At 38.1% G+C, this 112,738-nt stretch overlaps 1 protein-coding gene and 1 pseudogene across 5 annotated transcripts; one reads left to right on the top strand and one right to left on the bottom strand.

Annotated features, from left to right (window-relative positions):
- Positions 10,413-10,958, bottom strand: Gm14648 (predicted gene 14648; annotated as a pseudogene).
- Positions 18,660-101,903, top strand: Smarca1 (SWI/SNF related, matrix associated, actin dependent regulator of chromatin, subfamily a, member 1). 5 transcript variants are annotated; one of them, NM_001358618.1, is made up of 24 exons: positions 18,660-19,047; positions 24,075-24,161; positions 27,070-27,236; positions 27,597-27,697; positions 27,825-27,925; positions 31,648-31,827; positions 34,733-34,888; positions 35,978-36,109; positions 37,050-37,118; positions 49,885-49,994; positions 50,626-50,852; positions 52,896-53,017; positions 56,555-56,707; positions 58,546-58,678; positions 59,480-59,628; positions 61,238-61,357; positions 69,254-69,364; positions 69,623-69,736; positions 82,292-82,414; positions 84,648-84,780; positions 87,465-87,583; positions 87,696-87,908; positions 100,005-100,115; positions 101,153-101,903. In NM_001358618.1, exons 1-24 carry the CDS (start codon positions 18,877-18,879, stop codon positions 101,222-101,224), a joined length of 3,174 nt encoding a protein of 1,057 aa, NP_001345547.1. In that variant the 5' UTR covers positions 18,660-18,876; the 3' UTR covers positions 101,225-101,903. The 5 variants fall into 5 exon arrangements, with proteins under 5 accessions (NP_001345547.1, NP_001277637.1, NP_444353.3 ...); NM_001290708.2 differs by having other exon boundaries at positions 24,075-24,176; NM_053123.5 differs by having other exon boundaries at positions 24,075-24,176; positions 100,005-100,146.
- The last annotated feature ends 10,835 nt before the right edge of the window (positions 101,904-112,738 follow it).

Here is a 112,738-nt window from a genome sequence, read left to right as displayed (position 1 = left end):
GATATTGATTTTTCCACATGTAAAATTGTAAAATTTGATTTTCATCTCACACCATGAAAAGGGAAATTAATTTCAGGATATCTTATAGTTGGTAGACAACCTGAGCTTACCAGACAAGCTGTGTGTGCTATGGAGAGGTAAGATTAACCAAGCACTTTAGAGCCCAAAAGATCACAAATGAGTCCCAGATATTTGACAGTAAGCTTTTTATACTTTTGGATTTGTTTTGTTTTGCTTTCACCTGATTGTAATCATGTTCTGGTTCTTCTCTCTGGAATAAGAAGGCATGGAACTTGTTTTGGATTTTTTTTCCATTTTTTATTAGGTATTTAGCTCATTTACATTTCCAATGCTATACCAAAAGTCCCCCATATCCACCCACCCCCACTCCCCTGCCCACCCACTCCCCCTTTTTGGCCCTGGTGTTCCCCTGTACTGGGGCATATAAAGTTTGCAAGTCCAATGGGCCTCTCTTTCCAGTGATGGCCGACTAGGCCATCTTTTGATATATATGCAGCTAGAGTCAAGAGCTCCGGGGTACTGGTTAGTTCATAATGTTGTTCCACCTATAGGGTTGCAGATCCCTTTAGCTCCTTGGCTACTTTCTCTAGCTCCTCCATTGGAGCCCTATGATCCATCCATTAGCTGACTGTGAGCATCCACTTCTGTGTTTGCTGGGCCCCGGCATCGTCTCACAAGAGACAGCTACATCTGGGTCCTTTCAATAAAATCTTGCTAGTGTATGCAATGGTGTCAGCGTTTGGATGCTGCTTATGGGGTGGATCCCTGGATATGGCAGTCTCTACATGGTCCATCCTTTCCTCTCAGCTCCAAACTTTGTCTCTGTAACTCCTTCCATGGGTGTTTTGTTCCCAAATCTAAGGAGGGGCATAGTGTCCACACTTCAGTCTTCATTCTTCTTGAGTTTCATGTGTTTAGCAAATTATATCTTATATCTTGGGTATCCTAGGTTTGGGGCTAATATCCACTTATCAGTGAGTACATATTGTGTGAGTTTCTTTGTGAATGTGTTACCTCACTCAGGATGATGCCCTCCAGGTCCATCCATTTGGCTAGGATGTTTTGGATTTTTTTAATTTGTTAATTTTTTAAAGATTAATTTATTTATTATATGTAAGTACACTGTAGCTGTCTTCAGACACTCCAGAAGAGGGCGTCAGATCTCGTTACGGGTGGTTGTGAGCCACCATGTGGTTGCTGGGATTTGAACTCCGGACCTTCGGAAGAGCAGTCGGGTGCTCTTACCCGCTGAGCCATCTCACCAGCCCTATTTTGGATTTTTATAAGAACCTGTAGTTAGATTTTGGATTTTGAAAGAGAACTTAAACTTTAAAATTGTGGATTTTTAAAAACACTGAAACTTTTAAGAGTTGTATTGATATTAAGGTGATATCTCAGGAAAAATAAATGAAAAAGGGAAGGTGTAAAAGGGTGTGTTTCTGTGTCAACATTGACAAAGAGTGGAAGGTCATGGTTTTTGTAAACTTGATACAAGCAAAGCCATACCTGGGAGGAAGGAATTCCAACTGGGGAATTGCCTCTATCAGATTGGCCTGTGGAAGCATTTTTCTGATTACTGATTGGTGTGGCAGAGCCCAGCCCACTGAGCAGGTATGCCTATGCTGACAGACAGCTAAGCAAGTCAAGGACAATGACCCAGTAGGCAGTATTCCTCCATGATACCTGCTTCAGTTCATGCCCTGGCTTCTGTTGATGATGGATTCTAACCTGTAAGATGAATAAGCACCTTTCCTCTCCAAGCTGGTTTTGGTTAGTATTTTATCACAGCAACAGAGAACAAACTAGGAAAGGTGGATGAAAAATCAGACGGTGAAAAACAAAAGGTTGCAACTTTCAGAAGAAAATGGGACAATAAGGGGTGGCAGGCTATATGGGACAGCACATACATTTAGCATCCACTAGTCACTGCAAACTCCTAGCAACAAAATTATTGTCTTAAAATAGAACAAGAATGATAACTTTAGTTACACTATTTTTCATAACTTATATACTTTAAGACAATCTAATGAGGCATGACACGTACCTTAAATTCAGTACTCAGTGGCAGAAGTAGATGAATTCTGAGTTTGAAGGTAGCCTAGGTAACACAGAACGTTCAAGACTAGATCTTACTCCATGGGAAACAAGAAGATGCAGCTCATCTTAGTGTACTTGTCTACCATGTGCCAGGCTCTGGGTTTAATAACTAGCAACACACACACACACACACACACACACACACACACACACACGCACGCCCTACTTTATTTCTATTCAGGGAAACTAAAAAACAAACAAACAAACAAACAAACAAAACCAAAACAAAACAAAAACCCCCATGAAATATTTCACAATCCTTTATTTGGCAAAAAAATTAAAATGTTGGGCATCATCTGTTAGGTTTCAGGCCCTCCATATAGCTAGCTAGAAATGAGCTCAAGATGGACTATGAAAGGCCCTCTGGTGGTTAGATAAAAGCCAGCAAGTTCCTCGGAATTTGGAAAACAAGTTTCCCACCCTCATAATGAATCCCTCCCTCCAGCTACTTGTCCCTCCTATAATCCTCATGGCTTGCCTACCCCATGCTCTCTTGCTACTCTCTAGTCTCTGTTCTCTCTTATTCTCACTATGTATGCTCTATCTCTTGCTATGCTCTCTCCACCAGTCTCCTTTCTTTCTGTTCCAGACTCTTCTAGATGCTTCGGGATATTTTCTCTCTTTTATCCATAATAAAAACTCCCCCCTCCCGCCCCAGCAGAGTAGTCAGTTGGCAGTTTCTTTACTGTATCCCTCTCATATACAGCACCGATTTTGTGAGGATGTAGAACACAGACGACTTTGGTTGAATTTGTACTACAATTTTAAGTTGGTAAAGCGCAATTGACAATGTCTAGAGAGATAAAAACACACCCTCACGCCCAGAAATTCATTTCTAGGCAGAGATCCTGGGAAAACAACATTATCTGCATTCTTTGTAACAGATAGAAGCAAATCAAATGCCTGTTGGAAGGTAAATGGTTAAATTATGATTTCTTGAAGTCAAAATGAATGATTTTGACTTTTAATTAGTAACAGAATTAAATATTAGAACTATGGAGTTGTGCAAAAAACAAATTGCAAAGCATGTCTCATATATTTATGCAGAGTCTGAAAATTGTTACTTGTGAGTATATATAGATGCCATATATAGCAAAAGTTTAATATATAAGTCACAAAAGTCACAAAAGATTGCAAAATTATAAGGGAGGAACATAAGGAACTGAGGACTAACATAAGGTAAATGTCAGAGGCATCATTACCTTTTCTTTTTCTTTCTTCCCACCTCCTCATCAGATAGGGGCTGTAGCTCTGGATGGTTTGGAAAAGACAATACAAACCACGCTGTTCTTGAACTTGTGATGATGTTCTTCTTGTAGCCACTCAAGTATAAGAATCACAGGTATGTGTCCTCACACCTGGTTTTTAATATTTTTTTTCTTTTTTCTTTTTGAAAAATTTATATTCTTTTCTTATATATTGCATCCTGACCACAATTCCCTCTCTCTCTCTCTCCTCCCCCTGCTTCTCCCTCTTACCTTCTTTTTCCCCTAGATCCACCCCTCCCCTCAGAAATAGAGCAGGTCTCTTAGGGATATCAACCAAACACAGCCTAAGAAAGTACAATAAGACCAGGCACAAGCCCACATATCAAGGCAACCCAGTTGGAGGCAAGGGGTCCCAAAGGCAGGGAAAAGAGTCAGGGATAGCCCCTGCTCCCACTGTTAGGAGTCCCACAAGAAGACCTAGCTACACAACTGTGACATATGTTCAGAGTGACTAGGTGAGTCCCATGCAGGTTCCCTGATCTCCGAATGAGTCCCAGTCAGTTGATTCTCTGGGCTGTGTTCTCATGCTGTGTCCCTGTAATATTTCTTTCTTAAGAAATGTTACAAACGGGGGTGGGGGGGTGGGTATGGGGGACCTTTGGGATAGCATTGAAAATGTAAACGAGGAAAATACCTAATTAAAAAAAAAAGAGGGGCTGGTGAGATAGCTCAGTGGGTAAGAGCACCCGACTGCTCTTCTGAAGGTCCAGAGTTCAAAACCCAGCAACCACATGGTGGCTCACAACCATCTGTAACGAGATCTGATGCCCTCTTCTGGTGTGTCTGAAGACAGCTACAGTGTACTTACATGTAATAAATAAATCTTTAAAAAAAAAAAAAAAAGAAATGTTACAAACAAAATGAAAGTTGTTGCAAGCTTAACAAGAACTGGGTGATGGGTATGTATACTTGTTCTGTTGTTTCCATGTTTCCCTGCATTAGCAATCATTTTCAATCAATGGAGATTTAAAAAGGGAACACGCTAGGAGAGGGTGAGCAATGTCAGATGCTAAAATTAGGTCAAGGAAAATGAAAGCCAAGAGCATTTCTTTGGCTGTTGCAGAGAGTCCACTAGCGAACCCTAAAGGTGTGGTTTCAATTAGAGGTGTGGATAGAAACAAGAGTATGGAGCATGCAAAGAAGGAGCTCTGTCGTGAAAAAGTGGAGACAAGAGCCCACAATATTGAGGAGCTTTGAAAACAAAAATGAGAAAAGTAATGAACTTAGCTAGAAGTGTAAAGCCAGATTTTGACAGACCCCGAAGGCACTTTAAAGCAAAGGGAAAGAAACTAGATTGAATAGACTGCAAGACCCCAAGCAAAGTCCCTCGGTCATTGGGAAGGACAAGGGTCCAAGCTGGCTATAGCAGAAACAACTTTGGAGAGCAGGCAAGATTCTCTTTCCTCCAAGTTTATAGTAACGTCTGTACCTTAAAATAGTGCCTACCAGATAGTGGTTTTTGAGGTAATTCTTCGTTGGATAAAGGAAACTAGTAAACAAAAATAAAATAATTTCTAAATAAGTAGCTACAAAATAGTATGTTCTATCAAGCATATCAATTGCTAATTTTATCCAAAACCTAATTCTATTTTGTTTTATTTGTGGCTTGCTCATGCTAGTTGAATGCTCTACCACAGAGTGTTCAACCGTGCTTGGTATCCTTCTAGCCCTAAAGGCCATGATAATCTGAAAATTGTTTTGAGGTCTGATCTCCCACTTCCCAAGTCGGCATAATTATGATGGGAGAAAATCACAGCCATCATAAGTTAAATTAGTTATGCACAGACAATTTCAAAAGCAAAATTACAAAAGCCCTTTCAAAAATTTATAGCAAAATATAAATGTTTAATGCAGGAAGGGATGCATTTTAATATGTTTAATTTGTTACTGGCTGGAGCTTCCACAAGTGATAGTGCTTAGGGTCTGTGCAGGCAAAACCAGGCCTGCCTGGCACAGATGAAGCCAGGAGGGAAGACTACATGGAGGTGAGTCAGCAGCCAGAGGCTGGAAGGCAGGCGGAACGAGACATAAATGATTCATTGATTTTTAAATTACCACTAGTTAAAAAGCCTTGCTTTTCCCACACAGAGATCCAACTATTGGAACTGCTTCCCATACAGAGCTGCATGCAAAGCTCATTCTTATTTACATATTCCTTTTTCACATTTTTGCGATGTATTTCTAGTTAGGCATTTCTATTTTGTTTACATATATTTTCCTTCCATGTAGAACTGACACTAAGAAAGGTTTATTACTGGGGGTCATGTATACTCTAGAGAAATGATGAGAGGCCCAGCAAGCAGAAACAACTAGCCTCCTTTGGCACGTGATGCCCTCCAGGCCCTCCTTTTCCCCTACACCTCACCTCCCATTTGGTGTTTCCCCTTTTCCTGGCTAAGTTTTCTTTCCATTTCTTGCATACATTGTTCTTCTCTTTGGACCATGTCTTCGGCTTGTCTTTCCACGTATTGAATCCCACAGGCATTACCCGGACCTACTTGTCTTCACATCTCAGAAGCTAAAGAGAACCAACGGAAACAATACAGAATCAACCTGTCTTGCTTGGATCCATGAATCTGTCTTTGTTGCATTTTTGTTTGTTAGTTGGTTGAATTCTTTCTTTTAATTTTTAAGTTATATTTGAGTGTGTGCACGTGTGTGTGTGTGTGTGTGTGTGTGTGTGTGTGTGTGTGTGTCTGACATTTGTGGTGCTCAAAGGACAATTTGAAGGAGTCAGTTATTTCCTACCAGCATGTGTGTCCCTTGAAATTTAGGTTGTCAAGTCTGACAGCAATGCCTTTACATTCTGAGCCATCTTATCAGCTCTGACTTTTCTTTTGTTCGGTTCTATTTTTGAGACAGGATCTCTCATTCTATAGCTCAGGCTGTCATGGAACTCATTAGATAGAGCAGGCAACTCTCAAAATCAAAACAATCCTCCTGCCTCAATCTCACAAGACAATACCTGCTGGGATTACAGATAGGAATCACCACACCTGGTTTTGAATGTACTTTTGTTCAATTATATAAGGAAGATCCCTGGGACTTGCACGTGCTAGACCAGTGTTCTATTACTGAGTTTCATCCATAAGTCCTTGGATATGTCTTTTTACAGACACTGTGCAAGACTATTCTTTGCAGACTTGAATTCAATGCAATTTAGCCATCATGACTTTGGAATTGAACATGTGCCATAGTTAGAGGCAACAAGATTGGTTTGATCACAAATCCCAGTGTTCAATTGTTTATCCACTTGAACACCGCTAGCGTGCCATCTTGGTTTTGACCTTTATAGTATATAAAATTACAAAAAAATGCTCATAAAATATTCATCATCTTTCCAAAGAATCAGAGATGGGAATGTTGAAATACAGAGTGTAAAATTGATAAAACATCTACAAAGTGTCAAGATGATACTCATCAAACCCATAAGCTGATCAAAAAATCCTGAGAATTAATATAAAATTTTCTTGAATTGGAACTTTAGAAAGCCTAAGGAAAAGGACAGAATTATGCCTGCATTGCAAATCGGTGACATTTATTGGGAATAAAATCAGCCATGTTTGCAAAATCAAGTAAAAATCTCTAACTTCATGTTTAAACAAAATAAAAATTAAAGTAAGCAAGACAATACTTTTTAAAACCATAAAATTCGAGAGGAGGGGACAGACTTTTATTATCCTTATAATTTTTATCCTTTAGCAATGCGTGTCAGATGCTTGAGCCAGGAATTTAACCCAGTGACTTGCAAAACTAAGGTCACCACTAGGCGGCATTAGTTATGAGTTATAAACAGGTTTTATTGTGAGGTTTTAAAGTTAGCATACAAAATAATGCATCCCATCGTGACATTTTCATACATATGTATGATTATTATACTTTGTTCTCATTATTCTCCTTTCTCACCACCCTGTCTTGTGTCTCCACTAGCTAGTTCTCTTCTTTTCCCAGGTCACTCTTCCCTTCTGTTTTGTTACTACAAAACATCAAGACTTTGAATACAGCTTCTGCATGTGAATGCTGCAAGGTGCAAGTAATACTTAGTCAACACTGGTATAGATACAATAAGATGATTTATGAAGATTGCCTGAGTGCATCTACCTTGGGACTCTGATTGATGAAGACAGTGTGGCCCCAGACTGATCTTACCCCAATGCAGGTACCATAGAGGGAGAGAAGAGCCTAGTCTTGGTTTTCATTTTAAGTCTCAGTGCAGAGTATAAGAAACATATACTCAGGCAATCTTCATAGATGATATTACTGTTGATAGATACATGGCATACCCTCACTTTTATCTCTCTAGCTTCAACAAACAAAAGCCAAAGAAGTGAGAAGAACTCAAGTAGGAAGAGAAGAGAAGTTAGAAGTGAGGGCCTCGTGGGAATGATGAGATAAAGCTGTGTTGGGGAGCAGTAGGGGCCTAGGCCTTAGAGGTCTGATAGACAGATGACTTCCTTAGTGGATGGCAGCATGTGTGGATAACCGGACACTTCCGGCAAGAAAACTACAGTCAGAGATCAAGGAATGGGCTCCTCCCCTCCCCTCCAACTGATATTTCAGTCTTCTTTTTTTTTTTTTCTTTTTAAACTCTGAAGTTCAAAATCCAATATGGTGATCCTGAAGAAGGGAGAAGATAGATCCTAGTTTCATTGAGTCTAAGTAGGAAGTGACTGAAAGAATTCCCAATGAATTGACTGAGTTTTATGCGGATAACCTCATCACTGTTCTCTGGAAACAAATAATGTCCAGGTAGAGGCTGTAGTATACTCAGCAGTAAGTACCCCACACAATAGCATTTCCATAGGCATCTGTGAAGCAGGTAGTACTTTTATAGGAATCTGTTAAACATGCCTTACAGAAAAAGATGAAAGGCCTGGAATTTTCCAAGAGGTGTTAAAGAGCAAAGTCAATCTAGAAATGCAGTCTCATTTCCTGGACACATGTTCCTTCCTCCAATGTCGGTATTAATTTAGCTCTATCTAGCTCCCCTATCTGCTATTATTTTACCTGATGGAACCCTCAGTTCTTCAGTGCTCACCTTACCAGGGCCGTCCGCTTTGAAGTTCTTCTCCCATTACTGCTCTGCTGGAAAGGAATGCTCCCGCTTCTGTGCAACAGTGCCTCTTTGTACCTTTTAGAGAACTTCTTGGAACACTTCAAGGTCTGTCCTGTATCACATTGTTGCAGAACGAAGGAGCACATGATGGCCTCTGCTCATTCTTATCTCTACTCTCCCACCAGTTTCTCAGCACTATATACTCACCCTTTCTGAAGTAAATGCTTATTAAAAAATCTGTTTATATTTCCTATGATGTATCTGCTATTTCCCCTTCCTTTAATGTGCATAAAAGAGATATTCACATTTTAACAATAACTGTAAAGCAAATGCCCATGTAAATTCTGTCTGAATAGAGACAGGAAATCAAACACATTACCTCTCTCATCATTCTTCCCCCAGCTCAGGATTAAACCCGGGCCAGTTGTTGAGCCAGAATTCTCTGAAGTACAGAAATTACTGTGTTATTTTCATTTGCTAAGATCTGGGCCATACTGTCTGTTTTAAAAAAAAAAAAACCTGAAGATTGGGCTATGGGGGCAGCTTAGTGAGAACAGGTTTTCTTAGCAGAGTCAGGGCTGTAGATTTGATACCCAGCACCACAAAAAATTTATTATCCCCTCTGGCCATAAACAAAAATCTTGACTTTTGTGTTAAGTGTTTCCTCCTTGTTCTTATTTTTATGTTATAACATATAAGCAAGAGATATATACATATATTTGCATGTTTAAGGATATATAGTATATACTTCATATTTTATTAATTTCACCTAATAGTCTCTCACAAAAGTGGTTGTATATAGATGCAGTACATTTTCACTGAATCCTTGGAACAAGTAACATCTACTGGTGAGTTTACTGTGTGGCTGAAATGGTCCCTTTCATCCCTGCCTTATTTATTCACCTTAGATCTGCAAGACCTTGGCTCAAGCATCTCTCTGCATCTGGGGCAGACTCTGGAAGCTAGCAGTTCAAGTTCTCTCTTTATTTTGCTCTCCAAATATGAACAGAATGCACTTCCTTGAAGTAGCATTTATGTGGCACATCTCTGTCTCTACCACAATATATGTTTTCAATTCTAGTAATGTAATGTAATGTAGTGTAATTCCAGATTGGCTTCCAAAGTAGCTCCATAATGTCAGAGCCATGGGGGAATCTGCCAATAATGTCTACATACAGGGAGTGAAACTATTCTAAGAGAGAAGTGTAGGCGGGGTGGTATCATCCAAGCCATTTGACAGTGGATAAGTCTACAGGTATTGCTGTTTGCCCTCTGGTCTTGCTTTGGTCTAGGTTTTCTTCACTATGCTCATCTTCTTTCTCTTTGGAATGCTAACATACATTCTGTGCAATTATATGTTGTGTGGTGGTTTGAATAGAATTGCCACCCCCATAGGATCATAGATTTAAATGGCTGTCACCAAAGAATGGCACTATGAGGAGGTATGGCCCTGTAAGCAGAACTGTGTCATTGGGGGTGCACTTTGGGATTTCAAATGCTCAAACCAGGCCCAGTCTCTCTTTCTTTTATTTAATAATCCAGATGTAGACCTCTCATCCCCTCTCCAGGGCCATGATGGGTCCATGGGGGCTAGGGAGCGGAATGTGGTGGTTTGAATGAGAAATGGTCCACCTCGGCTCAGGTATTTGAAAAATTTGGTTCGCAGATTGAGGCACTTCTTGGGCTTGTTTAGGAAGGCCTTGCTGGAGAAAGTATGTCCTGGGGGGGGGGTGTGGGAACCTTTGGGTGTTGACGTTCTCATAGCACTTCCAATTTACTTTCTATGCTCTCTGCTTGTGTTGAAAGATGTGAGCTCTCAGCTTCCCTTTGTTTCCAGCTATTAGGTCTGATGCTTGCTGCCATGCCTCCCACCAGGATGGACTCTTATCTTGTTGCCATGCCTCCAACCAGGATGGACTCTTATCTTGTTGCCATGCCTCCCACCAGGATGGACTCTTTTTTTTTTTTTTTCCTGGTGCTGGTATTTTATTTCTTTGTGTACATTAGGCCATGAATTCGTATGGAATGGGCTCCAACAGCTCAGGCTCTTTTCCGTTAGTCCTCACAAAGTGTGCTTCTCTGGGTGGCGCAGGCTGGCGCTTCAGCTGTACCCAGGTGCCCTTCTCTTTGGCTTCCTTTTTCTTCTGGTCATTCTCTTTCACCCGCTTCAGGAAGCTGTCTCTGCTCTTTGAGTGCTTGATGTGCTCAATCCGCACATTGATCCTCTTGGCCAGAATTTTGCCCTTAACCTGCTTGTTGACAATGATGCCCACGGCATGCTGGGTGACATTGTAGACTCTTCCGGTTTTGCCGTGGTAGCACTTATGGGGCATTCCTTTTTGAACAGTGCCCATTCCCTTGATGTCTACAATATCACCCTTCTTGTAGATTCGCATGTATGTGGCCAAAGGAACAACGCCATGTTTCCTAAAAGGCCTAGAGAACATGTACCGGGTGCCTCTCCTCTTTCCCTTTGTGTTCGTCATTTTGGCGAGTTACTGGAAGATGACTGCGGCCCAGGATGGACTCTTATCACTCTTACATTGTAAGCTGAATTAAACTTTTCCTTCTGAAAGGCCCTATCGGCAGCTGACAGACAGATACAGATTCTTACACTCAACCATTGAACTGAAGTCTGGGACCCCTATGTTTGAATTAGGGGAAGAATTGAAGAAGCTGAAGTGGAGGGTGACCCAGTAGGAAGACCAACAGTCTCAACTAACTTAGACCCTCCCACCCCTGGCAGATACCAGTGATGGAACCACAAACCAGGCAGCATACCCAGGCTGGTCTGACATTCCTAGAACATATATAGCAGAGGACTGCCTGGTCTGGTCTGAGGGAGAAAAGATGTGCCAAATCCTGTAGAGTCTTGAGACCCCAGTGAAGGGGGATGGGGGGACACCCTCTCAGAGGCAAGGGAATGGGGTGAGGAGCTGTGTATGTGTGTGTGTGTGGGGGGAGGGGATTAGGGGAGTAATGGCTGGAATGTAAATAAATAAAATAATTAATTAAAAAATTATGAAAAAAAAGAAAGTTACGCTGTTCTTTGTATTTTATCACAACAGCAGAAAAGTCACTGATACTACTGTAAAGGAGACTTGAAGATGTTTTATGCATGGCTCTTTCTCTTTGCTGTCTCTAGGCTGAGTTTGGATTCTGTGTCACAGAAGCTGTAGTTCCCATGTCCTGTATTTTTTTTTTCCAAAAGTGAAGAGGATGAATACATCTGTGTCATTTGAGGATGTGAATGTGAATATTTCATGAGACAAATGGCATGGCCTGGATAATACTCAGACTCTGTACAGAGCCATGATGCCAGAGAGAGATCTATGGCACATGGTATTTAGGGAATGCCGTACCAGATCTGAAGTGATCTTCAAATGAGCAAGAATCATACTGATGGATGATTGAAGATATTCCAAACCATAGTGTCCCAGCCGTCTAGAAAATGAATGGCCCACATTAAAAGGCACCATAAACCCTGAGACAAACAGTTGCTGTAACTCGTCAGTGCAGATAGCAACATATCCACCACATAGAACATTCATTCAAGGTAAAGATATAATTTGAACGGAAACTGTATTTCAGTGGGTTATAAGTAATAGAAACTAAGAATGATGCCTGAATAAGTGAACCTTGTATTGTTGTATGTGTGACATCTGTTAAGACTGGGAAGCCAGGACAAGATAAAAGAAGGGAAACGAAAGAAACAGGAAAAACTGACGTAGAAGTCCAATGGTATTGTATGGAGGGTGAAGAGCTAAATGTCGCCATACTGTCAGGCCTTAGACTGAACACTCCTTCATTATTTTCAAAAAGGGAATCATTCTATTATAGAATCTGACATGTAACCTGCTCTGTCGAATACAAAGTAATTTTTAAAGACGAATTAGGTATGTTCTCTCCTTCAGGTAGGTGTCAATCTAAGTTGGGAAGTGTCTTCTTGACTCTTTTGCCCAATTTACTGCCTTTCTAGGGAACTTGCCTTTAGAAAAGTATATTACATTAATGCGCATTACATTGCTAACCCTTACAAATGAGAATAGACTCAGCTAACTTGGCAACTGTTTAGGGATGACTTCCAGTCAGGTTTTTTTTTTTTTTTTAAATACACTTGGCTCAATCTGAATATTATAATGTTACCTTGAGTTTTATCTTTTTGTTAATTAACATTCACTGACAACTTTATACACTAATACCTTCCAATATGTTTTTCATTCATTTAAAATTCTTTTCATCCATTTTTATATTGTATCTTTATTAACCACGTTGTTATATATTATCATGTTTTGCAGATGCAAGTTTGAGGCTAGAGAGATTAAACAAGTGAGTAGAATTTGAACTCCAAGCTTTTGGATCTGCTACTCCGCCAGAAATAATTTTTACCATGAATGATATTATGCATTTAACAAACACAATTTATATCATTTATCATGTTTTATATCTTAGGGTATCAATCCAATCAAATTCCAGGATTGGAAAGCTCATATCAATTTTATGTATCTTTTTTTCTCATCTAGGTTTTACATGATAATTTCTAAAAGTAGAAAAATCTTTATATTCATGCAGTTTAAAATGGTTATAGTTAAAAGCAGTTCCTTACTCCTCAGCTCACTAGTTAAAAGCAGTTCCTTACTCCTCAGCTCACATTACTGTACTCAGTAAAACAATCCAGATTGCTTCTACTACGTCACACATCACTGTAGCCACATTGTTTCTTTAGGATAAAATGGTGTTGTTTTCTCACTCTGTAGCCCAGGCTGGTCCTAATCCCTTGAACTTTTCACTCTCTTGTGATTAGTGGTGTATGTTACCACACTCACGTTTTCCTTTCCCGTGTTTGGCTCACTCTACTAGTTCACACTTCTTGCTTTAAGCAATGTTTTAATTTTCACCCTTTACCATTTTCTTTATTCCTTACATAAAGAAGCAGCTTCCTCACAGACAACTAGACATAATAGAAAAGAAAAAAAATGTCTCCCGTAGTCCTCCCACATTGCTGTGACTACTGGTAACATTTGGAGCAGGAATTTTCACGATTCACATAAATTCTTTCTTTCCTTTTTGTCTAAAATGAGAACATTATGTTCTTGACTTTCCCTTTCATTAACTTTATATTAAGAGAATATTTCTGTGTCAATAAATACCTATTTATATAATCACTCTTTAAAAATTCTTCTAGATTTTTATTTTATGTCTTGCCTACATGTAAGCCTGTACACTGTATGCATGCAGTGCCCTAGGAGGCCAGGAGAGGGCATCAGATTTCTTTTTTTTCCATTTTTTATTAGGTATTTAGCTCATTTACATTTCCAATGCTATACCAAAAGTCCCCCATACCCACCCCCACTCCCCTACCCACCCAATCCCCCTTTTTGGCCCTGGCGTTCCCCTGTACTGGGGCATATAAGGTTTGCAAGTCCAATGGGCCTCTCTTTGCAGTGATGGCCGACTAGGCCATCTTTTGATACATATTCAGCTAGAGACAAGAGCTCTGGGGTACTGCTTAGTTCATATTGTTGTTCCACCTATAGGGTTGCAGTTCCCTTTAGTTCCTTGGGTGCTTTCTCTAGTTCCTCCATTGGGGGCCCTGTGGTCCATTCAATAGCTGACTGTGAGCATCCACTTCTGTGTTTGCTAGGCCCTGGCATAGTCTCACAAGAGACAGCTATATCTGGGTCCTTTCAGCAAAATCTTGCTAGTGTATGCAATGGTGTCAGCGTTTGGAAGCTGATCATGGGATGGATCTCTGGATATGGCAATCACTAGATGGTCCATCCTTTCGTCACACTTCCAAATTTTGTCTCTGTAACTCCTTCCATGGGTGTTTCGTTTCCTATTCTAAGAAGGGGCAAAGTGTCCACACTTTGGTCTTCGTTCTCTTGAGTTTAATGTGTTTAGCAAATTGTATCTTATATCTTGGGTATCCTAAGTTTCTGGGCTAATATCCACTTATCAGTGAGTACATATTGTGCGAGTTCCTTTGTGATTGGGTTACCTCACTCAGGATGATGTCCTCCAGGTCCATCCATTTGCCTAGGAATTTCATAAATTCATTCTTTTTAATAGCTGAGTAGTACTCCATTGTGTAAATGTACCACATTTTCTGTATCCATTCCTCTGTTGAGGGGCACCTGGGTTCTTTCCAGCTTCTGGCTATTATAAATAAGGCTGCTATGAACATAGTGGAGCATGTGTCCTTCTTACCGGTTGGGGCATCTTCTGGATATATGCCCAGATTTCTTAGACCTGGAGTTGTGAGCCAGATGGTTGTGAACCACTCTATGGGTGCTGCGAGTTGAACTGTGTCCTCTAGAAGAACAGCAGTGTTTTTAACTGGTGAACCATCTCTTTGGCCCCCAGCTAATCATTCTTAATGCTTGTGTAATACTGTATTTGTGACTGTGCCTTAGAGTTGTTTTCTAATCTCTTCTTGAATAGCTAAGTTGTTTCCATTAGGGTTTCCCCTTCTTAGTAGTAACTGTCCTGAGAATCATTACTGTTTGGATAATTTATTGGAAACACCAGGGAGATAGGTTATAGATACTTTTCAGTCAATTTCTCCATAGTTTCCATGATTAAGGAGGAAGCCCCATGAAGAAGAGGGAACTTGATAAAGATGAAATGAAAGAAAGAATGAGAGGTCGCATGACTTTGGGATTTGAATCTGGCTTATAATACTTACTAGCTATGGGCCTTTAGAATTTAACCTCCTTAAATTTCTATTTTTGTCATCTGCAAAACAAATGTGTTTATTTTTATCTGACAAAATTATTGGGAGGATCAGAAATGTCAGATAGTAAGAATGTAGTATACCAAGGGTCAAGGAACATTGTAGAAGAGGAGGAAAAGGCTGGAAGAGACAAAGGATGTGGAGACATGCAGCAGAAAGATGTCTTCAGTATGTGATGTAGCTATTGCACTGAGGCTGTGGCTACAAGCAGAAGACAAGCACAAGAATGGGCCCATTATCTTTTCATCATGGATGAAAGGTGAGACCAAGGTCCCATCTCTCCATGAGGGAGTATAGGCTGTTAAATGTTGTCAGGGAAGGAGTGTAATTTTCTTTGGTAGTGGTAGCCACTGATAAGTCACACTCTTGCTTTAGAAAATAACCTCTTACCCACGTGTGGGCAAAATCTCTAACTCAACTCAGTGGGTCACACACAAAGGGAAGATGCAAAAGTATAATGTGACTTGCTGAGAAGGCATGTTCCAGCGAGAAGAGGGGTATAAGGCAGGGGCTCCAATTATTTAAATCAATGTATGACATTGCCAAATGATTAAAAAGTAAATAGTATGAGGAAAGAATATAGTACACTATGTGTTACAGGATTAAGAGGATAAAACATGTCTGTTAAATATGACCATTAGTTTTTTCTTAACACCATCAGTACCAAGAACATACGGCTTTAAAAATCACCACTACCATAATTTAAAATAGAACAAAAGAAAAAAAATGAGAAAGATTGTTGGCTCAGTCAGACTGGTATCATAGCAGCAACAAAGATACTTTGACCGGAACCCTGTGTTCTAGCCTTGAAAGATAATAATGTGGTTTGAAGCCATCATGTGGTTCCCACGAGAAATTTCAGATATAGGCTAAGAGAAGGAACACCAAGTCCTTGAAGTGGCCTTCATGAATTTTGTGAAATAATGAGTGCATTCTGGTAGTTACTGAATTGTGTAACTTCTATGATGTTCATATTCGTTAAAATAGGCATCTAGTATTGGAGGCAAGATTAAATTTGAGATTCCTACATTCACATGGCTCTTGTTCTTATAATCACTTGCCTTGTTCTCCAACCCCAATGGAATTGTGAAGCTAAAGACCATTTCAAAACACAAGTTCATATTAGGGTAGAGCAGCCGCAGCTAGACCAGGGTGTTGAGAATCATAAGCAAGCTGACTTGAACAAAGTCTACAAATTATGAATTCTAGGCAGATTCACAATAGGAGGGTACATAGCAGCTGTTGCTCTAAGCCAAAGGCTAATATTTACATGAATCCTGTGGCAAAGTCTATTGACTAAGCATCAACCTTTACAGCCAAATGTGTATACTTGAATGCACTTTCAGCACTGTCTCAAAAAGGAAGAATCACGTAATATATATGTGGGGAAATTGCCAAAGTACAAATATGTTCTATTCCCACCCAAATCAATTCCCACATTCTTCTCTTGAAATGTGGAACACATGTTCACACAGAAAAAGTTTTCCTGATGAAAGTGCATTTAATTCATGGTATACCATAAACAGGTACAGTAGCAATGAGTGTCACATAGTACTTTGTTAGCAGGAACACAGCAACAGGTAACAAATATTTCTTGTGCTTTTATACCTTTTCTACAAGCTGCAGGTGATAAAAAAGGGAATTCTATTTTCTCTCAGTTGAAGTTTGGATAAAAAACAGAAAAAAAAATCCTTCTATTTCCTCTGTTTGGTAGGTATGTGTATTTTACTGTGTCCCTTCAGGTCTCCTGTAACTTGTTTAGCAAAGGACCTTAATGATTGAGGAGATTGTACAAGCAGTGGGGGGAGGGGTAAGAATTTGTACTACTTAATATATTTTCATATATAATAGAAAATTCATATTCAAATGGTGAGTTATTTGACTTAATTCCCTCCTCCTCCACCTCTTTTTCATGGAATCTGATGCTTCAAGAATACCAGCTCTTCTTGTACTAAGGCACCCAATGATTGTACTTCAGTAAAGAAACATGAACGGTGGACTGGGGTGGAGGGATCCACAAATAATGAAGGTAAAATGAGCAGATATTATCATCAAGTTCTTCTCTCCCTTTGGCACAATCCTTGCCTCTTTCTCTGTGTTTAAAATTTGACCATGAATGAAGGATGGTTGCATATGCCTGTAATCCTAGAGCTTGAAAAGCAGAAGCAGAGATGCTGCAAAGTAAAGGTCACCTTGGCTTATAGGGCAAGACCCTACCTTCAAAGAAAGAAATGGAAGAGAGGGAAAGAAGTAGGGAAAAAAAGAGAGGGGAAAGAGAGGAGGAAGGGTAGGGGGAGAAGGAAGAGAGAGAGAGAGAGAGAGGGAGAGAGAGGGAGAGAGAGAGAGAGAGAGAGAGAGAGAGAGAAGGAGAAACTAGTTTAGAGACAGAATCTCTCAGCCATTCACTACACTAAGGTATGGATGACCCAGTAATAGATAATATTTGGGTTCATCTGACTGCTATGGTACTATTTGCACAAGTCACACCTTATTTTAGATGGGTTGTTTAGGAAGGTGTGTTGATGGAAGTTAACCAAACCACAGCTACTCTGGAAAGTATTTGCTTCATTTTGGAAACAGTATGCTTTGTGATTGTTTTGTTATACTGTTTCTTACATGTTATATTGTCTGTTATCTCTAATGACAGAACTTTAAAGGCTAAGATATCAGTCTTTCTATTGTTGATAAATGATGAGGAGACAAAGAAGCAACAGTTAATAGACTTGTTTATCCATACTTGCACTGTTTACAAAATACATTCAGTGATCATTGATTAATAGAAAGATGTGAACAGAACAGAAATGAAAAAAAAAACCATAGCCGTTCAATTCAATGATCCATATTAGGTAACCTATCACAAGTTGCCCTAGGTTTTGTGGAAGACTTAGACATTGTCCCCCTTGAGTTTTAAAATTCAGGGGTGCTGTCAAAAGAGGGACTCCTGCATATTGGCCATTTGAGAAAACCAGAAAGAAAAGCAGAACACTTACTCATAAAATGTGAGTCAAGTTTCACCTTCTACCAGAATATTTAACATCAAGTGATTCAAGTTCTCTTTCAGCAGAGTCTCCGAAGGTGACTGTTAACCACCAATCTAATCCTTTCAGAAACCCGGGAAAGGGCAGTCCTTAGAGGGACTGTGGGCTTTCCAAGGAAACACTATGCAGAGAAAGACCAATAGCACTCATAAGCAGAGGAGTTCTTTGTGCAAGAAGGGGAGAGCGCCCCAAGGTACAGAGGTGCAGAATAGGTAGAACAGATTGAAGGGAAAGAGAATTTCTTCTGCACACATCTGTCAGGGGAACTCAGGCTCACTGTTGGGGGCATATGGAGAAGTAGAAAATTTAAGGGGCCACGAGCTGTGGGTTTCGTTCTCCACCCCCGAGTGCACCCCACAGTCAGGCAACAGTTGGTCCTGTGGGACCAGCCTGGGCTCTGGATGGGGAGGGGGAGTCTCGCGATTGGTGAGGGGGGGCGGAGGGGAGGGCGATGGGGGGAGGCCATGACGTAGGGTGGGTGGACGGAAGTGGGGCAGGGTTGAGGGTTATTTAAAGAAGGTGGGGGGCGAGCGAAGGGGTTGGAAGCTAGTATTCTCCACCCCTGCTCTAGCAAGCTCTTTCCAGCGCAGCCACCGCTGTCGCACAGGAACCTCCCTTCTCCCCTTCCTCGTCCCACCTCGTCTTTCCCGCTCCAACGCCATGGAGCCGGACACGGCCACAGAGGCAGCCACCGTGGCAGTTTCGGATGCCAGAGCCACAGTCGTGGTTGTAGAGGATGAGCAGCCCGGGCCGTCCACCTTTAAAGAGGAGGGAGCGGCTGCTGCCGCCACCGAAGGCACCACGGCCACTGAGAAGGGCGAGAAGAAGGAGGTAAATAGGAAAGGGGTGTGTGCGCGCGCTCTGTGTGTGCTGGACACATCCCGTGCCTGGCCCCTCACAGGGGCCCAAACCCTGACCTTTTGGCGCCGACAGGTACCAAAATCACTGCAGGGATGGGGGCAGCGGGGCGGCAGAACCATCTAGCATTCCCTCCCCTCCCCCTTTCCTGCTGGCCGCCTGCTGAGCGGGGGCGGGGCAGGGCGGGGGCGCGGCCGGGTAGCGGGGTATCCCGATCCTGAGCCCCGAGTCTCTCCTAGACTCGGGCCTCCCTCTACCTTCCCGGAACTGGGGGAACCTTGTGGGGGATGGGACTGTGCAGGAAAATGCCTCCGCCTCTCTCTCTCTCTCTCTCTCTCTCTCTCTCTCTCTCTCTCTCTCTCTCTCTCTCTCTCGTTGCTCGCTCTTCTACCCCCCTCTTCCCGTCGGCCTCTGCCTGGGAAATCTGGGCCCTTCAGTCCCACCATCAGGCTGATGGGGATTTGGCTCGGGCTTATTTTTGTAATTTAAATTTCAAGGTGCTACTGGTGGTGGTGGTGGCGGCGGGCAGGAGGGGGAAGAGGGAGAATGGTTGGAAGATAATGCTTGCTGTGATTGGCAGTGTCTGTCTTTGGGATTACAGAAATAAAAAAAAATAATAATCTCTCATGTTCCTTTGATCCTTGCCTCATGGTGAGGAGGGGGTGTTATGTCAAGAAAACATCCTCTCTGCGCTTTATCTTACAACCCTCACACTGAGGAACCATGCTGTCTTAGGAAAATGTCCAACCTTTGCACCCTCTCCCTCTCCTGCCCCGCCCCTGATGGTATAGTGTTTCACTCTGGGACACCCAGATGATTCCCCTTATCTGGCCTTTGGCCTTCCAGCCTTTTGCTTCCCTTGCCTAGTGGGGAACCATTCACTCCTGGACACGTTTATTTTAAACGTTGTAAAGTCCTACTCTGTAGGATGAACACAGGAGAGAAGACCACTGTCACACCTATTACAGACAAATCCAGGAAGTAGGTATTATCTCCCATGAATATACAAGTAAAATTATACAATGCTTTGAAAAATCGATGTTAAAGAATAGGGTGGAACATAAGAAGTTTTGATATATAATAAAATTGCAGAACAGATCGTTTATAGGTGGATTTCCCCCCATTTAACAATATACACGATGATTTAAAAATGGTGGGTAATTGAAATTATGCTTTAAGAATCTCAAGTGACTTTGTATAAATCATTATACAATGGCATATGACTAAATGAATAGCTTTTTGGGGGAAATTAACACATTTTGCCTTGAATTAGAAGAATGATGCTAAATCCATTAGTTAGTTAAGTTGATTAAACAGAAAGTGCTAAGTGAAAATCATGGGAAACACTGGGTGTAAGATGTGTGTGGTACTTAGATCATTAAGACGGCACAGATCATTAAAGCTGGGCCAGATACCAAGTATTTGGTTAAGAAATTTAAAATGCATCTAGTGTCTTTTATTCTCTGGACTAGGCAAATATAAGTGTTAATTATTTCTTCTTCTTCACATGGGACTCAATGTTGAATTTTGAAATTGTATAAGTTTTTGGATTTCCATTTTGAAAAGATCAATAAAAATACATGTAATAAGCATGGAGTGTATTGCTGTATGTTCATGAACTCTGTATGCTATTATGAAGGAACTTCATTTATCCGCTCAGAATAGAAGCTGCATTTCCTGGATCTCTAAACATTCTTATTTTGGTCAATCTTTTTTTTTTTTTAATTTAATTTTTAATTGTCCTTAAAAGCTAAGTTTGGGATGGGATGGGAGAAAAGGTTAAGAGCTCTTGATATATAATCATGAAAAGTAGAGTTTGGATTCTACCAACCACATAACGCAGCAGCACACATCTGAAGACCTCATCTTTGAGAGTGACAGAGATAGGATAGGGCAATTTCTGGGGCTTGGTTGCTGCAAGCCTAGTGAAGAAAAGGCAGTTCTTGGTTGAGGGACAGACTCTGACTCAAGGAATAAGTGGAAATGATAGAAGATACCTGGTGCTCTCTTCTGTCCCTCCACACTGTACATGGGGTCATCACACCCACATGTGCGTACACCCACACAGATACATAGAAATGCACATAATGAATCCTTTAAAATATTAAGTATATTTTGTACTACCTGAATCTGTAAGGAGTTCACATTTATCCTGTCTATAACCTTAGGTTAGTGTACTTTGACAATGTTACAAAGCCAGTTGACATTAAGCATGCTGATTTCCCTCAACTAAATAACCATTTCTCAGACTCTTTTTTTTTAGTAATAATAACTTCTAATTATTTGTTTCTAATAATTCTTTCTGTCTCCTCGCTAGCCAGCTATTCACTTACAACTTTTAAAGACCTCATCTACTTTCATCAGAAGAAATTTATCTACCATAAAATCATGAAAATACCAGTGAAGCCCAACCCCAAGGATAAAGGATGCTACTATACAAGAAGAAGCATTTTAGTTTTGGAGTTCTGCCATCTATTCCTGGTGTCCATGATAAACCTTTTTTTGGTGGTCTTTACTATGTTGTTTGCTACTGCTTTCATTTCTTGGGGCATGCAAAGTTAGATTATCAAATGCGGTAGAACTGGATAGAAATAAGTGTAAATACACTTTTGAATGAAGAGTGCTTTCATGCTGAATCAAGTAGATGAGCTATCAGTGAACTGATTGTGATGGTTAGCCCACACAGGGGTATTTTCTTCTTACCTTCCAGTTCTTGAACTTACTTGGCTAAGTGACAGTTGGATTACTTAGGAATGTAGAAATAGATAGTATTTTGCAGGAGTTAAAACACCAAAGTCATGGTCTTTAAGGCAAACGTTTTTGGTAAGCTTGTGCTACATTCTCTTGGAATCAATACTATATGATCTACACATAAAAAAAAAGGCAGGAACATAGGGGTGCATTAACTGGGACAAAGAAGAGTTCACCAGAAGTTGGAGGGGATAAGGAGAAGAGGTGTGAAAATGACCAAATGTATTATACACATTTATGAAATGGTCAAAAAATATATTAAAGACTGCAAGATGGTAAAATCTACAAGTATTCCATTAGCCAAATCTTATTTACCCTTTATCTTTTCTTGTATGAGAAATTTATTTTGGGACACATACTCAAATAGAAATAAGAAGGTTGAAAAGGTAGGTTTTTGAAAAAATTAAGGAATTTGTTGTGGAGAGTCGTGTCAATGAAGTGGTTACCTATTGCTTTTAATAGTACTCCTCAAGATGAGGGATTCAATTAGTGTGTGATTAGATTTTTAAGCACAGAAGTAATGAATACATATTTTCCTGAGATGTAATTCTCTGAAAGTGAAGTTTTCCTCACACCACACACACACACACACACACACACACACACACACACACACACACACACACACACAAAGGTGAAGTAACTGTTACTATTTTAAAACTTGAAAACTCCACCTCATTGATCTTTTAAGATAAAGATGTTAATTTTGATATCTAAGAGTCAGTTGCTTTGAAAATGAGACTTGTACTATATGTGGCATTTTACATTTGCTTAAGACAGGGTTTCTCTACATAGCTTTTGCTGTTCTGGAACTCTCTATGCAGACCAGGCTGTCCTCTAATTCACATAGATCTACTTGCCTCTGTTTCCCAAGTGCTGATATTAAAGGCATGTACCACGATTCACAGCATATGTGACATGTGGAAAGTATGGTCTTGAAAGTGTCTTTCTCAGTTTCTATTCCAATACACCAAGAATTACATTTAAGTCATCTCATGAAGTTGATCATAACACATGAGACGCTGTAAATCATAATGGTTGGTATGTGATTAGTGCTCCAAAGTAGGGCTCTGACCAAGGTCAAGGTCCATAATTTTTGTTTGAATTTCGTCAAAATAAAACGTCTAACAAATGTTGGAAGACAGTCATTAATTATTGGAAGCATTCTTTTTCTTGCTTAAGGCCCTATTCCGATGCTGAATTATTCTGTAAGATTTTAACAGCACGTTGACAAAAGTTGTGACGAATGTGAACTCACTTCTTTTGTTTTTCCTTTAATTTCTGAAAAGTGTGTGTTTAAACTCAAATATTCTTGGTATTGATCTGGATGGATAGGTTCTTGCTTTTGTTACGTTATCTTTTGATTTCTCCTAGAGAAGGCTATTTACTCTGTCTGTCCTGATATTTAAATCAATAGGTTTGTTTTTTTTTTTTTTTTTACAAAATGTAAAAATACATAGGATATTAACATACATAGGATACATAGGATATTAACCCTGAACTTCTAGGTTGTTTTAGACTTTTCAAGTTACTAATTGATGCTAGTGTTCACTAAATTACAACTTTAAAAGTATCAACAGTTAATAGAGGATAGCTCTGATGAATCCCTCCTATAAAATATTCTTGTAACACGAATATGCAGAATTGTTTTCTTTACAGAGGAAATAAAGTGACCAGTTTGAAGCTGTACTATTGGGTTATTTTAAGAGTATGAGATCGTGTTGCACTGTATAAAAATATACATGCTTTAATTAGTCTAGGAAAACAAATTTTAAAAGTGTCATTTCAGGAACAGAAGCCAGAGTCTTTTATTTTGAAAGCCTGGCTTGTTTCCAGTACATAAAGAACTGTTTGGGAGAGTTATCATTTACATTTCTTGAATTCTTTGGTTTGTGGTTGAACATTAGCCTGTTCCGGATTTCTAAGTCTCTTATATTATGGTTATACATTTCTTTTGCTTTAATTAAAAAAAATAGATGTAAAGGCCCAGTGTTTTATTTTTGGTTTTTATTCTAATTAATGCCATCTCTCTGATATTTTAGTTTTTTTTTAATTGGATCTCAGGTACACAGAACTGGATTAATCATAAGACTTGCTTCATAACTTTCATCGTTGCTACAATGTGTGTCCCTCAGTGATTTATTTATCAAGTTATTTAATTATTTTTGTCTTCCTTCAAGGGAGAATATCTACCAGCTTAAAGACCTTGCTTTCCAACTGGCTGATATTTATTTCCTTTGAAATTCTAGAAAATCACTTCTCCATTTCAACTCAAACTTGCTGCTAAAGCTTCCAAATCTGAAAAGGAAATGGATCCAGAATATGAAGAGAAAATGGTAAATATGCCCTTGGTAAGGTGGTAAACAGCATGTTTCTCTTCGTTTGTTTGTTTGTTTGTGAAATAGTTCTAATTTCTGTGATTATTGATGTACCCTACCATACACAGCTTTTTGATAACTTTTACAGAAATATCAGAGATGAAAAGACTTGTCTGTTTATGATGCATAATTCGATCTCAGAGTACAAATGCAATTTACTTATTAAATTGTCGCAACCATTTTCTCTGTGCATGTGTGTGTCTGTGCATGCCTATATGTGTGAGTGCATGTGTGCGTGTGTGTATGTGTGTGTATGTGTGTGTGTAGGCCAGAAATGCCTGTCAGGTATATTTCTCAGTCACTGCTCACCTTAGTTTTTGATCTTGGATCCCTCTGACTTATCTTGAGGAAGGGTTTGGATAAGGTCCTTTTTTTTTTTTTTCTGAGACAGGGTTTCTCTGTGTAGCCCTGGCTGTCCTGGACCTCACTCTGTAGACCAGGCTGGCCTCGAACTCAGAAATCCGCCTGCCTCTGCCTCCCGAGTGCTGGGATTACAGGCGTGCGCCACCACTGCCCGGCTGGATAAGGTCCTTCTTAATTACACTTCACCTTAACTAATTTTTTTTTTCACTGACTTAACTAAGAGTTTACAGATTTGATAAGGCTAGATGGCCACTGAAGTCTAGAGATCCATGCATTTCCTTTGTTGATGCTGGGAATACAGGTGTATGCCACTATACCTAGCTTTTTATGTGGGTGTTAGGGATTTGAACTCAGGGTGTTATACCTTTGTGACAAGCACTTTACTCATGGAACCTTCTCCCCAGCCAACCATTACATTTTATTGAATAAAATAATCTCATTTTCAAAGGAGAAAATTAAAGATATCAGAAACTATGTGGAATAGTTGGGATGAGAACTCATGTCTCACTTTTTCTTGATGTTCTTTATCCAATACTAAGGTGCTGTAAGGCAAAGACATTTTGTGTACTCAGTGGTGAAGGGATCGGTGGATGGCAGTATCAGTGTGGCATTGTACCCTGAGGGAAATGCAGTCACAATACCAGATCAGCACTTTTCCTTTTTAAATTATATATAAGCAAATGCTATTCATTACCGAAATATATAGTATGGTAATACAACATTAGAGGCATATTCAGACTTATTAACCCAATGCATTACATACTATGTATTACATAGTTAACTAGTGTAATCTTAGTTGAGCCCCATATATTGCTTTTGTGACTTGTTTAATTTTCAGACACCAAGGACCAAATAGCTAGTTGAAACTGATTCCCCACCCCCAGAAGGACTACTTTTGCAGTTTTGAAACTAAATAGAGAGGAAATATGTGTTTTAGTTGCTGATAGCTATTTTTACAGGAGTCTGTGCCTTAATGTTTAAGACCACATCTAAGGAGACAGTTAATGTTTTAACAATTCTAAGAACAACATTCCAGAGAGGATAACATGAATTGGGGAAGCTTTGGCCTCCTTCCAGCGTGTGATCTGCATGTACTTTTCTAAGTCTTGTATCTATGCTAATGAAGTCTGTAAGTTTCTGGTGTTATTAATTTTTCACCGGTAATCAAGTATTCTTTGCTGAATAGTCAGAGAGTGACTATTAAGTAAAAGGAAAAAAATATCTTTATTTCTTCCTTTGTTTAGGATGAAGTAAACTCTTGATCTTTTAACGTTTTGTTGTGAACCAGTTTATTTTTATTTTTCTATTTTTCTTATATAGAAAATAGTTATTTTACTATATTCTGATTATGTTTTTCCTTCCTCTAATACCTCAGATTCTCCCTACCTCGCCTCCCATCTAAATCCACACCTTTTTTCCTTTTATTAGAAAACAAATAGGCATCTAAGAATAAAAATAAAATAAAACAACCTATTTATTTTGATGGTGTAGATTATATGTAATGCTTAGGTACTTATTGAAATTATGACTACACATCAGCATTAAGTGTTGGAAATACTTAATATATATATATATGAACTACTTCACATATATGTGTGAATATATTTTTCTCTAAGTTCTGTTTCTTCGTGTAGAAATCTTACATACTAATAGCATAAAATATAAATTTTCAGATTGATGTAATTCAAAGAAGTGTTATTACATTATTGTACCATGACATTGAAAATATTTTTGAGAGCAGCTGGTAGTCTTTGCCTAGATTTCAGTTATTTCTAAATGCAGCTTGGTAATTTGCAAACTTTGTAGTATGTATGGATTATAACATATGTATTTTATTCATTCATTTATAATTATTTTTGAGATAAGGTCTCTCTTTGTAGTCCTAGCTGTACTGTAACTTGCTCTGTGAACCAGGTTGGCTTTGAACTCGTAGAGATTTTTCTGCCTCTGCAGAGCAATGCTAGGATTAAAGTTGTGTACCACCATGCCTGGTTCCAATATATATGTGTTTCTATCTTTAGAACATACATAATTGATGCAATTTTTTAGTTAGAGAAAAAGAAAGATCATGTTTTAGAAAGAGAATTAATTTTCTAATTTTGACTTTCGGATCTTTCTGTCATATTGGGCACTGAGAATTGAACTGTCGGCCTTGGAAATACTGCGCTATACTTCCAATCCCAAGGGTATACTTCTTTTGGGAGCATTTACTAAATCTGTCAGGTCATTTTTCTTCTGTTCAAACTACTTGACATAGCATTTTAAAATTTGATTACTTACAATCTGGGGAAGCTTGGAAATGTTCCTGTATCTCCAATTTATCATCTGTAAAATGGGTATGACCAGAGCGATCACCTCATGGATTTCAAAGGGAATTCAGTAGATTAATATGTTAAAAGTGCCAAGGATGTTGCATAATGAAGCAGAATATAAATGTTTAATAACTAACTTTGAATGAACATAAAAAGCAACTCTTTCCCTTTCCCTCTCCTTTGTAAATTAGAAAGCAGACCGCGCAAAGAGATTTGAGTTTTTACTGAAGCAGACGGAACTTTTTGCACATTTCATTCAGCCTTCAGCACAGAAGTCTCCAACATCTCCTCTCAACATGAAACTGGCTCGTCCTCGAGTAAAGAAAGATGACAAGCAGAGCTTGATTTCCGTTGGAGAGTATGCAGTCTTCTTTCCACTTTCTTCCCTTTCCCTTTTTCTCTCCCCCTTCGCCATTCCATTTGCTCAGTATAACTTTCTATGAATAACATGGTTATTGACAATGTAAATATGTTTTGGAGATAATGATCTTTGTTATTGATTTTTCCTTACCAGAACTTAATTAGTTAAAAAACCAACCGACCAAACAAACAAACAAAAAAACCCAACCAACCAACCAAACAAACAAAAAAACCATGTAGACTGCTTCTACCACATTCTATGCCAGACACTAGATATCACATTCCTTTTTAAATAAAGACTTGGTGTCTCAGCCTTGGCTGTGACTGTGAAATCTCTTGGGTTTGTCTTTTCACCTAGCTATCGCCACAGGCGTACAGAACAAGAAGAGGATGAGGAGCTTCTCTCAGAGAGTAGGAAAACATCGAATGTGTGTGTCAGATTCGAGGTCTCCCCTTCCTGTGAGTACTTCATCACACTCATGGTTTGCCTTTGCAGTTCAGTGGGAGAAAACCAAATTTCCTTTAGTATACTAATAAAAGTCTGAGAGGTTCTTCGTTTTTTTTTTTTGTTTTGTTTTGTTTTCAGATGTGAAAGGAGGACCGCTGAGAGATTATCAGATCCGAGGACTAAACTGGTTGATTTCTTTGTATGAAAATGGAGTCAATGGTATTTTAGCTGATGAAATGGTAAGGCACTGGTATTCAAAGGATGTCCTGAGTTACTACAAGTTTTTCATGTAAATTTGAACTACATGTGTTGAATTTTCCTCAAGCCCGATGCCCAAAAAGCTTTATTTAGTGGCAAAATAATGTACTTTCTAAGGTTTATATATTTTACTTTATGTGTGGCACTCATATAGGCTTGCCTGCCTATATGAGTGCCATGTGTTTGCAGTGCCCGGGGAGGAGAGAAGAGTGCATAGGATCCCCTGGATCTGGATTTATGGGTGGTTGTGAGTCACCGCATGAGTGCCACTAATTGAACCCAGGTCCTCCGTGAGAGTAACAAGTGCTCTTAACCTCTGAACTATGTCTCCAGCCTGCAAAAGAATGTTTGTCGCCTACAACTGTTCAAATAACCTGTAGAATATAACCTTTTGCATGGCTCAAAGATCGTATGGAGATTTCCTGAAGTGGTACAATACCTCACTTTGCTCTCGTTTTTGTTTGAACTTTGGCTTCCAAGAAGCCCAGAGAAAAGTACAATGGCAAAAGGGAGCATCTCTTCATCCTCTAAGTCTGCCCTTGATGGCTCTCCTCTCCTCTCCTCTCCTCTCCTCTCCTCTCTTTTCTTTTCTTCTCTTCTCTTCTTTTTCTTTTCTCTTTTCTTATGCTTTATCTTCTAGTCTAATTTTCCCTGATAAGTTTTCATTTCTGTTTTACCATTAATTTTTGTCCCATGTTTTTATAACGGGCAAACTGGCATCTTCTTGGGAATGAAGTGGGTTATATAAACCAAACAATAAGTAAATAAATGAACAAATTCATACATAAATGAATGTAGACCCAGTTGTTCTGTAACTTGCCATTATTATATGTCCACAGACTACTGGGTTTCAATCCTCTTGCCTTAGCCTTCTGAGTGTTCAGATTATAGGCATAGACACAATGTTCAGCTTCAGCGTTGAGCTTCCATAACAATAGAGTGCCAAGTCTCAGTCTTTTGATAAGCTAATGAATCATGGGCTTGTAAAATAACTGAAGAAAAACTAAGGTCATATAAGATGCTAATTGAGTACATGAGGGGATTGTATAAGGCCCAGAGTTGTATATTAAGATAAAATTCCTAAAATTTGACTTAAGAGAGGATAGAGGGACTTATATATCTATTTAATCCAATAATATAATATCTATGAGACTTGGGAGGCATATTTTCAATTACTATTATCCAGAAGGCCAAGCCATGAAATACATATTATGACATCTAGTATAGTCTATTCCATAGACACTCATCTATGGCTGAGCAGCTGTTTGGTATATGGCTGAGCATTTTTTTTTGAAAGCTAGGATTTGTAGCCCCTTATACTCTCATTATTTTGTTGAGGGCAATTTTCTGCTCATAGTAGGAGGGCCTTGGTTTATCTGTCAAGAGAAGGACAAGGATTATTTACCCCAAGAACTTCTTGTCTAAGACAAATGATCTAAAGATCCTTCAAGAATCTGCTGATGCCGTATAAGTTTTAGTTCTATCTTATCTTTTAGTATCTTTCCCCCTTTCCTTTCCTTTTCCTTTCCAGAACTGGAGCTTAAAACTAAGGCCTTGTGTGTGCTAGGCGAGTGCTTGATTACCAGGCTACACACCAGTCCCTTTTATATGTTTTGTCTTGAGATAAGGTCCCAGTATGTTGCTCAAGTTTTAAACTTGTCATTCTCTTGCTTCAGCCTCCCCTTAAGCTGAGATTGCATATGTATGCCATCATGTTTAACTTGTTTTAAGTACTAAAAGAGAGGAAGGCATTTTAGAGAATATATGTAATTTAGAAAAAAAAAGAAATTAAGTAATAGTAATTAATAGCAATTCTGCCATTGAGAAATAACTACAGTTGACATTTTGCTATGTTTCTTTGACATTTTTCTCTTTTTTAATCTTTAAAAAATTTTATTTAATCTTTTTTTACAGTCCAGATTTTATCCCCCTTCCTTGTCCACCCTCTGACTGTTCCACATACCACACCTCCTCTCTGAGTCTCCACTCCCTTACCAGACCTCCCCACTCCTTGGGGTCTCCAGTCTCTTGAGGGTTAGGTGCATCTTCTCCGACTGAGTCCTCTGCTATATATGTGTTGGGGGCCTCATATCAGCTGGTGTATGCTGCTTGGTTGGTGTTCCAGTATCTGAGAGATCTCGGGGGTCCAGATTGAGGCTGCTGGTCCTCCTACAGGATTGCCCTTCTCCTCAGCTTCTTCCAGGCTTTCCTAATTTAACCACAGGGGTCAGCTGCTTATGTCCATTGGTTGGGTGCAAATAACTGCATCTGACTCTTTCAGCTGCTTGTTGGGTCTTTTGGAGGGCAGTCATGATAAGTCCCTTTTTGTGAGCCTTCCTTAGCCTCAGTAATAGTGTCAGGCCTTGGGACCTCCCCTTGAGCTGGATCCCACTTTGGGCCTGTCAGTGGACGTCCTTTTCCTCAGGCTCTTCTCCATTTTTGTCCCTGCAGTTCTTTCAGACAGGAACAACTGGTTTTGTTTTTTGTTTTGTTTTGTTTTTAGATGTATAATTGAGATCATGTGGTATGTGTAATTTGGCATTGTGACCTTTTCACATTCATATGTATTTTTCATATCTCTAACATTTTGTCAAAGTAAGCTTTTACCATCGCCTAGTCCTCAGGAGGCCCCACTGATTCCTTCCACTTCTCTCCTGACATTGCCCATTTGGATTGCTAGCAGTGCAGTATAATAGTGCTACTATGACAATTTTATTGCTAGTTTCTCTGTGCTTCTCACGTTGCAATCATAAAATTCCTGGAAGTAGAATCAGTTTCTTAAGCATTTTAAGGTTTTGGTGGATCTTGTCCACAACAATCCACCCTAAGTGACTTATCAGATAAGATGTAGCCCATAAAAGTGGCACTTAGCCTAGATTCATGGAGTGAAGTTTTGTGCTCTGCTTAGAGATTAAGCAAAAGCTGCTTAATTATTTAGTGTTTACTTTTACTCTGGAGGCTGGGATCAAACCCAGGGCTTCATACTAAACATGTGCTCCCCACTGAGCCACACCCTAACTCTTATTTTAAAGTGCTGACTCTTATTTTTAAAGGCTGAACAGCATACTGCATAGTTCCCGTTCCCGCTGGCTAGGTGCCAGGCTCATGGGTGTTTGATATACTACTTTAAAAAAAGCACACTGAGCTAGTGGTCTCTAAGGTCTCTTCACACTGCTGTGCTCTGTGACTTTCTGATTCCTAAGGTCTTTAAGAGTGTGGGGTATCAATAGACAGCTATGAGCCTCTTGAAAGGCATAGTGTGAATATTTAATGCCTGGGCTGGAACCATGATCAGAACAATAGGAAAGAAAGGTCACTATCTCAAAAGGCTCTAGAAAGACGTCTATTTTTGTGAAACATGCACCCCCAAATTCCTAGGTTTGTATCTACTAGAAAAGATTACAGATCATTTTGCTTGTTCCTCAACAGAATCAGCATTCCCTAAATGGAAAAGTGATTTATTAAGCAATATCTTGGCTGCAGGTTTTTGGTTCTTTTCTTCTCCTCTCACAACAAATAATGAATTGAAATGGTTTTGTGTTTTTCTTCTTTTTAAAAAGTCCCTCTTCCTTTTCATTGCTGGAAACCTAATCACTAATGTGAGATAATTGGCAAGAACTTTTTTGTAATGTTGTTTCTAAAAAAGTGTTTCATTAAAAAAGCGTATTTACATGTTTTTCCCCCCTTGTGATGATAAATACAGGGTCTTGGGAAGACTTTACAAACCATTGCCTTGCTTGGTTACCTGAAGCACTACAGAAACATTCCTGGACCCCACATGGTTTTAGTTCCCAAGTCTACTTTACATAACTGGATGAATGAATTTAAACGATGGGTTCCATCTCTCCGTGTTATTTGTTTCGTTGGAGACAAAGATGTGAGAGTAAGTGAGAAACTACTTTTAAAAAGACGGTCAAGAATATTATTTCTAGACTGCAGTTGCATAACGATCCTGTTAAACACATTTACATCAGCTATGACTACTACCACTAAATGACCCTTCAGATGGACTGACTCCTAGCTAGGCTCTGTTGTACTGTCCATATACTAACTCATTTACTTACCACATTTATGAATTCTGTTTACTTTTTTTGTTTGTTTGGGTTTTTTTTTTTTTTTTTTCGAGACAGGGTTTCTGTGTAGCCCTGGCTGTCCTGGAACTCACTTTGTAGACCAGGCTGGCCTCGAACTCAGAAATTCGCCTGCCTCTGCCTCCCAATTGCTGGGATTAAAGGCATGTACTACCACACCCGGCGTGTTTACTTTTTAGTATGTACTGTTAGTCACTTTATCATTTGTGTACTTAGGAGACAGAAATGTGGAAATCGGAATGACTTAAGTTTTGCTATTTAAAGTTTTGGCTTCACACACTTGTCCATACATAGAAATCTTCACACACTTGTCCATACATAGAAATCTTCACACACTTGTCCATACATAGAAATCTTCACACACTTGTCCATACATAGAAATCTTCTGTGACTGCAAAGAGCCTCACCATTTTGTATATGCAAGGCTTGTAACATGCCTGTATATATTCGCAGATAATACTAGAAACTTGGATTTTGGCCATGGAGGAAGAGGTATTTATATTAACTATTTGTCCAGTTAGTAGGCTATAATTATTTTAGGATTGTAGAGTCAATCAAAAAGTAATAAATTATGCAAAAATCACAAAAATAATTTGCTTAGAAAGAGTATTATTGAAAATTGTCTTTATTTTGCCCCCAGAGAACAGAGTTTAAAATAAAAGTTTGTATTATTTTACATATTTAGATAGATGAATTATCAAGAGATACTCTCAGTGGAATAGTCCCATAATGAATTATGTAATTTTATCATTATCCTTTTGCTTGAAGAAAAATTACTTAAATTTATTTAAATTTAACTTATAAATAATTTAAGTATTGAAATACTGAGTTCATAAATTTAGAATCATAAGGTTGATTCCTCCTGAAGGCTACTATTTTTCCATAGCAAATTGGTCACTTAAAATTCTGTTCTGGTCATTGCTACTATTTAATATTCACTTCTTAGAGATTGATGTTGATGTATCTAAAATTCAAGATGATCATTGGCAAACCCATTTGACTTTGGTATCATTTGGGGTAGATATGTTTATCCTCCCATTTTTTCTGGCTTTTAGTAAATATTTTAGGAGGCTAGTATTTATTAATGAAAAATTCGATACTATAAAAGACATTTTAGTTGTGACATTAGAGATATTCTTGATCCTGTCTCTATAAAAAGAGATTCTCTTGATCCTAGTTGGAATAAAGTCATCTTGCAATTTCTTGCAGTATTGTTTTTCTTTATCTATCACAGAGAAATCCATATCCAGTGGACACGGAAACAGATATGGTTTAATTTCCCATATAATTACTGTTTGTGTAATGAATTAGTTTCAATGTGTACAATTTTAAGAGCCTTTGGGTCATGTGGTCTTCAATATTTTATCAAGATACTTAACCCTAAATCTTGTCAATAGTTTCAAAATTCTAAAAGAGAGTTAAATTAAATATAAAACAAGTCTCAATTCCATGAAGTTCTCAAGGAAGCATGATGCTGAACCTTTCAATGAGTGAAACAAGGATAAGGTGGTACTAGGGGTCAATGAGATCTGGTACCCAATCCTTCCCACCACTGTAACAGTCCTCTACAATTTTAATTGCCTTTTAAATGTGACAATTTCTCAGCATATAACTAAGGTGGCTACAGAGGTATTTTTCTGTCCACTGTGTCAGTCTAGGAAATCCTTTAATACATACCGGATACTTATAAATATTGTTGAATGAATCAACAATGCATTTGGTGCATGTTTGTGAATTATAAAGTAGAGGCTTTGTAACAACCCATTGGTTTTGTTTATTTGCCATAACTCTGAAATTATAATACCAAGTAGTTCCTTTTTATACAAATTTTTCTGCTTCCTTTAAAATTTTGTGGTTTTACTTTGGCCCATAATATCTGGAATGAAATTCATACCAGCTACAGATGTTTTCAGTCAAGTTGGCTACCATGTTGGCTACTGCCTGTGAAGATTAAAAAGTAGTTGTAAATATTATGTCTCTTTTTAAAAATGAGATTTATTTATTTAATGTGAGCATACTGTTGCTGTCTTCAGATACCCCAGAAGAGGGCATTTGATCCCATTACAGATGGTTGTGAGCCACCATGTGGTTGCTGGGAATTGAACTCAGGACCTCCGGAAGAGCAGTCAGTGCTCTTTACCACTGGGTGATCTCACCAGCATATCTCTGTTTTTAATAGCTTCCTTTACTACACAGAGAAGAAGCCACATCCATAGCCTTATAATAACATTAAGAACCTCACAAAAATATTAAGGAGCTTCTGGGACTCCTTACCAAAATACATAATTATTATCTGTTGGCAAATGAAGGAAAATATAAGATGTCTCCAAAGGCAGGAAATGTCACTATGTGTTAAATATTATATGCTTGTTAAATGAGACTATGATAGTGCTTGGATCTTTGTGACACTAAGATCCTATGTCATCCCATGTTCTTTTGGGCCTCTCATGACATGAAGTGTTCTTCTAGTTCATGTAAGGTGAGATTTTGTTTTGTTGATAAGTATATTCTCAACACAGCTAGACCATTGGCCACAAAGTTATCTTTGAGCCTTTTCCTGAGATTTTCCTATCTCTCAAATGGATGAGACAGAGTGGTCTATGATGTTCCATATAGCTCTTAATATTTTTCCGACAGTTTCTTTTCAGTAATTCCCTTGTCAACATAATCTAATATACACAATTTATTTTGCATTAGGCAGCTTTTATTCGTGATGAAATGATGCCAGGAGAGTGGGATGTTTGCGTGACTTCTTATGAGATGGTAATTAAAGAAAAATCTGTGTTTAAAAAGTTTCACTGGCGATACTTAGTCATCGATGAAGCTCACAGAATAAAAAATGAAAAATCTAAGGTAAGTTCTCAGTCCCATTATCTTGCTTGCTTGTTCACTTTTCTGTGTTTAAAATAAAAATTAAGTAGCAGAGATTGGGCTTTTATTCACAGAATGCGAATGATAATTAGTTTTGAAAGTGCCCATAAAGGCTAAATTATTCAATACAGAACCAATAAAAGTTAAGTACTAGCTTTAATGCAAATTAGATATTATTTGCAGTTTGTCCTGTTGGCAGCCTAACTCTGTCATGCTACATTATTTTAACATCACTGAGAATATTTGATGTACAAATATCATTTGCATTGACTTATTTTTTTATCAAGGAGCTACTTCCCTTATGTGTATGTATTCCTATGGATTAGAAAAGGGAGTTTTCTGATTTATGTGAATTAGAGTCTGGTATTAATATTGAAAATTATAAATTATTTGTTGCCATTCAACTTCATCAACAGTAGGAAAAACTTCACTTGTAATGATGAACCTCTCTTTGGATCACTGGGCTACTTTTGGGAGAAACAGGGACAGAACTGGAGCAAAACCACCAGGTGGAGCATACTAATTTCACATTGGAACTAATACTTGATAAAAGGACGCATGTTAAAGATTCGCTTCATTAAGAACATTATGAAAATAGGATTTTTTTTGTAAAATTACTGATTTTATGTTTTTGTCATTTTTTTTGGTGGTCTTAAAACTTGAAATCTTAATACATAGGATCAAGGAAAATGAGATCAATTCTGGTGCTAAGTAATTGTGAAAAGGCCAGAGTTGGAGCTTAACTATGCATGTAGATGAAGATGGCTGTTGGGGAGAAGATGCTGTTATAGAAAGTGATAGCTTGGATCTAATGGAAGAAATTTGATTTTCTGAAACCCCAAAATGGAGAAACTAAAAATTTTCACGATGGGGGAGGGATCTCAGATGTAAATATGATTTGAATTCTTTCAGGTGTGGACATGTCTAGGATAGTAGTGTTCGGTTGTGCTTTGTTGTGGCAATGCCTACTGAAATCGGTTATTCTTTCCATAGAAAATTAATTTTAATGACGTATATAACTGAATTTCAAGAGCCAGAACAATGCTTATATAAATTTTATTTTTATTTTAGCTTTCAGAGATTGTTCGTGAGTTCAAGTCAACTAATCGCTTACTTCTAACTGGGACACCTTTGCAGAATAACTTGCATGAGCTCTGGGCATTACTTAATTTTTTATTGCCGGATGTCTTTAATTCTGCAGATGTAAGTTTAAAACAAAGTATTTGTGTGAGAGGGAGTGGTGCTCAGGGTTGAAGCCAGGGTGCTTAGCTAATGCTTTACTATTGATCTCCCATCCCAGCCTAAAGCCATCCATCTTAATATATATTCCTAATGTTCAGAATCATCTATGCTCTCCCTCCTTCCACCTTTCCCCCTCTCCTTTATTGTTATTATTATTATTTATACATATGTGAATGTGTGGAGATCAGAGGAAAACTCGATCTAGTCAATTCTCTTGTAGCATCTTTATGTGGGTTTTGGGGAATCGAACTCATGTTATTATGCTGACCCTGAGAGCCATCTTGCTGGCCTGAGACATCTGTTTTCAAAGTATAGAAAATAGGTTAAATTTTACACATTTTCCATTTGTGATTCTTTCATTTGCTTATTTTAGTTTTCTCAAGCATATTTTGGGAAATTGTATGTTTCTCCTCTTGTGATAATTCTGTCTGTTATTTTGTATATAGCACATTGTTACCACACTGATAAGAGAGACTCAGTTCATAGTGGTGTATCCAACCTTTTCATTAAATTTGAGAGACTAATTATTTTTCTTCATTACCAGCACAGTTTTGTGAGATTAGAAAAATCACATGGAATGATTTAGGGGTTTTAAGGCTTGATTTTTATATCCTATTCTTCTTAACTAGCTATAACATTATGTGATATACATTATGTGATATAGGAAAACCTAATATTTTCTAAGGTGATGGTGTTACTTTACATTGCCATTAAAATTTTGTCAATGGTTGCAGTATTTTCACATATTATAAAAGTAAAACATTATGACTATCACAATAAAGTGTTTTAAAAGTACATTTAAAGTGGATTATTTGTATACTAGTTGTATATGAATGTATAGAATATCGAGTTTATTTTAAAAATCTTGTGCACTTACTGTAGAATTTTTACCCCTCCATAGGACTTTGATTCTTGGTTTGACACTAAAAATTGCCTTGGTGATCAAAAGCTTGTGGAAAGACTCCATGCAGTAAGTAATAGTGGTCATAAGCATCAATAATCAATTTAATGGAATATAATTGAGCAAGAAAACAAACATACATAGAATTTGAAATTTTGGGCTTCCTCCTTGTCTCAGACTCATTGTTTCTCCCAAGTAGCCTTAGTAATAACTCTATGTTGAACAAAGCTATTATATCCTTGACCTCTCCAGAGGTCTCAATAATTCTGTGGTCCTTCCTTGTGAAGGCTCTTCACTCTCATATCCTACAAATTCTTTAGATAGTATCAGTGTTCTCCTTGTTGCTAAGTAACCTTTCGGAGCTACTGCTCTTCCACGGTATGTTTAAGCCTCTGTTTTAGAACCAAGAGACCTCTTTTGGTTCCATCTCCCACCCACTGTCTTCTGTATCATCTGGTAATGAACAGGTAATGCCCTCACATTTACTGGTCAACATTTTTCTTTTTTTTTTTTTTTTTTTTTTTTTTTTTTTTTTTTATTTTATTTTTTTTTATTTTTTTTTATTTTTTTTTTCCATTTTTTATTAGGTATTTAGCTCATTTACATTTCCAATGCTATACCAAAAGTCCCCCTTACCCACCCACCCCCACTCCCCTACCCACCCACTCCCCCCCTTTGGCCCTGGCGTTCCCCTGTACCGGGGCACACAAAGTCTGCGTGTCCAATGGGCCTCTCTTTCCAGTGATGGCCGACTAGGCCATCTTTTGATACATATGCAGCTAGAGTCAAGAGCTCAGGGGTACTGGTTAGTTCATAATGTTGTTCCACCTATAGGGTTGCAGATCCCTTTAGCTCCTTGGGTACTTTCTCTAGCTCCTCCATTGGGAGCCCTGTGATCCATCCATTAGCTGACTGTGAGCATCCACTTCTGTGTTTGCTAGGCCCCGGCATAGTCTCACAAGAGACAGCTACATCTGGGTCCTTTCGATAAAATCTTGCTAGTATATGCAATGGTGTCAGCGTTTGGATGCTGATTATGGGGTGGATCCCTAGATATGGCAGTCTCTACATGGTCCATCCTTTCATCTCAGCTCCAAACTTTGTTTCTGTAACTCCTTCCATGGGTGTTTTGTTCCCACTTCTAAGGAGGGGCATAGTGTCCACACTTCAGTCTTCATTTTTCTTGAGTTTCATGTGTTTAGGAAATTGTATCTTATATCGTGGGTATCCTAGGTTTTGGGCTAGTATCCACTTATCAGTGAGTACATATTGTGTGAGTTCCTTTGTGATTGTGTTACCTCACTCAGGATGATGCTCTCCAGGTCCATCCATTTGGCTAGGAATTTCATAAATTCATTCTTTTTAATAGCTGAGTAGTACTCCATTGTGTAGATGTACCACATTTTCTGTATCCATTCCTCTGTTGAGGGGCATCTGGGTTCTTTCCAGTTTCTGGCTATTATAAATAAGGCTGCTATGAACATAGTGGAGCATGTGTCCTTCTTACCAGTTGGGGCTTCTTCTGGATATATGCCCAGGAGAGGTATTGCTGGATCCTCCGGTAGTACTATGTCCAATTTTCTGAGGAACCGCCAGACTGATTTCCAGAGTGGTTGTACAAGCCTGCAATCCCACCAACAATGGAGGAGTGTTCCTCTTTCTCCACATCCTCGCCAGCATCTGCTGTCACCTGAATTTTTGATCTTAGCCATTCTCACTGGTGTGAGGTGGAATCTCAGGGTTGTTTTGATTTGCATTTCCCTGATGATTAAGGATGTTGAACATTTTTTCAGGTGCTTCTCTGCCATTCGGTATTCCTCAGGTGAGAATTCTTTGTTCAGTTCTGAGCCCCATTTTTTAAGGGGGTTATTTGATTTTCTGAGGTCCACCTTCTTGAGTTCTTTATATATGTTGGATATTAGTCCCCTATCTGATTTAGGATAGGTAAAGATCCTTTCCCAGTCTGTTGGTGGTCTTTTTGTCTTATAGACAGTGTCTTTTGCCTTGCAGAAACTTTGGAGTTTCATTAGGTCCCATTTGTCAATTCTCGATCTTACAGCACAAGCCATTGCTGTTCTGTTCAGGAATTTTTCCCCTGTGCCCATATCTTCAAGGCTTTTCCCCACTTTCTCCTCTATAAGTTTCAGTGTCTCTGGTTTTATGTGAAGTTCCTTGATCCACTTAGATTTGACCTTAGTACAAGGAGATAAGTATGGATCGATTCGCATTCTTCTACATGATAACAACCAGTTGTGCCAGCACCAATTGTTGAAAATGCTGTCTTTCTTCCACTGGATGGTTTTGGCTCCCTTGTCGAAGATCAAGTGACCATAGGTGTGTGGGTTCATTTCTGGGTCTTCAATTCTATTCCATTGGTCCACTTGTCTGTCTCTATACCAGTACCATGCAGTTTTTATCACAATTGCTCTGTAGTAAAGCTTTAGGTCAGGCATGGTGATTCCACCAGAGGTTCTTTTATCCTTGAGAAGAGTTTTTGCTATCCTCGGTTTTTTGTTATTCCAGATGAATTTGCAAATTGCTCCTTCTAATTCGTTGAAGAATTGAGTTGGAATTTTAATGGGGATTGCATTGAATCTGTAGATTGCTTTTGGCAAGATAGCCATTTTTACAATGTTGGTCCTGCCAATCCATGAGCATGGGAGATCTTTCCATCTTCTGAGATCTTCTTTAATTTCTTTCTTCAGGGACTTGAAGTTTTTATCATACAGATCTTTCACTTCCTTCGTTAGAGTCACGCCGAGATATTTTATATTATTTGTGGCTATTGAGAAGGGTGTTGTTTCCCTAATTTCTTTCTCAGCCTGTTTATTCTTTGTGTAGAGAAAGGCCATTGACTTGTTTGAGTTAATTTTATATCCAGCTACTTCACCGAAGCTGTTTATCAGGTTTAGGAGTTCTCTGTTGGAATTTTTAGGGTCACTTATATATACTATCATATCATCTGCAAAAAGTGATATTTTGACTTCCTCTTTTCCAATTTGTATCCCCTTGATCTCCTTTTGTTGTCGAATTGCTCTGGCTAATACTTCAAGTACTATGTTGAAAAGGTAGGGAGAAAGTGGGCAGCCTTGTCTAGTCCCTGATTTTAGTGGGATTGCTTCCAGCTTCTCTCCATTTACTTTGATGTTGGCTACTGGTTTGCTGTAGATTGCTTTTATCATGTTTAGGTATTGGCCTTGAATTCCTGATCTTTCCAGAACTTTTATCATGAATGGGTGTTGGATCTTGTCAAATGCTTTTTCTGCATCTAACGAGATGATCATGTGGTTTTTGTCTTTGAGTTTGTTTATATAATGGATTACATTGATGGATTTTCGTATATTAAACCATCCCTGCATCCCTGGAATAAAACCTACTTGGTCAGGATGGATGATTGCTTTAATGTGTTCTTGGATTCGGTTAGCGAGAATTTTATTAAGGATTTTTGCATCGATGTTCATAAGAGAAATTGGTCTGAAGTTCTCTATCTTTGTTGGATCTTTCTGTGGTTTAGGTATCAGAGTAATAGTGGCTTCATAAAATGAGTTGGGTAGAATACCTTCTACTTCTATCTTGTGAAAAAGTTTGTGCAGAACTGGAGTTAGATCTTCTTTGAAGGTCTGATAGAACTCTGCACTAAACCCGTCTGGTCCTGGGCTTTTTTTGGCTGGGAGACTATTAATAACTGCTTCTATTTCTTTAGGGGATATGGGACTGTTTAGAAGGTCAACTTGATCCTGATTCAACTTTGGTACCTGGTATCTGTCCAGAAATTTGTCCATTTCGTCCAGGTTTTCCAGTTTTGTTGAGTATAGCCTTTTGTAGAAGGATCTGATGGTGTTTTGGATTTCTTCAGGATCTGTTGTTATGTCTCCCTTTTCATTTCTGATTTTGTTAATTAGGATTTTGTCCCTGTGCCCTTTAGTGAGTCTAGCTAAGGGTTTATCTATCTTGTTGATTTTCTCAAAGAACCAACTCCTCGTTTGGTTAATTCTTTGAATAGTTCTTCTTGTTTCCACTTGGTTGATTTCACCCCTGAGTTTGATTATTTCCTGCCGTCTACTCCTCTTGGGTGAATTTGCTTCCTTTTTTTCTAGAGCTTTTAGATGTGTTGTCAAGCTGCTAGTATGTGCTCTCTCCCGTTTTTTCTTGAAGGCACTCATAGCTATGAGTTTCCCTCTTAGAAATGCTTTCATTGTGTCCCAAAGGTTTGGGTACGTTGTGGCTTCATTTTCATTAAACTCTAAAAAGTCTTTAATTTCTTTCTTTATTCCTTCCTTGACCAAGGTATCATTGAGAAGAGTGTTGTTCAGTTTCCATGTGAATGTTGGCTTTCTGTTATTTATTTTGTTATTGAAGATCAGCCTTAGTGCATGGTGATCTGATAGGATACATGGGACAATTTCAATATTTTTGAATCTGTTGAGACCTGATTTGTGACCTATTATGTGGTCAATTTTGGAGAAGGTACCATGAGGTGCTGAGAAGAAGGTATATCCTTTTGTTTTAGGGTAAAATGTTCTGTAGATATCTGTCAGATCCATTTGTTTCATCACTTCTGTTAGTTTCAGTGTGTCCCTGTTTAGTTTCTGTTTCCATGATCTGTCCATTGGTGAAAGTGGTGTGTTGAAGTCTCCCACTATTATTGTGTGAGGCGCAATGTGTGCTTTGAGCTTTACTAAAGTTTCTTTAGTGAATGTGGCTGCTCTTGTATTTGGAGCATAGATATTCAGAATTGAGAGTTCCTCTTGGAGGATTTTACCTTTGATGAGAATGAAGTGTCCCTCCTTGTCTTTTTTGATGACTTTGGGTTGGAAGTCAATCTTATCAGATATTAGGATGGCTACTCCTGCTTGTTTCTTCATACCATTTGCTTGGAAAATTGTTTTCCAGTCTTTCATTCTGAGGTAGTGTCTATCTTTTTCTCTGAGATGAGTTTCCTGTAAGCAGCAAAATGTTGGGTCTTGTTTGTGTAGCCAGTTTGTTAGTCTATGTCTTTTTATTGGCGAGTTGAGACCATTGATGTTAAGAGATATTAAGGAAAAGTAATTGTTGCTTCCTGTTATTTTAGTTGTTAAAGGTGGCATTCTGTTCTTGTGGCTGTCTTCTTTTAGGTTTGTTGAGGGATTACCTTCTTGTTTTTTCTAGGGCGTTGTTCCCGTTCTTGTATTGGTTTTTTTCTGTTATTATCCTTTGAAGGGCTGGATTCGTGGAGAGATAATGCGTGAATTTGGTTTTGTCGTGGAATACTTTGGTTTCTCCCTCTATGATAATTGAGAGTTTGGCTGGGTATAGTAGCCTGGGCTGCAGTTTGTGTTCTCTTAGTGTCTGTATAACATCTGTCCAGGCTCTTCTGGCTTTCATAGTCTCTGGTGAAAAATCTGGTGTAATTCTGATAGGCTTGCCTTTATATGTTACTTGACCTTTTTCCCTTACTGCTTTTAGTATTCTATCTTTATTTAGTGCATTTGATGTTCTGATTATTATGTGTCGGGAGGAATTTCTTTTCTGGTCCAGTCTATTTGGAGTTCTGTAGGCTTCTTGTATGTTCATATGCATCTCATTCTTTAGATTTGGGAAGTTTTCTTCAATAATTTTGTTGAAGATGTTTGCTGGACCTTTGAGTTGAAAATCTTCATTCTCATCCACTCCTATTATCCGTACGTTTGGTCTTCTTATTGTGTCCTGGATTTCCTGGATATTTTGAGTTAGGATCTTTTTGCATTTTCCATTTTCTTTGATTGTTGTGCCGATGTTCTCTATGGAATCTTCTGCACCTGAGATTCTCTCTTCCATCTCTTGTATTCTGTTGCTGATGCTCAAATCTATGGTTCCAGATTTCTTTCCTAGGGTTTCTATCTCTAGTGTTGCCTCGCTTTGAGTTTTCTTTATTGTGTCTACTTCCCTTTTTAGGTCTAGTATGGTTTTGTTCATTTCCATCACCTGTTTGTATGTTTTTTCCTCTTTTTCTGTAAGGACTTCTACCTGTTTGATTGTGTTTTCCTGTTTTTCTTTAAGGACTTGTAACTCTTTAGCAGTGTTCTCCTGTATTTCTTTAAGTGATTTATTAAAGTCCTTCTTGATGTCCTCTACCATCATCATGAGATATGCTTTTAAATCTAGGTCTAGGTTCTCAGGTGTGTTGGGGTTCCCTGGACTGGGCGAAGTGGGTGTGCTGGGTTCTGGTGATGGTGAGTGGTCTTGGTTCCTGTTAGTAAGATTCCTCCGTTTACCTTTCGCCATCTGGTAATCTCTGGAGTTAGTAGTTATAGTTGACTCTGTTTAGAGATTGTTCTTCTGGTGATTCTGTTACCGTCTATCAGCAGACCTGGGAGACAGATTCTCTCCTCTGAGTTTCAGTGCTCAGAGCACTCTCTGCTGGCAAGCTCTCTTACAGGGAAGGTGCGCAGATATCTTGTATTTGGACCTCCTCCTGGCCGAAGAAGAAGGCCCAAAACAGGACCTTTCTCAGACACTGTGTTGCTTTGGCAGTTCCCAGGTGGTACAGACTCTCACCTAAGCAGACTAAATTCCTAAGTTCCTTGGAGTCCCGGGACCAAGATGGCGACCGCTGCTGCTGTGGCTTAGGCCGCCTCCCCTGCCGGGTGGGCACCTGTCCTCCGGTCCGGAAGGTGGCCGGCTGTCCCCGGCCCACACAGGGTGCTGCCTCAGCGCCTCTGTGCTTCCGCCTGTTCCAGAAGCTGTCAGGTTCTCTGGCGCACCCTCTCACCTGTTCAGACTAATTTCCTAAGTTCGGCGGGTCCCGGACCAAGATGGCGACCGCTGCTGCTGTGGCTTAGGTCGCCTCCCCAGCCGGGCGGGCACCTGTCCTCCGGTCCGGAAGGTGGCCGGCTGTCCCCGGCCCACACAGGGTGCTGCCTCAGCGCCTCTGTGCTTCTGCCTGTTCCAGAAGCTGTCAGGTTCTCTGGCGCACCCTCTCACCTGTTCAGACTAATTTCCTAAGTTCGGCGGGTCCCGGACCAAGATGGCGACCGCTGCTGCTGTGGCTTAGGTCGCCTCCCCAGCCGGGCGGGCACCTGTCCTCTGGTCCGGAAGGTGGCCGGCTGTCCCCGGCCCACACAGGGTGCTGCCTCAGCGCCTCTGTGCTTCTGCCTGTTCCAGAAGCTGTCAGGTTCTCTGGCGCACCCTCTCACCTGTTCAGACTAATTTCCTAAGTTCGGCGGGTCTCGGACCAAGATGGCGACCGCTGCTGCTGTGGCTTAGGCCGCCTCCCCAGCCGGGCGGGCACCTGTCCTCCGGTCCGGACGGTGGCTGGCTGTCCCCGGCCCACAAAGGGTGCTGCCTCAGCGCCTCTGTGCTTCCGCCTGTTCCAGAAGCTGTCAGGTTCTCTGGCGCACCCTCTCACCTGTTCAGACTAATTTCCTAAGTTCGGCGGGTCCCGGACCAAGATGGCGACCGCTGCTGCTGTGGCTTAGGTCGCCTCCCCAGCCGGGCGGGCACCTGTCCTACGGTCCGGAAGGTGGCCGGCTGTCCCCGGCCCACACAGGGTGCTGCCTCAGCGCCTCTGTGCTTCTGCCTGTTCCAGAAGCTGTCAGGTTCTCTGGCGCACCCTCTCACCTGTTCAGACTAATTTCCTAAGTTCGGCGGGTCCCGGACCAAGATGGCGACCGCTGCTGCTGTGGCTTAGGTCGCCTCCCCAGCCGGGCGGGCACCTGTCCTCTGGTCCAGAAGGTGGCCGGCTGTCCCCGGCCCACACAGGGTGCTGCCTCAGCGCCTCTGTGCTTCCGCCTGTTCCAGAAGCTGTCAGGTTCTCTGGCGCACCCTCTCACCTGTTCAGACTAATTTCCTAAGTTCGGCGGGTCCCGGACCAAGATGGCGACCGCTGCTAACATTTTTCATCCTTTGATAAATATTTACATCTATATATACTCCTATTTCTTTTGTAACATGGAAGAGACCTCCAATACCTAGAGCCCTGCTTCAATCTGAAACAATATTTTCCATACTTAGATCACACTTTGCTCCTACTGTTGAAACTTTTTGCACCCGTGTTCTTCTGTTACACCTGCCCTGACAACTCCAAATTGGAAAAATGTAATGGTATTTCCTTGTATGAGTATAGAGATCTTCTTTGTACTGAGACTGCTCAATACTAAGACAATTCTACAACTCTCCACATGGGAACCACTATGGTTTCATGTTCTCTAGGATAAGCTGGAATTTCATAGTATTGACTCCTTCAACATGATCTTCTATAGTCTTCTTTCTTTTTTATTCTAACAGCTGATTTAGGTATTGCTCAAGACTTCTATGTCAGGCATTTCTTGCTCCCCACCATGCTCAGTATATAGCACTACTCTCTTCTGAATGACCAAACAGAACTCACTAGGTATAAATTCCTTCATGTGGTCCTGTCTTCCAAAGCATTGTACATTTTGGTTAGTCAGTTGCCTGAGTGAAAGCATTATTTTTTCTTTGCTCAATGGCGAATTCTTCCACACAAACTCTGAATTTCATCATTTCTGGTTTCCTTAGGGACTTTATTCCATGGTTTAGTCCTACAACTAACAACAATTTTTACTCATCCTTCTCTATTGTCTCATTTCCCTCAATACATAAGCATGCTCAAGTAGCTTCTCTGGGGTCCTTGAGAAGTATCTGAGTTATAAGTTGGACTCTGACATTAGCTTGTTTATTTTATTTTATTTTTTTTTTTGGCATATTTAAGCATAGCACAATTTTGGAAAAACAGATCTTCTGTTAACGATTTACTCAACCCTGTGAATACAACAATGCTTAAGACATGTTTACATTGAAGCTCTTTATAAAGTCCATGTGGCTTCATGTCTAAGACGGGTTCTCTGGACTTAGAAACTATGCTTAAGATGAGGGTCTGTGGGAAATGACTGAGGTAAACATAATCCCGTGGGAATCAGGATTTGGCCTTCCCCGAAGCTAAAACAGAAGTCACATAGGCTTTTACAAACTACAAATGCTATCTCTCACAAGGATGCATTTTATGGCCTAGAAGTAATGCTCAATGTTTTAGGGGGAAAGGGGCTGAGATAGTAAAACATAAACTCTGCAAGATATGGGAGCAGATCCTGGCTTATCAGACAGCAAAGGATTAACGGGTTGTAAACTATGTCCATTCCCAGCATTCCTCGAGGATGGTATGCTAAACATCCCTTTCCTTTGAAGGATGCCTGTGAATTTAACTTTCCTGGGTTCTCCAGTGCTTAACTGTATGCACAAGCACTTTCTCCCCTATTGATCGACTGATCGATTGATCCATCCATCCATCCACCCATCCATCCACCCATCCATCCATCCATCCATCCATCCATCCATCCATCCATCCATCCATTCATCCATCCTTCTACCTATCTATCATTGCTTCTTCAACTTTGGATCCTTAACTGTGATTTTCTCTTCATGACAGCTAACCTTCTTGAAAGTAGTTTTTCTCTACATTTTCACTATCTAACCTCCTATTTACTCATAAACCCACTAATGGCTGATGGTTCTCCATTTCATATGAGTGAAACCTACGCACATAGTTTTCAATGACTTTCCAGTTGCTAAAATCAGAGTATACTAGCAGTAATATATGTGTTAATCATTATTAGAAACTATTTCTTGGTTTCACTGGAGAGCCACTCTTATGGTTTCCCCTACATTTGCCTATGTATTTCTAACTTAAGTTCACGTCTCATAAGCATCTTATAAATCTATATAGTACCTCTCCTTTTTCTACAATTTTGCTTTCTATCATTCCAGTTACTCATGATTAATTATAGCCCCCAAATATAGAAAATCAAAGAACTAAAAACAATGATTAATCTCTATGCATTAAATACCATCAATTTCCATACCAGTCATTATCCTTAGTATAAAATACTTCCTGCTGTTGAAAGAAAATACATTCATATAATTTATAATTATGTTGTATTATAACATGTTTGTTCTATTTTATTATTATCATTGACTATATTTCTGTGCTGGGTTTATAAATTAAATTTATCATAGGTATATACTATGAGACATCATATTATATGTAGGATTGTAAATATTTTGCTATTTTGAGCATCTTATAGAGATCTTGGACTCTGTTTTCAATGACTAATCGTTAACTTTCTACTGCCTTCAGAGCATTTTTGCCTTTATGTCTTTTTTTTTCTTTTTCAGATTGGGTTTCTATGTATAGCCCTGGCTGTCCTGGAACTCACTTTGTAGACCAGGCTGGCCTCAAACTCAGAAATCCGCCTACCTCTGTCTCCTGAGTGCTGGGATTAAAGGCGTGCACCACCACTGCCCAGTTGCCTCTAAGTCTTAAAGACAGCTTGCTTAATAAACTTTTCGATAAGTTTAAGATGCTCACGCCAGAAACCAACAGTCTTATTATCTCTTACAGATCTCTAATAATAATGGCTACAGTTAATTGTATATCTATCATGAATAACCTCTGTATGAACTACTACAAATTTCTCTAGCAGCCTTGAAAATAGGTATTATTTTCAATGCAAAATATGTTAAATATGCTGAATGAAATATTTTTAGAAGAATGAAGAAGCAAATTAAAAAAATTAAAGTCTGAGTCTTTAAATCTCCTTCTACTTATTAGTATAGTGGCCAGTGAATTTACTGAAGTTGAAATAATCATGTTTAGCTAGGTGTGGTGGCACATACCTTTAATCTAATCACTCATGGATCTGTGAGTTTGAGGCTAGCCTGGTCTACAAAGTGAAGTTCATGACAGCTAGGGCTACATAGAGAAACACTGTTTCAAAAAATACCCAAACCAAAACCAAACCAACCAACCACCCAACCAACTACTACTCAAAAGCACAACAAAAAAAGAAATACTCATATTCAGAGCTGGATAGACAATTCAGCAGTTTAAGAGGGTTGTTGCTCCTGTATAGAGAAGATTCAGGCTTGATTCCTGGCACCTATATAGTAGCTCACAGCATTCATAACTCTAGTTCCAGGGGATATAACACTCTATTCAGGCCTTCAGGGGTACCAGGTACACATGTAGCACAAACATACACACAGGAAAAACTGTAATAAACAAACAAACAAACAAACAAACAAACTCTGAACTAGTAAGTAAAATAAGTCAGAAAAAATGAAAAAAGTAATAATTACATTTATTTTGATGATTTATTCTGAGGACTAACTCCTACCTATAATGCTAATGGAGCAGTATGTGGCATACTGCTGGTGGGTACTCAATGAGGAACACAAAATCTCTCTTTCAGGTACATAGTAATAACCATTCATTGTTTCTCTATTCATTGTTTTTTTTTCCCATTTTTCCCCCATTTTTATTAGGTATTTAGCTCATTTACATTTCCAATGCTATACCAAAAGTCCCCCATACCCACCCACCCCCACTCCCCTGCCCACCCACTCCCCCTTTTTGGCCCTGGCGTTCCCCTGTACTGGGGCATATAAAGTTTGCAAGTCCAATGGGCCTCTCTTTCCAGTGATGGCTGACTAGGCCATCTTTTGATATATATGCAGCTAGAGTCAAGAGCTCCTGGGTACTGGTTAGTTCATAATGTTGTTCCACCTATAGGGTTGCAGATCCCTTTAGCTCCTTGGCTACTTTCTCTAGCTCCTCCATTGGGAGCCCTGTGATCCATCCATTAGCTGACTGTGAGCATCCACTTCTGTGTTTGCTAGGCCCCGGCATAGTCTCACAAGAGACAGCTACATCTGGGTCCTTTTAATAAAATCTTGCTAGTGTATGCAATGGTGTCAGCATTTGGATGCTGATTATGGGGTGGATCCCTGGATATGGCAGTCTCTACATGGTCCATCCTTTCATCTCAGCTCCAAACTTTGTCTCTGTAACTCCTTCCATGGGTGTTTTGTTCCCAATTCTAAGGAGGGGCATAGTGTCCACTCTTCAGTCTTCATTCTTCTTGAGTTTCATATGTTTAGCAAATTGTATCTTATATCTTGGGTATCCTAGGTTTGGGGCTAATATCCACTTATGAGTGAGTACATATTGTGTGAGTTTCTTTGTGAATGTGTTACCTCACTCAGGATGATGCCCTCCAGGTCCATCCATTTGGCTAGGAATTTCATAAATTCATTCTTTTTAATAGCTGAGTAGTATTCCATTGTGTCTAAACAATGTCTAAACTTTTTTTGGGTTTTTTTTTTTTTTTTTTTTTTTTTTTGGTTTTTCGAGACAGGGTTTCTCTGTAGCCCTGGCTGTCCTGGAACTCACTCTGTAGACCAGGCTGGCCTCGAACTCAGAAATCCGCCTGCCTCTGCCTCCCAAGTGCTGGGATTAAAGGCATGCGCCACCACGCCCGGCTAAACTAATTTTTTTTAAATTGAATTTTTCTCCTCATTCATTTATTGTATTATTTTAAATGACTGAATTTTAAATTTATTTTGAGAGAATTTAAACTGAATCTCTCATGTCATATTTTCCCCATGTTATAAAACCTTGTATTAAGAGTAGTACGTAAAACAAGACTTCTTCCACGATTAGTCAGTAGCCAATAGCCTTGTCTTATATTTTAGCATATTTTGTCCTGTAAGTCATGAGTGTTTACTTTCCTCCCTCACTTCTAGAGGACCCGGGAATTGAACCTGGAGTCCCGTGAATGATGAACAGTCACTCTCTCTTGTGAACATCACCACGGCCTCCATTCTCACTCTTTAAGGGGTCATGATTTGGTGGTTATTTACTGAGAGATTAGGAAGCTCTTGCTTCTGGTTACTCTTGGTGTTTGTTAGATTATACATCAGGATGAAAGTTTTAACTGTTAAAAACTGTAATATTAGTAAAACATACCATCTGGAATCCTACGTGCTTTATATGCTTTTATAAGAAACATTGCTTTTTTAGGTTTTAAAACCATTTTTGTTACGCCGGATAAAAACCGATGTAGAGAAGAGTCTGCCTCCTAAGAAGGAAATAAAGATTTACTTGGGCCTGAGTAAAATGCAACGAGAATGGTGAGCAATTTTACATCTGGCAACGTTTATTCATATATAGGAGTTTATTCATATATAAAAATCACGTTTGTTGATTGTTCAGCTATGATAATTTACTTAAGTGGCAAGTTATGTTGTTCAAGTATTCTATTAGAAAATCAATGTGTTCCATTTAGAAGGGAAAAATTAGATTGCTATTAGCTCAAATGTGAATATAGCTCAAATAAGTAAAAGTTGGCTGTAAACTTTTGGCAAGTATTGTAGTTAGTAGGTAATTCTCAGATGTAGGTTCTGGAAAAATCGTTAGCTGATGACAGTTTCTAGTAATGGCAATAGTATAGGGACACAGGTCCATAAGCAACATGGAAGTAAGTAACATACAAAACAAAATGTTCAAATCTTTAATTCCTTGTTTTTTTCAGATCATATTTTCTTTCAAATCAAAAAGATTTTTTCTTTTTGTGATTGAACCCAGGGTACTTGTGAATATTAAGCATGCAATCTACTACTGACTGATACTTCTAGCACTCAACTCAAATCTGCCTTTATCTACTTTATTTGTACTTACTAGGAATCCAGCCATGTTGCTAGTGGAACCTTTCTTTATGGCATTTCGTTCTTAAAAGTGATTAATTATAGTTTAACATTTTAGGTATACAAAAATTCTGATGAAAGATATTGATGTCTTAAACTCTTCTGGCAAGATGGACAAGATGCGACTCTTGAATATTCTGATGCAGCTCCGAAAGTGTTGTAATCATCCTTATCTGTTTGATGGAGCAGAGCCTGGTCCACCTTATACGACAGATGAGCACATTGTCGGCAATAGTGGTAAAATGGTCGCTCTGGATAAGCTATTGGCGAGAATTAAAGAACAGGGTGAGTGAGGAATTTTTTTCTTAGTTAGCATGGAATAAACTCATAATGATTTGTATGTGAATAAAATGTCTTAGATTCATTCAACCACTAGGTTAGAAGACATTGTTGAGTACTTACTTACTCTTTGCCAGGAATTCTCCTCTAGTCTAGGAATGCAAAGATTACAATGATGGCTTTGCTTTGGAGAAGCTCACAGTGTAGTGAGGAAGAAGAGTTGCAGTTCGATGTGCTAAGTGCACTTCATCATGCTGTTGAGAAAATGGGAATTGGGATCGTCTTTACAGTGATGATATTGGAAGTGAAGACTGGAGTTTGAAAGCAGGAGTGAGCCATCAAAAATGCAACAGGTGTGCTTGTCTAGGGCAGTGAAACAGGGACCACAGCGCAGGCATTTATGGGATGTAATGTAGTGTGGCATTTCGTGAATTTGGTAAGGATAGATACTGCCATATTATGCACCATTATGCACCAAATTATGGAAGGTCTTTAAAACCATACTTCAAAGACTTTTATTTTGGATATAGAGGAGTTAAAGAAGACTTGATGATAGGAAGTAACATTATTAGATGTCAGGAGGATAACGCTGGAAGCACTCTGTGGGAATGAGAGAGTAAAACCAGAAGCCAAGGTGAAGATAGTTGCAGTAATAATCCAGAGAGAGATCATATGGACCATTGTAGATCCTTGGGACAAAGAAAAGGCAGAATATAAGTCATGGTAGTATATGTATAAGATTTAAAAAAAACATTATTTATTTGTTTATATCCCAAACGCTGCTCCTCTTCCAGGTCCCTCCCTCACCAAGTCCCCTCCCCTGATCCCTCCTTCCCTTCTCTGAGCATTAGGTTCCCCCCTGGGTATCCTCTCACCCTGGTACATCACGTCTCTGCCAGATTAGGTGCATCCTTTCCCACTGAAGCTAGACAGGGCAGCCATGAAGACTGAGCTACCTGTCTGCTACCTATGTGCCAGGGGGCCTCATTTCCAGCCAGTGTATGTTCTACCAACAGAGTTCAGATTCTGAGAGCTCCCGGGAGTTCAGGTTTGTTGTCTTAGTTGGTCTTCCTGTGGAGTTTCCCTCTACTTCAGGGGCTTCAATCCTTCCCCCAACTCTTCCATAGGTGTCCACAACCTCTGTCTAATGTTTGGCTGAGGGTCTCTATATCTGTTTCAGTCAGACGCTGGGTAGAGCCCCTCAGAGGACAGTTATGCTAGGGTTCTGTCTGCAAGCATAACAGAGTATCACTAAAAATGTCAGGGATTGCCCATGGGATGGGTTTTGAGTTGGGCTGTATATTAGTTGGCCCCAGGGGCCCAGCCTGACTACAGGAAATGGCCTCTACAGGTTTCACATCCGTAATGTTAGTCTTCTTGGCAATGACTCCTGGGAAACTCCCCCATCCCTGGTCTCTGGGCCTTCCTAGCGATTCTCCATTTTCCCTCACCCCAGTCAGCTGTAGATTTCCATTAATTCTCCTGGGCCTCTCCCCATAACTAATCTTGACCCCCCATTTCCCAACCTCTCCACTCTCCCACCCAGTTCCCTTCCTCCCTTTCCTCCCATGACCATTTTGTTTCTCTGAAGTGTGATTTAAGTATCCTCACTTGGGTCTTCCTTCTTGTTTAGCTTCTTTGGGTCTGTGGGAGTGTACTGTGGGAATCCTGCACTTTATGGTTAATGTCCACTTATAAGTGTATACATTCCATGCATTTCTTTTTGGGTCTGGGTTATATCACTCAGGATAACATTTTCTAGTTCCATCTATTTGCCTGCAAGATTCATGATGTCTGCAAGATTTTTTTTAAGACCTAAAGAAAACCTTTTAGTTTAACAAATGATAATTTTGCGTAACATTCTTTGTTTGTGTTGGCATGTTTATATGCCATATTATTTAGATTGTTTATGATGCTTTATTTTCTTTTTGGCTTTCAAGGTACCTGAAATCATTTGCCTATCTTAACTGCACACAGATAATGTATTTCATTATATAATTTTCATACTTTACACATGTTGTGTAACTATTTTCTGGTGAACTATTTTAGGATCAAGAGTTCTCATCTTTAGCCAGATGACTCGACTGTTAGACATTTTGGAGGATTATTGTATGTGGCGTGGTTATGAGTATTCTCGACTGGATGGACAAACCCCACATGAAGAAAGAGAGGTGAGGACAGGACAAGAAAGTGAAGCAAGACGTCAAAAATTAGCACTCAGTTGCACAATGTTTCTTTACTGTTGTTTTCAATTTTGGTCTGCTCTACTGCTCAGTGATACTGACTTCCTCACTGCCACCATGATCTTTCTTCTATCATCACTCTTCCATACTTAGTTTCCATTCCACTGATTTTTCCCCCCAAATCATCCTAGACTCTTCAGAGATATGCTTTTCTAAGAATATTATCTCTATTGGCCACTACCCCAGTTGATTACTGTCTCTCAAACTGACACCCCGACTTCTGATTATATGTTTCTTTTCTTTCTGAATTTGTGTACCATGGTAGACCCTGGCCATTTGTGGAGTTTAGTAGTGGTCATTTGGATGATTTATGATTAACCAACTCTAGTATTGAAGGAACAGTCTTGACTGTGGAGGGCTTTTGTAAAAATGAAGTATGACAAAATAAGTGTAGATACTTATGAGTTTGGGATTTTAGGTGGTAAAATGTTGGTTTGTAAGTATGAATAAGTACACCTACCTAGCACCCAGTGTGTTCTTCATATTTTGAAATTCTTGTAAGTCTTTAGGGTATCTATCACAAAAGTCATGATTGAAAGGCACTTTAAACCCATTAAATCACTTTGTGGATGGCTTTGCTATTTCTTTCTCTCTTTTCTATGATCCTTTAGCTCTCTTTCTCTCTCTCTCTCTCTCTCTCTCTCTCTCTCTCTCTCTCTCTCTCTCTCTCTCTCTCTCTCTCTCTCTCCTCACATTATAGGCAAATGAAGAAGATTTTACAGTATAGTGGAAGTACCCAGAACTTGGTTTGAAGACCTGATTTTTAGCACTAACACCACCACTTTCTAGTGGCCATTTAATTCTATAAACCTCAGTATCTTTGATAGTATCACAAAGATAAAATTGGTACTAATACTTCTTCCTGATGACAGTGTGAGGGTTGGTGGCTATAATAGGTACAAACAGTTTATATCCATGCAGTGCACTGAGTTCTGTGTGACAGGACATTGCACACAGGTCTTTCTGTTTGTTTCAGGACACGTTCTCAGGCCACAGGAATCTCAGCTTATGTTCCTCTACTTCCACAGTTCCTTCCATTGACAAGACTTTCTGTCTCTTATGAACACCCTTATTGAAGCCTGGCTATCGCATTCTTCAGCTTTGCCAACAGCACACAGACTTTTATGTTAAGGCTTTTCTGCTACCTATTAAAGGAAACAGTTATGGTAACTTTTGTACATAACCGAATGCTTAAAAACTTCAATTATTTCCCACCTTATAGCTAGAAGTTCTCTGAGACAGTTCTTTCTTGAAATTTTTGTTGACTTAGTACTGAGAACCCATTTCTTCATAAAGCATAACACTTATTACTGTTCAAGATGAATGCCCTTTTTTGCTATTATGAAAAGGATACCAAGGCAATATTTAGTAGGTATTATCTGGCCTCAAAATGCCTGTTGTCACTCCTGACCTATTTCCCTATTCATTACCTAGCTATATGGAAATTCTTGTGTTTTTAATTTTTTTTAATTTTTAAATTTTTCTGTTGTTTCTTTTATTAATTAATTATTTATTTTATTTCATTTATTTATATCCCAAATGTTGCCCCACCCCCCCTCACAGAGTTCTTGAATCCTCCTCTTTGTGCATGTGTGTTTTTCTTTTTTAATCTTCAAGTATTATTCTTCGTTCAAAGATTTTGAATTACAGGCATCACATTTGAGTACAGAGATGTCAGACCCATTCTTTCCTCTGGGAGATGTCTTGTTTATATTGCTATTCATATAATCATTTCATGTCTTTTTTACATTTGATTCTTTGCTCTGTGTATAAGCAGTGGAGATTTTTCCTCTCCTCTATAGTTCAGACATTTAACCTTTCCCTATGGGAAACTAACTCAGCTAGTTCTGCCTCTGACCATCATTGGACTTAATTGGTTTCACTTTTATAGGGAAAGGACTTAACAGTTAGCAAGAAGCTAATATAGGCTAGGCACCCAGTGGTTCTCAATGATTCTCCCAATAATCTGAGTCAAGGTACTGATAAACTTGTGCCACATTAAATTGTGTCTCAGAGGAGTCAAAGGCTTGTGTTTCAGATGTGGATATATGGCTGAGTTGTACTTCACTTCCAGGTTTTTGCAATTTTCTTTACACCAGGGTGCCTGTCATCAAACCTTTTTGTGTTCTGTACTCCACGGTATCATGTTCTACTGACTATAGTAATGCTAGGCACCAAGTCTCACTAGAACTTAGACCATCTTTTTCTATTGCATTAAAAAATAACTGAGCATTTTGTGACTATATATTTAATATACGAGTACTGAGAGATTTACAAAATCAATTATCTCTGGAAAATCTTTATGAGAAATAATATGTAACAAGTTGGTACCAAACTTTATATATGTGCTATATATAAAGTTCAGAATATTAGTACTTTTAGTCAGGATTATATTGCTTTTTATCACTATAGTTTTAGGAAAATATTTAGCCTTAATGATGTACTGTACATAATATGTCCCGTTATTGCTGATGATTTAGGTTGCTTCCAATTTTTCACTGTTATAAATAATAGTACAGTGAAAGTCATTATACATATATCTTGTGCACATCTCTGATATTTTTCCTTAGGATAAGTTCCTGGAAGTGGAATTATTGGGTCAAAGGGTATGAACAGTATTAAGGCTCTCAGTGCATGTTGTCAAGTTGCTTTCTAGCAAGGTTGTTTCAATGTACACTCTCAGAAGCAATGTCCCTCTGCTCCCTCATCAGCTTTGAGCATTAATATTTTGATTTAGCTTTAACATGTCATTATATTGTCTGTTTGCATCTGTTTGATAACTAGTGAGAATTTAACATTATTCTTGTAGCAGTTTTTGTATATTTGTATTTATTCTGTGAGTAGAAATTCTTCTCCTTTCAGGTTCATTGTTTTATTGGAGACAGCATTTTCCTAATTAATTTCTACATGAACTTTGTATAGAGGATATTGACAATGTATTAATTTTAAAGATTCATTACTAAATATTCCTGGACATGTCATTCCGATTTTCTCAATTATTTTTCCTTTGTCATTACACTGATACAGATTATCTTACTCTCATTTGTATTTCTCAACTTTTCTGTCTTGTTTATCAGTCCTCAGAATGATATTGACATTCTGATATGTTTCCCAAATATACATTTCAGCTTTTAATTAATTGGAATAGTTTTACTATTATTTTCAAAGGATGCAAACGAATGATTTGCTTAATTAAATTTATTTGTATGATTGTTTTATGTTTGTCTCTATTGGTTAACCCTTGCAAATTTCATGTATAAAGACATATTTTCTCCAGCAACTTACACAGTAAGTATAGATAAACAGTGTGGAAGATGGAAGAATATTATAAACTGTTAGGTTATGAAGAATTTTATATACAAGTATAAAAGTATTTTCTGTGAGCATGCTAACTTTTCTCTTTCTTAAAATTTGGAATTTAATTCAATTTTTCTCTTTTTATATTTCTTTATTAATTAAAAAAAGGAAGCGATAGATGCCTTCAATGCTCCAAATAGCAGCAAATTCATCTTTATGCTGAGTACTAGGGCTGGAGGACTCGGAATTAACTTGGCAAGTGCTGATGTGGTCATCCTATATGATTCAGACTGGAATCCACAGGTTGATTTACAAGCTATGGTTAGTAACATTTAATGCTATCAGGAAATCATTGAACCACAGAATGTTATTGTTTACATAGAACAAAGATAATGCGTTATTACAGTATAACAGTTTTGGAGTGATTTTTGTAAAGGTTAGATAGAGTTAAAGTTGCTGAATTAATTGTGAAAACAAATAAAAAAATAAACGCTAACAGATATGCTTCAAATAAAAGTGTAAAACTTACCTATCTATATCTAATCTATACCTATATCTATATGTATATCTAATTTGTATATAACCTATATCTATATCAGCTATATCTATATCTAATTTATATCTAATCTATATGTATGTCAACTTTTTCCTATCTTGAGTATTGAGGAGGCTTTCTGAGTTTATTTTAATGAGAAGGATAAACAATCTCATTATTTTGCTTAACAAGTGCCTATTAAAATCTTTAGGTCAGGCATGATGGCTTTTAGTCCTAGCACTCAGAAACAGAGGCAGGGGGCTCTCTGTGAGTTTGAGGTCTACTAATGAGTTCCAAGTCAGCTGGGGCTGTATGGCTGGATCCTGTTTAAAAAACAAACAAACAAACAAACAAACAAACTTTAGTACTGAAATTCGAAAACGTTAGATTTTAACGTCTGTAATAAAATAATTGCGATGAATAGGTAAAAATGGAAGAAGAGAAAGTTTGCTGTCTGTGTGTGAATGTGCATGTTGCGTACATTTGTGTGGGCGTGTATTCCTGAGAGAGCACATGTGGAAGCCCGAGATTGACATGAGGATGTGTTCCCCAACTGCGTCTCTCTCTTATGCTTGAGACAGATTCTTTTCCTGAAGCTGGAGTTTGCCACTTTGGCTTGACAGGTTGGTGAGTGCCCCCAGCCCTGCCCCAACTCCCAGCCTCAGTGCTGGAGTTGTAAATGAAGGGCACCATGCCTAGCTTTGATGTGGGTGTTAGAGACCTCAACTTAGGTCCTAATACTTGAACAGTAAGCACTTTACCCACAGAACCATCGAGTTGTGTGTGTATGTGTGTGTGTGTGTGTGTGTGTGTGTGTGTGTGTGTATTTAAAAGAATGTTTTATTTTACCTTTTATCACAATCTGGTCACTCAGAGATTACTGGTTGGAGTTTAAAGTTTTACATATTTGTACAGTATTGAATCCTCTCTGAAAGATTATTGCCACTTGGTTATTGGATTGGATTGTTTTCCCATTTACTATAGGGACTGTTTTCAAGCCTGTTTCTTTGATTCTCCCCACCTCCTCTCTGTTCTCATTTGCTCTGTCAGTTTTTGCATTTTAAACACACTCTCCACATGCTTATATTTTGCCAGAAGTTGCCACCTTTGCTAATTGTAAACCATTGGAGCAATTCTAGAATCTTAAAATTATGAAGATCTCATTAATATTTATGAGCTTTTACTATGTATCTCAGAATTGCCTTGGTAAGCAGAAAGAACTGCTTGATGGTGAGATAAAGCAGACTTTGGTAGCATAGCAGCCCTTGCTAACTTCTTTGTTCCTTTAGAAACTCCTTGCTCATCTGGAGATGTTTGCATTTAGTGAATTAACGTTGCCCAGTAACTCAGTGCAGAAGCCTTAGCTGCTGTTTGTCCTCATCTCAAAGAGGCTTTGCCTTATGACATTCTGGAAGTTTCCCAGTAGCAGCACAGCACGCTTCAAGATTTCTTTGTTCCCAGAAATCTTTGGAAATCCTTAACATTTATCATCCTCCTTTCAGAAGTGATAGGTTTAGAGAGATTGAAGTCTGAATTTTATTTTCAGATATTTATAGCATTGTAGTTATATGTCTAATTCTTGTCTACAGTCTCTAGCATATTACAGTTGGACTTTTTCTGTTAGGATCGGGCACATCGCATTGGTCAGAAGAAGCCAGTACGAGTCTTCCGTCTCATTACAGACAACACAGTGGAAGAGAGGATTGTAGAAAGAGCTGAGATAAAACTGAGACTTGATTCAATTGTTATACAGCAAGGTATTTCTATGTAGAAGCTTCTTTAATTTGAAGAGGTGCAAAAAACATTTAGTTTCCTTCAAAAGATACTGCTTTTCAAGAAAGGTTGACTGAAAGTTACAAACAGTGAAAATAAACTTTTTTCCTTTTATTTTTAGCTCATATTATTATAATTCAGTCATTTCTTTCCCTTCTTCCCTCCAAACCCATATATATATATGTATATATATATGTATATATATATACATGGATATGTGTATATATGCACACACATATATTTCTCCTATCTCTTTCAAATTAATGGCCTCTTTTAACTGATTATTATTACATGCATATATATGCATATTCCTAAATATAATATGCTCAGTCTATATAATGTTACATGTCTGTAAATAATCTTTGAAAAGATGTTTGCAATTTTTTGTAATTTAGGCCTATGCCCTCAGTACATGAAATAAATTCACTGTGTTATACTTGAATGTCAATGACATGACTTTTGTAGTATCGTATACTATTATTTAGCAGAAAAATATTTGCTTCTGAAAAATTTAAACAAATATACATACATCAGAGCATCTTTTCCATACAGAAAATTTATCTGAAAAATGAAACTGGAACACAAAAAAGTATTAACAAAATAGTGAATAGGAAATGCAGTAGAAGAAAAACTTCTAGTTACTTATTAAGCAGATAATATTAAGCTTACCAGTTTTCTCATAAAGCTTCTTTAAGTATGATTTAGTCCAATGTGCCTGATCAGAACCGTTATACTGTACTTTCTTTGAAATATAATTTAACATATTCCATTTTGATCGTTTTTAGGAAGACTCATTGACCAACAATCTAACAAGCTGGCAAAAGAGGAAATGCTACAAATGATCCGTCATGGAGCTACACATGTTTTTGCCTGTAAAGAAAGTGAGCTGACAGATGAGGACATTGTAACTATTCTGGAAAGAGGAGAAAAGAAGGTCAGTTGAAAATAGCACTGTATTTCCATAATGTAGGTTATTTACAACAAAACAAAACACCCCCCAAAAACCACACAGCTTTGTTTCACCTGGAACTTCCTTGGCATTTTTAATGACATCAGATATTTAATATCCAGTAATGACTCAAACTTTTAAGTGTTTCGTAGCTAGTTAGTTGTACTTAAAGAAATATTTCCCCCTTTACAAAAGTGCAGGTAAAGCACGTACAGTGCAATGGGTAATATGTTGCCCATAAGCTCACCCTCTCTTTGTGTATTTTCCTCCAATCTACTTGGTAAACAACCAGGGTTGTTTGCCTTTTGCCTTAATCATTGTATAGGTTTTGTGGATTGGACATCAATGGCTCTTTTAAACATGTTCAGGATTGTCTTGGTTCTTTTGCTCTTTCTATAACAAAATACCTGAGGCTGACTACTTTGTAGGGAAAGAAGGTGTTTGAAAGTGCAAGAGCCTGGTGCTAGCTTTGGCTTCCAGTGGGGCCTCGTGGAGGATAGCATTGTTTGGTGGGAGTGAGTGCACAAGAGAGAGGAAGTAAGAGAACTTTGGAAGACGATTTCCTGGCTTTATAACAACCCATTGTCATAGTAATTAACCCAGTCACACAAGAGCTAGAGAGCAGGCCTCTGAGATCTAACTCACTTTTGAGGGAAAACCCTTAATATCTCTTAAAGACATAATCAACATTTCTTTGATGTTCCACCAATTCAATACCATTATGGTGGGGACCAAACTTGCAGTTTATAACCTTTGGAAAACAAAAATAAAATTATCAAAAATGTAGTAAATGTATATCTTGCAAAGGTTCAATTTGATTCTCAAAATGCTTTTGTTTTAAAGGTCATAGAACAATCTTGTGTTACTACATTTTATATCAATATGCAAAAATATTTTAGTTTAACTTTACCTTTATGATAGTACTAGTGATTTCTCTCATTAAAATTATACAATGGAAATTATAATATGACAACATTTTTAGTGATAAATGTCCTATAAAGAAACCCTGAGTGAAAATATTTGGGAATGAAACATTTGATTTTTTTCAAACACTTGAGAGAAGTTAAAATTTTAGGTGTGTGTGTGTGTGTGTGTGTGTGTGTGTATGACTGGAGATAGCATGTAGGGCCTTGCATGTTGTACTCTACCATCATGATTTTACCATCATGTCAAGAAAAAATATATTCTTGCCCCCTCTTCTCTCTCAGCACTGCATTATTTTTATCTTATTATTTTATTTTATTTTATTTTATTTTATTTTATTTTATTTTACGTGTATGGATATTTTCCTGCATGTATGCACATGATGTGCATGCCTGGTGTCCCTGGAGGACAGAAGAGGATTTCAAATAAACTTGGATTGGAGTTATGAGTTAGCTGCCATGTAGGTGCTGGGAATTGAACTTGAGCCTCTACAAGAACAACAAGTGCTTAAACTGCTGGGATATGTCTCCAGCTCTAGTATTTCATTCTTCTCGTGTAACTTAGCAGAACAGATATTTCATGACAAACCTGGATTCCAGATAAATAGAAAGTTCACATTTTGTAAGTTGATTCATTGATAATTTTCTCATTTCAATACATTCAACGTTAGACTGCAGAGATGAATGAACGCATGCAGAAAATGGGAGAGTCATCTCTAAGAAATTTTAGAATGGACCTTGAACAAAGTTTGTACAAGTTTGAAGGAGAAGATTACAGAGAAAAACAAAAGGTAACAATACTTTCAGCCATTAGTCTGTCAAGTTTTCGTTTTTCCTTGTAAAATTTATTAAAATAACATAGACATTTATGTAGTGCTTTAATATAATTTGATTTAATATGATAGTCATATTTGCTTTTGTCATTGCCAGTGGAATAGTCTTGTCCCAAGTTTTGGATCAAAAGCATTTCATGTTTTGGAGGGTTTTTGTTGTTGTTTTCTTTGTTTGGTTTGGTTTGTTTCTTTGGTCTTGTTTTTGGCATATTTGCAGAGACATTACTGGTCTGACAATTTGAAGCCTGAAGTATTCCACAAATTTCCTCAAAACTTGGAATTTGGGTGCATTTTGGAGGTCAGATGGTTTTGTTTAGATGGGGATCCTCAAGCTGCACCACTACCTTTGTTAGTGAAAGGGAGTACAGGAGATCTCATCTCTATCACTAGGTAATACCTTTGGGTACTCAGCTTTTTCATGTACCAAAGGTAGATTCTAGTAGTTATACAGAGTGACTTTCATAGGGAATGGGTTAATATTTGTAAAGTAATTAGCAATATGCCTACAAGTGAGTGTCTTAGTTACTTTTCCTGTTGCTGTGATTAAAAAAAAAACTTACATGGGGCTGGAGAGATGGTTCAATGGTTAAGAACATGCACTGCTCTTTCAAAGAACCTGAGTTCAATTCACAGCATCCATGCCAGGTGACCTATAATCTCTTAGCTCCAGAAAATCTGTTGCCTCTCTCTCTCTCTCTCTCTCTCTCTCTCTCTCTCTCTCTCTCTCTCTCTCACACACACACACACACACCCCTAATTTGAATACAAAAATGTCTGTTAAAGAACTTGAAGAAGGGGTGGTTGTTTATTGGTGTACAGTGAAAGGTTCAAAAATTACATCATGGCAGGGGTATCAAGGCAGAAGGAGCTTAAAGCAGTTGATCACATTGCATCCATTATCAGGAAGAAAACAATAAATGCCTTTGTCAGCTCTCAAAAAATACTACAGAGTTTAATGTTAATATATGTGTTACTTTAATTATTGAAATGTTAACAAATTACCATCAGATTTCCCCTTAATGTTTTTTTGCTGTTCCAGTGTCTTCATTTTAGGATTCCACATTGCATCATTCAACAAACAAACAAATACGACTTTAGCACTGTGTAGTGGTATTCTACTTTAATCTCAGCATGAGGCAGAGGCAGAGGCAGAGGCAGAGGCAGAGGCAGAGGCAGAGGCAGAGGCAGAGGCAGAGGCAGAGGCAGAGGCAGAGGCAGAGGCAGAGGCAGAGGCAGAGGCAGAGGCAGAGGCAGAGGAGCAGAGGGGCAGAGGCAATTTCTGTGAGGCTAGCCAGGACTACAGAGTAAGTTCTAAGACAGCCAAGGCTACATAATAGAGAGACCCTGTCTCAAAAAACTAAAACCAAACCAAACCAAACCAAAATGGAACCAAAAACAAACTAGACTTTATTTTAAGCTCCCAACAAAATCAAATGGGAAGAACATATACCCCTTGTCTCTGACATACACCACCCACTCTACAATCAACATCCTATGCTAAAGTGGTACATGCGTTACAATCATGAACATACATTAACACATTGCCACCACTTCATTTACAACGGGGTTCTCTCTTTCAGGGTGGTGTATTCTATGGCTTTTAACAAATGCATAGGCATCTACTACTTAATATCATCAAGTATTTTCACTGCATTAAAAATACTTTGAGCTTTACTCGTCTCTGCCTGTTTTTCTCTTGGGTCATGACAAGTGCTCATCTATTTTATTTATTGTTTCCTTAGTTTCGCATTCTTCAGAATGTCATACCATTAAATGAAGCCTTTTTAGGTTGACTTTCTTCATTTAGCAATACATGTTTCAGTTTCCTTTGTCTTTCTTCATGGGTCAATAGCCCGATTTCTTTTTAGCACCAAGAGAGATTCCACATTCTGAATGCGTTGCTGTTTATTTATTCATCCACCTACTAAGGAACATTTTTGTTGTTTCCAAGTTTAGGTGGTTATGAATAAATCTACTGTACACATCTGTATGTAGGATGTCTTAAAAATACAAGAGTTTGATTCCTTTGGGAATATCAGAGAATATGCTTGTTGAGTCCTATGACAAAAGTAGGTTTAGATTTATAAATCTAATTAAATCTAATTTTTCCAAAGTGGCTATGGGATTTCACATTTTCCCAGTACCAAAAGAAAACTCAGTACACCTCTTTGCCAGCATTTTGGTGCTGTCAAAATATTGGGTTTCACCTTTATAATAGGTATATAGGGGTTTTTCCTAATTTTTTCCTCAATTTTAATTTTTGAGATTGTAATATAATTACATCATTCGCCCTTCCCCTTTTATCTCTCAGTAAGCTGTATCCTATTCTCTTTAAAATCAATTTCTTAAATATATAAATACAACCTGCTCAGTCTGTATGATGTTACTTGTATGTATGCTTTCAGGGCGGACTATTTGGTACTGTATAACTAACCCATTTGCTCTTGCCTGAGGAAGACTATTTCTCCTGCTGTCAGCAGTCCTTTGTTACCTGTAGTTCTTTGTGTAGGGTTTAGGACATATGAGCTTCCCTCCTGCTTACACTAGCATGCCTATTGGTGTTGTTCTTCTTCAGCTTGTATTTAGGCATTTATGTGAGTGAAACTTCATTAGCGTAGTTTTTTAGACATTTCTAGGAGACACCACCTCACAGCAAACTTTCTCTTCTTCTTGCTGTTAGAAATTTTTATCTTTCTGCCTTAGTTGGGGTTTCCCTTGCTATGAAGAGACACCATGACCAAGGCAATTCTTATAAAGGACAATTGGTGCTAGCTTACAGGTGCAGAGGTTTAGTTCATTATCATCAAGGCAGGAAGCATGGCAGCATCCAGGTAGGCATGGCACTGGAGGAGAAGCTTAGAGTTCTATAACATGATCCTAAGGCTTCTACATCATAATTGCAAGACTTGCTTCTTCAGGAGGCCAGGAGCAGGCTCTCTCTTCAGCAGTGGGTGGAGCTTGAGCACTAGGATCCCTCAAAGCCCTCCTATACAGTGACACACTTCCTCCAACTGGGCCACACCTATTCAAACAAGGCCATTATCTCCTAATAGTGCCACTTCTCATGGGCCAAGAATATTCAAACCACCACACTCCTCTTCTGAAATGATCCTGGAGCCTCAGGTGTAGTAGTTGTGTTATAGATGTATCAGTTGGGACTGGGACCTACAACTGTGCAGTTTGATTGGTTATAGTTTTCTATGATGATCTCTGTTGTAAAGAGAAATCTCCCCAATATAGGGTGATAGCTACATTGTATCTGCGAATATAAGGATTAATACTCAGAATCCAGTTAGAACTTATGTTGGTTTAGTAAAGTGGTGGTTGTAGGTTCTCTGCAAATAATAATGGCCTCACTAGCCCTGGGTAGTTGGCTAGGTTTCTAGTCTAACCAGGCATGATTTCCCTCCTCTTGCATGTGTTTTAAGTCCAATTAAAAAGCTGTTGGTTGCTTCCAACACCCTCAGGGCTATTGTGCCATGCTGGTCATCATTGTGGTTTATAAGTATCATCACTATGTAGGACTGTTGGTTGTCTTCCTCTTTTGGAAATTTGCATGGCACCTTCTTGTCTTCCTCTTTTGGAAATTTGCATGGCACCATGATAGCTAGTCCTCAAGGAGGCTAGTCTTCAAGGAGGAGACATCTGGATAAGGAACTGTGTCTGAAATGCATGGTATCGTCAGCAATAGGGACGTTCCTTTCACTTCTAGGGGCAACGAAGGTTAATAGCAATACCCTGAAGTATTTTGGGAGTGTCTTGGGCCCCTCTGACCAACAACTCAAAAGAGGAATCCTCATGCCTGATATTGGGGCTTTTATTGGATAAGTCTGTGCCTCTTTAGGAGAACATTGCCAGCTGAGATGGGAAGATTTCACTTAAGCTGTCTATGTCTATTTATACACAGGTGTAGTATGTCTTATAGGTATTTTTAGATAGTTACTGTATGATTTCCTTGTGACTTTTCCAGACATCCTTACTGTTACTGTGGATGGGAAGGCATCTGATGAGTTTCTTTCCTACAAATTTAGTATTTGTACGTTTGTGATTGGTAACTATCTTGTTAAGGATGTTTTCAAGCTTGTGTGCAATGATCTTAGCATCTGTTGGGAGAATTACTGTCTTGGTGTTTGCCTGAGGGAAATTTCCTTATTCCATCTCTATTTCCTACTTGGGAATTTCTGTAAGAAGAAGCTACCCCTTCTCTGTCAATTATTTCTGTCCTTGTTTACTTATATCACTATAGATTCATGTCTGTGTATTTCTGATGTACAATAGTTTTTATTGTTGTTGTAGCTAAAAATTGGTCTATAAAACACAGTTTTGAACAGATAGAAATAATGTTTTATTAAAGAAGAACTCCTTTTTAGATCTTGATTTTACTGAAAAGTGAGAGCTAAGCCCTTTTACGTGGCATAACACTCACTATACTGACAAAGCTTTCTTACTGTGGTCTGCCTCTGATAGGTTTTGTTTTTTGACTTATATTTGTCTGTTTTATTTGCAATTTTAACTCAGACTGCTTTGTGCTTTATCCTGCTTAGATGGAGGTGATGGCCTTTCTGCACAGGGTGGAAATTGCCTGCCTAATATGTTTTTTAGATCTAATTATATGATATGACTTTTATTTATTCTTCAATTATTCCTATGGGTTAGTAGTACTAAGACTGTTTTATAAAGTAGAAAAAAATATCTGTAGAACCTAAATATCACTGGAACAACTTCTTTTTTTTTTTCAGTCCTGGGACCCCTTTATGCTCAGCACATCCTATACTACTGAACTGCATCCATAGCTTCATTCACAGTTTTAGAATAAGATTAGTGTTAGTAAAATAATTGTGCATGTGTAATATAATAGGCATTTCCATGCTTTGATGTCTAACAAACGTCATAATTTACAGATAAGATATATAATTTATTTATTTTTATTTTATGTATATTGGTGTTCTGCTGACATGTATGTCTGTGTGAGGGTGTCAGATCCTATGGAACTGGAGTCTCAGACAATTGTGAGCTGCCATGTGGTTGCTGGGAATTGAACCCGAGTCCCTTGGAAGAACAGCCAGTGTTCTTAACAGCTGTGCCACCTCTCCAGTCCCAGATAAGATATATTTTAATGATTTTGATGACTTTTATAATTGAATATCTAACATTAACAGTAGTAGCCAAAAATAAGGATTTTTGAATATTCTCATTTGAGGTTACATATTATTTCTGTACATTCATGTTTTCTAGATAGGATCATAAATTAAGTTGACCTTGTTTCTAAAGAGAATTAAGAATCTGAAGGTATTGTTTATAAATCTTAGAAATTATATGTTAAGGTAGACTTCCATTTATGATTTGTTGAATCAGTTACATTATTTTACTAGCATGCCTAGTAAGTTAAATCATGGTAGCTGACATTAATCCCCCTATAAATCGACTTGAATATGTTAGTATTAATATACTTTCTTTCATCTAAAACAAGCCAATTCAGTATAATTTATTCTGTTTTGAAGGTTCAAGAAGTGGCCTTTAACATTTATTTCAAAATTCAACATCCAGACTTTCAAACAAACACTGATTAGACGGCCAAATATATTACTTTTTAAAAAGTTAGTTTCAAGTATAAAGTTTTACTTTTGAAAGGTTAAATCGTATGCTATTTATAAAACCTTTTTTTACAAGCATGTATATGTGTGTATGTATGTACACATTAATGTTGGTGTACATGTATGTTCACACATGTGTGGAGACCAGAGGTTGGTATCTGATGCCTTATATATGGAGGTAGTGTTTCTCTCTTGAAACCATAGTTCACTGATCAGGTTTGCTAGATTGCCAGCTTCCTCCGGGGAATCCTCTGTTGCCATCTCCTGAGCTATTTATAAAATCTTTTTGTCCCCATTACTGTCACCTAATACGTGAACTTATTTGGTACAAAAGCATAATTCATCCCCTCCTTTACCTTAGTCCTTCCCTCCCTCTCTTCCACTGTTCTTTCCTTCCTTTGTTTGGTGTTGAACCCTGGGCTTCTTACATGCTAGCCACGTTCTCTACTACTGACATACATCTCTAGCCCTAGATGTGGATATTATTTGATTTAGTCACCACATTATAAGTTCTTATAATCTTTTAGAGACATTAAAGGCCATTTACTCTAACCTTTCTTGTAATTAAGAAATCTCACTTTATAGGGTGAGCAAGATGGCTCAGTGAAAGCCTGACAACCTGAGTTCAGTCCTTGGAATCCGTATGGTGGAGAGAACCGACTCCTAAAAGTTGTTCTCTGATCTTCGCAGGTGCGACATGGCATGAACATGCATGCACACATACACACACGTGCACCCACAAATAAGTAAACAGATATGATTAAAAACAAAAATCTCATTTACAGCTTCTCCAATTGATGACAGCTTGTGTTTCAATACTGAAGTGCTGGGATTCCTCCCTCTCTCAGGGTAGTTCCTTTCACTGTTTGTCATCTTGTCTTTGTGTATTCTAGGCAAACAGTCTACCATTGAGCTACACCCCTAGCTGTGTTAAATTATATTGCACAATGGTGTTGTTTCTTGTAACTTTGCACATTGCTTTGAATCTTAGAAATCAATAATAATAATAATGATGATGATAATAATAATAATAATAATAATAATAATAATAATAATAATAATCCCTAATCTTTGTTATTGCCCAGACTTTGACTTATCCACCCTAACTTTGGGATTATCTTCTTGGGACCATGTGAAAGCATGTAGATCCCTAACCACCCTCATTATCCATAGTTTATTATCCACAGTTTTCTTAACTGGTTTTGGGGATTGAACCAAGGGCCTTGTGCATGATAAGCAATTGTTCTACCACTGAGTCATAGGCAGCCTTGCCATCCACTTTTTGCCTATGGTGCCATATTGAAGCCAACCTTAAGGTAAGAGATAGGACAATTCATGATACATGAGTGGCCTTTTAAAGGTCTCATGGTTCATTATATTTAAAGTCACTAGGCTACAAACTATGAAATTGAGAAAAACAGGAATGAGAAAAATTTTCCTTGGACTCCAGAACTGTGTGTTGTCAGTTTTGTTTGTTGACTATTAAAATGCACTTTCTAGCTGACAATGGGGTATGTTTTTATAATGCTGCAAGCCAATGGTAATATTAATTTTCATGTGTAATAATACCTTCTATTTAACTGTTGAAGTTACTGTGTTTGGTGTTGTGGCTCCAACCCAAGGCCTTGTACAAGTTAATCATATACTGTACTACTGAGCTAGATTCCCAGATCCTTTGTGGTTATATTTAATCCTCCAGGTAAGTCTTAAGTATTCTCATTTCATGAAAAGCAAACAGAATCCTCAACGGAATATGACCAGCGAAATGCTAGGATTCCGATTCAGATCTGAATCTTTCTGATTCCAGTGACTTTCCTCCACTGCACTACAGCTTACCTTTCTTGAAAGTTCCCTTTGAGCTTTTTTTCTTGCTTTGAAGAGGTGACTGACATGCTGCTTCTCGTCATTTTCTAGTCTGACCTACTGTGTGTTTAGAGTTACCAGAATCAATATTACTTTTCTTTTTTATGAGAGTTACTCCTTATTTACTTAAATTGGCATTAGATGCTAAATGGGTTGTACAGATCATTCTCAATTAAGGAGGGAAGGATTTAAAAATTATCTTCAAAAATGCAAAACAACAATAACAAAAATGTCTTCGCTCTTAAACTTGATCTTCAACAGTGTTGTGGAACTTTGCAGGTAGAAGTAGGATTTATGAAGCAGGTTTTAATTGCTTCTAGTTACTGCCTTATTGCATGTGGTGCTGAGGAAATAGTCTGCAGTAATTAAACCCCTTGTTCTTGCTTGTTGTGTGTAGCTGGGTACAGTGGAATGGATTGAACCTCCTAAACGAGAACGCAAAGCCAACTATGCAGTGGATGCCTACTTTAGAGAGGCTTTACGTGTCAGCGAGCCAAAGATCCCAAAGGTAAAACTGTCTAAGGCCACTTCTTATGTGCTGTTGTAGAATTTTCTGATAACATGGTTTGTGATTCAGATTTTCTTATTACTTCCTAAAATATAACAACATAGCAAAAACTTAATGGGAAGCAGCTATATGAATGGATTCTATTGTATTTAATTTTCCAAATGTAAAAAAAATCACCAGCATGACTTATATTAGCTGTACTTCATGAGAACAAATTCCTATGTATGTAATAGTATGTAATATATTTTTCTCTCTCAGGCTCCTCGGCCTCCAAAACAGCCAAATGTTCAAGATTTTCAATTTTTTCCACCGCGCTTATTTGAGCTCCTGGAAAAGGAAATTCTTTATTATCGGAAGACTATAGGTTACAAGGTAATTTTTCAAATTCATGTGTTATAATACTTTAAAATTATTTTGTTTGTTATGAGTGTTTTGCTTGCATGTTTTTCTGTGCACCATACATGTGCATGGTGTCCATACAGGCCAGAAGAGGGTATTAGGTTCCCTAGAACAAAAGTTACAGGTCGCAGTGAGCCACTGTGTGGGTGCTGGGGAATGAAACTGGAAAAGCATCAACGTACCCTCAACTGCTGAATCATTTCTTCTAGTCTCAATAATCTTTAGCATACTGGTGTTGTAGAATTCTCTTATAACATGGTTGTTATTCTGATTTTCTTATATTATTGCTAAATCATAGGTCCTAAAATATAACAACACAGCAAGCACTGGTTAAAATAGACAATGGACTCTATTCTATTTACTATTAAACAATATAAGAGCACAGAACATTTTGAACTAGAAGTAATGATTCAACTTTCAAATCACTCAAAAGGGACAGCAATGAAAGTAATTGGTCTCCCAGTATTTCAACAGTAACATCTGTAATGTTATTTTAATAGATTTAGTATTTGGATTGTCAAAGAATATGTAGAAAGAACTTGCATGTGATTGGAAATGAATTTTGATATATGATTAATTTTTAAATGATTTCTTTAATAGAACTAAGAAAGAGTATTTTTATGTTTATTGCTCATAAGTTAATAAAAGCTCTGTTGGTAATTAGTGGTCACTTAGATGCCAAAGATAACAAATCATATGAGAATGATTCATATAATTTTAAAATAAAATGATCTTTAGAATTTAAAATTCCTTTTTGCATATACAGAGGCAAATTTTAATGAATAAAATTTAGGGGTTGTAATAGTATATCTATATCCTTGAAAGATTAAGAAAACAAGGTTGTTTCTGTATGTGAAAGTTGGCTTCCTAGTCAATGAGCACAGGAAAAATTTTAAAGTATCAGCAGAATTGTAATCTTTTTTTTTTCCATTTTTTATTAGGTATTTAACTCATTTACATTTCCAATGCTATACCAAAAGTCCCCCATATCCACCCACCCCCACTCCCCTGCCCACCCACTCCCCCTTTTTGGCCCTGGTGTTCCCCTGTACTGGGGCATATAAAGTTTGCAAGTCCAATGGGCCTCTCTTTCCAGTGATGGCCGACTAGGCCATCTTTTGATATATATGCAGCTAGAGTCAAGAGCTCCGGGGTACTGGTTAGTTCATAATGTTGTTCCACCTATAGGGTTGCAGTTCCCTTTAGCTCCTTGGCTACTTTCTCTAGCTCCTCCATTGGGAGCCCTATGATCCATCCATTAGCTGACTGTGAGCATCCACTTCTGTGTTTGCTAGGCCCCGGCATAGTCTCACAAGAGACAGCTACATCTGGGTCCTTTCAATAAAATCTTGCTAGTGTATGCAATGGTGTCAGCGTTTGGATGCTGATTATGGGGTGGATCCCTGGATATGGCAGTCTCTACATGGTCCATCCTTTCATCTCAGCTCCAAACTTTGTCTCTGTAACTCCTTCCATGGGTGTTTTGTTCCCAAATCTAAGGAGGGGCATAGTGTCCACACTTCAGTCTTCATTCTTCTTGAGTTTCATGTGTTTAACAAATTATATCTTATATCTTGGGTATCCTAGGTTTGGGGCTAATATCCACTTATCAGTGAATACATATTGTGTGAGTTTCTTTGTGAATGTGTTACCTCACTCAGGATGATGCCCTCCAGGTCCATCCATTTGGCTAGGAACTTCATAAATTCATTCTTTTTAATAGCTGAGTAGTACTCCATTGTGTAGATGTACCACATTTTCTGTATCCATTCCTCTGTTGAGGGGCATCTAGGTTCTTTCCAGCTTCTGGCTATTATAAATAAGGCTGCTATGAACATAGTGGAGCATGTGTCCTTCTTACCTGTTGGGGCATCTTCTGGATATATGCCCAGGAGAGGTATTGCTGGATCCTCCGGTAGTACTATGTCCAGTTTTCTGAGGAACCGCCAGACTGATTTCCAGAGTGGTTGTACAAGCCTGCACTCCCACCAACAATGGAGGAGTGTTCCTCTTTCTCCACATCCATGCCAGCATCTGCTGTCACCTGAATTTTTGATCTTAGCCATTCTGACTGGTGTGAGGTGGAATCTCAGGGTTGTTTTGATTTGCATTTCCCTGATGATTAAGGATGTTGAACATTTTTTCAAGTGCTTCTCTGCCATTTGGTATTCCTCAGGTGAGAATTCTTTGTTCAGTTCTGAGCCCCATTTTTTAATGGGGTTATTTGATTTTCTGAAGTCCACCTTCTTGAGTTCTTTATATATGTTGGATATTAGTCCCCTATCTGATTTAGGATAGGTAAAGATCCTTTCCCAATCTGTTGGTGGTCTTTTTGTCTTATTGACGGTGTCTTTTGCCTTGCAGAAACTTTGGAGTTTCATTAGGTCCCATTTGTCAATTCTCGATCTTACAGCACAAGCCATTGCTGTTCTGTTCAGGAATTTTTCCCCTGTGCCCATATCTTCAAGGCTTTTCCCCACTTTCTCCTCTATAAGTTTCAGTGTCTCTGGTTATGTGAAGTTCCTTGATCCACTTAGATTTGACCTTAGTACAAGGAGATACGTATGGATCGATTCGCATTCTTCTACACGATAACAACCAGTTGTGCCAGCACCAATTGTTGAAAATGCTGTCTTTCTTCCACTGGATGGTTTTAGCTCCCTTGTCGAAGATCAAGTAACCATAGGTGTGTGGGTTCATTTCTGGGTCTTCAATTCTATTCCATTGGTCTACTTGTCTGTCTCTATACCAGTACCATGCAGTTTTTATCACAATTGCTCTGTAGTAAAGCTTTAGGTCTGGCATGGTGATTCCGCCAGAAGTTCTTTTATCCTTGAGAAGACTTTTTGCTATCCTAGGTTTTTTGTTATTCCAGACAAATTTGCAAATTGCTCCTTCCAATTCGTTGAAGAATTGAGTTGGAATTTTGATGGGGATTGCATTGAATCTGTAGATTGCTTTTGGCAAGATAGCCATTTTTACAATGTTGATCCTGCCAATCCATGAGCATGGGAGATCTTTCCATCTTCTGAGATCTTCCTTAATTTCTTTCTTCAGAGATTTGAAGTTTTTATCATACAGATCTTTCACTTCCTTAGTTAGAGTCACGCCAAGATATTTTATATTATTTGTGACTATTGAGAAGGGTGTTGTTTCCCTAATTTCTTTCTCAGCCTGTTTATTCTTTGTATAGAGAAAGGCCATTGACTTGTTTGAGTTTATTTTATATCCAGCTACTTCACCGAAGCTGTTTATCAGGTTTAGGAGTTCTCTGGTAGAATTTTTAGGGTCACTTATATATACTATCATATCATCTGCAAAAAGTGATATTTTGACTTCCTCTTTTCCAATTTGTATCCCCTTGATCTCCTTTTGTTGTCGAATTGCTCTGGCTAATACTTCAAGTACTATGTTGAAAAGGTAGGGAGAAAGTGGGCAGCCTTGTCTAGTCCCTGATTTTAGTGGGATTGCTTCCAGCTTCTCTCCATTTACTTTGATGTTGGCTACTGGTTTGCTGTAGATTGCTTTTATCATGTTTAGGTATGGGCAGAATTGTAATCTTAAGAAAATTTCTGTTTTATGAATTGGAACTTATGTTTTAACATTTATTTTGTTCCACCTTAGAGTTGGAACTATGATAAATTATTTTGATTAGTAGCTTGAATGTACCTAGAAAAACTCTATATATTTTGAAAATTAATTTTATTTCCGAACTAGAGTGGGCCTCTAGAATATTTACAGTATTTTTGTATACTGGGAGTATTGTATTTGAATCAGAGCAAAACAGTCTTCCTCACTCTGTATGTGTGAAGGTTTAAAAAAAACATATACATACCCTAGTTCTAGTGGTATTTCTTTATGTAATTCTGGCACTTGGGAAGTTGAGACAGGAAGATTGCAAGTTTGAGTGCAGTTTAGACTGCATAGTGATTGTCTTAGGGTTTTACTGCTGTGAGCAGAGACCATGACCAAGGCAACTCTTATAAGGACATTTAATTGGGACTGGCTAACAAGGTCAGAGGATCAGTCCATTATCATCATGGCAGGAACGCGGCAGTGTCCAGGCAGTGGTTTAGGACGAACTGAGAGTTCTACATCTTTATCTGAAAGCTGTTAGGGGAAGACTGACTTCCAGGAAACTAGGAGAAGAGTCTCAAAGCCTATGCTCACAGTGACACACTTCCTCCAACAAGACCACACCCCACTCCAACAAGACCACAACTCATAATAGTGCCACTCCCTGGGCCAAGTGTATTCAAACTAACACAGTGACTTCAAGGACAATGAGATCTTGTTTCAGAAAACTGATGAACTTAAAGAGAATATACATGAGTTAGTTATGATATTGTTAGAGAAATGTGGTTAAATTGAAAGGAATCATTTTAGGACTGTAGCAGAGTAAAGCAACCATGTTTGATTGCTCAAGGTATACATACGACCACTTTCAAAGTGTGGACACTTTACCCTTTCTTAGAAATGGGAACAAAACACCCATGGAAGGAGTTACAGAGACAAAATTTGGAGCTGTGACGAAAGGATGGACCATCTAGTGATTGCCATATGCAGGGATCCATCCCATAATCAGCTTCCAAGTGCTGACACCATTGCATACACTAGCAAGATTTTGCTGAAAGGACCCAGATATAGCTCTCTCTTGTGAGACTATGCCGGGGCCTAGCAAACACAGAAGTGGATGATCACAGTCAGCTATTGGATGGGTCACACGGCCCCCAATGGAGGAGCTAGAGAAAGTACCCAAGTAGCTAAAGGGAACTGCAACCCTATAGGTGGAACAACATTATGAACTAACCAGTACCCGGGAGCTCTTGTCTTTAGCTGCATATGTATCAAAAGATGGCCTATTCAGCCATCACTGGAAAGAGAGGCCCATTGGGCTTGCAAACTTTATATGCCCCAGTACAGGGGAATGCCAGGGCCAAAAAGGGGGAGTGGGTGGGTAGGGGATTGGGGGGGTGGGTATGGGGGACCTTCAGGATAGCATTGAAAATGTAAACGAGGAAAATACCTAATTAAAAAAAATTAAAAAAGAAAGTAAGTGTAATATAGAGACAAAATGCAAAATGCAAACTCTTAGTTATTAAATAGTTAATTTCCCAGTATAAACAGGAATATAGAAATTCACCTTTGTTTGTAGTTATCCTTGACATAAACATTATTTTCAGTTTCTTTTATCAGCTGTTATCAGTAAGACTTGAAAGGAGAATTAATTGGAATACTAGATCTTGACTACCAAATGAAATATTTGTGCAGAACATTGTCTAATTTACCCAGCGCTTTAACATATATTTCACTTGATCCTAACAGCCTCATTATATGGGTTTGATTGTCTGCTTGTAATTGGTGAGGAAACTGAAGTTCAGCAAGGTTCAGTTTTGTACAAGGTCACAGAGCTAATGAGGTTGCCCTGCTGTCTCAAACCCTCTTACTACACTTTAAATACTGTGTTCTTTCTATCCAGACATTCTCAGCTACTTCTGCATGTGCTATAACGCCATTCTTTTCTGTAGTCCTAAATAAGGATTGTGTTTATTAGTGGTAATGACATGTTATTTGGGAGGTGGGCCAAGTGGCAGTCAAGTAGCAGCAATAAAACAAAACAAAACAAAACAAAACAAAACAAAACAAAACAAAACACTTCATCACAGAATGATGGAACTATTCATGCACCTTCTTTGGAGATAGTGTGATTTTGTTCCCTGTGAGAATTCCAATGCCACAGATTCAGTTAGAATGTAAACAGTGCCTTTAGTACACACAGTTTGTGGTTAGGAGTGAGGTCTCAGAATGATTATTTGGGTGGTGGCCAGCTGGAAGAACACGGAGGAGGGAAGAAACCTTATAAGACAGGGCAATGAACAGACAGCTGCAAGGGCTAAGAGAAAGGAAGAGGGAAGGGGTAGAAGACGAGAGGAAAACCTTGAGTGCGGAGGTGCAAGATGCTATGTAGTTCAGATTCTTGCACTCTGCTGTTTCATTTCCCTCAGCTCACAGAAAGTGGTAGAGAACAGCAAAGGGTGAAAGGGGGCCTGGCTCCGTTTAATACAGGTTCACTGAGCACTGGTTTGTGTTAGGTGCTGGAATAGGCACTTGGGAGAAATTGATAAACAAACTTGACTGCTGGATAACTGCCATGATGGGACACAGACACATTCCTGGAAACGACCTGTTCTTGTTGACAATCCCCTTTGCTGTGTAGTATTGCTGCTTGAAGGGAGTTGACATCTGCCTGTGTGAGGCAGCATATTTACAAACTGACGGAGGAGGGCCAGACTCCATCAACTCAGTCTGCTCTTTAGTATCTGTTGTGTTGGGTAATGTAATCATGGGAATTCATAAGTCTAAAGGACTCCCAGCCTTCCTGAAGATCATTACTATTTAACTAAGGAAGTAGTTGCTGTTTGTAGGCATCTTCAGGGGAAATTAAAGGATAAACATACTAAATTCCATCTGATTCTGAAAGAAAAAATTACCGATTAACACAATACTATCAAGATCATCCATTAGAAATATAGTCACAGCCTCTACCCTGGTGGCATAAGCACACATATGTACTTAAGCAATAAAGTCCTGACAGTAGTAGTAACAGTAGTACTACTAGTAATAATGATAATAAAGAAATGACAGATTCTGAGAATTTAGAATATAATGCCAGAGACAGACATAAACAGACATTACAATGAGGTGGTGTTATCACTTCATAGTGGTGCTTATGAAGGGTGACTGTCAGGCAGTTTGGTAGATATACAAAGTGGTGCAGAAGATGGAGACAATGCTCTCTAGGGAAGAAGAGTCACTTAAGCCAAGATTTATAAGATGATGGGATTGAGTCTGTTAAGTGTAGGAGAGCAGACATCAGGTCACCATATTCTTTGTGCTAAGCAGAGCTCTGAGGTGGGGAAGAGGAGGCAGTTTTCCAGAGGTAGAGTGAGATCAGAGGTGGAGATATGTATAGGTCACAACAAGGCTGAAATTTAACTTCAGAGTAAAGGAAACTACTCAGATTCCTTTAAAGCAGAGACGTGGGTGGCAAAATGATACTGATCTAAGCTTTCCTAGTGTTTTCTAAAATTCCAAGTTCTGTATAAATATTAGCCTGGCATCCTCATTATAAGAACTACATCTTTATTTTACAAATGAGGATCTGAGGCATAGTTAACTTTTTCTCAGAGTTATAGGATGTATAGGTGGTAAAGGCTGATCAGATTTACATTTTCACAATTATTTAAACTGTGTGTGTGCATGTGTGCATGTTCCTGTGCATGCTATGCACAGGAAGTCAGAGCATGACATCATTCGAGAGTTGATTCTCCCTTCTTACCATATGGGAATCCAGGAACTGAACTCATGTTGTCAGACTTTTATGGCAAGAGCCCTTACATGCTAAGCCATCTCATTGACACTTGACTTATATTTTCAAATTATCATCCTGGATGTAACATGAGGAACAGTACATTTATTAGGAAAACCACCCAGGAGACTGTTGAAATATGAAAACGAGAGACAGGGGTGAAACCTTGGGCTGCAGTTGTGACAGGCACGGTATTGGCAATGACAGGAGAGCCATTGCTCTGCTGTTCTCTTCCTAGCTTTGTGCTCTCTTTGGTTCCACCTTGGACTCCCACGGTGCATCTAAAGATTCGATGGGAGTCTCATTTAGGAATACCTAGGGGAGGATTTAGAAGATAAATACCACATTCCAGTTGCTTAAAACTTTCTGAACTTTGTCTCTCCCATTCTTTCCTAAGAACTATGGGTCTGAGCTCAGGTGGGTTATCTAATTAGAAGGGTCTCATGATTAAGTTCAGAGTACAGACAGATCAGCATGGCTTGTTAATCATCTACAGAGTTTCAAAGATAACATTCTATGTATCTTAAGAAATTCTTAGGATTGGGCTGGAGAGATGGCTCTGCCAGTAAAGATCGTTTGTTGCTAAGCCCAAGGACCCGAGTTTAAGCTCTGGAACTCATATGGTGGGAGGAGGGAAGTGACTCTCTCAAGTTGTTCTCTGGCCCCCACACACATGCTGTACCATGTGCTCACCTGCACATAAACACACACAACATAAATGTAAACAAAAAAGTCGAAGATAAATATTTACTTAATATTGTCTGATACCTTATGCATCTAGAAAACTCATTGAAGTTACAAAATACATGAAGCAATAATTTATTTTTATGTGAGCAAAGCTGCTGTAGTGGAGTTACTTGATGTTTTCTATGTACATGTTCTCAAAAACTTGAGCTCTGTCCCCTTTTGATGTTTGTAGTAGTAATCATTCAGGGCTGTCCAATCTTTTGTTATCTCAGCATGACTCTGTCATCTCTAATGTTCACCCTCAAGACCCATACAACATAATTATAAAAAATAAACAAAGAATCTTGTGTTTTAAGTAAGTTTATGGTTTTGTATTGGACTGCATTCATAGCTTCCCTTGGTACGTAACGTCAGGTTAAAATATGGGGTAAGAGGAAATCGGAATGGTCCATAGTTGGGTACATTGTAACTAATGCTGATTTGCCTGTTTTGAAACTTCAAAGTGTTACCCTACAGTGATTGAAGAAAGGGCTAGTAAGAGGCTCAATCGCTTGCTTATGTTTTTGTTCTGAGACAGGGTCTCACTATGCAGTGCTGGCTGGCCTGGAACTCTCTATGTAAATCACAGTAAACTCAAACTCCCAGAATTCTGCCTGCCTCTGCCTCCAGTCCTGGGATTAAAGGCATATACCTGCTGTGGGCTCACTAGTTCTGAAGTTGTTGATACATGTTCTCGAGAGCCTGCTTATTAGCTATTAAATTTTTTTGTTTTCTCTCCTTATACATTTGGTACACCGAGGCCACATCAGTACTGTGCCTAGTAAGATTTTCAGTTAAAAGGTTTCATTGGGGGCTGGGAGGAGTGGTTATTTGCTTTAGTGTAATCACTTTGTGGCTGGCGGGGTCAATTCTCCCCCACCCAAGCTTTGACCTTGTTGTAAGCGGGACATCTTCAGAGGCTTTCTTACTCTCTACAATTAAAGGAGTTGATAATTAATATACTTATGTGTTCACTAAAGTCTTATCATTGGAAGAGGGTGACAACTGAAATTTTAACTTGTAGTCGATCTAAGAGCTTGAATGAAAAGTGTTTTACCACATTTAAAGCTGCACAAAGCTTCAAGAGATTCCTGTATCTATCTCCAAAAAGATTTCTTTAGGGACAGATATAAACATTTGACAAATGGATGAGGTTCCGTGCACTTTGTGAGCTTTGGTAATGTGTCATTGTGGGCTGCCTGTTAAGCTATGGAGAGCTGATTTCAGGCGACTGCTCTCATTTTCTGTGCTGCCACGTTTAATTTAGCAATCCATATTTCTATAAAATCTTGCTGGACTCCTAAGCAATAAGCTTTTTTTTTACTCTCTTGTGGAATCTAGCTCCTTTTTATTCATTTATTTATTTGAGGAGATAGAGTCCACACCACTGTGTGGCCCTGGAGGTCAAAGGACAACTTGTGGGAGTCAGGTTTGTCCTTCCACCACCATCTGGGTTACAGGGATTGCCTTTATCTGCTGAGCTATTCGGAATGACACTGCCCTTTCTTCAGCCTCTACATTTCATGTTTGGTTAATGCTTTTTCTATTTCTTTTGTCACCGTACTTCATTTCCAAGTTATAATGTCTCAGCAGTTCTCTGCCTCTGGCCTGGGAGCCGGAACAGAACCCAGATACCAAAATCTCAGCACAAAAGAGGTTTATTTTACCTCAGAGTATTCAACTTGGGTGGTTGAATCCTCTGAGGTAAAATAACTCTGGATCTGGCAAAGACAGCAGCGGGTGTCTCTGCTGGAATGTTTTTTTTTTTTTAATTTTTTTCATTTTTTATTAGGTGTTATCTTTATTTACATTTCAAATGTTATCCCCTTTCCTAGTTTCCCCTCCAAAAATCCCCCTATCCCTTTCCCCCTCCCCTTGCTCACCAACCCACCCAACTCCCATTCCTGGTCCTGGCATTCTCCTATACTGAGGCATAGAACCTTCACCTCTCCTCCCATTGATGCCCGACTAGGCCATCCTCTGCTACATATACAGCTAGAGCCACAAGTTCCACCATGTGTTTTCTTTGATTGGAATGGTTTTTAAGGAGAAAAGGAGGAAAGTCTGAGCTAGGACGAGTTCATAAGTCCTGATTGGACATGTTAGTCAGTGTAGCCAAATAATGCATTTCGATAACTGGACCTTTGTGTCTTGATAGCTGGACCTTGGTGACCAGCCTCAGGAATGTGTCAGGCACAAGGAAGTAAGCCAGATAAAGGAGTGGACCTTGGTGGCTAGGTTTGGAATGTGGAAGTGCCTGAATGAGGGAATCTAATAGTTTAGTAAGGGAGAGAGAAGGGAGGGGGCAGGGCGAGATCTGCCTGTACTATCTTTGCAATGTGCTGGGCCGGTTAGAGAGCCCTTCAGGTAGCTTCTCTACTTTGCTCCATCTACTGGAAGGACTATAGTGGAAATATGTCATCTTGGTACTTTACTACCATGATCAAAAGCCCCTCATGGAGTTTGGGACCCTCTGAGTCCATGTACCAAACTCTTTGTTCTTGTTGTTGTTCTTTTCTCAATATTAGTCCCAACACTCTTTACAGTGCTTGGAATAGAACTCAAAGTTTCACACTCCTCAGCCTAACCCATGCCTAATACAACTCCTGTGTAACCCTGTGCCTTCTGCTTTCATGCTTTTGCTTATATTGTGCCAGTCTAGAAAAGCCTTTGCTTCACATCTCCCCAGAACTTTAGGGTTTTAGTCACTGTCTTGTCCTTTCATTTCTTTTTCTTCCATTTATTCTTCCTCTTCTTTTCTTTCCTCTTCTTTTCCTACCACTGCTCCCTCTCTTTTACTCTCCCCTTTCATCTTTCCTCTCTCTTCCTCCATCTTACTCATGAGCTGTTCTCCTGCGTCAGCCTCCCAGCTGCTAAGGGAAATGGCTGTGTACTAGGACAGTCTATCCTTTCTCTTTTTATGAGCTAGCTCTTGTCGTGTAACCCAGCCATTCTTGAACTCACAAGGTAGACCAAGCTGGCCTCAAACTTACAGTCTTCCTACTTTGGTTTTCTAGTCCTAAGACCACAGTTGTGTGCCAGCACATCTGGTGAAACTAGGTCAAAATCACAGAAGGTTTGGAAATTTCTTGTGGGCAAGGGTTGTGTCCAGCAAATCAATCCGTACTTATTTTAGTACTAAGCATATAATATACAGTCAATACATACTGATTTGATTATCTGGTACTTATGGTTACAAATGAATCGGCTTTTTAACATATCCAGTTTTTCCTTTTAAGTATCTATTTGGTAAGTTTTTAATCCAAAGAACTACTGGGTATAGCACTTTTAAAGGGCTTACCTTTAAGTTATAATGATACAATTTTAAATGCTATAAAGTATGTATAACAATGAGAAAAAAATGTCCTGTAATATATGCCATAATTTTATTGTGGTATGTCTATTTGACGTTTCTAGGGAATGAGTCATTTATATTACGTGTGCCTTCTAAACAGTGAAGACTTACTGCCAAGCTTTTCATTTTTCATGTTTAATGGAATGCTATAAAATGTACTACACATGTTCTGTACCTGCTGTCTTAAATCATTGAGCTGTGTCATGTTTCCAGATGTTGCAATAATGATAGGAGACTTCAAGCCTGGAAACCAGATTTGTCCTTTCATGAAAGGAGTACTGTCCAAATGCTGCTGAACTCCAGTGGACCACGTGCAAACTCTGATGTACCGAGGCCTTCTGAGCTACCATTATTAGTTGCAGAAATCTCAGCTTTTGTCCCCAGTGGTTCCGGTTCATGCTTTCTTCTCAGTTGTCAAAGTTCTGTACTTTAAAGAGCACTATTATTATCTTTATTGGTCACTGCCAGTGCACAAGTTCTCTCCCATGAATGATGGGTCCATCACAGCTGTTGGTGTGCTCTACCATACACTCCCTCTACACATACTTCTTAAATTTGTCATTGCTTTGTTTCCTTCTTTATGTTGCCACTCTCTCTGAAATACCTTTCTTATATCAAACACTCTGTCTTTACAACCTCTATCAGGGAATAAAAGCATTCTATTGTTTCCATGACTTAAGACGACCAGAACACTGGCTGTCATCTTTAGGTGTGGTGCTTCTGCATATACCCTGCTGTATACTCCTGGGAGTCTTTAGACACTAAATACCAAAATGTGTGTTTATTCTCCACAATGCCATATGATAGGGATGTATTTTGTTACACAGTATAATGAGATGTAAACTACACTGTGCCATTCATTTATCAATGGGCTACCATCCTCAAATATTATACCATAATAAGAATGGTTTTAATTAGGATAAAACCATAGTGGTAGAAATGCAGAGAAGACTGTGAGCCATCTCCTTCCGAGGTTCTACTGTCTACTGTTGAGACAACTCTCCAGATTAATATGTGTATGTGTACTTTTTCTGATTAATTTTTCTCATAGGTTTATTCATTTTTCTTTTGATCTTAGGTCCCAAGAAATCCTGAGATCCCCAACCCAGCTATAGCTCAAAGAGAAGAGCAAAAAAAGATTGATGGAGCGGAACCTCTTACACCACAAGAGACTGAAGAGAAGGATAAACTTCTCACACAAGTAAACTATTTTAAGTAGCTGAACTACTTTTAGTCAACTAATAGAAAAAAAATCTGCTTTTTAGTATATACAGTTTTCTGGTCTGATATAAACACACATTTTGACCACATATCTTTACTTTTTAGAAAATTCTTTGTAAAAGATGCTCTCTTGGAAATATTGGGTGAATATATATATGTAAAACAAAACTGTCAGCTATTAAAAATAAGACATGCTTTTACCAATTATAATAATGCCAGTGAATCCAGATTTGAATTTTATTAAATAATAATTTCCAACATATACCTGAAAATTAAATTTCATTGATTGACTTGATCCCTGAAACTGTACTATACAATTTTTTCTTTGTTTATGAAAAATTCCTTTTGAAGGAAGTTAAGAGTTCTCAAGAAAGAACATGAATGCAATAATGAGAAATTCCTGAAGCACTTTAATGTGATCATTATGTAATTAAAAGCTAATATTAAATAGGGAAGGTTTCCACCTTAAAGCTTTCAAGTAATTGTTGCTTTAATAAATTTTGTATCACATTTCTGAAATGAGTTCTGGTAGGATAAAACAAAATGTGAATTTATGACACTGCCTTAGCCAGCTAAATTTATTTCTTGAGCTATTTTTGGAACAATGTGCAAGACACGGTAGTAGGGGTTTCTCCACTCTATCTGTTAGCTGATAATTTGAAATGTTTTTCACACAAAGGAAGGATTAATGCTTGAGGTGGTATATATGCAAGGTGTAGAATGTGCTTTACAATATCACACTATGTCTCAGGAATATGAATTAATTAGAAGTAAAATAAGAGGTTTTTTATATTAATACAGACCTATTGCTTTTAATATCATATAATTTTATTGAATGAATTTTGACAAAATACTCCAATAAGTTTTTGAACAAATGCCTGGAAGTCGCCAAAATTTAGCTGGTAATATAATTGCAGTTGGCAGAGTTCTAAGAACAACCACAGAATAAAATATTTATATATTAATGTTTGCTTTTATTTTAATTTCAAAACTTATTTCCTGAGCACAAAAATAAAGTGCCTTTTGAATGCTACACTGCTTATAATATATTCTGAATATACAGTATAATGTGAATATGTAATCTCAATTGAGATAATTGAGTTTATAATTAGAAGCATAATCAAGTTTTTTTGTCCCTCAGAGTTGAATTTAAGCCATCTTTTCCTGATTCTGCAACTTTAATGCTCAATTTTTTTAAAAAAGAGATTCATGCTTCTCACGATGGCCTTGAGTTCATCCTGTAGCTGAGGATGGCCTTGAACTTCTGTTCCTCCTGACTCCATAGCATGCCTGTTGGAATTACAGGCATGTGCCACCATGTCTGTTTTATGTGCTGCTCTGAACTGAACTCAGGGCTTCACCCATGCTAGGCAAAGTTTCTGCCAACTGACTTAGAATACCATTGATGGAATAATATTTGAAAATGACCTAAAACACTGGTTGTTCCATACTTTAGTAAAAACAGTTCAGATGCCTGAGTATAGTATTTACAGAGGTCCTATTTATGAATATAGTCTTTAAAAATCATGTTATTTATTATTATTAAAAGAGGCATGTGCATGGTTAGCATCTACGGAAAGGTCATAGGACAACTTTTGAGAATCAGTTCTTTCCTTCCACACTGGGATCTGGGGCTTGCACTCAGGTTTTTGGGCTGGTATGACAAGCACCGTCAACTTCTGTTCCAACTTGCTGGTCCTTATGAATGCAATTTTGAAGAGAAATTATTTATTTATTGTAGTTAGGAATGCTCGAACAAACATCTTGCATTCTTCCTGGATTTTCTTTCAGTGTTCTTTCAATTCAATACATCCACATCTATCTCTCTTAATTTACATGAGAACAGATCTGTGGGAAAAGTCATTGAGACACTGGGATATCAGAACTTAAGCATTTACATTAGAATTTATATCAGAATTGTAGTTTAATGTGGGCATCTGGAAATATGGAATTAAGACCATACAATATCTTAAGATTATAAATCAAGTTAAAGTACTTGAAAAGTACATTTTCTTTAAAGTAAAAAAGCAGTTATTTCTCTAACAACTCAAACTCATCTTTTTGATTCCACATTAAAGAAATGAACTTTATAAAAGGGCACATGTTAAGTATTTTAAACTGCTTTTCATGCTTCATTGTGCAGATATAAGTAGGATAGTAACTGACTTTATTAATTTGCCATCTACTGATGATGTTTAAATTTTTATTCATAGGGTTTCACAAACTGGACTAAGCGAGATTTTAACCAGTTTATTAAAGCTAATGAGAAGTATGGGAGAGATGACATTGATAATATAGCTCGAGAGGTGGAGGGCAAGTCCCCTGAGGAGGTCATGGAGTATTCAGGTTTGTATGTCACTTCAAATAGGATACTTTTATTTAAATGTATGCATGTCTTTTGAAAAAGAGATTCATTTATTTTTCTGTGTGCATTTGTGTCCATGTGGATGTAGCCTATGTATGAACAGGTGCCTACAGAGAACAGAAGAAGGCATCAGATACTCTGGAGCTGGAGTTACAGGTTGTGAGCTGTCTTGTGTGGGTGCCAGGAACCACATTTTGGTCCTCTAGAAGAGCAGCAAGTGCTCTTAACCACTGTGCCATCTCTCCAACTCCTGATTCTTTGTCATTAATTCAGTTGCGTCTTTGTTCAGAGATGTTAAAACTTTTGTGAACGAGATGTAAGTAAAGATGTAATATGATTGGCTAGGAGTCAACTAAGATTGCCAAGTAAAGCATAAACAAAAGTGGCTACTGCGTGGGTTTTCTATTCTCTCATTTCTCTTATTTGGTCTTTCTAAAGTCTCATCCCAAGGCTTCTGGTTTAGTGCTTTGAAATAGTCATTGTAGGTCATCTTTGAAATATAGAGTTCTTATCAGGCCCATTTAGAGACTCAACTGCCCTCAAGGAATTCAATCAGGTAGTGGCGGGCCCTATTAACTTAAGGCAATTTAGAATAGATCTAAAAAGATTTTTTTGGCTAAGTCTGTTCAGTGGCCCTTGAATCATTTCCCTCTCCTGCTCAGCTGTGTCTTTAGCCTCAATCAGAGTCAGAATAGCGGCACAGAAGCCTGTGGAGTTAATATTAATTCCTGTGTCAGAGCATATCTAAACTGTCAGGCTTCTGGAAAGAAATCTTATTAAAATAGGTTAATCTATCTGTTTTCTGTGTGTAGTTAAATTTCAAATAGGCTGATCTTTCAAATTTAGTCTGAATATCAGGTATTTATAATTGAGAGAGCTTTCCATAAAAAGGATGCAATGTTAAAAAGTAGTTGTATGGTTTCTTTGTCCCCTCCTTGCCAGATATTTGAGATAACTACTGAAATTCTGTGTTTATTAGCATAAAAACCCAACCAAACAAAACATTAAAAAACCTCATAAATAAATCAAAGCTTAATTGTTACTAGATATAGTTTTTAGTTTATTTAGAGTACATAAAGAAAATCAGTTGTAATTAGAGAACACCTACCTACTCTATTTTCCCTCATGGAAACCTAAAAGAGAATTTAGAAGTTAATTTTGTCTGGACTTTATTTTATATAACATCAAAATCATGAAACTCTTTTTTTTTCTTGAAGAGTAGCCTGATACTACTACTTATGTGAAGGGTGAAAACTATGAGATCTTTTGGGAAACAATAGATGGGAGAGATAAAATTTTCATGAAAGTTGAATGAAAAGAATGTAAAGAGACGTGGCATTGATGTGGGTCAAGTGTAAGTTGTAACTGTTTCTAAAAGACATCAGATAACTAGGCATGGAGATGCAGTTCTGTGATCACAGTGTGTGGAGTCTGAGGTTGATGGCAGCCTAGACTGTATAGCATGTTAGTGGCCACCCTGGGTATATCGAGATCATGTTTTAAAAAATAAGGGCTAAGGTGTCATGGCAAGGGTCCTAGGTTCCACTCACTGCTCTGAAATAAAGAAAGGAGGAATGAGAGACAGAAAGCTGGAGAGGAAAAGAAAGATACACTGAGCTGGGGTTTTAGTGCAGTGGTAGATGTTCCCTTAAGATTGTCACTAAGCCAAGCACCAGGAAATGAGTGTGAAAGGCAGGTACAGTGAGATTTTCTGAAGAATTTTCTTTCTTCTATCCTCAAGTTCTATGGAGCAAGCCCAGGGCCTTTAAGTCCAAGCAAGTGTTCCTTGCTGTTTCTGTTCACACTTCCAGCCTTTCTAAAGGATTTTCTTCAGACTGGAGAGAGATGGCAGGACTATTTAATTGTGGTTCATCAGATTGGAGGTCATGTCAGAGGCGGGGGAGAATTGAGTGGGCTTATTTGATTGACTGATAGGAGAATTATACAAAATTGTATGTTCATGAGTATATTGTATCTTAATGTAAGAAGTTGCATACATGAGTGTGTGCATGTGTGTGTCTGTGTGTGTGTGTGTGAGTGTGTGTGTATGTAGATATATATGTGTGTTGAATGAGTAGCTGGGAGAATGCATAAGTGAACATAAGTGCTTATGCAAGCCATCAAGTGCTAACATACCTTTCTTGATATGCTCTAAAATGGAAGACTTTTGGGATGTAGAAGATGATATTAGAAGGCCTTTCACGGAAATCAACAGACGTGACATGAATGCAGTAGATTGTTTGGTCATCAGTAAAATTTGGTTGGGTGACTCGGGGATTTGAATATCTTTCCGTGTGTGTCCAGTTAAAATATCTCTTCTTTTAAAAAGGTGACTAGAACTATAAGATTAGTGAATGATTGCAGATTTAACCAACAGTTTCTGTAGAATTGTCACTTCATAGGAAAAAGGTAGCAAGTATATTTTCATTTTTGCTTACTAGAAAGCTATATTTACATTTATATGCATATCTTATTTCTGTTTCACTTTATTTTTTTGTTTCTTTTGCACCATATTTAGGTAAAATGGTAACTTAAGAACATTTAATTACTGAATATGCTATATACACACAGATGACACCATAGCTGCCTGTTAATTCTGTATTCTGTAATTCCTCAAATTCATTTGCTTAAATGGTAGTAATTTAAAGTAACCACTTTCTTTCAGCTGTATTTTGGGAACGCTGCAATGAATTACAGGACATTGAGAAAATTATGGCTCAAATTGAACGTGGAGAAGCAAGAATTCAGCGAAGGATCAGTATTAAGAAAGCACTGGATGCCAAAGTAGTATATTCTATTTCAGTTTATTAGTAGATTATTATATTTGCAGTAGCGATTAGATTTGACTTGTTATTGCACTCTCCATTAAAAGAGCAATTTTTGTTGAAACTTACAGATTGCAAGATACAAGGCTCCATTTCATCAGTTGCGTATTCAGTATGGAACCAGTAAAGGAAAGAACTATACTGAAGAGGAAGACAGATTCTTGATCTGTATGTTACACAAAATGGGTTTTGACAGAGAAAATGTATATGAAGAATTAAGGCAGTGTGTACGGAATGCTCCCCAGTTTAGATTTGACTGGTTCATCAAGTCGAGAACTGCCATGGTATGTATTCCTTTTCTTGCTTATTTATCTTGGAAAGGTACACATTTCATAGTTTCTCTTTTACTCTGTTCCTCCGATTGATAACATTTCATTCTATTAGCTTTCTCTCCCATCTCCTTCAACATAGAGTTAGATATACATGTGCACAAAGTAAAAGAGATATCAGAACATCTATCTTCAGAAAAACACCTGCATTTTATATTAATAACAATTTGTTTATTTGATATATTTGTGTAAGTGTATACATTTATGAACCATTTTAAGGTAAGTTGCAGACAACAAAATTGTTCATTGTAGAATCTTCAATGTAGATACTTTAGCATATAGGATGATTTCTAACATCACCCTCAGGCCTCCACTGCACATGCACAGACAATGGGCCCACTCATATGCTAAAACACACACACACACACACACACACACACATGCACGCACGTGTGCACACATACATGCATACACACGCTTGCACAGGCACACACACATATGCCCTCCCCTTCCCAACTCATGGAAAACAAAATGAGGAGGGCTGGAAAGATGACTCATTGGTTAAGAATAATTGCTGCTCTTCCAGAAGACCTGAATTAAGTTCCCAGTAGCTCACAACCACCTGTAATGCCAGCTCCAGGGCTTCCAATGATGTCTTCTGATCTCTACATGCATTCACATACATGTGACACAGAGAGAAAGATAAATATGTACAAACAATTATAAACCTTTAAAGTGAATAATAAAATAAAAGAATATATATCTCATAAGAAGATCTTTCTACATAATAATTACAATCACATGGAAATATTAGCATTCACTCAATAATACAAAATCCCATAAACAGACTTTTCTGGCAGTTCTTCAAATGTCTCCTTTTGCAGCATGTCACCAGGAATACTGCATCAGATTATCACACTACCTGTGATGTTCAATTTGGTCACTTGGTTTATGCTATAATTCCCAAGGCTCACCACTTTTTATGGTACATTTTCCCTTTGTAACTAATTAGGTGACATTTGAGAGTGTAGAGATGACCTGAGGATTTGTTTTCAGTGAAAAGAGATTGTAACCCAAGCTGGGTCTTCCTAAGAACATCATAAGAAAGAATAGTTAAGTAAAAGTTAGCTTATTTCTTGCCTCTGCAATTTCCTCTATAGCTTTCCAACATGAATTCTGCTCATTGTAAATTCTACTGCTCCTGAACAGCAATGTTTGTGATGACACTCAAATGCATGCAGCTTATAAACAATCCAACCAACCAACCAACCAACCAACCAACCAACCAACCAGCAAACAAACAAACAAACAGATTTATTGACAGGTTCTCACTTTGTAGCTGAAGCTGGCTTAGAACTTGCTATGTAGCCCAGGCTGACCTGGAGTTAAAGCTCTTTCTACATTATCCTCCCAAATCCCGCGATTACAGGCTTTCCCACCATGCTCAGCCTCATGTGAAAACATTTTAAGATTGTCACTGAAGTTCTTTCACGAGCCAAGGCCATTAAAACAAAACTAGAGTTATATTGCCTAAAACTAAAAAGAGCCTAAACCCAACAAAACCAGCAGTGGTTTTGTGACTAGTTGTAAAATGGCATCCATTTCTTAAGTTGTTCTCATAAATATTTTATTTTCTAAAAGTTCTTTGGGGTATGAAAAAGTGCTTCATATTTTTTTTTCTGATTTATTTTATACCTTCAGCTCACACTGATGAATAAAAGGAAAATATGTGTTGTTCTGTCGAAGGCATTACTTTGGAAGAGGCTTTGCAATATTATTTGTTCAAACACTAATAAATATATCTTTACCATCAAACATATAGATGGCATAATTTTGGGAGAGTTAGCAAGTACTTCCTTTAAACCCAGGATCCGTGAGAACTTAGGCTAGTTGGAATAATGTTTTAGTTGACATTTTCAGCATGGCATTCAAATGGTGTATTTATGTGAAAGGACAAGGAGAGGTGTGCACATTACTACAATACAGAAGGATTGAAGGAAGAATGAAAAAGATAGGAATTAATCTGCAGCACAAAGGATCATGATCGGCCTTAGGGACAGAACAATTGTTTGACAGGGTTCTTCAGATCACTGACGGAGATTATTGAAACAAATGTAGAATTGCTTTTTTAAATTCTCTTTTGGAAATAAGATTTTATTTTGACTGTGAGTTAGTTTGTCATCTCATTCAGGGAATCCATGAATATGCATGACAGATGACTCTTTTCAAAGCCACATATTTAGCTTTCTAGCCACTTGGGTTATTTATTTATTTATTTATTTATTTATGTAATGACATAATTTAGGGCAGCACCAATGATTTCTAAAAGAAAAATGCTTAACTGCATTTTTCAAGAAATCGCATTTCCAAACATACGTGCCCTTTTATGTGATGAAACATTTATTGAATTCTGTGATATTTCAGTGATATTTTACTAATTTTTAAAAGGTTGAAAGATTGATGTTGGGTCTCATTTCTTCAGTTATTAAACTAAGGCAGTAGGATGAAAGCGATTGAAGGTGCAAGGAAAGACGCTGTTTGCAATAAGATGATCATAGAACTACTTAGCCTTCATACTCAGTCACAGAGAGGAAAAAGCTCCAATATATTAACAACCACTAGATGTCTCTGAACTCCCTTGTAAAGAATTTTAGTTTTCCTCCATCTTGTTTTTTTTTTTTTTTTTTGAGACATTTGCCTCCATGCCTTTTCTTTTTCTAGATATTTAAATTTTCAGAGCATATTTGCTGAAAGGCAGATATTAACTATATGAGTGGTTACAAATGTAAATCTGTATTTTGTCTATTAAACTTGGGAATGCCTGTGTCCTTTATTACCATTTAGAAAGTAGAATTTCTAATTTTTACAGACTCATTAAAAATATAGCCATTTATTTTATAATTCAATATGTTAATTTAATGGGTTTTAGGTAAAATTTTCTCTTATGCTAAAATTTGATTTCTCTTCTAACTAGTGGACAACTTTTACTTATATTTCTGGAATTAGAGTACAAGTCATATATTTAAAATATGCATATATTTATATCATCTTTTTACATTACATTAATATCAATAGTTATAGAGTTGTAAAAATGGTTTATTAATATTTGTAGAGCATCTACCTCCATTTGTTTTAAAAATAATTTTCTTTTTAGTGAGTCATTTTCACAATCTAGGGAGAGAATCCACCATCTTGAGAGAGACAGCTGTGAGTTCTGTAATAAACAACACTGGAAAATCATTGAAAAATCTTATCTTTGAGATACAGGATGCAATTTGATTCGTTTTGTGACTATAGTTGTGTTTAAATTGAAATCTTTCTAATGATTGAACTCAGCTTACTAAAAAGATTTTTCTTTCCCAGACACATCACTAAATAATGTGAAATCTTTCTTAGAAAAAAAATGCAAGAACATTAATAGTTATATTTTGTAAGAACATTAATAGTTATATTTTATGTGCTAATCTCAAAGTACTGAATTCATGACATCTGACTTAACTAACACACACAAAGTGCCGAAAGGAATGAATTCCCCCTTTCAAATATGCCACACTTTGAAAGGCTTTGGCTAAAGGTTGAAGATTTTGAAGCTCTTCTCCATTTAAAACTGCTGGCTGTACAAAAGAGAAAATAAGATTCACTTCCATCTCTCTGTGCTAAAAAGATCGTGAATTTTTCGCAGAGAAATTGTGTGGTCTTTAAGTAAGTAATCAGCCTCTATTGAACTCCATAAACAAGTAGGAAGGAAGCACATGCTGAACTCGGATTTTTAAGCTCAGAGCATAGGAATTGCCTTCCACTCTCATCTCGGTGCTGGGGGATCCTAGAATAGGACCTTAGTATTTGGTTGTTCAAAAACTACTAATATGCTGTACTTATTATGTAAGTTGTCTTTTATAGGATGCCGACCTGTCTCCTTATCAACATTAGCTCATTAATTTTCTTGCCATCTCTGTTCATTTGTTAGTGACTGATGGGACATAGCATGTTGAAGAGAATCTGAGACTTTTAAAGGCCATAAGACATTGGTCAGTTCATTGGACAGTGCACATGGGAAAGGAACCTAGCCTTCAATCAGTAATGCCTTAATCTTTCTTAGTTTTCTTCTAGGTAGTTAAAGAAGAAAAAGTAAAATTTAATTCTCAGTTTCCTCTATAGGATGACCTTGGTTCTTAATTTTAGTTAAATTTTTTTACCTTTCAATTGCTGAAGAACACTTTTTTTTCTCGTCAGTCAGCTCAGGAAGCTGTGTGTTGCTTTGCCCGTGGCCAAGAACATTACAGTTGAAGCTGAGTATTAGTAATTAATCATTACAATTACCCTGTCTTTTGTAGTAGTTTAAATGAGTTTTGGCGATAGCATCTCAGAGAATCACACACTGTTGAATACTGGGTAATAAAAATTTCATGTTATTAGTTTGTTTTCAAATCACATCTTTATTATTAATGAAATTGTGCCTTATTTAAAAGTAATAAAGTGACATTTCTCATTAGAACTGTAGGAGAAAAACTACTTTCTAGAAATTATTGTTATAGCTTTTTATGAACTTGCTTCTCACTTTATATGGTTATCGCCGTGGCTAGTAAATGCTAATTAGGTTACTGGTTCTGCACAGAATACTGTTCAATCTAGTCAGAAAGGATGTTTCTTTTTAGATATTTTAGAGGAATAAAAGGGAAACAGACATTTCCTGGTTGTTCCATATTCACAGTGACGCTTTGTTGCTTATGACTCTAATATATTACGTTATTACTTAACTGCCTTGAACATCTAGTGTTGATACTTTAGGAGACTGAGTTCTTAATGGAATATAAGAAAGATTAACAATATGCTGGCAAAATCGGTAGCCTATAAATGTTCTGATAGGTTCTTCTTGAGTGTGGCATTGTATGTGACCTAAAAGTGGAGAGAAAGCTCTTAGGAGTAGGAGGGCAGAAAAAGGAGGGTCCAGTCGGGAAGAAGTGGAGGCCGAGAGAAACAACAAAAACAAATTTTGCTTAGAAAAACACAATAAAAACCTAATTCGTTGTAAAGTCAAGTACATTTTAACTCATAGGAACTTGTTCACTACCCTGTGTTTGAAAGACTAGACTGTTCCCTCTCTGCCTTAATTTTGAAAATGTCTTAGAATAGAGAAGGTAGCGATTAACTTTGCCATGTGGCAAAGGAATCAGGGAAATAGCTTCATAGAAGAGGCACATTTCAATTTGTGGGAGCAGGATTATGCAAAAGGGATAAATAATCCCAGTGTATTCCAAAAGTAGTAATGTATGTATGGGGAAGTGGTAGAAGATGTAACCAGGAGTCAAATGATGGAGAAAGCTGTGGTGTTGCACTGAAGACTAGATTTGGGTCATTAGTGTACAGGAAGTAGGAGAGACAATGACAGATTGTAGCAGGACAATCAAATTTATGTATTGTAAACACAGCTCTGTAGATGTTTACTTCACTTACCAGCTATAGTAAAAATTCTCAGATTTATTTCTACCCTGTTTCCTATCTTATTTTGCTCCCTTTGACCAATGTACTACTGACTTTCTGTCCTTGAGTCATTTTTTCCTACCAGTTTTAATCTTGAATCTGGTTTTATTCAAGAAGAACAACATGGGATCTTACCCTGAGTAGGCATTAGGTCAATAAGCCAACACAGATTGTTTGGGCTTCAGTTTGTCTCAACCCCTGCAACTGAACAAGTTTTGGATGGAATCTAAGGAATTGCACCAATATGCTACAGTTTATTTCTGACCCTGTATCCTGGTAGACTTTTGACCTTAAGTCCTGTGGCTTTTATTTATTGATATGTTTGTGAATCACTTGCAAATACCATGTGTGTCTACACATGTAGCTATAGTGTTTCATTTGTAATCTTCAATTATTTGGACAAACAGAAATACAGTTAGTATGCTAAACAGGGATCATTTTGGATATTTACACCAGTGTATCATTAGGTGGGATGTGACAAAAATATTTCATAAAGTAATAAAGTTTTTAGTTGACAGTACTTACATAAAACATCCCACCATACAAAACTTATTTGGATAATGTAGGCTACCTTTATTTGAACATGAACTTCCATTCAGCTGCCGACAATGTTGGGTTATGACTGTCTATTATATGCCGCCATTGTTTTTTTTGTTAGTATTACAGACGTTCAAAAGTGTTTTCAGGTTTGGGAAATATATTGCAGGATTTGCAGATGAAGATATTTATTTCAAATAATAAGTTTTTTGGGGTGATATATATGGATTACATAAAAGAACAAAATGACAAAGGAGAAAATATGCCCTTTTTGTTATACTGAAAATCCTCTTTTTTTCTTTTTTTTTTAATTAGATATTTTCTTTATTTACATTTCAAATGCTATCCCGAAAGTTCCCTATACCCTTCCCCCGCCCTGCTCCCCTACCCCCCTACTCCCACTTCTTGGCCCTGGCGTTCCCAAAATTCCAACCTTACAGAATTTCATGTACAAATTCAGAGACACACATTCGGGAAGTGTAGATGTTTTATTTAATTTACTTTTTTTGGTTCCTTCTTTATTCATCACTTTTGCCTTTCAACCCTAACAGACAAACTGAAACCCACTACTTGTTTCATATGGCTTATAGGCTAAGAATTATCTTTATACTTTTATAAAGAAATCAAGACTACTGCTCAGGGCGTCCCCTACAGCAGAGCTTCTTAATCTTCCTAATGCAGTTTAATACAGTTCATCTTCTTGTGGTGACTCCCAACCATATAACTATTTTTGTTGCTATTTCATAACTAATTTAGCTACTATTATGAATTTTAGTGTAAATATCTGGTATGAAGGATATCTGAATCACAACCACCAAATGGGTCATGACCCTCAAGTTGAGAACTGCTGCTCTACAGAGCGCTAGGCCTTTTCGCATCCATTATACTTACAGACAATCTGATGAAGGCATTTCCTTAATTGAGGCTTGTTTTCCCATATAACTACAGTTTGTGTCAAATTGACAAAACAAAAACACCTGGATACCACTCTTCTTTTTGTTCCCAGTTCCCAATGTAAGTTTTGCAAAAAACAAAAACAAACAAACAAACAAAAAACAAACAAAAAAGGCAGTAATATGTTATACTGCCTTGAAATTTTCTCCACAGATAAATTAGTCCATTAATTAACCTTTACTGAAAGTTTTTTTGGGGAAAGAACAAAGTGTATGTATGTTCTTTACCTTGTATAATATATGGCATCTATTCCAACTTTTAATAGAATCCTCGTTCCCTTCTGAAACCTATGAGCACAGTCTTTATTCTCTCTAGGCTTTTACTGGCTTTCTGGTCTTTGGAACTCCCCTCCCAGCAGAATCTTTCATTAATCTCTCCTTATTCCTCTCTACCCAAGTTCTTTCAGTGTTTCCAAACTCCACCAATAAACTGTCTGTAAAGGTGTCTGAGGCACATTACCAGGTAGTCACAGTATGATTACATTTCTCAGTTATACTTTTCATTGTGATAATAAATGCATGAGAAAAACAAGGAAGGAAAGATATATGGTTGTGAACCCTTTCAGAGGTTTTAGGCCATAAAGGTAGGGAGTGGTGGAGCAGAGAGAGTATCTTCTTTATTATGGCCAGGAAGCAGAGAGAGAGAGAGAGAGAGAGAGAGAGAGAGAGAGAGAGAGAGAGAGAGAGAGAGAGAATATGAATGCCTTTAGTGGATATCTGACATGCAGCCACCAAAGAGGTCATGACCGTCAAGTAGAGAACTGCTGTCCTACAGTGTGCTGGGCCTTTTCATGTTGGTTATTAATCAAGAAAACATCCTGCAGGTCTCTCTCCTTCCCCATTTCATTCCATCTGCACCCCCAGCATATGGGATAGTTGTATGCACATTCAGGTCAGGGTTTCCTGTTTAATCCTCTATGAAAACACTCTCAAAGGCAGATGGAAGGCTGTGCTATACCAATCTGTGATCTTCTCAACTCCATCAGGTTGACAGTCAAGATTAACCATCACAAATAGATTTATGTGTTATGCATCTTCCAAGAAATGTTTTACACGAAGGATGGGTAAAGAGAGGATATTTACTCTAAACATGGAGTATTTGTGGTTCTGAAGATGATTCTGGTTGAGGAAGCTCTCTTGAAACATGGGATTGTTAGGCAGAGAGGAAATTGACTTGTTCTGTTTGACTATACAGGTTAGATATGGAACCAGTTGTTAGATATCATAAGGTAACAAATAACAGTGTTGCAGAAGGAAATGTGTTCGAGGTTTTCAGAGTTGAAATAGTGAGGCTTAGAGGGTAGCAAGTACTCTGACCTTGGAGGGAATCAGATAGATGGCTAAGATGCATAATTTATTAGCAAGGATCTAGTATTGAGGATTCCTGTATTAACTTGAACATTTTTTAATGTTAACCTGTTCCTAATTTTGAGTCTGAGATTTTTATGAAGTGCTAATATGTATAAAGGAGTTTCTGAACACAAAATACATGTTGATTGTGTCTCCCTTCCTGCTAAAAATTTGTCACAGAGCTCCCTTTGCCAGTGAAATTATGTATAAACCTTCAATTCTTTTTTTTCCTGGGCTGTAGATAACTTAGCCTTAGCCACTGCTATTATTTTGTGTATGATTTGCCAAGTCGGCGTCTACTAAACATTATTTCAGAACCAGAAACATGTTTTGTGCCAGAAAAATAGATTTGGGGCATGCTGACATTGAATCTTGCCACGGAGACTTCCAATCTCCATTAGAATGCTAACAGCTTTGAGAAGTTTGTTTGCCTCTTTGAGTTTCCCACACGTGTGAACACAGAATTCTTAAACCATTTCCCACAGCTTCCAACCCAGCAGAACAGTTTTTCAATTTGTTGTTTCTTATTGTCTTCTGTCGCCCCTAATTGCTTTGGCATCTCTTTTCTGACTTCCCTGTGTTATTTTTTCTTCTTCCAAATTCATTCCTAAATCAAGAGTGGGGAATTGATGAAAGAGATAATTAGACTACAGAATTCTAGAAGTTGTTTGACATTCCATGAACCATTCCTGTAACCTCAGAAAAATAGGAAGACAAGAAACAGAGAAACAAAAGTGCTCGTCCTTTCTTTGTTGCCTTTCTGAAGAGGATTCTTTATTCTTTGTTCTTTGTTTTTTGTTTTTTTTTTTTGTTTTTGTTTTGGAGTAGCTAGTGACAGGTTCAAAGGAATCATGGTGAGAACTTTCTTGTGACTATTTTGAATCATTTTGTAATATCCTATCTCCATGCATATAAGACTGTCTGAAAGTATTAGTATATGTCCCTGAATCATTCATATGAACCATGAATATGTATCTAAAGATATCTGCAATTGCAGGCAACTATTACTTATTGAGAATAATAATAGCCAGAGGGTATAGCTTAATGATTCAAAAATCAGCTTTTTATAAAGAATCTATGTAGTCTCCCTAGAAACCAAGGATCAGATATCATCAGGGTCAACTTAGCCCTTTGTATAATAGATACATTGAATAACATGCTGTTTAATTTGTATGTATATGTATTATTGAGTGAAACTATGATGAATAATTAGTCTGCATATTCAATGTATTAGCATTACTTTGGTAAGTAATCCAAATTACAGTGTTATTATTATCAGTTTATCTAATCTTGGGCAATTATGGATGTCTAAGAAACTTGAAAATTCTGGTGTTGCATAAGATTGTTTATTGTTTTTAATTGGAAAACACAAATTTGTTAATGCAAACTATCTTTCTGGTTAGTCTATATTTTTTTCTTTTGGGGCTTGAGTTAGAGAGTATAAAATTTTTTGGTTGGTTGATAATATAGTCAATTTCAACATTCCCTATGTTGTGTGGCAGTTTTCTAGATCTTACTTAGAATGATAAAATTGTGTTTTAAAAGATTTTTTTTTTGTCATTTCTTACAACTTTATAAATTTTCTCAAAACCTAAATGATCAGTTTAGAAAAGTTGGGAATATAGACATGAGTTGCTATGGCAAAAGTGTCTTTAGAACTTCGGTGTAAATGCATCCTCTGCAGAATAAACAGACCCAAGTGTTTAAAGCAAAATTCACCACTGGTGCTATTTTCAGAGCTAGCTAGTGTCAGCTACTAGTTAGTGTTCTTTCAGCTACTTCCAGTGTCTGCATCTTTGTTCAGTAGTTTTCTTGCTATCAGTGTTCTAAGTACTTTCTGGAAATATTTTATGTACTTCCTTATTATAGTAAGTGTCTGAGAATGGGATTGTTAAGTCACAGGATGTAAAATTTTAGAAATATCTCTTTGCTATTTCTAATTCATTTTCTTGAAGGGAAGTGTATCAGTTTTCTACTCAATGTTGTAACAAAGAACCACAGACTTGATGGGGTAGGCAACACTTCTTTATTTGTTGTCTTGTTCTGGGGACTAAAATCCAAGATTGAGGTGCCAACAAGGGTAATCTATTGGGTAGATGGCCACCTTTTGCACATGATGAAAAGGTGATGAAAGGGTTAGTACCTACCCCTTTTAGCTCATTTAACCTTAAATACTTCTGTAAATTATGCCTCTCTAAATATAGGCAGAAGATAGCATCAGATCTCATGGATTTCCTAAATATGACTCCTAAATATGGCACTTTAACTGCTTAATTTTTGGAAGAAAGTTTAGTTTATAAAAAATAACATTGTCATTCAACATCAGTGAATGGAAGGTCTCATTTGCATCTTACTACAAACAAGTACACACACTTCACTCAAGTATTCACGAAGCATGGGCACATCACTACTAATGTTATAGAAATGACGTTGTTTGGCTTCCCAAATTTTTTATTGTTTTGTTTTGTTTTGTTTTGTTTTGAGTGTTTAACTGTTTTCTGTTTTGTCAGGCATTTCTTTTTACACAGAAAAGGAGTCATATATTTAAACATTATTTATCCTTTGATATTAATCCATTATTTACCTTAAACACAGCAAAATATACAGGGTTAATAATAAATGAGTTTCCATATTAATGAATCATATCTTTAATGCTCACCATACATTCATAAAGTCTGTTTATAGTTTGGATGCATTGATTGCTGGCAGTAAAATATAGTAGTGGCAAGGTTAATGCAAAAATCTTTTCAGATAGTATTTACTCTGAATTAGCAAGTTCATCCCTGAGTCCCAGAACTTAAATCCCATAAGATGTATAGTGAGATTTCTGTTGGCTAAGTAGTTTTGGGAATGGCTGTATCTTATATCCCCTTCCTAGTGGTTCATAGTGATCATCAGGCTCTGAAGGTTCCATAAAGCCCTATAATAAAGAAATCTGTTTTAGCAAACCACAACCAATCAAAATATACAGGTGTGGAGCTCAGCCCCAATGGACAGGAGTTGAGTAGCTATAGAGTAATATTGCAATATGAAAATTCATATTAGTATAATCTACAGAACTTGAGATATCATTTGTACAGGCATCATTTTGTGTGTGTGTGTATCTTTATGGAAAGGTACTATTTGTAGACATATAGAAACCATTGTTTCCACAAGTCAGTTGTACTACCTCTAGCTACATGGATTCTTCCACTCTTCTTAGCATCAGACAAACATTGTTCTGTTCTATTCTCCAATTCTATCCTTTAATGGCATAGTGGCCCATACCTGTTATCACAGCATCTGGCCCATACCTGTTATCACAGCATCTGGCCCATACCTGTTATCACAGCATCTGGAGGCTTGCTGCACATAAGTGAGTTCTAGTTTAGCATGGACTAAAGAATGACACCATGCTTCAAAAACATGTTATATAAATGGAAACATATTAGACATAACCTTTGTGATTGGATTTTTCACTCAGCGTAATTCTCTGGACTCCATGATGTTTTATGTGTAAATACTTCCTCCCATTATATTGTTGAATAAAGTTCCATGGTAAAACAGACCAGATTGTTTAACTTGTCATCCATCAAATGACACTTAGCCCACCTCTGTTTTACTGGGACCTATTAATACCCTATAGGAATGGTGTTCTGAAAAATACTGGTTTGATTGGAGGACAGAGAAAAAATACAAACTTTGGAAAGACTCTTATACAGAAATGATAAAATTAAAGAAGTATCTTATCTTAAAAGATCTTAAGAGGATACATTTTAGAAATTATTAAGTTCTTTATTATTTCATTTAGGAATTTCAGAGACGCTGTAATACTTTGATTTCATTGATTGAAAAAGAAAATATGGAAATTGAGGAAAGAGAGAGAGCAGAAAAGAAGAAACGGGCAACTAAAACTCCAATGGTAAAATTTTCAGCATTTTCCTAACTTTTAGGTAGATCTCATTTTTTTTACATAATTACAAATGTTTATACTATGTTTGATTCTGGGTTTTATGAAATGCTAATTTGTTTTAGATCAAAGAAGAATCACATCACAAACGTACTTCTCTTTTTGTTTGAAGAATATGTGGTTAGGAATTCCCTTGTTACAAAACTCAGTATTTAAGAAATTCCTCGCAAATTTAAGCAGAGGCATAATACAAGTGAGATCCTATGAATTGAGACTAGGTCGCCGTGGGGACAGCGGAAGGTTAGAGTAGTGATGGGATGGTGTGAAGACTGAAACCTGAGTTGATCAAATAAGTTGTTTGATCTTTGTGGAACTGTGTATACAAAAGAACCCTGAGCAGACAAGATAGCCTGTTTTGGCAATAAGTTCACTGCTGGATAAAAATGTGATTTTAATCCTGTTGGGTTGCTGTGTATATCAATGATTCAAAGTATTCTGTTTGAGTGTGTTAAGTAGTGCACCATATTTCATCAAATCTATGATGCTTTCTGTTGTAAGACAAAACTTTTTTGTGCTACTAAGAGATATGATGCCAAGTATCATCTGTTATCAGTTGTAAAATACATCCTGATTTCAGAGGTGCTAATGGGGAAAAGAAATGTGCATCATAGAAGATATGAAATATGGTGTGTTAACATTTACCTTAACGTTATTAAATAACACTCACAAATAAACATTTCCTCAGAAACTTTAAATATTAAGTAGTTCTTTAAGATAAAAGTACATTTATAAGCCATGTGTAAGTAGATACTTGATGACTATTTTTGATGGATATTTTATGTCTTTTCATAAAAAGAAACACCTTTAAAAGTTATTTTACATTGGGTTATATAGTTTGTTGGGCTATATAGAGCATTAACTGTGAGTCTAACATTGAAGTGAATATTCATGTTAAAAATTTTAATGCATTTACATCCTAGATTTAACATTGTTGGGCCATTTAAAAGTGTGCATATTGGAGCAGAACATTAAATCTGTTTCCATTTTAGTCACAGAAAAGAAAAGCAGAGTCAGCTACTGAGAGCTCTGGAAGGAAGGATGTCAAGAAGGTGAAATCCTAAAGCCTAGAAATAAAGTTTTAAATGGGAAACTGCTATTTTCTTGTCCCCATCTTCAAATGCTAATTACTACTTCCAGTGTATTCATGGTACTCTAAGGAAAAAAAAAAGGAATACTCTTTGGTTTTGATTTCTTGCATATTTTATATATTTTACAATGCTTTCTACCTGAAATGTGTAGCTTTCTATTTTATGCATTCTAGTATTTTCTGTACTGTATTTTGTGCATTTCATGTCTTCATCAAATTCCTCTCAGTCCTTGTTTTTTTGAAGCTTGTGCTGAGGTTTTAGCTTTTCTATGTTTTCTATGCCGCTGCTTTGAAAGAGAACCTAGATTCTATAGCTGTATTATTGTTGTTTCAGACTTTACATTTATATGGCTGTGGACAAAATGAATTAAAACGATTTGAGGAGAAAGACTTTCTCACTTCTTTGTTGCTTTCTTTTCTATGGAGTCTGGGTTTGTGTGTGTGTAACTGCATACTGTGATTAGCATAATCATTGTTTCTTTGAGGTCATCTACATACTTTTTCCTAAGGAAATAAAGGGTAAGAAAGAAAAAATCTTAAAAATAAACCCTAATATTTGATACTGTGTTTGCTGTCAGTGTGCGTTACATTTAAATTATTCTCTAAATATTCAAGTGGGAAAAATATAATAAAGGACTGTCTATAAGAAATATAATTATTTCCTGTTTTTTTGTATAGTAGAAAGCAATTGTGTTTCCTGAATTGTATTGCCCACTGCTATGTATTTTGGGTAAAAGGTAAAACTTTGCTTGCTGATTGGTTCGTGATTGTCTGTCCCATACATCTAATACAGAGGACTCTAGGTACAACATACATATCTAGTTACAACTAAATTATAAGATGATGACATAAGTGCTGTGCATTGAGGAAGAAGGGAAGCTGTTTTCATTAGGGATACATTCATGTTCACATAGGAAGATCAGAGCATCAGGGGTTTTGAAAAGCAATAATTTGTTTCTTGTTCACACTGCAAATCCCATTCAGGTCGGAAGAATCGGATGGGAAGGAATGTGCTTCACACAGTCACTCAAAGGTCTACACTGAACTAAAGTTCTGCTGCTTTGTAGTTTATCCATCTGGTGCACACAGCCTTTTCATCTGTCACTGTAGGGGAAGAATGAGAGACTGGAGAATTCTATACAGGCTCTTTACTGTTTCAGCCCAGAAGTGACACATGTCACACCTACTTTGATTACATTGTCCTCAGCTAGCCACATGGCCCTGTGTATTTCCAAGAGAATAAGCAAATGCAGAGGAACACATGAAAATGACTACATTACTCTTTCACTAACTCATACTATGACCCACAAACTGCAATCCAGACCTATTAAGTTTCAAATCAGATTTTGGGATTTTTCCACTCAAATGAGTTGAAAAACTTCCATCAGTTACCGGAGTCGGAGAAAACGATACCCAGAAGTTCACTTCATGCCCCCAAGTTCTTTGTATTAGAGGAACCTTTGTTTGTTTTCTGGGAGGGTGAATATCAAGGGCAGAAACATGGGCAGTTGGAAGTGTAAGTCTCTACATCTTATTCTTTCTCTGTTAGCTCAAAGTGGTTAATGTATAAGCTGTTTGTGTCTGCTGTAAGGAAGAAAATTTGCAGGTAAGTTCTTCAAGCTTTGTCATGAGGCTATTTTCTTGGTCTATAACATGAGTTGTGGCATCAAGCTCTCGAAGACTGTCAGTGAAATCTTGAGATGCCATCCTTAGAAACTTGTGAAATGGTTTTATGTAAGAGTCACAAGCCACACACTATACATGGTGAAGCATATCTTTTGTATTTAAAGATAGGTGATTGCATTACTGGACTTAAACTTTTAAGAAGACCACATATACAGCGATCACCAGATGATAGCACAATCTAAATAATGTCACACTGAGGGCAATGTAAAACCCCTTTTACTTACTAAATTTACAGAGAAACCAAACTGGCATAGACAATTTTAAAATTCCAGTAGAGAAATAACATTTCAAACAAGAGGTCTAGATTTAGGGAATCATATCCCTAGAGGTGGCTGCCATGTTCCAGAGAGAAAGATGCAGAGACAGTTTGCCAAATCAGCTGCTTGAAGGCCAGGAGACAGAAGAACAGAATGCCACATATGCCCATGGAATTCTACAAGAGCACAATGACTCTGCACTCCGTTCTCTAGCAACAGCATTCTAATTGATTGCCAACCCAATTCTTTGTTTGGAAAGTGTGAAGGGATAATAAGGCGGTTGAGAAACATTGACCCTTAGGAGTCTCCTTCACTCAAAGAATCTATCCTGAAGACAATGGCTGATGAGATCTGTGGGGCAATGGGCTATGCACAGACAGCTGGTCTCCAGTTGAGCTGAGTTTGTGAACTCCGGTAGGACCTGGTGGTGGTAATTTTCACCTACATGGGACAGGAAGGCATTCGCTCATGTCTCCTGGACCCCTGGCTCCTGTGGAAGTTACCACTCCCATAGCCCCCACAGGAAAAGCGTGGTTAGTAGTCATGTAGACAATGTCCCAAGCTTCTGACCTTCAGGCTAGACTCCTCCCATTTACCTAGCAACAGCAAGATAACAATCCCACTATAAGAGGGGCTGCTTGGCCCCATCTCTCTCTCTCTCTCTCTCTCTCTCTCTCTCTCTTACTCTCTTTAAGTTTTTACTTTTCTTACTATCTCTCTAAGCTCTCTCTCTCTCTCTCTCTCCCTCTCTCTAAGCTTTTACCTCTCTCTCTAAGCCTTCACCTTTCTTACTCTCTTACTCTCTTTCTCTCTTTCCCTTCCCCCTTCTCTCCTCTTGGACATGGCTGCTCTCTCTCTCTCTCTCTCTCTCTCTCTCTCTCTCTCTCTCTCTTATCTTCTCTCCTTTCCCCTGCCTTTCTACAATAAAGCTCTAAAACCATAGACTGTTTCTGTTTATCAAGGCCCAGACTAAGGACTCTTGCCTGCGTGTCGCCCCAGGGCCCCCTATTCTGTTTTCAGCTCCTCTGCCATATCCAGCGTGGGATGCCAGAGACTGCGAACCTCATCAATTCATGAAAAGCACTCAGTCCATTTTGTTAGTAAACTCTCTGTCTCTGCCTTCAGTGGTTGCACTTAGACTCTGAAGTCCACAAGCATAATTAGATACTTGGCCAAGATTCTTGATCAAGAAGCAGTTATAAGGAGTCTGTTGTCAATTGGTTAGTCCTTGAAGTTCACTACTGGGTCTTTCTTTATCTGCTCTTAAGAAATATGTAGGTTTTAACACTGTCCAAATTAAAACCAATATGAGAATATCTTCTGGGGAAAGGACTTAGGAGACTATATTGTGACACCCTAGGACTTTACTGCACTGTCAGTTTTTACATATCTCTGAGCACAGTTTAAAAGAAGAACACAGCCAGGCGTGGTGGCACATGCCTTTAATCCCAGCACTTGGGAGGCAGAGGCAGGCGGATTTCTGAGTTCGAGGCCAGCCTGGTCTACAGAGTGAGTTCCAGGACAGCCAGTGCTACACAGAGAAACCCTGTCTTGAAAAACCAAAAAAAAAAAAAAAAAAAAGAACAATTTGACTTTGTCATCTAGTTAACTACCAGAGTACATGGATTTTATGATGTAATAGGCCACATGTATGAGACACAGTTATTTTATTTATATGAAAGAGACTTAGCTGATGTGGAATCTTGTTGCTCTTGAAGGTTCAAATCATGGTCAAGCCAATCTTACTCAACTGTCATGTTTTCATGAAAATGGACACCTGTCAGGTACACACAGGATTACATCCTAGTATTCCACCACCAGTGATTCATGTATGAGGGCTGTCTAGTCTCTGTAACCTTATTTTCCAAAATCAATGCCAGGGGCAAATAGTTGCTCTTGCCTTCTTAGATCAAGTGTGTATGAGCAATGGAGATGAGTTCCAGATGCTGTTAAGGGATCAATCATGGTGATAACCAGCCCAGAGAATATTTGAGTCCTGCGTTATCCCTATCATCCATTTTTATTCCACAAAGGATTCATGTGCCCAAAGGGTGACACATGAAGCACATATATTTTATTAAGTAGGACATTAGCCCCAAACCTTAGTTCAGCACTCTACTGATCTAGTTTTGATCATTAAGGGGGCTTAGGATGATAGCTTGGAACTCAAAACTGAAAAAGAATGAGTATCCCCTTAAGCCAAAAATCAACTTTCTAAATGTGTTCTTCCAGCAAGAAAAATAATCATAGCTACCAGACCAGAATAGAGACTTCCTATCTTTGTGGTATTGCTTATATATTTTCAAGGCTCCATACACTAAAAATTGTTCTTCAGTGCCCAAGGATATTGCTAATCATTTCAGTAGTCTTCTGCTACTTGGAAGGTAGCTGGATAGTGGACCAGAGAGGATCTTTGGACTTCTTTGGAAATCAATTTGGTCACCAAACTTCGGCTGCTCAGATTCTGTAATGGGGGCAGTTTCTACAGCCCATGGTTGATTATACACTCCTATGTGGCTAGAACACCGAGTAAAATAGGAAGTATTACAAAAAGCATGCTGATACAAAAGTACAATTTTGAGGATTGAATCCAGCCAGGGCTTTGCACATGCTCAGTAAGTAGTGAATTACGCCCCCAGGTCCCAAACTCTCAGCTTGTGATGAGAATGGTATCCTCTACATGAGATTTCTTACTACATACTGGTGTGAGTGTAGGGGGCGCAGAATGTATTGATGAGACTTCCATGGAGCCCAAGTCCTTGAGAACAATGTGTTACTGTATTATCAATGCCAGTATTTTGAGTCTTTTGAAAGATGGCAACTGCTGCTGTTCACCATACCAGCAGAAAACAAGTTCCTTTTATAGGCTACAACAAACACACATCTGCTGCAATTTGAATATGCCTAGACTTTGAAATAGATTGTTTTGTTGTCACTGTTGTTGTTTTGAAAATCAATCTAAACTATGCATGTATAATTTGCACGGCATACTTTCCTCCTGCGGTAATGTTCAATAGTGTTAGGTAAGTGCTGTGACCTGGCAAGCTGCACTCTGTGTGACTCATGGACCTGCAACCTGGGGTTGTGTTGCAGGAGGTTTGGACTCACTATACTGAAGGCAAACATTGTGAATTGTATTTAGAATTGTTAACCTGAGACTTTGACAACAACTGTGTTTGCTTTGGCTTTACTTTAGTTAGAATCTCTATCAGATTTTTGGCATAGCAAATCACCCTAAACCCTAGTGCCTCAGAACAATATTTAACTTGTAATTTTGTTAGGTTGGCCATTTGGGTTAAGCCCAATATGTTGTCTAAGTTTTTTTTTTTTAATGCATCCACAGAAATGCTTATGAGTTGAAAGGGGGTATTAAATGAAACTCCGAGGAAAGGTGAATGATTACAACTCAAGTGGGCTCTATTCTGAGTGGAGGAAAGTGCAGAATGCAGAACAAAAATGCTCCTGCAGTCAAACGGCAGGGTCAAACTAGGTTATCTCATTTTGTCTGAGAAGGCCCTGAGGTCCAGGCTTGCAATCGGGTAATCCCTTTTGAGGCATGAGACATCCGCCTCAGGTATCCAAGGCATCTGCTTCAGAACAAACTTTCACACCTCCCTGTATCTGCTCCCCAAACTGTCAAGGTCTGTGATCCCTTGATTGCCATTTCCTTGTTGTTTGTGCTGCAGCTTTATTATGACCTGTTATGACTAAATCGATGTGTCCAGGGGCAAAACATCCCTCTCATCTCATTGGCCCCTAAGTGAGATCCTTACTGAGGCCACCATTAAGTACCAGTGTTGTAGCATTGGACACACAAACTGTATATGCCCCAGTACAGGGGAACGCCAGGGCCAAAAAAATGGGAATGGGTGGGTAGGGAAGTGGGGGGGGAAGGTATGGGGGACTTTTGGGATAGCATTGGAAATGTAATTGAGGAAAATATGTAATAAAAAGTATTAAAAATAACTATCCTAGAAATTAAACACTTCAGCTCTTTAGAAACACTATTCGTGTTGAGTATCCTACCTCATAGATTCAGTCCTGTGTCTGTCAGACTACAGGGGCTGGAGCAAGGACTGGCTCATTGCTTTCCATTCCTTTCTACTTACTGATATTTGATAATTAAAAGCCTTTCTGTACTGTATGCCCTGTCCAGAGACACCTTTGCATTCCCCTATGAATGTTCCTATTTTAGTCACTCATTCGAATATACTTATACATCTGTCATTCATGCATCTATTTATTCTTTCATACATTAATTTCCAACTAGACTTTAGATCAAAACTCTTGAGAGAAGGGGTTTTGTCTATGACTACCTTTTCCCACAGAATGTCTTTCAAGCTTTGAAGCCACCGGAATGAACTGTTTGTCTCAGTTTTGTTTTCCCATTGGTCTGTGTCTCTCATCAGTTGTCTCTGTTACTGTATACTTAAACACAGTTCCTCATACTGTGCTGACCCTGCCATAAAACTATTTTGTTGCTACTTCATCATTGTAATTTTCTACTTTTAGGAATAAAAATGTGGATATTTGATCTTCAGGATATATGATATTCAGTCCCCTCAGATTGATTTACTTTGGGGATTCATGGATCTAGAGGGTTAGAGTCCATGGCCATCATGGTAGAAATCATGGCAACAGGCAGGCAGGCACAATGCTGAAGCAGTACCTGACAGAGCTTACATGTTGAGACAACAACAACCACAAGGCAGAGAGAGAGAGAGAGAGAGAGAGAGAGAGAGAGAGAAAGAGAATTGGAATGTGGTAGGCTTTTATAACCCCAGAGCCCACCTCCAATGACATACCTCCTCAAAAAAGACCATACCCCCAAATCCATCAGAAACAAGGAAATTTCTCACTAACTAGGAACCAAGCATTAAAACCTATGGGTCTATGGATCCATTCTCATTCTAGCCACACAGGTACTGAATCTCCCGTAGGATGATGATCAAGGGAAGGCTTTGTGGAGGTAGTAATGTCTGAGGAAAACATCAGCTAATAGGGCAATCCTAACAAGGGTGGTAGTAATGGCTTTACACAGAAACATGCCAGGCAAAAGAGTATGACTCAATTGTTAGTAGAGTGGATATTTGAAATGTCGGTCTTCCTTCCCTAGTACATTTCCCGAGTTTGGCGTTTGGCAAAGCATTACCCATCTTTACCCTCACCTTAAGGGATGACCCAATGATTTTGTTTCTTGGAATTCCATGTTGTGTAATACATTTTCTTTCATTTTATTATGATTTATCATATTTCTTCTAACCTTAGGGTACATTTTTGTAAATCTTTGCCCTTATTTCTCCCTGTTAAGTGTTTTCAAATTCTGAATGGGAGGCTCATATAGGTAGATTGTCTCCTATGTAAGGCCACTTATAGGTACATGTCTTTGCTGACCTGGCTATAGGTGGGACATGGACCATGTTCTATGGCTAAAGGGTGAAACCATGTAATACAAAACTGGGAATTATAAGTAACAGGATGCAGGAAAGTAGTGTATTATCAGGCCACAACTGACACCTCCCTAAAGTCTGTTTCTTGTCAATTAGTGCACTAATATTCTCCACAATGCAATAACAGGGTTGTCTTTGCCTAGACTTGTTTAACTCTTACACCTTAACCACAAAAACCTCTTCTCCAGAATGAAGACAAGCCAGTTTCATTTGGAAGCAATTCCAAAGGAACACATTAAAAACTGGCTGTCAGATATAGCGACGGTAATCTTTAGGGGATGCCTTCATGCTTCCAATTTTCTTGGCCTGCCATTTCCTAGAGTACACATTGCATTGTGTAGCTACTTGGAGATGGTTATTAGTTGGAGGCAATAAGCATAAATGTGTTGCAGAGATGTGAGCTCTTTCATCAGCATTTCTGAGAACTGGAGAATCTGCCTCAAGGGGGGTGTTGCCTTTGAGATACCTAAAGGGCAGAAGCGGTCTGCTTCTATGTAATCCTGCACCCTGGGCAATACCAGCTTACAGATTTAGTTCACTTACAGTTTGGATTTTTGATCAGAACTACCTTGATAGCCTGTGACTGCTAAAGTGCACCCTTTGCATTTCCAAGTCAGTAGGGATTTGCATTCCTTCTAAGTTTTTAAGTGGTGTTCACCTTGCTGGGGAACTATAGAGACCCGTCATTCTTGGATGTTGGCTTGAATCAGACTTTTCGTGGCTGAGTAGGAGTGAGTTTTTGCTGTATTGTTGGTTAAGTTCCACCCAGAAAAAAATTCTCAAGGCTGTCTGCTAGTTGCTAGTTTCTGAACCCTTCATTTTGTAAACCACAAACAGGTCACCTTGGGTTCTGTCCCTCCTGGTAGCAGGTTTGGCTCTTCTTCCCCCTGTGCTCCTGATTGGATCTTTGTAGCTACTTTTATGATTAACTGTTGCCTCTTGGGTGAATGAATCTCCAGTTCTTGTCGTCCATTACACAGTGGAATTCCACACTGTGTAGTGGAATTTCCTCATGGACTACACTTTCTATCTCCCCTCTAGGGGTCTGCTTTGCCTTGAGTTTGGTTATAGGTCTAGAAGAAACTACTGGTGGGCCTTGAGGAACATCACTATTGTCTTGTCTGGCATTTTCTTCAGTGAAAATCACTGCTGGTTTATCAGACTCTGCAGAATTAATTTCTTCATGTGGAGAATTCAGTGATACTATGGTCAGAACGTCTTCCAACTTCATTTCCTGCCAGGAAAGAATTAATCTCCATGTACGTCAAATTTCCCAAGACTGGAAATGTGGTCAGCTGACCACGTTATCTTTATGTGCCTCGCACTTAATGAGTGATTCCAATTGTGAGTTCATCCCGATTTGTAATGGCTCTAGCTAGTGGAGGCCAGAGTCACAGGATAAATATAGCTGATTAGGCAGTAGGTGTTTGGACTGAGGGCTTGGTGTTTGGAAAGTAGTAATGGACATTTTGAGTACTGTAAATTGACTGAAAGGGTTAATTTATTGCCAACATACTGATGGTTTTAGTAATAGTCATACATAATATATTACAGAATATAACTCAAATTAAAAAATAATACTAACAATTATTTAATAACTAACTGAGCTAAGTCTCAAGTGACCCGATCCAGTCCTGCAACTCACAGTAACCTCCGATTAGCCAGCAACTATGGACTGTTTGTGCTTTAGACTTTGTTCTTGGTGCTAATGTTAGCTTCCATTTTGATTTGTTGATGTCTATGTCATACCAATTACTATTTTGGATGCCACTTCCATGACTTATATAGACAGAAGATCCAAAAGTTACATTACTAAGAAAAATACTTATACAGTATGTTCTATGTATATAGTTATTTTGATATAGTTACAAACCATGTATTTAGAGGTTTAGTTGATTTTTTAATAAAGCAATTTTAGCATTTCCTACTCTGAATTAAGCACTTACCAGTAGTTTTGTTAAACATAAACACACACACATATACATGCATGGAGAAATCATGTGTTCAAATTGTTTTTAAGTGATTATCTTTGCTTAGGTTCATTATGTTTTGCCTGAAAAATAAATTTGGTCCTAAATAGAACTGATTAGCTGTAGATCAATATGACATACCAGCAAAACTGAGCAAAAGAAAACATTCTTCTGTTCTTTGCAGAGTAGGACAGATTTCATAGCAGAAGCAAATCTATTAGAATGTTCTACAGAGCTGTAATAGAAAAACAACATCAGAGCAAAGCAAACATTGTTGAATGTTTTTATTCCTAGTAGGGATTCGGCATGATGCTCAATGTCTGGCCACAGTGGTATGCAATGGCTGATTGAAGGATTCAGTAAATAACCATGTCCCCAGATGGATATATAATGGTTCCTTGGACACACAATTCTTTGAAAAATTGTAGAATTCATCAGCAACAGTGAAGTATATAGGATATAAACTATTGCTCTGAACTTCCACAGAACATCATGGTGGGTATACTTTCCAGCAGATGAAATATGTTTTCTGAAAAGAGCTACATTTTGTTGATCTCATTTAAAGAACATAGACTTTAGGAAATACAAAAGGAGAAAACAGCATTGTTTAATAATTGTATCCTTTGCTGGTCCATTTGGTGTTGAAAGTAATAAAAACATACAGCTCCTACTTATTAAAATAACAAAGCAAGGGTATAAAGCAGCGTGTGTACTTGCATGTTATGTGTGGAGTAAGGATTATAACAACACAGCTTTTGGGAATACAATGACTATGAAGTTTAATTGTACTTTTTCTCTTGGCTGCCATGTGGCCTTCATATATTACCTTACTTATGAACTTTCATTTGCCTATCTGTGATATGCTTAGGATTGACATTCAGCTCATATTTGCAGCATGGATAGAACACTTGTTCATAATTGAGCTCAGTTCTTCCTGGAACAGTGTCTACTCTGATTGATTGGTGTCCATGATATCCTTTTAATGAAATAGTTTGGCTGTTGCAATTAAGAAGACGTGATAAGTAGGGCTATTGAGAACATGAAATGAGATAGTATAAGTGAGGTTCCTGATACATAGCCACTACTCAATAAATATTCCCTTTTTTCTCCCCTCAACTGAAAGCATATTTTTTTTCAACCTCAATGAAGGGAGAGAAAAAAATTTCTAACAATTTTATTTTTGTTCTTAATAGGTTAAGGAATTTGACGAGAGTGTCCAACCATTTGACATTGTGACGTCGTGATCTGCAAACAAGTTGGGTTGAATTCATAGCTGTCATGAGTGTGGCCCTGAGGGTGTGGGTTGGGCAACCTTTGTTACATGTTATATTTATTCAGCACCCATTAAACAAACATGAAGTCCTTATCAATTACCAGGAACCGAGAGCATGCTGGGACTAAAAGGATGAACACTGCATAGTTTTGAGGTCCCCCCTCACTCATTCTGTCTCTCTCTGCATGTGTGTGATTATTGTGAATGTGGTGTGTGTGTGTGTGTGTGTGTGTGTTTAGTCATTTGTACAGAAGACAGAGAAGAATGTTGGGCATCCACATTTGTCATTTTCCAACCTATTTCTTTAAGGTGGGCTCTCACTGTACCTGAACAAGGCTGATGGCCCAGCAATCCTCTTATCCTCCATATCCACCACAACGTTATTGGGTTAATAGGTACATACAACCATACTTGGCTTATTTTTCTGTTAGTGCTAAGGACTTGAGGATTTGAAATCAGATTCTCATCCTCATCTAGCAAGTGATCTTGCCTACTGAGGCATCTATAGTCTGTCTCTGATTTTAACCCAAACAGCTGGAAGAGTTGACATAAAATTATAAGATACTTCTATGCAAATGTAATATAAAGACCTTATTTAGGCAGGTACAGCCTGGCTTATCTTGGCAGCTGACAGCAGGATGGATTTAAACTCATTGACGATTCCAGGTGGTGGTCCTGAGAACTGTTATGACAGAGATATTTCCCATATGCTTGTAGTAGTAGTAGTAGTAGTAGTAGTAGTAGTAGTAGTAGTAGTAGTAGTAGTAGTAGTAAAACTCTTGAGTTCTGCAGAAAATGGCATTTGGCCAAATATAGATGCAGAAAAGAATGTAAGAATTTGTGCAAAGGGAG

Source organism: Mus musculus, chromosome X (genome assembly GCF_000001635.26).
Source record: "Mus musculus strain C57BL/6J chromosome X, GRCm38.p6 C57BL/6J".
Lineage (NCBI taxonomy): Eukaryota > Metazoa > Chordata > Mammalia > Rodentia > Muridae > Mus > Mus musculus.
The sequence above is the reverse complement of the archived record's forward strand: the minus strand, read 5'-3'. Positions and strand labels throughout refer to the sequence as shown.

What these genes read in the sequence shown, in the direction of transcription:
- Smarca1 (NM_001290708.2), top strand. Translation starts at nt 18,877, where the DNA reads ATGGAGCCGGACACGGCCACAGAGGCAGCCACCGTGGCAGTTTCGGAT. An exon ending in GTATTTTAGCTGATGAAATG is followed by an intron (nt 27,926 to 31,647) that starts GTAAGGCACTGG and finishes TGATAAATACAG; the next exon opens with GGTCTTGGGAAGACTTTACA. An exon ending in ATTACAGAGAAAAACAAAAG is followed by an intron (nt 61,358 to 69,253) that starts GTAACAATACTT and finishes TGTTGTGTGTAG; the next exon opens with CTGGGTACAGTGGAATGGAT.